This window comes from Engystomops pustulosus, chromosome 5, assembly GCF_040894005.1.
Source record: "Engystomops pustulosus chromosome 5, aEngPut4.maternal, whole genome shotgun sequence".
NCBI lineage: Eukaryota > Metazoa > Chordata > Amphibia > Anura > Leptodactylidae > Engystomops > Engystomops pustulosus.
The window spans coordinates 199,468,533-199,590,428 of record NC_092415.1 but is presented as its reverse complement, the minus strand read 5'-3'; the positions used below and the strand labels follow the sequence as shown (position 1 = coordinate 199,590,428).

At 47.2% G+C, this 121,896-nt stretch overlaps 2 protein-coding genes across 4 annotated transcripts in view; both read left to right on the top strand.

The window, feature by feature from the left end:
• The first annotated feature begins 9,899 nt into the window (after positions 1 to 9,899).
• Positions 9,900 to 88,828, top strand: SGCE (sarcoglycan epsilon). 3 transcript variants are annotated; one of them, XM_072154336.1, is made up of 12 exons: positions 9,900 to 10,044; positions 58,614 to 58,736; positions 60,505 to 60,662; positions 66,679 to 66,751; positions 71,513 to 71,711; positions 72,011 to 72,173; positions 74,326 to 74,537; positions 79,876 to 79,902; positions 83,745 to 83,933; positions 85,326 to 85,369; positions 88,086 to 88,120; positions 88,433 to 88,828. In XM_072154336.1, the coding sequence occupies exons 1-12, from the start codon at positions 9,984 to 9,986 to the stop codon at positions 88,481 to 88,483; spliced, it is 1,335 nt and encodes a 444-aa protein (XP_072010437.1). In that variant the 5' UTR covers positions 9,900 to 9,983; the 3' UTR covers positions 88,484 to 88,828. The 3 variants fall into 3 exon arrangements, with proteins under 3 accessions (XP_072010437.1, XP_072010438.1, XP_072010439.1); XM_072154337.1 differs by lacking the exon at positions 79,876 to 79,902; XM_072154338.1 differs by lacking the exon at positions 88,086 to 88,120.
• Positions 88,829 to 105,389: 16,561 nt separating this feature from the next.
• CASD1 (CAS1 domain containing 1) overlaps positions 105,390 to 121,896 on the top strand; it is a 23,054-nt gene continuing 6,547 nt past the window's right edge. Inside the window, exons 1-17 of the mRNA XM_072154334.1 lie at positions 105,390 to 105,588; positions 107,888 to 107,984; positions 108,564 to 108,684; positions 109,817 to 109,861; positions 109,989 to 110,051; positions 110,302 to 110,346; positions 111,669 to 111,792; positions 111,895 to 112,109; positions 112,739 to 113,164; positions 114,212 to 114,301; positions 115,757 to 115,876; positions 116,125 to 116,281; positions 117,592 to 117,671; positions 118,149 to 118,250; positions 118,479 to 118,619; positions 119,470 to 119,547; positions 120,024 to 120,116. Coding sequence (XP_072010435.1) covers positions 105,450 to 105,588; positions 107,888 to 107,984; positions 108,564 to 108,684; positions 109,817 to 109,861; positions 109,989 to 110,051; positions 110,302 to 110,346; positions 111,669 to 111,792; positions 111,895 to 112,109; positions 112,739 to 113,164; positions 114,212 to 114,301; positions 115,757 to 115,876; positions 116,125 to 116,281; positions 117,592 to 117,671; positions 118,149 to 118,250; positions 118,479 to 118,619; positions 119,470 to 119,547; positions 120,024 to 120,116 — 2,136 coding nt within the window. The 5' untranslated portion in view covers positions 105,390 to 105,449. The remainder of the gene's footprint in view (positions 105,589 to 107,887; positions 107,985 to 108,563; positions 108,685 to 109,816; positions 109,862 to 109,988; positions 110,052 to 110,301; positions 110,347 to 111,668; positions 111,793 to 111,894; positions 112,110 to 112,738; positions 113,165 to 114,211; positions 114,302 to 115,756; positions 115,877 to 116,124; positions 116,282 to 117,591; positions 117,672 to 118,148; positions 118,251 to 118,478; positions 118,620 to 119,469; positions 119,548 to 120,023; positions 120,117 to 121,896) is intronic.

The following is a 121,896-nucleotide window of genomic DNA, read 5'->3' as shown; positions in this document are numbered from 1 at the left end:
TCCGCTCTGGGGTCTCAAATATTATTATTTATCTGCTCTGGGGTCTCCAGTATTATTATTTGTCTGCTCTGGGGTCTCCAGTATTATTATTATCTGCTCTGGGGTCTCTTGTATTATTATTTGTCTGCTCTGGGGTCTCCAGTATTATTATTTGTCTGCTCTGGGGTCTCCAGTATTATTATTTGTCTGCTCTAGGGGGTCTCCAATATTATAGTTGTCTGCTCTTGGGGTCTGCTCTGCAATGTTATCATTGTCTGTTCTAGGGGCCATTTTATCACATCTCCGACTGCAACAAAATGGTCACAATCTTCATCTCCACGACTCCGACTCCAGAACCCTGTATATGAGGAATAGCACTTTTTTGTAATGTTTCATGTCTTGTATTTGGATTTTTTGTGGCTTTGTATCTAATGTTCAGTTCTCTGTCAGCTGCTGGGTAGAGATCAAGCTGCTGTCACTCTTCTCCTGCTCACCCCTCCTTCTCAATAGACTACTATGTCATCTGTCAGCTCCGTGAGCCTCTGTCCATAGGGAAATCAGCAGAGATTTCACAGTAAAATTTCTTTCATCAGGACACAGAGAGCCAAGTAAGTGGAGGAGGAAGAAATTTCCTCTGATGACATAAATTACAAAGTTTTCTTATATTCACTTGGATATGAAACTATGTAACGTCCCTAACACCAAACATCTCAACAATTCAGCTCTGCTAGATCTGCATCGTGGTAAATCAATGACCAACCTACCTGCGTGCTTGAGGAGTTAGGTTATATTTGTGTAGTCGGTGGGGGGGAGGGGGGGTGTCTGGAAAATATCTGGAAAATTCCTACAGAAATATGTGGAGGTAAATAAGAATGAAGTCATCCTGGCGTCCGTCCAGCGCCTGTCAGGAGCAGCTCTGGTTCTCACCTCAGGACAGAGGTTCTACTGTTTGGATCCATTATACACATATTCCAGCCAGACGTCACATCAGCAGAACCCGGAATCCAATGTTTACTGAGCGGAACCTCCAGGATCCCTCGCATACCCAGTCACATCCACTTGTATACAACTTATATAAACTTTTTATACTACAAATACTGCTAAAATGTTACCCATCTATCATCTGGGAAAGCTGGGTGGCTACCAAAATGGCCACCATTCTGCCTTAAAAGGCCCCCAAAATACACCGAACACTGGGAAGATTGAAGGTCTCCTGAAGTTCCCTTCTATTGAATGGAGAAGGTTGGGGAAGTCCCACAGAATGGAGCGCAAGCTCCTGTGCTCAACTCCACTGCCGGCAATTCAGGGGTCTTATAGTCTTCCATTCTCATGATCGTTAGGGGCTCCACTGGTTGGGTTCCTCATTAATCAGTGACTTGGTCTTTTATGGCGCATTCCCTTTAAAGGGGTTGTCCAGTGACAACAAGTTAGCCACCATCCATAGGGGAAAACTTGCTGATTGGTGGGAGTCTAAGTGATGCAACCCCCATGAATAACGAGAATGGGGGTCCGTAGTACCCCCATTGTATCCCAGATGAACAGAGTAGCCGGTCGCGCTTGTGCCCTTCTGCTCTATTTCTCTCTATGCTGCCGATAGAGATCAGTTCCATTGACAATGAATAGAGCAGCAGAGGATATGTGCAACCGGCTGCTCCATTCTTTTGGGGTACAATGGGGGTACAACAGAACCTCTTTCTCATGATCTGTGGGATCACTAACATGTTGTCACCGGACAACCCCTTTAATGGAAAACCTGCCTAGATACACATTTTTACTCCCCGCACAGTGTATACATTGGCAGATTTGCAATTCAGGAGCCTGGGAAAGCTGGGTGACAAGGTGAGTCATGATGGCCGTAATGCATTGTACTGTACTTTGTATCATGTGACTAGTTATATCTAAAGGAAAGGCCTATCTGGGACACAGTCATGGGGGGAATTAAGCAATTTTTGTGTGGGTTTCCTCCGGGTCCTCCGGTTTCCTCCCACACTCCAAAAGATACTGATTGGTTGATTATATTGTGAGCCCCATTGGGGACAGGGACTGATTTGGCAAGTTCTGTGCAGCGCTGCAGAATATGTTGGAGCTATATAAATAAAGAATAATTATTATTATTACATTTTTGTTAATAGAAGGGAATTTTCCATCAATAATCTGTAAGGTCTGACTCCCTCACTCTGTAGGACCATCATCTCCGTACAGTACTCAGGCAGCAGCACATTGATATTAAAAGGAATCTACCTTCATAATCCATCCTGATAAACCAGGGACATTACTCATAGATCCAGGCACCGGGACTGTGGCATCTCCTTATATTTGTTATGCGTGGCCTCCTTCCTCCTAAAATCAACTTTTAAAATTATGCTAATGATCTAGAGAGGCCATGGGGATGTTACCAGAGCCCCTCTGTGCTACAGTTTCACCGGCTGTTACATTGTCTCTCCCTCAGCACTCCCCCCTCCCTCTGCTGGTGTAATCTCATACAGTGGGAGGAGAGATGTACACCCGTGCAGTGTAACAGCCTGTGAAGCTACACCACTGAGGTGCTCTAGTAACACACCTAGAGCCCTTCTGACTCTTTTGCATAATTTTGAAAGTTGATTTTAGAAGGAAGGAGGCCATGGTTAATGAATATAAGAAGATTCTCACAATTTTGTAAGTATTTTGTAACTACTAGGTCCCCTGCCACTTACTAATATACTCCCTCATCCCCTGGTGTTTTACTGTAATGAATCCTATCATTACTGTTACATTAATAGTAATGTATTTCAATGTTTCCTGACACACCGGAGATGTAAATGTGAGCGTTCCCTAATTATAGCGAGCGCCCGGGGAGGCTGCGCCATCTGGTTACTGTACCTATTTGATACGTGTTGTATTTTTTGGTGGATTCTTGCATTGGATCCCGGGAGCTATAGGAGACAGTACACCTCTACTCATGATCCCAGTCCTACATAAGATCAGATGTTTCATCTGAGTAACATCCATAGAAGAAGAATCTGCCCTGTAATTCTGCACTGTAGAGAATTGTGTATCATACTCTACAACACTGACACCTGGAGGACAGAAGTAGGTACTGCACTCTACACTGTAATATTCCTTATTATAATCTGTCTGCAGGTGCCACCGTACAGACTGCAGCCAGTGCTATGTATTGTCCCTGGAGAGATGTGTAATCAGACCTTTGTGTATGTTGTTAGTAACAGCAGAACTGTGAAATATGGAATTATTTTCAGTATATGGCTCCGTATGGAAGTATTATTTAAGTAATGTAGATATTGGGGTTATTTATCATTGGTTTTCCTGGGCTTTTTTGGCGTAAAAAAAGTCTCAAAGTCGTTGCATTGAGGCTTTTTGAGACTTTTCACTGCTAAAAAGTCTCCCAGGACTATTTCCACCTCTTCATTAATCTTAGACTTAAACATAGAACTGCTGCTATCATGAGTCATGACTTCACTCCAGTTCCCTGGGGTCTATGTGCTGAGACTTTTTATGCATTTTCTGGCACACGACAAAGTCCGGCAGAGTCCCTGCGCCTTATCTGACATAGTGGGGCAGATTTACTTACCCGGCCCATTCGCGATCCAGCGGCGCGTTCTCTGCGGCGTCGGGTCCGGCCGGAATTCATGAAGGTAGTTCCTCTGCCGTCCACCAGGTGGCGCTGCTGCGATGAAAAGCATCTGAACGCACTGGAGTTCACCGGGCCGGACCAAGTGAAGGTAAATGCGTCCCAAGCGACACATTTCTTTTTTTAAATGCGGCGTTTTTTCCGAATCCGTCGGGTTTGCGCTCGGCCACGCCCCTCGATTTCCGTCGCGTGCATGCCAGCGCCGATGCGCCACAATCCGATCGCGTGTGCCAAAATCCCGGGGCAATTCAGGGGAAATCGGCGCAAATCAGAAATATTCGGGTAACACGTCGGGAAAACGCGAATCAGGCCCTTAGTAAATGACCCCCAGTGAGTGCCTCCTATACAGATGTTTGCACGGGATCTATCACTAATTTGCGCCTAAAAAGTCGCAAAAATGGCGCAAAAATGCCCCTACTCTGAGCAGCTGCACTTCAAAAAACTTCACTTTTCATTACTAAAAACATAGATATTCGTTTGCCAAGTGAAGAATTCCCTCTATGCAACATGGAAAATCCTTCAGCTCAGTTTTAAAATGTTAAATTTCTCCAGTAATGAGAGAAACATCTCTGGGAGTGATTATTGTCTTATTGTACAGACATGAGAATATTATCAGTCTCCATTTCATGTACATTATAATAATACAGGCAAAGACTCATTTCAGCAAGAATTTATTATTTTTTTCCCCCATCTCTGTAACGTTTAGTCCCTGCAGTGACAGCACAATGTGGTCCGGACATTGTACAAGCTGAGACTTTATGTGCAGAGATGAAGCCCTGAACCTTCTGTCACATTTTTTCAATCTTATTCCATTATTAGTCTTAAATGAGTTTTACTTTGTAGGGTAAAAATTTGAGACAAATTTGGCACTAATTTAGGAGCTAATGAATGGAACGTGCGACAATTCCAAAACGCATTTACTAAGGCAGAACCAGATCCATCATAGATCAGGAGCCAAAAATAAGAACAAATCAGGCGCAAAAATAGGCGAAGCTGAGACCCCCTATGATTAATGTCCCCAATAGATCTGTCCCAAGGAGCTGGTCTAATGATAAATAACCTCCATTGTGTCCTATATAGTAGCGAGTGTTAAGTTTATATAGTCACAGGCTTATTTTGGGTGGACAATACAGTTTGGGCTATGTATGGTACTAACATTTTGGTACTATATACAGGTATTATTTGGACACTAAATGGCAGGATTATTTAGTCACAGGCTTATTTAGGGTGGACCATACAATATGGTGTATTTAAGTTTATTTTGGGTGGACAATACAGTAAATGGGCACTATATGGCTGTATAGTTTGGACATTAAATTATTATTATTATTATTATTATTATTATTATTATGTGGGCACTGGCTGGCAGTATTGTGAGGACATCACTGTAAATTGACACTATGGGGCTCATTTACTAAGGGTTTGAACGCCGCACTTTCGTCGGGTTTCCCGAATATTTGCGATTTGCGCTGAATTGCCCCAGTATTTTGGCGCACGCAATCGGATAGTGTCGCATCGGTGCCAGCTTTCACGCGACAGAAATCGGAGGGCGTGGCCGTCGGAGAACCCGACAGATTCTGAAAAAATGCAGAATTTAAAGGGGTTATCCGGGTGTTAAAAATTACTGAGGGCCGGGCTGGGGTGGGTTAGGTAAACATAATAAACATTAAAACGCTGAGAGATAGGGACGGATGGGAGGAGCCGGCCACATCGCGGACCGGAAGCTCCCTGTGCGCGGCTTCTGTGCCCCTAAACAAACAGGGGCACGGATCAAACGGGTCGCGGCGCGGGACATCGGTGGCGCCGGAGGAGGTAAGTACATGTTTATTATGTTTAACTAGCCCTCCCCAGCCCGGCCTTAACAGCCGGATAAACCCCTTAAAAAAGAATTTGTGTCACAAGATCAAGCACTCACATGCACCGGGACGAAGAAGTAGAACTGCGGCGGACCTCGGCGCAGCAGCGACACCTGGTGGATATTGGGTGCACGGACCTTAGTGAATCCTGGCAGACCCGAAACAGCGTCGGACAACGCACCGCGGGATCGCGAAAGGCCGGGGTAAGTAAATGTGCCCCTATATGGCTGGACTATTTGGGCACTGGCTGGTAGCATTGCGTTACTGTATGGCGGTATTATTTGGGCACTAAGTGGTAGGTTTACTAAGCCACTTTAAATTAGTCTTTTATGGAGCAGTTCTTCTTAAAGGTTGGTCTTCTCGGAACATTTATTGCTGTACCTTTTGAGATCAACTTTCTAAGATGTCTTGTAGGGACCCCTATACTCACTACCTGGGTCATATATCGGATGTAGAAATAGTAATTCATAAATGCTCTAAATCCAGACCAGAAAACCTCTTTAAAATACATTGAGGACGACTGAAGGATTTCTATATTTAGGGGCTTTAATGGCTCTTTATGACGTCACGGAGATGATTCTCCTCCTCAGTTCTGGCTTTTAGTAGACTCTCCCTGGATTTCAGCATCTTCCTGATTCATTTTAATGGTTCGCTAATGAGTCCCTGGTGATCTGCGGGATGGAGAATCCAGCGGGGGGCAGCGGCTCCGGTATAAATATCTGGAAGATGATTTGGATGAATGTGAACACACATGTAACATACAGTAATAAATCATGGAGCAGGGAAGATGTAAGATGTTATGGAGACTCATTGTGCATTGTGAGTCTTCTCTTCCTGAATGTCCTTGATCAGTGATGGTGAACCTTTTGGAGACCGAGTGCCCAAACTACAACCAAAATCCATTTATTTACCATGAAGTGCCAACATGGCATTTCTAGCAGTAACTTATTGCTACCTGTTCTTCCACATCTTTCAATCATATCGCCCCCCTGAGGCCACCAATACAGTTGAAATAACGATGGCAAATTCAGACTCTCGTTGTAGCTTCTCTCCAGGGTCTCTCTGTTGAGGAAGAATGGTGGGTCCAGAATGAGAACCTTTAAAGATAATGCAGTTCTGTCAACACCTTCTCACTTTTCCCGCAGTTCCAAATGAAGTGTTGCTTTAAAATAGAGCTGAGAGCAGCATCTCTTAAGTTTCCTTGGACTACAGGAAGATTTGGTGGATTTTGTCCTATTTGGTGAACTCTATCCTGGGGTGATGGTCTGAGTGCCCACAGAAATGGCTCTGAATGCCACCTCTGGCTCCCGTGCCATAGGTTCGCCACCACTGTCCTAGATCAATGTTCACCCCCAATCATTTATTTCTTTATGAAATATATTTATAAAAACTGTAGTTTTGCTATGAATCATAATTGTGGCCACAGTGACAGTCCCCAGTACTCAGTAGATACAGCAATGATACCCCCAAAAGCTACAGCAGGGATACCCCAGTAGCTACATCAGAAACACCTCCAGTAGCTACAGCAGGGATACACCCAGTAGCCACAGCAGGGATGCCCCTGTAGCCACAGCAGGGATGCCCCAGGTGCCACAGGAGGGATGCCCCGTAGCCACAGCAGGGATGCCCCCAGTAGCCACAGCAGGGATGCCCCCAGTAGCCACAACAAAGATGCCCCCGTAGCCACAGCAGGGATGCCCCCGTAGCAACAGAAGGGATGCCCCCGTAGCCACAGCAGGGATGCCCCCAGTAGCCACAGCAGGGATGCCCCCAGTATTCAGAGCAGGGATGCCCCCAGTATTCAGAGCAGGGATGCCCCCAGTAGCCAGAGCAGGGATGCCCCTAGTAGACACAGCAGGGATGCCCCCAGTAGCCAAAGCAGGGATGGGGCATGTAAGGCAGACCTAGATACTGGGGGCTAGTAGCCAGAGCAGGGATGCCCCCAGTAACCACAGCAGGGATGCCCCCAGTAGCCGAAGCAGGGATGGGGCATGTAAGGCAGACCTAGATACTGGGGGCCAGTAGCCACAGCAGGGATGCCATGCCCCCAGTAGCCACAGCTGGAACATGCTGGGTTAGGGGTGGCCCGAATGCTATGCTGGTTCCGCAGGGCACCGTCGTGTCACCATGTGTTGCTGCCCTCCCATGTCTCTTTAGAGGGAGAAAAAAAAATAATTGGCTGCTTACCTAAAGGATTAAGCCTCTGTATGGAGGGACTGCATTGCGTGTGTACTAAGGCTGTGGACTGCTTAAAAACTGGCCAAAAACTGGTTCAAAACGCCACGTGTGACCTCAGCCTTAGGCATCTGTACTAGTCTAGATCTGATCTGCATGAATTCATGGGGTCTGGGTTTTTTTCTAGCATCTATTACTTCACAGTGTCTATATGAGTTCAGTGGTCTGGGTTTTTATGTAGGTGCACTGGTTTATGAGGTTTATATTAGTGTAGGGCAGTGGTGGCGAACCTATGGCACGGGTGCCAAAGGTGGCACTCAGAGCCATTTCTGTGGGCACTCAGGCCCTCAGCCCAGGACAGAGTTCACCAGACCGGAACAAATCCACCAAATCTTCCTGCAGTCCCAGGCAACTTAAGAGATGCTTTAAATATAAGGATATTTTAAAGCGACACTTCATTGGCTGTTTGGGAATGCGGGAAAAGTGAGAAGGTGTGGAAGGGGCTGCATTATCTTTGGAGGTCCTCCTGCTGGACCCTTCATTCTTCCTCTACAGAGAGACCCTGGACCCTACAATGATGTGATTTCAGCTGTATTGGTGGCCTCAGGGGCCGATACGATTGAAAAATGTGGAAGAACAGGTAGCAGTAAGTTACTGCTTAAAATGCTGTGTTGGCACTTTATGGTAAATAAGTGGATTTTGGTTGTGGTTTGGGCACTCTGGAGCTCATTTACTAAGAGACTGAATCGCGCATTTTCGTTGGGTTTCCCAAATATTTCCAATTTGCGTTGAATTGCTCCGGTTTTTGGCGCACGTGATTGGATTGTGGCGCATTGGCACCGGCTTTCACGCAACAGAAATCACGGGACGTGGCCGTCGGAAAACCCGACGGATTCGGAAAAAATGTGGAATTTTTTAAAAAAATTGTGTCGCAAGAATAGCACTCACATACACCAAAACGAAGAAGGTGAGCTCCGGCGGACCTCGGCGCAGCAGCGACACCTAGTGGATATCGGGCGCACGACCTTAATGAATCCCGGTAAGCTCCGAATCAACGTTGGAGAACCCGCCGCTGGATCGCGACTGGACTGGGCAAGTAAATGACCCCCTCTGTCTCCAAAAGGTTCGCCATCACTGGTGTAGGGTCTCTGTTTTTGGTTTACAGTGGGGTCACACATTGCAGGTACAACTGCATCGCAATCAGTTTTGAGGTGGTTTTAGGTGCAGTTTTGTTCATTTAACCAGTGAAAGACACCAACTGAACGGGCGAATTTGATTTTGAAGGGGAAACCTGTACCACAAATGTCATTCACTTGTTAAATTGCACCTAAAACCACCTAAAAACTGATTTTGAGTTGTAACTGAAACATGTAACCGCACCCTTCGGGGTGAAGTCGCACATGGCGTTTTTGGTCCGTTTTTAAGCATGCGTTTTCAGTACGTTTGAAAACGCATCCGTTTTTTGACAGTTTTTGTCCATTTTTCCAATTATCTTAATAGACGCATGGTATACGGTCAAAAACAGATGCGTTTTCAAACGGACTGAAAACGCATGCCTAAAAACGGACCAAAAACGCCACGTGTGGCATCACCCTTAGGGGTTTGGGGGTCTGCATTAAAGGGGTTGGGGTTTATTTTTAGACATCCGGTATGTGTACTAGTTTACAGGGCTGTGTAGGTTTAGGGGGTTGGTAGAATATATTTAGAGGGTCTGCTGTATTTATGTAGGGGGGTTTGTATTTAGGGGATCTGGTGTTTTAAGCATCAATACTAGTTCAAGGGGGTTTGGATTTAGGTGTCTATACTAGTTTAGTAGGTTTGGGTCTGGATTTCGTTATTGGGCTTCTATACTAGTTTATGAGATCTATATTAGTTTAGGTGGTCTGGGATCTGTGTTTAGGGGGGCTTGTGGTTTGTATTTCGGCATCTAGCAACTATTCTAGTTCAGGGGGTCTTTATTCATTTATGGGGTCTTGCTTTAGGTGTCTGTACTAGTTTGGTGGGTCTGGGATTTGTATTTCGTTGTTTGGCTTCTGTCTTAGTTTAGGGGAGTTTGTGGATTATGTTTCAGGGTCTTTCTTTTATACAGCAGTATACAAAGCCGGACCCCCATCGATAAGTAGGGACCCCCTATGATAAGTGATAGATATGAAGCATCTGCAGGAATCTCAGCCATTGCTGAGGCTGAGAGAGAACATTGTCAGTGGAAATGACATGGGAGGAAGAGGGGGACATGGAGGGAGGTGGAGGAAGGAGTGAGGGAGAGATGGAGGAGGGAGAGGAAGAGGAGGAGAAGAGAGGAGAGGCTGCTGCTGCATCCACCGCCACAATCAGGGAGAGGGAAGATGCAGACGCTGCTGGGGATGGACCTCATTGCTGGGAGATGTGGCCCCCTCCTGCTGACAGGTCTGTACATATATACTGCTCCTTCCACCCGCTGTATACAGCACCCGCAGCCCTGGCACCGCTCTGGGTGGGTGCAGGACGCCACATCTGTCCAGCTGCTGGGTGATCGGCCGCTGCCAGAGCAGATTATACACACATCTATAGGAAGATATCCATTCTGCGAGCCAGAGACGTGACAAACTCAGCTCTGCTACATCTGCACTGCACTCCTGTCAGTATATATAGTGATAGTCATGGTATATAGCTGCAAAGATTTGTCTGCTAAATCTGTGATCGTGTTTGTATTCACTGCAGCTGCAAGGGAAATATCCTGTATATACGGTATATAAGCTTCATATTTATAGGAAAATCTAGCATCATAATCCATCATCATAGATCCAGGCACCGGGACTGTGGTATCTTCTTATATTTGTCATCCATGGCCTCCTTCCTTCTAAAAATCAACTATTATAATTATTCTTATGGAGAAGGACTCTGGGGGACGTTACTAGAGCCCCTCCGTGATGTAGCTTCACAGGTTGTTACACTGAGCACAGTGGGAGGTGCTCCTGCACAGTGTAACAGCCTGTGAACCTACAGCTCGGAGGAGTGCTGTCCCCTGAGTTTTATAGGTTTCCTAAATACCCAGGAGGACACCAAAGACACCGCAGCTCTATGGGTTTGGTCGGACAATTGAAAAAATGTAGTGGAAACTCTCTACAATTCTGGGGTCTTAGCTTATTGTTCTAGAACCTGTACAGCACAGAAGCCGTAGCTCAGCTGCATTGGTATATAGGCAGCATTGTTTAGGGACAGCAAAGGTCACAGCTTGTGGGTCAAAGGTCTGGTCTGACCCCTTAAAAAAGCAGTGTGAAGGAGGCAGCCAAAAAAGTCATAATATATCATTACATATGGCAAGAAAGACGTAATGTTGTGTCCGTGTGTGTTGTTTTAGAAGTTGCTCTCGTACTTTATTTAGAACAGAACAGTGAAGCTTATCTGTATCCAGAGCTGCGCCAAATAAGGCAACGCCGAGCAAGTATTAATATCCGTGTAATATCCATAATGCCAGAGTTTGTGGAAAAGAAGCGATTGTCATTCTGTTACAAAAGCCCAGGTTCTAGCTTAAACAACATTTATGTATATGAATATTATATGTGTAACCAGAGCTGCACTCACTATTCTGCTGCTGGTGCAGTCACTGTGTACATACATGACATTACTTATCCTGTACTGATCCTGAGTTATATCCTGTAAATCTTTTATTTTATATAAAAGTGAAAAACATAACAATAATAAACATAAATAAAGCCATAACTTCTGGCAAAAGAAATACAAAAGAACAAATATAAACGAAAATAAACTTACAAACCTCCTGGCCCAGCCACACACACACCACACACTCAGCATGAAAACAAACAAAACCTTCACCCAGTCCCACCACCTAAATTTTATTTTTTTTTATATCAAAATACACAGCAAAATACACATAAATAAATAAACAATAAACACAGAAATAACAATGAATATAACGGAAGTAACATTAATAACATAAAATATAACTAACTAAATCCCACGCCCATCACCCTCCCCCCCCCAGACACTGGTCTAACGTCCAAAGTTCGCGTTATATAGTCCAGACCAGTGCCCAGGATCGTACAGTCCAAGTCCAGTCCACCCCCCTCCCAACCTAACACCCTAACACCAACACCCCAAAACCAACCAACCTATATACACACAAGAACTATAACTACATATAACTATACACACTGTACATAAGATACAAACACATTAAACATATCAACATATATCAAAACCACATAAAGCCCAGGTTCGGTGCCTGCAAGCCCAACATCACTATAACCTCAGATACAAAACAAAAATCTACAGTGCAGCATCAGCCCAACACCAGGAGCGGAGATGACAGACTAAGGGACACTAAAGGAGAACCCCCTCCAAAGGAGAGAGGCCCTCCCCGTGCCCAGCCTCTCATACTCCAGAGAGCGCACCTTCACCAGGTCACCCAGAATGTTCCTAACCACCTCATCCACCGGGAGGATTTTACGCTGCGTCGAAACTAAGCACCGTGCGTTCCACGTGTGGTACCTGACCACTAGACTAACTAGGAATAAAGTGCAGCGGTCCCGGCCACCCAGGCCTCTGAATGCTCCATAGGCCCACTCCGCATAGGAGAGACCGGCCAACCCGGGCCAATGGATGGAAGCGCCCACCCGGTTGTACACCTCTGTGTTAAAGGGGCACTGAAGCAGGAAGTGGTCCATGCTCTCCAGCAGGCCACCGCACTCCTCCCGGGGACAACCCCTTTCCTCAGAGCTCCTACACTTCAGATTGTCCCTCACACACAGCTTTCCATGGAAGCAGCGCCAAGTCAAGTCCCAAAACTTCAAGGGGATCCTGATGGAATTCAATAAACTCAAACCCACCCCAAGATCCCGACTTGGGCAATCCCTGAGGGCCAGAGGCTTCTGGAAACGGGCAAACAGAACCCTTTTGTCAAGGATTTTCCTCGACATGGTCCTGATCTCCCACATTCCCAGACCCCACCGGCGAATCACCTTCAGAACCGGGGTAGCGTAAGCCGGAAGATGCCCATGCGGTGTGCGGAGATCCTTCACTTGTCCTCCTGTCTCCCATTCCTGGAAGAAAGGCCGAAACCATCCCCTGCAGGAGTATACCCACGGAGGAGCCCTCTCTTTCCAGAGGTTTGCTACATTGATTTTAAGAAAGGTATTCACTAGGAACACCACAGGGTTGACCATACACAACCCTCCTTGTCTCCTCGTGCGGTAAGTAACCTCCCTCTTGATTAGGTTCAGCCTATTCCCCCATAACAGCTGGAAGAACAGACTGTAGACCCGAGTCCAGAGGGGTTCTGGCAACATGCACACACTGCCCAGGTAAATCAGCAATGGGAGCAGGTAAGTTTTGATCAGATTAACCCTTTCTCTGAGGGTCAAAGACCAACCCTTCCACTGGTCCACCCTCTGAGCGGCGATCTTAAGCCTGCCGTCCCAGTTTTGCATGGGGTAATCCCCCTGGCCAAATTCGATGCCGAGAACTTTGGCAGAGTCTTGGGGCCCTGGAAGAGTGTCCGGGAGATCAAAGCCTGGACCTCCCTCTCCCAGCCAGAGACTCTCACACTTATCCCGGTTGATCTTGGACCCAGAAGCCTCTGAGTAGCGGTCAACCTCTGACATCACCCATTGCGCCTCCCCTCTCGAGGACACAAAAACAGTGACGTCATCAGCATACGCTACCACCCTTAGAGTGGCTTCCGGTGCTGCCCGGTCCATCCCGACTCCCACCAACGGCCCACGATCAACCCTCCTAAGGAATGGGTCAATCGCGAACACGTACAGTAGTGGGCTCAGAGGACAACCCTGGCGAACACCAGACCCAACCTCAAAAGAGCGGCCAATCCAACCGTTCACAAGCGGGAAACTCTCTGCCCCTGCGTACAAAACTTTCAGCCAATTGACAAACCCACCCGGCAGGCCATACCTCAGAAGGACAGACCAGAGGTACTCGTGGTTAACCCGATCAAACGCTTTTGCCTGATCCAAGGACAGCAAGTACCCCTTCCAGTTACCAGCCCTGCCCTGTTCCACTGCCTCCCGGACACAAAGCACAGCACTAAATGTACTGCGGCCTGGAACAGAGCAGTGCTGGGTCCCCGAAAGGAGCCGGGGTGCAAACTGCACCAGCCGATTAAACAGCACCTTTGCCAAAACCTTTCTGTCCGTATTGAGAAGCGCTATGGGACGCCAGTTCTCAATACGAGATCGGTCCTTACCCTTTGACAGGATGATCAGGGCAGACCTCCTCATTGACTTCGGCAGAGCGCCCGAGGAAAGACACTCATTGAATACCTCAGTCAAGAGGGGAACCAAGGCGTCCTTAAAGGTCTTATAAAACTCAGATGTTAAGCCATCCGGACCCGGCGATTTCTTGAGGGCGAGCCCTTCAATCGCCCGGCTGACTTCCTCTTCCCTAATCATCTCTGTCAAAACATCAAGAGAGGGGTCTACTCCTGGCTCAGGGACAGTTTCAGCCAGGAAAGCCGACATCACATCCCGATCTAGATCCTTCCTGCCCAAGAGGTGCGAGTAGAAGGATCTGACGACCTCCAGAATCCCTGATCTGGACCTTTTCAGGGATCCCGTACTGTCAACCAGTCCTGTGACAACTTTACCATTCACTGACATCTTGCAGTTTCTGTAAGGGTCGGGCGAGCGGTATTTCCCGTAATCCCTCTCAAAAACCAAAGATGCGTGTCTATCGTACTGACACCTCTTCAGCAAGGATTTCACTCTGGAGATGTCCTCACGACTACCTCCAGTCGAGACGAGATGCTCGAGTTTCCTCCTCAGGCCCTGATACAGGCGGTACCTGTCCAGGCTCCTGAGGCTCGAGAGCTGGCGGAAGAATCTCGCCACCCTTTTCTTGAGCATCTCCCACCACTCTGACTTACTGCTACAAAGGCCCATCAATGGTACCTGGCTCTGAAGAAAGTCCTCAAAGGATTGTCTGATCTCCGCTTCCTCCAGGAGAGACGAATTGAGCTTCCAGTAGCCTCTTCCCATCCGGGGGGTCTCTGTAACATTCAGAGAAAACAAAATTAGACAGTGGTCGGAGAACTCCACCTCAACAACGGACACTGCTGAAGAGATGGCTTCCTCCTTTAAATAAAACCTGTCTATTCTAGACCTGCAGCTACCCCTATAATAGGTGAACCCCGCGTGGCCTGGGGTGTGCCGGATGTGGACATCCACCAGGCGAGCCTCACTAGCTATGCTATTAAGAGCGACGCTATCATAAGTCAGCTTGTCTCTGGAACCTCCCCTATCCTGGGACCTCGTGACAGCATTGAAGTCCCCTCCAAAGACCACCTGCCGACTTGTAAAAAGGTAGGGCTTGATCCTCATAAAGAGACACTTCCTGTCCCACTTGGACTGGGGACCATAGATGTTAATTAGGCGAAGTTCTTGTCCCTTCATGAGGACATCCATGATCAGGCACCTCCCCATTTCTAACTCAATAACTCGTCGGCATTCTACCGGTGCGGTAAAAAGGACCGCCACTCCGCTATACGGCTCGGCCGCAAGAGACCAATAGGAAGGCCCGTGTCTCCATTCCCTCTTAGCTTTAAACACGGCCGCCAAATCTGGCAGCCTGGTCTCCTGCAAAAATAAAATGTCGGCTTCAACACGGCCGAGAAAATCAAAGGCCGCAAATCTAGCCGCATCAGACTTAATGCTGGCGACATTAATGGACGCCAGCGTCAACGGAGTGGGTGCCGCCATCATGAGTGATTGAGTTAGACGGCTTTTTTCTTACTAACTCCCTTCCCTCTACTGTCCTCTGAGGATGATCCCTTTTCCCTTTTCCCTTCAGAATTGGGGCAACTTCTTTTTAACGAAATTGAGGTGTCCATGTTATTACTGGCCCCCAAGGACCCACCCGGACCACCCTCTCCTTCGTCCTTGTCTCCTGGCTCTGAGTCAGTCTCCCACTCTGAGGACCCAGCATCCCCAGAGGATAGAGACTCGGCGCCCCCTGCAGGCTGCTCCGCCGCCACCTCCAGAACCCCACCCTCAGCCTCTCCTTCCGAGGAGGCGATCTCATCGAGGGTGAGGAACTGGTTGGAAAGCTCAACCAGAGGGGAGGAAGTTTTCCCTTCCTTAGGTACCTTAGATAGGCCGCGTTTTTTCTTTTTCTGCTTGCGCTTATTTTCTAGCCAAATCCTGTTATCCTCATCCATACTCTCATAATGGGAGGACGTGGAGGACATGGCACCTTTCTCGCGCTCCATCCTCCTGACCTCCTCATCCAACTCATCATCCCTCAGGGCCTCAGTAGCATGACCAGCCTCTGAGGAAGGACCAAGGGTCACCCCAGCAACCTGAGGCTTCCCCAGTTCTCTCCCTTTTTGTCTGGCTTCAAGCCGCCTTAACTGAGAAGGCGACTTCTTCTTGCTTTTCTTCACAGGCCCCTCAGCTCCTCCACCTCTGCTGGTACCTTCTCCAGCAGAAGCAACCTCCTGGCTCTCCTCCACTGGGGTCACAACCGCATTGGCAAAGGAGCGAGGACAACGGCTGAAAGGGTGACCGAGCTCACCACACAGGTTACACCTAATGTCCTTACAGGATGCAGCGAGATGACCTAGCCCACCACACAAAGCGCACTTCTGCACTTGGCAGCTGGCGCTGAAGTGTGTGGGGTCACCGCACCTGTGACAGACCTTCGGCTGCCCCTGGTAGAAAATCAGGATTCTGTCCCGCCCAAGAAAGGCTGAAGAGGGAATGTGGGCGACTGTGCCGCCTGAACACTTCAACTTCATCATGAAGGTCCAGGCCCCAGACCAAATGCCAAATTCATCGCGGTTTTTCTGAGGTACCTGTACAACCTCACCATAACGACTGAGCCAAGTCATGATGTCCATGCAAGAAAGTGACTCGTTACGGGTCAAAACGGTCACTTTCTTGACTGTGTTTTGGCGAGACACTGCTTGCACAGCAAAGTCTCGCCATGCGGGCTCGTTCTTTGCCAGCTCATAATTCGACCAGAAGAGCTCTAAGCCCTCCGGCCGAACAAAGCTGACATCGAACTCCGGAGTACCATAAGGATGTATCAGGGCAAAGATGTCACTAGCCCTGAAGTTCATCCTCAGGAGGAGCTCCACCACCCTTGACCTGGGTGGGCATGCGTCACTGCCCCTCCAGCGAAGACGAACCACATTCCTACGGGAGGCTCCGGGCCCAGTTGTGGGTAAAGACCATACAGTCTCTCCCCCCCTTTTCTCTTGGAAGGCTGCCAGGCCATGCCTGTCTGTCCAGAAGGACAGATCAACCTCTCTCCCCTCTACAGTGATTGACTTTTCCCCTCTCCTGAGAGCCTCCAGAAGACGCCTTTGCAAAACGCTGTTCCCAGAGCCAGGAGACAAGGAGTTAACCCCACTTGCCCCAGCGGTGACACTCGCATAGCTCCTTATGGGAGCGGCCACCACTGGGGGTGCAGATGGACGAGCACTCACACCAGGATCCCCCTCAGCGCCATTCACCACCCCCACATTCACCACACTATATACATTACTGCCTCGCTTCCTTGCATCACTGCCTCGCTTCCTTGCATCACTCACACCAGCTGGGCCAGGAGGACCTGGGGTTGCCTCGGCGTCACTGGGCACTGGGGGTAGAGCTACCTCCATAGCTGATACAGCCTGAGAAGAGGCAGCTCCAACCCCGATCTTACTTGTGCCCTCTGCCTCATTGGCATTAACCCCTTGTTGTCCAGCAGTTTTTCTAAGGTTTGAGCATTGCTGCTCACTAGATGCAAGAGGCCTCCTGTCTTTATTTACTCCGGACAGTCTCTTATGGTCATCTCCAGGGTCAGATGCACCAATACAAAATAACACTGTTCCTGCACCCTTTCCCACAGGCTGCACAAGACGCTTGGGAGGCGCCGCACCACAAGTCCCAGCAGCCCCATCACACTGCCGCTGCTCACCGGAGCTAGAGGCAGCCACAGCGCTAGGGGCCACAGGAGCCACCGCCACTGCCCCTGGCACCGGGCCACCCCCCCCTCCCACTGGGGGGCAGCGCACAGTACCAGGACCTGCTGGATCGCCCTCACTGTCCGGCCTTTCGGCCGATGCCTTCCCTGCACCATCCTTGCTACTACAAACAAGGCTGGTGCTCTGCGCCATGATGGAACGTGGCTTTGCACTCTCCCCGCACCCTGGCACCGAGTCCACTGCAGGATTCGTGCTGGGCTGGGTAACGGGGCCTACACGACAGGCTGGCACTGCTGCCCGCCCAGAGGGAACAGGGAGGGGACGAAACACCAGATTCACCTCCTCAGACGCCTTGGTCTTCCTGGCTCTCTTCTTTCTCTTTGGGTCGTCATCTGGCATATCATCGCCGAAGGAGAAGTTCTGGAGGTGAACTGGGGACTCAAGCTGACGGATCTGAGCCATTAGCGCCCCCCCCTGGCCGCTGTCATCACTTTCCTCCTCCAGGTTGGCAGAGCCGCAGCCTGATGGTAATGGCGCTTGCTCCGCAGGCAGCCTGTCGTGCGAGGCCTGCTGGTGTTGGTGCAGGCCACCAGACGGACACGGCAGGTCTTCCTCATCCTCCTCATCATCGCCATCATCCGCCTGGATCTCAAGCCCCTTCAGCTTTCTCAGCTGCTCTTGTTGCATTTTTTCAAATCTGGTGTCATTCTCAAGCTTTTCCCGGAACGGACCGCTGTTTTCACGGATAAGCCGACGCTTCTCCTCCAGAGCGGTGACCTCGGCTTTAAGCCTGTTGATGGTGGTAAGAAGATCAGGCTTCTTCTTCTTAGTGGCCACCCCCGCTAGGGCCAAGGTCTCCCTTATCTCCTCCTGGAGCCTCCTCAGCGCTTTTCCAGCTTCCTCGTACTCACGGAGGTGCTCAGCAATCCGGGAGCCATAGATGGAAGCAGACTCCCGGGCCTTCAGGTCACCCCATGCTTTTTGCACACCTCCGTGAGCACCCAGCTTTTCAGCTGAACCACCCAGCTTTCCTGCACAGTCACTCAGCTTTCCAGGAGGAGCACTCAGGCTGATGTTACTTGCCTTGATCTTCTGTGAACCGGAGACCTTGCGGCTTCCCTGGGTCTTGGGGGTGGCAGCCGAGGTCACATCGCTGCGTCCTTGGCTCCGGGCAGATCTTCTCACCCCTTCTGCTTTGGCCGGTAACTTGTTTCTCCTGCCCCCCGCCGGCCTGGTCCGGGAGGCAGAAGCCTGGGATTTTCCTGGCTCACTCATCCCAGTAACCCACTCCCTCCCTGGGGAGGAGAGAGCAGGCCTGGGTGGATGGAGATTGCTCCAGGTGGTGCAGGAGCTCAGCAGCACACAACCACACCCTCCAACAGCTCACAGCAGAATGAGTCAGCACGAACTATTCTGCTGCTGGTGCAGTCACTGTGTACATACATGACATTACTTATCCTGTACTGATCCTGAGTTACATCCTGTATTATACTGCAGAGCTGCACTCACTATTCTGCTGCTGGTGCAGTCACTGTGTACATACATGACATTACTTATCCTGTACTGATCCTGAGTTACATCCTGTATTATACTCCAGAGCTGCACTCACTATTCTGCTGCTGGTGCAGTCACTGTGTACATACATGACATTACTTATCCTGTACTGATCCTGAGTTACATCCTGTATTATACCCCAGAGCTGCACTCACTATTCTGCTGCTGGTGCAGTCACTGTGTACATACATGACATTACTTATCCTGTACTGATCCTGAGTTACATCCTGTAGATCTTTTATTTTATATAAAAGTAAAAAACATAACAATACAAACAAAACATAACATACAATATATACAATATCTTACTTGCTGGTCCAGCCCCATTCATACCTAGTAAAAACAATAACTTAAAATACACCGAAATGAATGAACACCAAATACCACAACCCCCACCCAACCGATTATCACAACCTAAACCAAACCAATAAACAAAGACAAGCCACACCCACAAATAAAACATAAATGACTATAAATATACATAAACCCACCCCACACCCTCTAATAACAAACCACCCCACACAGATCACATCCCACACCCATTTTTTTTTTTTTTTTTTAAATATATAATAACAAATACACACAACACTACACTAAACTAAATCCCTCGCCCGCACCCTCCCCTTCCCCCAGACACTGGTCTAACGTCCAAAGTTTGCGTTAAGTAGTCCAGACCAGTGCCCAGGGTCATAGAGTCCAAGGTCAACGTAAATCCCACCACCATCACCCCCCTCCCAACCTAACACTATGTCCCAAACCCCACTATATACAATATATACACTATATACAGTATTTACAACACAACATAAAGAAAACAGAATACAAATAAAATCTCTAAATCTCAACAACATCAATCAAAACCACATAAAGCCCAAGTTCGGTGCCTGCAGCCCCTACATCACTATAACCTCAGAACACAAAACAAAAATCTACTGTGCAGCATCAGCCCAACACCAGGAGCGGAGATGACAGACTAAGGGACACTAAAGGAGAACCCCCTCCAAAGGAGAGAGGCCTTCCCCGTGCCCAGCCTCTCATACTCCAGAGAGCGCACCTTCACCAGGTCACCCACAATGTTCCTAACCACCTCATCCACCGGGAGGATTTTACGCTGCGTCGATACTAAACACCGTGCGTTCCACGTGTGGTACCTGACCACTAGGCTAACTAGGAATAACGTGCAGCGGTCCCGGCCACCCAGGCCTCTGAATGCTCCATAGGCCCACTCCGCATAGGATAGACCGGCCAACCCGGGCCAATGGATGGAAGCGCCCACCCGGTTGTACACCTCTGTGTTAAAGGGGCACTGAAGCAGGAAGTGGTCCATGCTCTCCAGCAGGCCACCGCACTCCTCCCGGGGACAACCCCTTTCCTCAGAGCTCCTACACTTCAGATTGTCCCTCACACACAGCTTTCCATGGAAGCAGCGCCAAGTCACGTCCCAAAACTTCAAGGGGATCCTGATAGAATTCAAAAGACCTAAACCCACCCCCAGATCCCGACTTGGGCAATCCCTGAGGGCCAGAGGCTTCTGGAAATGGGTCAACAGAACCCTTTTGTCAAGGACTTTCCTCGACATGGTCCTGATCTCCCACATTCCCAGACCCCACCGGCGAATCACCTTCAGAACCGGGGTAGCGTAAGCCGGAAGATGCCCATGCGGTGTGCGAAGATCCTTCACTTGTCCTCCTGTCTCCCATTCCTGGAAGAAAGGCCGAAACCATCCCCTGCAGGAGTATATCCACGGAGGAGCCCTCTCTTTCCAGAGGTTGGCGATATTGATCTTAAGAAAGGTATTCACTTGGAACACCACAGGGTTGACCATACACAACCCTCCTTGTCTCCTCGTGCGGTAAGTAACCTCCCTCTTGATTAGGTTCAGCCTATTCCCCCATAACAGCTGGAAGAACAGACTGTAGACCCGAGTCCAGAGGGGTTCCGGCAACATGCACACACTGCCCAGATAAATCAGCAACGGGAGCAGGTAAGTTTTAATCAGGTTAACCCTTTCTCTGAGGGTCAAAGACCAACCCTTCCACTGGTCCACCTTCTGGGCGGCGATCTTAAGCCTGCCGTCCCAGTTTTGCATGGGGTAATCCCCCTGGCCAAATTCGATGCCGAGAACTTTGGCAGAGTCCTGGGGCCCTGGAAGAGTGTCCGGGAGATCAAAGCCTGGATCCCCCTCTCCCAGCCAGAGACTCTCACACTTATCCCGGTTGATCTTGGACCCAGAAGCATCTGAGTAGCGGTCAACCTCTGACATCACCCATTGCGCCTCCCCTCCCGAGGACACGAAAACGGTGACATCATCGGCATACGCTACCACTCTAAGAGTGGCTTCCGGTGCTGCCCGATCCATCCCGACTCCCACCAACGGCCCACGATCAACCCTCCTAAGGAATGGGTCAATCGCGAACACGTATAAAAGTGGGCTCAGAGGACAACCCTGGCGAACACCAGACCCGACCTCAAAAGAGCGGCCAATCCAACCGTTCACAAGCGGGAAACTCTCTGCCCCTGCGTACAAAACTTTCAGCCAATTGACAAACTCCCCCGGCAGGCCATACCTCAGAAGGACAGACCAGAGGTACTTGTGGTTAACCCGATCAAACGCTTTTGCCTGATCCAAGGACAGCAAGTACCCCTTCCAGTTACCAGCCCTGCCCTGCTCCACTGCCTCCCGAACACAAAGCACAGCACTAAATGTACTGCGGCCTGGAACAGAGCAGTGCTGGGTCCCCGAAAGGAGCCGGGGTGCAAACTGCACCAGCCGATTAAACAGCACCTTTGCCAAAACCTTTCTGTCCGTATTGAGAAGCGCTATGGGACGCCAGTTCTCAACACGAGATCGGTCCTTACCCTTTGACAGAATGATCAGGGCTGACCTCCTCATTGACTTCGGCAGAGAGCCTGAGGAAAGACACTCATTATATACCTCGGTCAAGAGGGGAACCAAGGCGTCCTTAAAGGTCTTATAAAACTCAGATGTTAAGCCATCCGGACCCGGCGATTTCTTGAGGGCGAGCCCTTCAATCGCCAGGCTGACTTCCTCTTCACTGATCATCTCTGTCAAAACATCAAGAGAGGGGTCTACTCCTGGCTCAGGGACAGTTTCAGCCAGGAAAGCCGACATCACATCCCGATCTAGATCCTTCCTGCCCAAGAGGTGTGAGTAGAAGGATCTGACGACCTCCAGAATCCCTGATCTGGACCTTTTCAGGGATCCTGTACTGTCAACCAGTCCTGTGACAACTTTACCATTCACTGACATCTTGCAGTTCCTGTAAGGGTCGGGCGAGCGGTATTTCCCGTAATCCCTCTCAAAAACCAAAGATGCGTGTCTATCGTACTGACACCTCTTCAGCAAGGATTTCACTCTGGAGATGTCTTCACGACTACCTCCAGTCGAGACGAGATGCTCGAGTTTCCTCCTCAGGCCCTGATACAGGCGGTACCTGTCCAGGCTCCTGAGGCTCGAGAGCTGGCGGAAGAATCTCGCCACCCTTTTCTTGAGCATCTCCCACCACTCTGACTTACTGCTACAAAGGCCCAGCAAAGGTACCTGGCTCTGAAGAAAGTCCTCAAAGGATTGTCTTATCTCTGCTTCTTCCAGGAGAGACGAATTGAGCTTCCAGTAGCCTCTTCCCATCCGGGGGGTCTCTGTAACATTCAGAGAAAACAAAATTAAACAGTGGTCGGAGAACTCCACCTCAACAACGGACACTGGTGAAGAGATGGCTTCCTCCTTTAAATAAAACCTGTCTATTCTAGACCTACAGCTACCCCTATAATAGGTGAACCCCGCGTGGCCTGGGGTGTGCCGGATGTGGACATCCACCAGGCGAGCCTCACTAGCTATGCTATTAAGAGCGACGCTATCATAAGTCAGCTTGTCTCTGGAACCTCCCCTATCCTGGGACCTCGTGACAGCATTGAAGTCCCCTCCAAAGACCACCTGCCGACTTGTAAAAAGGTAGGGCTTGATCCTCATAAAGAGACACTTCCTGTCCCACTTGGACTGGGGACCATAGATGTTAATTAGGCGAAGTTCTTGTCCCTTCATGAGGACATCCAGGATCAGGCACCTCCCCATTTCTAACTCAATAACTCGTCGGCATTCTACCGGTGCGGTAAAAAAGACCGCCACTCCGCTATACGGCTCGGCCGCAAGAGACCAATAGGAAGGCCCGTGTCTCCATTCCCTCTTAGCTTTAAACACGGCCGCCAAATCTGGCAGCCTGGTCTCCTGCAAAAATAAAATGTCGGCTTCAACACGGCCGAGAAAATCAAAGGCCGCAAATCTAGCCGCATCAGACTTAATGCTGGCGACATTAATGGACGCCAGCGTCAACGGAGTGGGTGCCGCCATCATGAGTGATTGAGTTAGACGGCTTTCTTTTTACCCATCTTACCACCACCCTCGGGAAATGAACACCCCCTTTTTAGACATATTGTGGTGTCCATCTCCCGCACCTCTGATGCTTCAGGGGCAGATTCAGGACCTGCCCCCTCATCCTCGTCTCCAGACTCTGGGCCAGTCTCCCCTCCTGAGGACCCTGACTCCCCAGGGGGAGACTCGGCACCCCCTGCAGGCTCCGCCACCTCTGGCCCTTCACCCTCAGCCCCTCCATCGGCAGGAGAGGCTCCATCCAGGGCCAGGAATCGATTTGAAAGTTCGACCAGCGGGGGGTTGGTTGCACCTTCCCTGGGTACCTTAGTCAGGGAGGGAGAAGATCTTACACCTCCCTTCTTTTTACCCTTTTTCTTCTTTTTGGCGCCACGCTTACGCTTTTCCTCTAGCCACGCCCTATTATCCTCATCCATACTCTCATAATGGGAGGAGTCTGAGGACGTGGCACCTTCCTCTCTCTCGATCCTCCTGACCTCCTCATCCAGTACATCATCCCCTGGGGCCTCAGCGACAGGTGTGGTCTCCAGGAGAGCGCCAGAGGTTGTCCGAGTAGCCCGAGACTCCCCCCGCTCTCTCTCCTGTTGACGCTTCTCTAGACGCCTTAGCTGGGCAGGCGTCTTTTTCCTGTCTTTCTTCCCTGGCCCCTCCATTCCTCCGCCTCTGCTAGTCCCCTCCCCAGCAGATTCAGCCTCATGGCTTTCATCCGCTGAGGCTGAGCCTGCATTAGCGAAGGAAAGAGGACAACGACTGTACGGGTGACCGAGATCACCACACAGGTTACACCTAATCTGCCCTGTACAGGATGCAGCGAGATGGCCGACACCCCCACACAACGCACACTTCTGCACGGTGCAGTTTGCGCTGAAATGTGTGGGGTCACCGCACCTGTGACACAGCTTAGGCTGCCCCCGGTAGAAGATCAGGATCCGATCCCTCCCCAGGAAGGCTGATGAAGGGATGTGGGCGACTGAGTTACCTGAACGCCTCAACTTCACCATGAAGGTCCAGGCCCCTGACCAGATACCATACTCATCACGATTTTTCTCTGGTAATCCCAGTACCTCTCCATAACGATTCATCCAGGTCATGATGTCAAAGCAAGATAGTGATTCGTTACGGGTAAGAATGGTCACTTTCTTGAGTTCGCTCTGGCGGGACACTGCTTGCACAGCAAAGTCCCGCCACTCAGGCTCGTTGTATCTCAGCTCATAGTTGGACCAGAAGAGCTCAAGCCCCTCCGGCCGAACAAAGCTGACATCAAACTCAGATGTACCATAGGGATGGATCAAGGCAAAGATGTCAGCCGCCTTGAAGTCCATCTTCAGCAGCAGCTCAACTACCCGTGCCCGAGGGGGACACACATCACTGCCACGCCACCGAAGACGGACCACATTCCTACGGTTAGCACCCGGCCCGGTTGTCGGGAGCGACCATGATGTCTCCCTGCCTCTTTGCTCTCGGAAGGCAGACAGGCCGTGCCTCTCTATCCAAAACGACAAATCAACCTCCTGCCCCGCTACATTGATCGTCCTTTCTCCCTTCTGTAAGGCCTGCAGGAGGCGCCGTTGCAAAAAGCCGTCCCCAGAGCCCAGAGACGAGGATGATGGACCCCTACTTCCCCCAGCAGCGACACTGGCATAGCTCTTAATAGGGGCCGCCACTGGGGGAGCAACCGAACCAACCCCTGCACCCACCACATTAACACTACCCACCTGCATGTTACACTCAGCCACGCCACTCACACCACCAGTCCCTCCATCACCCACCCCCAAAGCTGGAAAAGATTCTCCACCATTCACATTATCCACCACAACATTACTGACTCCACTCACACTGGCTGGACCAGCAACAACATCAGGGGACATGACCACCTCCGCATCTTCAGGCACAAGGGACGGGGGTCCCCCCGCAGAGCATCGCCCAGAGGGGACCACAACTCTTGTCACACTTGTGCCCTCCGCATCATCGGTAGCAGATGTTATTTTACTTCTCCTGGGGCTTGGTAACATTCGCCGCTGCTCTTTAGCCGGTGTGAGGCGCCGCTGATCTTCAATTTCCACAGAATTCAAATTATCCCCAACACCAACACAGAATAACACTTTTTGTCTGGGAGGTCCGGAGCCCTCAGCCTCAGCGACCCCTCCACACTGCCGCCGCTCCATAACCAAGTGATCAGCGGCAACAGCATGAAGAGGCGCCGAGGCACCGGAAGCTGCCACCAGTGCCGGGCTGTCCCCCCCTCCCAGCGGGGGACGCACCACAGCACTGGATTTTGATGTTATCGCCACTGCCGAGCCGCCCTGACTGTCCGGCCTTGCGGCCGATGCCTCCCCTGCTCCCCCACTGTTACCACAAACAGAGACGGAGCCCATCGCCACATCAGATGTCACACCTGTAATCTCCCTGCACCTTTGCACCGGGTCCACAGCAGAACTCGGGGGGGTTTGGGTAGCAGGGCTTGCACAGTGAGGTGACCCTGCGCTTTGCCCGGGGGGGTGTACAGGGAGGGGGGTAAAGATGAATCGTACCTCTTCTTGCTGCTTTGGCCTGGTCTTCTTACTCTTCCTCCGGCTGCTCCCCCCAGCGGCTTCCTCTGGGAGTTCATCGCCAAAAGAAAAGTTTTCCATGTGCACTGGGGACTCGAGCAGCCGGATCTCTGCCATGAGCGCCCCTCCCTGGCTGCCGGTGTCACTGTCCTCCCCCGAGCGAGGTGTTACTACTGGCTGTCCTGCAGGGGGCCCACTGCACGAGGCCTGCTGATCTTCCTGCAGGCCGCCAGGTGTGTCCTGCTGATCGTCATCATCATCATCATCCTCCTCCTCCTCCACCTGGCTTGCAGGCTGCAACCCCATCAGCCTTTGCTCTCTGTTATCAGCCATCTGAGCAAATCAGTCATCATTAATCAGTTTTTCCTTAAATGGTCCGCTGTTATCACAAATAAAGGTCTTTCTTTTTGTCAGCTTGTCAATCTCTGCCTTTAGGTGATTAATCTCTCCTTTAACCTCCGTCTTGCGCTTCTTTGGCGCCGTGTTCGCCCTGGCGCGGGCACATCGCAGCTCCTCCCGGAGCCTCCTGATGGTCTTGGTTGCCTCTTCGTACTCACAGAGGTGGCTCTGGACCCGGGAGGCATAGGTGGACAAAGACTCCCGGGGCCCCTGCACCGCCCAGCCTCCCCCCGCATGGTCAGCCTTACCTCTGTGAGCACTCCGCTTCATAGTTCCAGCCCCGGAAGGACCGCTGTCACCCGCACCATCATGGACATCCAGGTTCTTGCCGCGCCGCCTCACACCAGACTCAGGGGGAGCAGGAGCAGTATTACTACGACTCCTGGTGGAACGTCTCACCCCCGAGTCCTCCATAGCGCTGGCCGGTTCCTGGCTACCCCTGCCCCCCGCCGGCCTGGCCCGGGAAGCAGGAGCCTGTGGCTTGCCGCTCTGGCTCATGCCTGGAAACCCACCCCCTCCCTGGGAGAGGAGAGAGCAGGCCCCAGGTGGAGGTGGATTATTCCTGGAGCTCAGAGCAGCAGCAGCACACAGCCTCTCACAGCAACAGACAGGGATAACGAGCTAACGAGCTCCAGAGATGCACTCACTATCTGCTGCTGGTGCAGTCACTGTGTACATACATGACATTACTTATCCTGTACTGATCCTGAGTTACATCCTGTATTATACCCCAGAGCTGCACTCACTATTCTGCTGCTGGTGCAGTCACTGTGTACTTACATGACATTACTTATCCTGTACTGATCCTGAGTTACATCCTGTAAATCTTTTATTTTATATAAAAATGAAAAACATAACAACCATAAACATAAATCAAGCCATAACTTCTGGCAAAATAAAACAATAATAATAATAACAAAACAATAATACAAACTAATAGAGTCTTACGGAAACCTCCTGGCCCAGCCACACACACACCACACACTCAGCATAAGAACAAACAAAACCATCACCCAATCCCACCACCTAATTTTTTTTTTTTTTTTTTTTGAAATACACAGCAAAATACACATAAACGAACAAGAAATAAACACAGAAATAACAATGAATATAACTGAAATAACATTAATAACATTAAATATAGCTAACTAAATCCCACGCCCATCACCCTCCCACCCAGACACTGGTCTAACGTCCAAAGTTCGCGTTATATAGTCCAGACCAGTGCCCAGGATCGTACAGTCCAAGTCCCGTCCACCCCCCTCCCAACCTAACACCCTAACACCAACACCCCAAAACCAACCAACCTATATACACAAGAACTATAACTACATATAACTATAAATAAATACACAAAATACAAACACATTAAACAAATCAACATAACAAATCCAAACCACATAAAGCCCAGGTTCGGTGCCTGCAAGCCCCTACATCTCTATAACCTCAGATACAAAACAAAAATCTACAGTGTCAGCTTCAGCCCAACACCAGGAGAGGAGATGACAGACTAAGGGACACTAAAGGAGAACCCCCTCCAAAGGAGAGAGGCCCTCCCCGTGCCCCGCCTCTCATACTCCAGAGAGCGCACCTTTACCAGGTCACCCAGAATGTTCCTAACCACCTCATCCACCGGGAGGATTTTACGCTGCGTCGACACTAAACACCGTGCGTTCCACGTGTGGTACCTGACCACTACACTGACTAGGAATAACGTGCAGCGGTCCCGGCCACCCAGGCCTCTAAATGCTCCATAGGCCCACTCCGCATAGGAGAGACCGGCCAACCCGGGCCAATGGATGGAAGCGCCCACCCGGTTGTACACCTCTGTGTTAAAGGGGCACTGAAGCAGGAAGTGGTCCATGCTCTCCAGCAGACCACCGCACTCCTCCCGGGGACAACCCCTTTCCTCAGAGCTCCTACACTTCAGATTGTCCCTCACACACAGCTTTCCATGGAAGCAGCGCCAAGCCAAGTCCCAAAACTTCAAGGGGATCCTGATGGAATTCAAAAGACCTAAACCCACCCCAAGATCCCGACTTGGGCAATCCCTGAGGGCCAGAGGCTTCTGGAAACGGGCAAACAGAACCCTCTTGTCAAGGAGTTTCCTCGACAAGGTCCTGATCTCCCACATTCCCAGACCCCACCGGCGAATCACCTTCAGAACCGGGGTAGCGTAAGCCGGAAGATGCCCATGCGGTGTACGGAGATCCTTCACTTGCCCTCCTGTCTCCCATTCCTGGAAGAAAGGCCGAAACCATCCCCTGCAGGAGTATACCCACGGAGGAGCCCTCTCTTTCCAGAGGTTTGCTACATTGATCTTAAGAAAGGTATTCACTAGGAACACCACAGGGTTGACCATACACAACCCTCCTTGTCTCCTCGTGCGGTAAGTAACCTCCCTCTTGATAAGGTTCAGCCTATTCCCCCATAATAGCTGGAAGAACAGACTGTAGACCCGAGTCCAGAGGGGTTCTGGCAACATGCACACACTGCCCAGATAAATCAGCAACGGGAGCAGGTAAGTTTTAATCAAGTTCACCCTTTCCCTGAGGGTCAAAGACCAACCCTTCCACTGGTCCACCCTCTGAGCGGCGATCTTAAGCCTGCCGTCCCAGTTTTGCATGGGGTAATCCCCCTGGCCAAATTCGATGCCGAGAACTTTGGCAGAGTCTTGGGGCCCTGGAAGAGTGTCCGGGAGATCAAAGCCTGGACCTCCCTCTCCCAGCCAGAGACTCTCACACTTATCCCGGTTGATCTTGGACCCAGAAGCCTCTGAGTAGCGGTCAACCTCTGACATCACCCATTGCGCCTCCCCTCTCGAGGACACAAAAACGGTGACATCATCGGCATAGGCTACCACCCTTAGAGTGGCTTCCGGTGCCGCCTGGTCCATCCCGACTCCCACCAACGGCCCACGATCAACCCTCCTAAGGAATGGGTCAATCGCGAACACGTATAAAAGTGGGCTCAGAGGACAACCCTGGCGAACACCAGACCCGACCTCAAAAGGGCGGCCAATCCAACCGTTCACAAGCGGGAAACTCTCTGCCCCTGCGTACAAAACCTTTAGCCAATTGACAAACTCCCCCGGCAGGCCATACCTCAGAAGGACAGACCAGAGGTACTCGTGGTTAACCCGATCAAACGCTTTTGCCTGATCCAAGGACAGCAAGTACCCCTTCCAGTTACCAGCCCTGCCCTGCTCCACTGCCTCCCGGACACAAAGCACAGCACTAAATGTACTGCGGCCTGGAACAGAGCAGTGCTGGGTCCCCGAAAGGAGCCGGGGTGCAAACTGCACCAGCCGATTAAACAGCACCTTTGCCAAAACCTTTCTGTCCGTATTGAGAAGCGCTATGGGACGCCAGTTCTCAATACGAGATCGGTCCTTACCCTTTGACAGGATGATCAGGGCTGACCTCCTCATTGACTTCGGCAGAGCGCCCGAGGAAAGACACTCATTGAATACCTCAGTCAAGAGAGGAACCAAGGCGTCCTTAAAGGTCTTATAAAACTCAGATGTTAAGCCATCCGGACCTGGCGATTTCTTGAGGGCGAGCCCTTCAATCGCCCGGCTGACTTCCTCTTCCCTGATCAGCTCTGTCAAAACATCAAGAGAGGGGTCTACTCCTGGCTCAGGGACAGTTTCAGCCAGGAAACCCGACATCACATCCCGATCTAGATCCTTCCTGCCCAAGAGGTGTGAGTAGAAGGATCTGACGACCTCCAGAATCCCTGATCTGGACCTTTTCAGGGATCCCGTACTGTCAACCAGTCCCGTGACAACTTTACCATTCACTGACATCTTGCAGTTTCTGTAAGGGTCGGGCGAGCGGTATTTCCCGTAATCCCTCTCAAAAACCAAAGATGCGTGTCTATCGTACTGACACCTCTTCAGCAAGGATTTCACTCTGGAGATGTCCTCACGACTACCTCCAGTCGAGACGAGATGCTCGAGTTTCCTCCTCAGGCCCTGATACAGGCGGTACCTGTCCAGGCTCCTGAGGCTCGAGAGCTGGCGGAAGAATCTCGCCACCCTTTTCTTGAGCATCTCCCACCACTCTGACTTACTGCTACAAAGGCCCAGCAATGGTACCTGGCTCTGAAGAAAGTCCTCAAAGGATTGTCTGATCTCCGCTTCTTCCAGGAGAGACGAATTGAGCTTCCAGTAGCCTCTTCCCATCCGGGGGGTCTCTGTAACATTCAGAGAAAACAAAATTAGACAGTGATCGGAGAACTCCACCTCAACAACGGACACTGCTGAAGAAATGGCTTCCTCCTTTAAATAAAACCTGTCTATTCTAGACCTGCAGCTACCCCTATAATAGGTGAACCCCGCGTGGCCTGGGGTGTGCCGGATGTGGACATCCACCAGGCGAGCCTCACTGGCTATGCTATTAAGAGCGACACTATCATAAGTCAGCTTGTCTCTGGAACCTCCCCTATCCTGGAACCTCGTGACAGCATTGAAGTCCCCTCCAAAGACCACCTGCCGACTTGTAAAAAGGTAGGGCTTGATCCTCATAAAGAGACACTTCCTGTCCCACTTGGACTGGGGACCATAGATGTTAATTAGGCGAAGTTCTTGTCCCTTCATGAGGACATCCAGGATCAGGCACCTCCCCATTTCTAACTCAATAACTCGTCGGCATTCTACCGGTGCGGTAAAAAGGACCGCCACTCCGCTATACGGCTCGGCCGCAAGAGACCAATAGGAAGGCCCGTGTCTCCATTCCCTCTTAGCTTTAAACACGGCCGCCAAATCTGGCAGCCTGGTCTCCTGCAAAAATAAAATGTCGGCTTCAACACGGCCGAGAAAATCAAAGGCCGCAAATCTAGCCGCATCAGACTTAATGCTGGCGACATTAATGGACCGGGTGCCGCCATCATGAGTGATTGAGTTAGACGGCTTTTTTCTTACTACCTCCCTTCCCTCTACTGTCCTCTGAGGATGATCCCTTTTCCCTTTTACCTTCAGAATTGGGGCAACTTCTTTTTAACGAAATCGAGGTGTCCATGTTATTACTGACCCCCAAGGACCCACCCGGACCACCCTCTCCTTCGTCCTTGTCTCCTGACTCTGAGTCAGTCTCCCACTCTGAGGACCCAGCATCCCCAGAGGATAGAGACTCGGCGCCCCCTGCAGGCTGCTCCGCCGCCACCTCCAGAACCCCACCCTCAGCCTCTCCTTCCGAGGAGGCGATCTCATCGAGGGTGAGGAACCGGTTGGAAAGCTCAACCAGAGGGGAGGAAGTTTTCCCTTCCTTAGGTACCTTAGATACACCGCGTTTTTTCTTTTTCTGCTTGCGCTTATTTTCTAGCCAAATCCTGTTATCCTCATCCATACTCTCATAATGGGAGGACGTGGAGGACATGGCACCTTTCTCGCGCTCCATCCTCCTGACCTCCTCATCCAACTCATCATCCCTCAGGGCCTCAGTAGCATGACCAGCCTCTGAGGAAGGACCAAGGGTCACCCCAGCAACCTGAGGCTTCCCCAGTTCTCTCCCTTTTTGTCTGGCTTCAAGCCGCCTCAACTGAGAAGGTGACTTATTCTTACTTTTCTTCACAGGCCCCTCAGCTCCTCCACCTCTGCTGGTACCCTCCCCAGCAGAAGCAACCTCATGGCTCTCCTCCACTGGGGTCACAACCGCATTGGCAAAGGAGCGAGGACAACGGCTGAAAGGGTGACCGAGCTCACCACACAGGTTACACCTAATGTCCTTACAGGATGCAGCGAGATGACCTAGCCCACCACACAAAGCGCACTTCTGCACTTGGCAGCTGGCGCTAAAGTGGGTGGGGTCACCGCACCTGTGACAGACCTTCGGCTGCCCCTGGTAGAAAATCAGGATTCTGTCCCGCCCAAGAAAGGCTGAAGAAGGAATGTGAGCGACTGTGCCGCCTGAACACTTCAACTTCATCATGAAGGTCCAGGCCCCGGACCAAATGCCAAATTCATCGCGGTTTTTCTGAGGTACCTGAACTACTTCGCCATAACGACTTAGCCACGTCATGATGTCCATGCAAGAAAGTGACTCGTTACGGGTCAAAACGGTCACTTTCTTGACTGCGTTTTGGCGAGACACTGCTTGCACAGCAAAGTCTCGCCATGCGGGCTCGTTCTTTGCCAGCTCATAATTCGACCAGAAGAGCTCTAAGCCCTCCGGCCGAACAAAGCTGACATCGAACTCCGGAGTACCATAAGGATGTATCAGGGCAAAGATGTCACTAGCCCTGAAGTTCATCTTCAGGAGGAGCTCCACCACCCTTGACCTGGGTGGGCATGCGTCACTGCCCCTCCAGCGAAGACGAACCACATTCCTACGGGCAGCTCCGGGCCCGGTTGTGGGTAAAGACCATACAGTCTCTCCCCCCCTTTTCTCTTGGAAGGCTGCCAGGCCATGCCTGTCTGTCCAGAAGGACAGATCAACATCTCTCCCCTCTACAGTGATTGACTTTTCCCCTCTCCTGAGAGCCTCCAGAAGACGCCTTTGCAAAACGCTATTCCCAGAGCCAGGAGACAAGGAGTTAACCCCACTTGCCCCAGCGGTGACACTCGCATAGCTCCTTATGGGAGCGGCCACCACTGGGGGTGCAGATGGTCCAGCACGCACACCAGGATCACCCCCCTCAGCACCATTCACCACCCCAACATTCACCACACTATGTACAATACTGCCTCGCTTCCTTGCATCACTCACACCAGCTGGGCCAGGAGGACCTGGGGTTGCCTCGGCGTCACTGGACACTGGGGGTAGAGCCACCTCCATAGCTGATACAGCCTGAGAAGAGGCAGCTCCAACCCCGATCTTACTTGTGCCCTCTGCCTCATTGGCATTAACCCCTTGTTGACCAGCTGTTTTAATGTTTGAGCACCGCTGCTCGCTAGATGCGTGAGGTCTCTTTTCTTTATGAAGTCCGGACAGTCTCTTGTTACCATCTCCTGGGTCAGATGATCCAATGCAAAATAATATTTTTCCTGCACCCTTTCCTGCAGGCTGCACAGGATGCTTGGGAGGCGCCGCACTACAAGCCCCAGCAGCCCCATCACACTGCCGCTGCTTACCGGAGCAAGCAACAGCCACAGCGCTAGGGGCCACAGGAGCCACCGCCACTGCCCCTGGCACAGGGCCACCCCCCCCTCCCACTGGGGGGCAGCGCACAGTACCAGGACCTGCTGGATCGCCCTCACTGTCCGGCCTTTCAGCCGATGCCTTCCCTGCACCATCCTTGCTACTACAAACAAGGCTGGTGCTCTGCGCCATGATGGAACGTGGCTTTGCACTCTCCCCGCACCCTGGCACCGAGTCCACTGCAGGATTCGTGCTGGGCTGGGCAACGGGGCCTACACGACAGGCTGGCACTGCTGCCCGCCCGGAGGGAACAGGGAGGGGACGAAACACCAGATTCACCTCCTGAGACGCCTTGGTCTTCTTGGCTCTCTTCTTTCTCTTTAGGTCGTCATCCGGGATCTCATCGCCGAAGGAGAAGTTTTGGAGGTGAACTGGGGACTCGAGCTGACGGATCTGAGCCATTAGCGCCCCCCCCTGGCCGCTGTCATCACTTTCCTCCTCCAGGTTGGCAGAGCCGCAGCCTGATGGTAATGGCGCTTGCTCTGCAGGCAGCCTGTCGTGCGAGGCCTGCTGGTGTTGGTGCAGGCCACCAGACGGACACGGCAGGTCTTCCTCATCCTCCTCATCATCGCCATCGCCTTCATCCGCCTGGATCTGAAGCCCCTTCAGCTTTCTCAGCTTCTCCTGGCGCATCTCCTCAAATCTGGCGTCATTGTCCAACTTTTCCCTGAACGGACCGCTGTGCTCCCGGATCAACCGTCGTTTTTCCTGCAGAGCAGTGACCTCGGCTTTAAGTCTGTCTATGGTGGTAAGAAGATCAGACTTTTTCTTCTGTGTAGCCACCCCCGCTAGGGCCAAGGTCTCCCGTATCTCCTCCTGGAGCCTATTCATCGCCTTGCCAGCTTCCTCGTACTCACGGAGGTGCTCAGCAATCCGGGAGCCATAGATGGTAGCAGACTCCCGGGCCTTTAGGTGTCCCCATGCTTTTTGCACACCTCCGTGAGCACCCAGCTTTCCAGCTGAACCACCCAACTTTCCCGCACAGTCACTCAGCTTTCCAGGAGGAGCACTCAGGCTGATGTTACTTGCCTTGATCTTCTGTGTTCCGGAGACCTTGCGGCTTCCCTGGGTCTTGGGGGTGGCAGCCGAGGTCACATCGCTGCGTCCTTGGGTTCGGGCAGATCTTCTCACCCCCTCCATGTTGGCCGGTAACTGGCTTCTCCTGCCCCCCGCCGGCCTGGTCCGGGAGGCAGAAGCCTGGGATTTTCCTGGCTCACTCATCCCAGAAACCCACTCCCTCCCTGGGGAGGAGAGAGCAGGCCTGGGTGGATTGATCTTCCTCCAGGTGGTGCAGGAGCTCAGCAGCACACAACCACACCCTTCAGTAGCACACAGCAGAATGATCCAGCACGAGCTATTCTGCTGCTGGTGCAGTCACTGTGTACATACATGACATTACTTATCCTGTACTGATCCTGAGTTACATCCTGTATTATACCCCAGAGCTGCACTCACTATTCTGCTGCTGGTGCAGTCACTGTGTACATACATGACATTACTTATCCTGTACTGATCCTGAGTTACATCCTGTATTATACCCCAGAGCTGCACTCACTATTCTGCTGCTGGTGCAGTCACTGTGTACATACATGACATTACTTATCCTGTACTGATCCTGAGTTACATCCTGTATTATACCCCAGAGCTGCACTCACTATTCTGCTGCTGGTGCAGTCACTGTGTACATACATGACATTTCTTATCCTGTACTGATCCTGAGTTATATCCTGTATTATACCCCAGAGCTGCACTCACTATTCTGCTGCTGGTGCAGTCACTGTGTACATACATGACATTACTTATCCTGTACTGATCCTGAGTTACATCCTGTATTATACCCCAGAGCTGCACTCACTATTCTGCTGCTGGTGCAGTCACTGTGTACATACATGACATTACTTATCCTGTACTGATCCTGAGTTACATCCTGTATTATACCCCAGAGCTGCACTCACTATTCTGCTCCTGGTGCAGTCACTGTGTACATACATGACATTACTTATCCTGTACTGATCCTGAGTTACATCCTGTATTATACACCAGAGCTGCACTCACTATTCTGCTGCTGGTGCAGTCACTGTGTACATACATGACATTACTTATCCTGTACTGATCCTGAGTTACATCCTGTATTATACCCCAGAGCTGCACTCACTATTATGCTGCTGGTGCAGTCACTGTGTACATACATGACATTACATCCTGTACTGATCCTGAGTTACATCCTGTAAATCTTTTATTTTATATATAAAAATGAAAAACATTACAACAATAAACATAAATCAAGCCATAACTTCTGGCAAAACAAAACAATAATAATAATAACAAAACAATAATACAAACTAAAAGAGACTTACGAAAATCTCCTGGCCCAGCCACACACACACCACACAATCAGCATTATAAAACAAAACCTTCACCCAATCCCACCACCTAATTTTTTTTTTTTTTATAATTTTTTATAATAATTTTTTTTTTTTTTTTTCTTCCATAAATAACTAAAGAATACACAGCAAAAAAAAGACAAACAGGAAATAAAAACATTAAATATAAACTAACTAAATCCCACGCCCATCACCCTCCCACCCAGACACTGGTCTAACGTCCAAAGTCCGCGCTATATTGTCCAGACCAGTGCCCAGGATCGTATAGTCCAAGTCCCGTCCACCCCCCTCCCAACCTAAAACCCTAACACCAACACCCCAAAACCAACCAAGCTATATACACATTAACTATAACTACATAAATACACACTGTACACAAAATACAAACACATTAAACATATCAACATAACAAATCCAGACCACATAAAGCCCAGGTTCGGCTCCTGCAAGCCCTACATCTCTATAACCTCAGATACAAAACAAAAATCTACAGTGTCAGCTTCAGCCCAACACCAGGAGCGGAGATGACAGACTAAGGGACACTAAAGGAGAACCCCCTCCAAAGGAGAGAGGCCCTCCCCGTGCCCAGCCTCTCATACTCCAGAGAGCGCACCTTCACCAGGTCACCCAGAATGTTCCTAACCACCTCATCCACCGGGAGGATTTTACGCTGCGTCGATACTAAACACCGTGCGTTCCACGTGTGGTACCTGACCACTAGACTGACTAGGAATAACGTGCAGCGGTCCCGGCCACCCAGGCCTCTGAATGCTCCATAGGCCCACTCCGCATAGGAGAGACCGGCCAACCCGGGCCAATGGATGGAAGCGCCCACCCGGTTGTACACCTCTGTGTTAAAGGGGCACTGAAGCAGGAAGTGGTCCATGCTCTCCAGCAGGCCACCGCACTCCTCCCGGGGACAACCCCTTTCCTCAGAGCTCCTACACTTCAGATTGTCCCTCACACACAGCTTTCCATGGAAGCAGCGCCAAGTCAAGTCCCAAAACTTCAAGGGGATCCTGATGGAATTCAAAAGACCTAAACCCACCCCCAGATCCCGACTTGGGCAATCCCTGAGGGCCAGAGGCTTCTGGAAATGGGTCAACAGAACCCTTTTGTCAAGGAGTTTCCTCGACATGGTCCTGATCTCCCACATTCCCAGACCCCACCGGCGAATCACCTTCAGAACCGGGGTAGCGTAAGCCGGAAGATGCCCATGTGGTGTACGGAGATCCTTCACTCGCCCTCCTGTCTCCCATTCCTGGAAAAGAAAGGCCGAAACCATCCCCTGTAGGAGTATACCCACGGAGGAGCCCTCTCTTTCCAGAGGTTTGCGATATTGATCTTAAGAAAGGTATTCACTAGGAACACCACAGGGTTGACCATACACAACCCTCCTTGTCTCCTCGTGCGGTAAGTAACCTCCCTCTTGATTAGGTTCAGCCTATTCCCCCATAACAGCTGGAAAAACAGACTGTACACTCGAGTCCAGAGGGGTTCTGGCAACATGCACACACTGCCCAGATATATCAGCAATGGGAGCAGGTAAGTTTTAATCAAGTTCACCCTTTCCCTGAGGGTCAAAGACCAACCCTTCCACTGGTCCACCTTCTGGGCGGCGATCTTAAGCCTGCCATCCCAGTTTTGCATGGGGTATTCCCCCTGGCCAAATTCGATGCCGAGAACTTTGGCAGAGTCTTGGGGCCCTGGAAGAGTGTCCGGGAGATCAAAGCCTGGATCCCCCTCTCCCAGCCAGAGACTCTCACACTTATCCCGGTTGATCTTGGACCCAGAAGCCTCTGAGTAGCGGTCAACCTCTGACATCACCCATTGCGCCTCCCCTCCCGAGGACACAAAAGTGGTGACATCATCGGCGTACGCTACCACCCTTAGAGTGGCTTCCGGTGCTGCCCGGTCCATCCCGACTCCCACCAACGGCCCACGATCAACCCTCCTAAGGAATGGGTCAATCGCGAACACGTATAAGAGTGGGCTCAGAGGACAACCCTGGCGAACACCAGACCCGACCTCAAAAGAGCGGCCAATCCAACCGTTCACAAGCGGGAAACTCTCTGCCCCTGCGTACAAAACTTTCAGCCAATTGACAAACTCCCCCGGCAGGCCATACCTCAGAAGGACAGACCAGAGGTACTCGTGGTTAACCCGATCAAACGCTTTTGCCTGATCCAAGGACAGCAAGTACCCCTTCCAGTTACCAGCCCTGCCCTGCTCCACTGCCTCCCGAACACAGAGCACAGCACTAAATGTACTGCGGCCTGGAACAGAGCAGTGCTGGGTCCCCGAAAGGAGCCGGGGCGCAAACTGCACCAGCCGATTAAACAGCACCTTTGCCAAAACCTTTCTGTCCGTATTGAGAAGCGCTATGGGACGCCAGTTCTCAATACGAGATCGGTCCTTACCCTTTGACAGAATGATCAGGGCAGACCTCCTCATTGACTTCGGCAGAGCGCCCGAGGAAAGACACTCATTGAATACCTCAGTCAAGAGGGGAACCAAGGCGTCCTTAAAGGTCTTATAAAACTCAGATGTTAAGCCATCCGGACCTGGCGATTTCTTGAGGGCGAGCCCTTCAATCGCCCGGCTGACTTCCTCTTCCCTGATCATCTCTGTCAAAACATCAAGAGAGGGGTCTACTCCTGGCTCAGGGACAGTTTCAGCCAGGAAAGCCGACATCACATCCCGATCTAGATCCTTCCTGCCCAAGAGGTGTGAGTAGAAGGATCTGACGACCTCCAGAATCCCTGATCTGGACCTTTTCAGGGATCCCGTACTGTCAACCAGTCCCGTGACAACTTTACCATTCACTGACATCTTGCAGTTTCTGTAAGGGTCGGGCGAGCGGTATTTCCCGTAATCCCTCTCAAAAACCAAAGATGCGTGTCTATCGTACTGACACCTCTTCAGCAAGGATTTCACTCTGGAGATGTCCTCACGACTACCTCCAGTCGAGACGAGATGCTCGAGTTTCCTCCTCAGGCCCTGATACAGGCGGTACCTGTCCAGGCTCCTGAGGCTCGAGAGCTGGCGGAAGAATCTCGCCACCCTTTTCTTGAGCATCTCCCACCACTCTGACTTACTGCTACAAAGGCCCAGCAATGGTACCTGGCTCTGAAGAAAGTCCTCAAAGGATTGTCTGATCTCCGCTTCTTCCAGGAGAGACGAATTGAGCTTCCAGTAGCCTCTTCCCATCCGGGGGGTCTCTGTAACATTCAGAGAAAACAAAATTAGACAGTGGTCGGAGAACTCCACCTCAACAACGGACACTGCTGAAGAGATGGCTTCCTCCTTTAAATAAAACCTGTCTATTCTAGACCTGCAGCTACCCCTATAATAGGTGAACCCCGCGTGGCCTGGGGTGTGCCGGATGTGGACATCCACCAGGCGAGCCTCACTGGCTATGCTGTTAAGAGCGACGCTATCATAAGTCAGCTTGTCTCTGGAACCTCCCCTATCCTGGGACCTCGTGACAGCATTGAAGTCCCCTCCAAAGACCACCTGCCGACTAGTAAAAAGGTAGGGCTTGATCCTCATAAAGAGACACTTCCTGTCCCACTTGGACTGGGGACCATAGATGTTAATAAGACGAAGTTCTTGTCCCTTCATGAGGACATCCAGGATCAGGCACCTCCCCATTTCTAACTCAATAACTCGTCGGCATTCTACCGGTGCGGTAAAGAGGACCGCCACTCCGCTATACGGCTCGGCCGCAAGAGACCAATAGGAAGGCCCGTGTCTCCATTCCCTCTTAGCTTTAAACACGGCCGCCAAATCTGGCAGCCTGGTCTCCTGCAAAAATAAAATGTCGGCTTCAACATGGCCGAGAAAATCAAAGGCTGCAAATCTAGCCGCATCAGACTTAATGCTGGCGACAATAATGGACGCCAGCGTCAACGGAGTGGGTGCCGCCATCATGAGTGATTGAGTTAGACGGCTTTTTTCTTATTGCTTCCCCTCCCCCGACTCTCCTCTGACGATGATCCCCTTTCTTTTTTCCCATCAGATTTAGGGCAACTTCTTTTTAATGAAATTGTGGTGTCCATGTTATTATTGGACCCCAAGGACCCACCCGGACCACCCTCTCCTTCGTCCTTGTCTCCTGACTCTGAGTCAGTCTCCCACTCTGAGGACCCAGCTTCCCCAGAGGATAGAGACTCGGCGCCCCCTACAGGCTGCTCCGCCGCCACCTCCAGAACCCCACCCTCAGCCTCTCCTTCCGAGGAGGCGATCTCATCGAGGGTGAGGAACCGGTTGGAAAGCTCAACCAGAGGGGAGGAAGTTTTCCCTTCCTTAGGTACCTTAGATGCGCCGCGCTTTTTCTTTTTCTGCTTGCGCTTATTTTCTAGCCAAATCCTGTTATCCTCATCCATACTTTCATAATGGGAGGACGTGGAGGACATGGCACCTTTCTCGCGCTCCATCCTCCTGACCTCCTCATCCAACTCATCATCCCTCAGGGCCTCAGTAGCAAGACCAGCCTCTGAGGAAGGACCAAGGGTCACCCCAGCAACCTGAGGCTTCCCCAGTTCTCTCCCTTTTTGTCTGGCTTCAAGCCGCCTTAACTGAGAAGGTGACTTATTCTTACTTTTCTTCACAGGCCCCTCAGCTCCTCCACCTCTGCTGGTACCTTCCCCAGCAGAAGCAACCTCATGGCTCTCCTCCACTGGGGTCACAACCGCATTGGCAAAGGAGCGAGGACAACGGCTGAAAGGGTGACCGAGCTCACCACACAGGTTACACCTAATGTCCTTACAGGATGCAGCGAGATGACCTAGCCCACCACACAAAGCGCACTTCTGCACTTGGCAGCTGGCGCTAAAGTGTGTGGGGTCACCGCACCTGTGACAGACCTTCGGCTGCCCCTGGTAGAAAATCAGGATTCTGTCCCGTCCAAGAAAGGCTGAAGAAGGAATGTGGGCGACTGTGCCGCCTGAACACTTCAACTTCATCATGAAGGTCCAGGCTCCTGACCAAATGCCAAATTCATCGCGGTTTTTCTGAGGTACCTGAACTACTTCGCCATAACGACTTAGCCAAGTCATGATGTCCATGCAAGAAAGTGACTCGTTACGGGTCAAAACGGTCACTTTCTTGACTGTGTTTTGGCGAGACACTGCTTGCACAGCAAAGTCTCGCCATGCGGGCTCGTTCTTTGCCAGCTCATAATTCGACCAGAAGAGCTCTAAGCCCTCCGGCCGAACAAAGCTGACATCGAACTCCGGAGTACCATAAGGATGTATCAGGGCAAAGATGTCACTAGCCCTGAAGTTCATCTTCAGGAGGAGCTCCACCACCCTTGACCTGGGTGGGCATGCGTCACTGCCCCTCCAGCGAAGACGAACCACATTCCTACGGGAAGCTCCGGGCCCAGTTGTGGGTAAAGACCATACAGTCTCTCCCCCCCTTTTCTCTTGGAAGGCTGCCAGGCCATGCCTGTCTGTCCAGAAGGACAGATCAACCTCTCTCCCCTCTACAGTGATTGACTTTTCCCCTCTCCTGAGAGCCTCCAGAAGACGCCTTTGCAAGACGCTGTTCCCAGAGCCAGGAGACAAGGAGTTAACCCCACTTGCCCCAGCAGTGACACTCGCATAGCTCCTTATGGGAGCGGCCACCACTGGGGGTGCAGAAGGTCCAGCACGCACAACAGGATCACCCCCCTCAGCACCATTCACCACTCCCACATTCACCACACTATGTGCATTACTGCCTCGCTTCCTTGCATCACTCACACCAGCTGGGCCAGGAGGACCTGGGGTTGCCTCGGCGTCACTGGGCACGGGGGGTAGAGCCACCTCCATAGCTGATACAGCCTGAGAAGAGGCAGTTCCAACCCCGATCTTAAAGGTGCCCTCTGCCTCATTGGCATTAACCCCTTGTTGTCCAGTAGTTTTTTTAATATTTCTGCTCTGCTGCTCGCTGGATGCAAGAGGCCACTTGCCCTTGCAGACTCCGGACAGTCTTTTTGTGCCCTCTCCAGGGTCTGATGATCCAATGCAAAACAACACTTTTCCTGCGCCCTTTCCCACAGGCTGCACAGGATGCTTGGGAGGCGCCGCACCACAAGCCCCAGCAGCCCCATCACACTGCCGCTGCTCACCGGAGCTAGATGCAGCCACAGTGCTAGGGGCCACAGGAGCCACCGCCACTGCCCCTGGCACCGGGCCACCCCCCCCTCCCACTGGGGGGCAGCGCACAGCACCAGGACCTGCTGGATCGCCCTCACTGTCCGGCCTTTCGGCCGATGCCTTCCCTGCACCATCCTTGCTACTGCAAACAAGGCTGGTGCTCTGCGCCATGATGGAACGTGGCTTTGCACTCTCCCCGCACCCTGGCACCGAGTCCACTGCAGGATTCGTGCTGGGCTGGGTTACGGGGCCTACACGACAGGCTGACACTGCTGCCCGCCCGGAGGGAACAGGGAGGGGACGAAACACCAGATTCACCTCCTGAGACGCCTTGGTCTTCTTGGGTCTCGTCTTCTTCCTCTTTTGGTCGTCACTCGGGATATCATCACCAAAGGAAAAGTTCTGGAGGTGAACTGGAGACTCAAGCTGACGGATCTGAGCCATTAGCGCCCCCCCCTGGCCGCTGTCATCACTTTCCTCCTCCAGGTTGGCAGAGCCGCAGCCTGATGGTAATGGCGCTTGCTCTGCAGGCAGCCTGTCGTGCGAGGCCTGCTGGTGTTGGTGCAGGCCAACAGACGGACACGGCAGGTCTTCCTCATCCTCCTCATCATCGCCATCATCCGCCTGGATCTGAAGCCCCTTCAGTTTTCTTAACTGCTCCTGGCGCATGTCATCAAACCGGGCATCATTCTCCAACTTTTCACGGAACGGACCGCTGTGCTCGCAGATTAGATGTCGCTTCTCCTGCAGAGCGGTGACCTCGGCTTTTAGTCTGTCTATGGTGGTAAGTAGATCAGACTTTTTCTTTCTCTGCGTAGCCACCCCCGCTAGGGCCACGGTCTCCCTTATCTCCTCCTGGAGCCTCCTCAGCGCTTTTCCAGCTTCCTCGTACTCACGGAGGTGCTCAGCAATCCGGGAGCCATAGATGGAAGCAGACTCCAGGGCCTTAAGATCACCCCATGCTTTTTGCACACCTCCGTGAGCACCCAGCTTTCCAGCTGAACCACCCAGCTTTCCCGCACATACATCCAGCTTTCCAGGAGGAGCACTCAGGCTGATGTCACTTGCCTTGATCTTCTGTGTTCCGGAGACCTTGCGGCTTCCCTGGGTCTTGGGGGTGGCAGCCGAGGTCACATCGCTGCGTCCTTGGCTCCGGGCAGATCTTCTTACACCCTCCGATTTGGCCGGTAACTGGCTTCTCCTGCCCCCCGCCGGCCTGGTCCGGGAGACAGGAGCCTGGGACTTTCCTGCAGGATTCATCCCACAGAACCCACTCCCTCCCTGGGGAGGAGAGAGCAGGCCTGGGTGGATTGGTCTTCCACCAGGTGGTGCAGGAGCTCAGCAGCACACAACCACACCCTTCAGTAGCACACAGCAGAATGAGATTGCACGCACTATTCTGCTGCTGGTGCAGTCACTGTGTACATACATGATATTACTTATCCTGTACTGATCCTGAGTTACATCCTGTATTATACTCCAGAGCTGCACTCACTATTCTGCTGCTGGTGCAGTCACTGTGTACATACATGACATTACTTATCCTGTACTGATCCTGAGTTACATCCTGTATTATACTCCAGAGCTGCACTCACTATTCTGCTGCTGGTGCAGTCACTGTGTACATACATGACATTACTTATCCTGTACTGATCCTGAGTTACATCCTGTATTATTCCCCAGAGCTGCACTCACTATTCTGCTGGTGCAGTCACTGTGTACATACATGACATTACTTATCCTGTACTGATCCTGAGTTACATCCTGTATTATACTCCAGAGCTGCACTCACTATTCTGCTGCTGGTGCAGTCACTGTGTACATACATGACATTACTTATCCTGTACTGATCCTGAGTTACATCCTGTATTATACCCCAGAGCTGCACTCACTATTCTGCTGCTGGTGCATGACATTACTTATCCTGTACTGATCCTGAGTTACATCCTGTATTATACCCCAGAGCTGCACTCACTATTCTGCTGCTGGTGCAGTCACTGTGTACATACATGACATTACTTATCCTGCACTGATCCTGAGTTACATCCTGTATTATACTCCAGAGCTGCACTCACTATTCTGCTGCTGGTGCAGTCACTGTGTACATACATAACATTACTTATCCTGTACTGATCCTGAGTTACATCCTGTATCATACCCCAGAGCTGTACTCACTATTCTGCTGCTGGTGCAGTCACTGTGTACATACATGACATAACAAGCCCCAAAGCAAATAGCGAAGGGGCTGAGGACTGTAGGGGGTGGTTTCAAGCCTTCTGGTAGGCTGGTGGGGCTTGCCCCTTTACCCCTCCCGTGTGAGGTCACAGGAGGTGGTGTTTGGGGGCGGGTAAGGACCCGCCCGGTGGTTTTATAAAGTCCGAGAGCACGTGGGGGGGGCCTCTTTCCTTCTGCCCCCTGGACCGAAGAGGCGAGAAGTCAGAGACACCTCTGCAAATACCCAGCATGGCTTCCCTAGAAGAACAAGTAATCCAGCAAGTGGCCCTGGATGGTGCAGCCATGCTGGATACCCTCCTGCAGCGCCCTGCTGCGGGGTCGGTTCAAGAAGCGGACGTCCCTGAAGAGGACACCCATCTCCCTGGATCGAAACCCGCTGCAGTGGCTTCCACCCTGGAGGGTACAGCCACCACCCCCTGCCCGGCGGCCCGCCACCCTGTCACCAACACCCACCCAGTGCTCCTCACCTCCTCCACGGGAGCAGCTGGCAGAAGATAGAGGAAGGCCCATCCGGAAGATCAGGCTTCTTGTCCGTTTGAGCCTGCACCAACCAGGTAGCGCGGCCCGGGCCAGAAAAAGATGGTGTTGCCCAGACCACGTGGGACCCATGCTGCAGCCTGTGCAGCGGATCGTCGGGGGACTGATCGGTAGGAGGTCTCATAGGGTAAGTGTTGCCTCCTGCGCGCTCCCCCACCCGGCATCCAAGCGCTGCGCCCCTCACCCCCCTGTGTTCACTCAGCAGGCCGCGTCTCCCTGCCTGTCACCGCCTCCATTCTCCACCCAGCCGGTGCCAGCGCTGCGGCCTGTGCCTCCCCAAGCAGGCCGCGATCCCCTGCCAGCCAGCCCTCTCCTCCCCCGATCACCCGCTCACCTCCGCTCCGGTTGTCCCCCAGCGGGTGTCGGCTACCAGCGCGGCGGCCTGTGCCTCCCTGCGCTCATTTACAGGCCGCGATCCCCCGCCAGCCAGCCCGCTCCCCCCCCCCCGATCACCGCTGCCCCCCCCCGCTCACCTCCGCGCTCACCTCCGCGCTCTCCTCCGCACCGGCGTGTCCCCCAGCCGGTGCCCGCTTCCAGCCCTGCGGCCGTGCTTCCCAGCGCCAAGCAAGCTGGCCGCGATCCCCTGCCAGCCAGCCTGTGCCCCCTCCCGCTCACTCTCCCGCTCCCCCCCGCGCTCACCTCATCTCCGGCATGGTTGTCAGCCGGGAGCAGCATCCAGCGCTGCGGCCCGGCCCACACGGCAGCCAACAGGGGACACAAGGCCTTCCCCTCCGTGGCGTTCTCCTCATGGCTCCCCCTAATCACGCCGTGAGGTGCCTCCGCATCCCACCGGCAGCCCCAGGCACTCATCCTCTCTACGCCACCCCCTCCCCCAGCACTCTCCTCGGCGCGGCAGGCTTCAGGCCTATGCCGCTTTCAGCCCTGGGCCTTACTCTAGGCCTCAGGCCTATTCCCCCCAGTGTCATGCAGCCCCAGGTCCAACACTAGGCCTTTGCCCACCCCCCATGCAGCCCCAGGCCCCATACAAGGCCTCAGGCCTGCACCTCACCCAGACCCCATACCAGGCCTGCATCTCACCAGCCCCTACACCAGGCCTCGGGCCTACTCCCCAGCCAGCCCCTGGCTCTCCCTGTCACCCCCTCCCCCCCACCAACACAGCCGCCAGCAGCGCTATACCAGCCTGCGTCCCGGCCCTCTCCTCCCCCCCTACCATGCCCCCCGGCCCAGCCAACACCACAGCCCTGGGTCCCTGCTCAGCTCCCTTTCCCTCCTCCCCTCCTATTCCCCCGAGTCCTCTCTGCATGCTCTTGATGCGGTAGAGACCTCTATGCCCACGGTGCACCACAGAGACAGGAGCCACAGATCCCCGCCCTACAAGCAGCAACATCACAGCAGAATGGAGGTCGCATCATCGCGGAGGACACTACAGCAGCCCATCATCACCGGGTTCCAGTGGCCGCGAGGTGGCGCACTCACACGCCCGCATCCGTCACCGAGACTCCCCTCACCGCCTGACCAAGCGCTCCAGGCGGACATCAGAACATCCAACAACTCGCCAGGAATCCGAAAACCGTTCCTCAGCTCATCTACAGCAACTGCAGTCCCAGAGGTCATCCCGTCATGGCAGCCAAGACTCTCAAGCTCCACCTCACAGCTCTGACATCATCAAGAAACCACCTCAGCGCATCACTTCAGCTTCAGAACATCACCAACTATCTGAACAAAGCACAGTCTTCTCATCAGGACACGTCAGCTCCACCAGAGAAGACTTCATCCGGTGAGTTCAGTGGCCTCCCCTCGTGGTCGGCCATTACCTCCTCACACAAGAACACGGAGTTCATCATATCCATTACCTCATCACACAAGAACACAGAGGTCATTACACAAGAACAGAGGTCATCACATCCATTACCTCATCACACAAGAACACAGAGGTCATCACGTCCATTAGATCACTACTCACACAATTAGAAGCCAGTCAGGATACACCTGTGGGCTTAGGGAATTTAGCTAACGCAGGACAGGGCAACCCATTTAGGGATCGCAGCCCCGGGACTGCCAGTGCCTGGGGCTGCGCGATCCTCCTTCCGGGAGCTGGGTCCGTGCCTTCTGGCAGGACCCGGCCGTAACACACTAAGCATGCGTAACAGATTGAGCATTGCACAGTGTAATACAGATGCGAAAACAAATGGAGATGCGAAAACAAATGAGATTTCCTTTATATTAGTTTTTTCCAGTAAAATTGTAAATATAAATGAAGAACTATATAAATGAGGTACCAACGTAATCGTAGTGACCTATAGAATAAAGATAATATAGTATTGTTAGTCTACAAAAAAAAAAAAAAAAAAAAAAATACACAAAGAAAGGAACCAAAATTGACAATTTTCTTTTCACCCATACATTTAAGAGTTAATAAAATCCCATCAATAAGCTACAGACCCACTAAAATGAATGAATAAAGATATAAATAAATAAAAATAAAGATTGTATAACCAATAAAAATTGACAATGCATAATCTGCTCTGCACGGCGCAGCTCCCCTTCGATGCCCTGGCGTGTGCCCATACAGCAGTCACCACCACATATGGGGGATTGTTATACGCGGGAGAGATTGGGGATCAAATTTTGTGGAGCGTTTTATATTTTTTCCACTGAGAATTTGTTCATTTTTTGAAAGACACATTAATTTAACCACATATATGTACTTTCACAATTGTATCCGATTTTGTTTTAATCCCCGTAAAACAAATAAAGGGTTAACAAACTTCATAAAAGTTGTTTCACATACACTGAGGGGTGTAGTTTCTATAATGGGGTAATTTATGGGATTTTACTTTTATTTAGGCCGCTCAAAGTGATTTGAAACCAGAGCAGGTCTCTCAGGTTTTTGTGGTTTCTATGAAAATGTGAAAAATCGCACCTAATGTTCAAAGGCCCAGAACATCCTACAAAATTAAGAGGATGCATAATAACCACGGAGACATAAAGTAGATATTTGGTTATGTTAGTTACTAAGTTTGTTTTGCGGTTATGACTATGTATGGGAAAAGTAGAACATTTTTGAAGTTCGAAAGCCGAGAATTTTTACAAATTTTCACCAAATATCTGATTTTCTCCTAAATAAATGCAAAACATACCACCAAAATTTTGTAACTAACATAAGTACAAGGGGTCACGAGTAAACTGTTTTAAAATCACTTGGATATGTTGAAGCGTTTCATAGTTATAACCACTTATAGGGACACAGGGCAGATTTGAAAAACTGGGCCGTGTCAGGAAGGTGAAAAGTGGCTTCGGCGTTAAAGGGTTAATGTCAGTGAAGGATAATCCTGGGCAGCACAAGAGGCACTTCTCACCCCATCCACTGCATCAGGATAGCCACCAGCTCACTGCAATGTTGGTTAAATGCGGTAGTTTACTTTCGTCAATCCGGTATTAGCACTGGAGAAGGTCGGGAAGAGGTTTCCCCGGGTAGGACGGCCGGTCCCCTTATAGAACCGCCAGGCTTAGTTCCCAAAAGGAGCCCGGAAAGTTCAGATTAATTGCTCACCTGTCTTTTCCTAAAGTTCCCTCGGTCTATGACGCTATATAGGAGGTTGTGGCGGTTACGTACGTCTCCTTTGATAGGGCGGTCGACTTAGTGCAGAGAAAGATGGAAGTGTCCAAAACTTTCCATAACTAGTTGCGAGCTTTTGCGGTTTCGGTCCCTGGTTTTAGGTAAATGCAGTAACTTAAAGTCGGTAAAGGATAATCCTGGGTAGCACAAAAGGCACATCTCACCCCGGATAACTAATCCCTTGAAGGAAGTCTTGTGGATTTTGCAGGCATGTCTTCGAGTAGTTAATGGGTCAGACATCCTATTCACAGCTGCTATAAAGAGAGTAAGGAAAGTCCTGATTATCAAAAATACCTGATGTCCCTGGGTGGAGTGACGCATAGGCATGAGAATCTGCAGGGGATACCCGCCATCTCTTATTATGCGACGGGGTCCATCTCAATTCCATTGAGGTGAATATTTTCGAATATTTTCCTTCTCGGCCTGCAGGGGCAGGCTGAGAAGGCCATGGCCTTGGTCCGTGTGGGGGGTCGCAGCCGGTGGTAGGAGGGAGGAGGCTGCTCCGTGGCGGAAGTTACACAGGCCCTAAGGCGCTGGTCCCTGCAGCCGCCATTTCGGGCGAAGTTGGTTCTCAAGATTTTGAAGATGCCAAGCAGGCCTAGCAAGTTGGGAAATGTTTTAATTTATAACATTATTTAATAATTTATATTAGTTGTTAATAAACGCTGTGGCCTTCCCACATTACCCAAACATTTAGTTTCCCGGTCTGTTGATGATTGGTCAGTCTAGGTACACGGTCAAGTACCAGACGGTTGGGTGGTTAGTCTAGGTACACGGTCAAGTACCAGATGGTTGGGTGGTTAGTCTAGGTACACGGTCAAGTACCAGATGGTTGGGTGGTTAGTCTAGGTACACGGTCAAGTACCAGACGGTTGGGTGGTTAGTCTAGGTACACGGTCAAGTACCAGACGGTTGGGTGGTTAGTCTAGGTACACGGTCAAGTACCAGACGGTTGGGTGGTTAGTCTAGGTACACGGTCAAGTACCAGACGGATGGAAGGTTTATCAAAGTACAAGGTCAAGTTCCAAACGGTTGGATGGTTTATCAAAGTACAAGGTCAAGTACCAAACGGTTGGATGGTTTATCAGTCAAGTACCAAACGGTTGGATGGTTTATCAAGGTACAGGGGCAAGTACCAAATTTAAGGTTTGGGTTTGTTAATCCCTGCAGTCTAACAAGCCCCAAAGCAAATAGCGAAGGGGCTGAGGACTGTAGGGGGTGGTTTCAAGCCTTCTGGTAGGCTGGTGGGGCTTGCCCCTTTACCCCTCCCGTGTGAGGTCACAGGAGGTGGTGTTTGGGGGCGGGTAAGGACCCGCCCGGTGGTTTTATAAAGTCCGAGAGCACGTGGGGGGGGCCTCTTTCCTTCTGCCCCCTGGACCGAAGAGGCGAGAAGTCACCCTCCCACCCTGCCCTCAGAATTATTTCTTTTCAGCTCTTCTTTCCTTGGTTCTGGCTGTTTCCTTCTGTTTTCCTACAGACGTCACAGCGAAGGCGGAAGTTACACAGGCCCTAAGGCGCTGGAAGATGCCCACATGCCGGCTGCAGGGACGCAGCCGCCATTTCGGGCGAAGTTGGTTCTCAAGATTTTGAAGATGCCAAGCGGGCCTAGCAAGTTGGGAAATGTTTTAATTTATAACATTATTTAATAATTTATATTAGTTGTTAATAAACGCTGTGGCCTTCCCACATTACCCAAACATTTAGTTTCCCGGTCTGTTGATGATTGGTCAGTCTAGGTACACGGTCAAGTACCAGACGGTTGGGTGGTTAGTCTAGGTACACGGTCAAGTACCAGATGGTTGGGTGGTTAGTCTAGGTACACGGTCAAGTACCAGATGGTTGGGTGGTTAGTCTAGGTACACGGTCAAGTACCAGATGGTTGGGTGGTTAGTCTAGGTACACGGTCAAGTACCAGACGGTTGGGTGGTTAGTCTAGGTACACGGTCAAGTACCAGACGGTTGGGTGGTTAGTCTAGGTACACGGTCAAGTACCAGACGGTTGGGTGGTTAGTCTAGGTACACGGTCAAGTACCAGACGGATGGAAGGTTTATCAAAGTACAAGGTCAAGTACCAAACGGTTGGATGGTTTATCAAAGTTCGAGGTCAAGTACCAAACGGTTGGATGGTTTATCAAGGTACAGGGGCAAGTACCAAATTTAAGGTTTGGGTTTGTTAATCCCTGCAGTCTTACTTATCCTGTACTGATCCTGAGTTACATCCTGTATTATACTCCAGAGCTACACTCACTATTCTGCTGTTGTAGACAGTTCATAGCTGACACAGTTTTAATTGTATCATTTTGGTAGAGATGTAACAGGTTCTGTGTCTTTGGTTATCATGTGACCATGTAGTTAGTATATGATAATGTGTCTTGCAGAATGTCATGTAGTGTCCTGTAGCTCGGGGTGATGTATGTGGAGCAGATCATGGGTAGATATGAAGCCAATGATAATTGGTCTGAACACGATCCATATCTATAACTGCTGATGTGAATGATTCAATGTAACTTGTCCTGCGCCGAACTACAACATTGTCTAAGCTCCGGTATTACGGCCACGTGTGTATTATACCCTGCGCTCTGTGTTACTCTGACTGCGCCCTGGACAGGAATTTTGGCAGCTTTGTCTTCTGACTTGGTAAACCCCTCCAGACGTCCATAGAATGTAATTATATCTCCGTATTTGGGTCTTAAAAATGAAATTATATTAAAAGTTAGCTAAAAAGAGGCAACACTACCCATGTGTTGGGGTCAAATACGCCCTGCAGCCCTTGCCTTTAATTAAAATCTTAAAGGGATTGTCCCATGAATTACATTATTACATTATGTATTTATGGAGATGTCCAAATCTCTGCTTTTCTTTGGTAGGTCCTTACACAGGGGTCCAATTGTTTTTGGAAGTCTGGTCTGGGGTCTGTAACTTGTATTATTTTAGGGGGTCGGTATTATTTGTGATTGAAATGGCTTATTTTGGGAGTAAGCTCTATGTAAATGGGTAGAGATTTGGTTAGAAACCTACGTGATGTCCTCCTGGCTTCAGTTATTAGTAGTGTAATGGTTTGAGGACCCTAAGGTCCACTCATTTCTACCACGATCAGGGTCACACAAGGATGCAGTTTCTGCCGCTGACCCCCCATTTCTTTGCATCTCACCCTCTTCTGTTTTGTCCTGTGAAGCCGTATTTCTGTGCTGCGATGACTCGGTTTTTGGGCTGATGGGACGGTCGGGCCCTCGTGTCATCAGACATGAGAAGAGCAATGGTGAGTTCTGGCCGCACCGTGTAATGACCCCCCCCCCCCCCCGCTATATAATTTGTATTAATCTATCGTCACCGCTATATGGTGTTTTATCTGTGACTTACTGTACACAATGTCCACTGCCAATTTGACCACGTGTTGTCTACGGTACTTACCTCCTGTGTGGGTATTTCTTACCATAACGACTGTTTATGGATACATGTATTCAAATATATATACCAGATAATACTGCCAATACATTGTCTACATAATACTGCTATAAATTGTCTATAATATACTGCTAGAACACGCCGTATAGCACCGTAAATATGTTGCTCTCAATAGTTTTTATATTACCGTATTTTTTGGATTATAAGGAGCACCGGATTATAAGGCGCACCATCAATAAATGCCGGCTAAAAAGTCTAGGTTCATATATAAGGATTATAAGGGGCACCTGATTGTAAGGATGGATGACCAGCAAGTGGCAGACCTGTGCACAGTACAAGGTGTGTTGTCTGTAAGTACGGTATATATATATAAGGCGCACTGGACTATAAGGCGCACCTTTGATTTCTGAGAAAATCAAAGGATTTTTTGTGCGCCTTATAGTCCAAAAAATACGGTACCACCAAATAATACACATCTAGTACAGGCAGTCCCCTACTTAAGAACACCCGACTTACATACGACCCCTATTTACAAACGGACCTCTGTTTTTTTTTGTCATTTCCTGTACTTTAGTCCTAGGCTACAATAAACAGCTATAACAGTTATCACAGGCGTCTTTATTGTTACTCCTGGTTCTTATGACAATCCAACATTTTTAAAATCCAATTGTCACAGAGACCCAAAAAAATTTTGTCTGGGGCTACAATTATAAAGTATACAGTTCCGACTTACATACAAATTCAACTTAAGAACAAACCTACAGACCCTATCTTGTATGTAACCCCGGGGACTGCCTCTACTTCCATACACTGCCCACATTCTACTGAAAGCACAGCCCACGTAGTACTGCCATAACACCATAATATTACCGCCATACAGTACATACATTACATCAGACAATATCTAAATGATGCTCCAATACAATGTCCACGTTATACTGCAAAAACACACTCATCATAAAGTGACTGCCATATGTTTCCAAAATTATATCTCAGTACAATAGCTCAATAAAATGTGCTCATTATTTTACATATACAACCCAAATAATACTGCCATATCGTGGCATAATAACATAGCAGTATAGGGTCCATATAATGGCACCATAAAATACAAATATTACAAATATAATATTATAGTATTATTTATATGTTATCATGCAAGAACAAACTTCATCCATAAAATTACCGCTATATATATATGTATATTCATTGTGCCGCCTATAATTTCTAAATAATACTTCAATAATCCAGTCCAAATAATTCTGCTATATTCTATTATATATATATGTATATACTGGTTCCATAATATAGAAAGGCCATATAATACCTCCATACAATTGCTAAATTATACTCCTAAAAAGTGTCCACATTATTTTAAAAACAGAACCAACATAATACTGTCATATAGTGCTATAATAATAATAATAATTGTACTGTATATAGCCCAAATCATACCACCATACATATGCCTAAATAATACTCCCAGCCAGTGGTCAGACTGTGCTGCATATACAACTCACATAATGCTCGCATGTAGTGCTATAATAAAACTACCATATACACTCACCGGCCACTTTATTAGGTACACCTGTCCAACTGCTCGTTAACACTTAATTTCTAATCAGCCAATTACATGGTGGCAACTCAGTGCATTTAGGCATGTAGACATGGTCAAGACAATCTCCTGCAGTTCTCCCGAGCATCAGTATGGGGAAGAAAGGTGATTTGAGGCCTTTGAACGTGGCATGGTTGTTGGTGCCAGAAGGGCTGGTCTGAGTATTTCAGAAACTGCTGATCTACTGGGATTTTCACTCACAACCATCTCTAGGGTTTACAGAGAATGGTCCGAAAAAGAAAAAACATCCAGTGAGCGGCAGTTCTGTGGGCGGAAATGCCTTGTTGATGCCAGAGGTCAGAGGAGAATGGGCAGACTGGTTCGAGCTGATAGAAAGGCAACAGTGACTCAAATCGCCACCCGTTACAACCAAGGTAGGCAGAAGAGCATCTCTGAACGCACAGTACGTCCAACTTTGAGGCAGATGGTCTACAGCAGCAGAAGACCACACCGGGTGCCACTCCTTTCAGCTAAGAACAGGAAACTGAGGCTACAATTTGCACAAGCTCATCGAAATTGGACAGTAGAAGATTGGAAAAACGTTGCCTGGTCTGATGAGTCTCGATTTCTGCTGCGACATTCGGATGGTAGGGGCAGAATTTGGCGTCAACAACATGAAAGCATGGATCCATCCTGCCTTGTATCAGCGGCTCAGGCTGGTGGTGGTGGTGTCATGGATCCATCCTGCCTTGTATCAGCGGCTCAGGCTGGTGCTGGTGTCATGGTGTCTTTGGGCCCCTTGGTACAACGCCACAGCCTACCTGAGTATTGTTGCTGCCCATGTCCATCCCTTTATGAGCACAATGTACCCAACATCTGATGGCTACTTTCAGCAGGATAATGCGCCAGGTCATAAAGCTGGAATCATCTCAGACTGGTTTCTTGAACATGACAATGAGGTCACTGGACACAAATGGCCTCCACAGTCACCAGATCTCAATCCAATAGAGCAGTGATGGCGAACCTTTTAGAGACTGAGTGCCCAAACTACAACAAAGACCCGCTTATTTATTGCAAAGTGCCAACACAGAAATGTAATTTGTGATTTATACTCCCTTCTCTGTCACAGGTTTCATTGATACCAGCACCCTGAGCACACCAATAAAGCAGAAAATAGTCCCAGGTAGAGCTGTCACTTTAAAATAGCTCTGTGCACAGCAAGTCCTGGGCTGTCTGGGACTGCAGGAAGATACCTGGAGTCATCTCTGGTGATGGCCTGAGTGCCCACAGAAAGGGCTCCGAGTGCCACCTCTGGCACCCGTGCCATAGGTTAGCCATCACTGCAATAGAGCATCTCTGGGATGTGGTGGAACGGGAGATTCGCATCATGGATGTGCAGCCGACAAATCTGCGGCAACTGTGTGATGCCATCATGTCAATATGGAGCAAAATCTGTGAGGAGCTTCCAGCACCTTGTTGTATCTATGCCACGAAGAATTGAGGCAGTTCTGAAGGCAAAAGGGGGTCCAACCCGTTACTAGCATGGTGGACCTAATAAAGTCGCCGGTGAGTGTATAATCCATATAATAACATCTATGTTCTCTCCATGTTTGCATGAGTTTCCTCCAGGTCCTCCGGTTTCCTCCCACACTCCAAAACATACTGGTAGGTTGATTAGATTGTGAGTCTCATTGGGGACAGGGACTGATGTGACAAGCTCTGTGTAGCGCTGCGTAATCTGTGTGCGCTATGTAAATAAAGAATTATTATTATTATTGTTATACAATTCCTAAATAATACTCACTTACAGTGTCCACAACTGTATAATGCATAATATAATATAATGCATGACATAATATAATGCATAACTGTATAATGCATACTGCTGCTATATAGAGCACAGCCCACATAACACCACCCAACACTGCACATATATAATACTGCTCTATAGTTCCCTCATAATGTTACAATATCTAAAGAGAAAATATGTAACAAATATGCAAATCTTTCCATAGACATTCTGCACCTCTCTCGGGTCTCTGAATATGTTTTCGTTACAGTTTTTAATATTCAGGTCACTTATTGAAGGTCTGTACGAGCAGGGATCACATGATGATGACAACCAAAACCAGCCCAGGATGGGTTAAAATCCAGAATTTGCCAACTATTAAAGTCCCCTATTCCTCACAATGGAGCCTCTATAGTGATCCTCGTCTGTAGGGTCACACCCGCAGCGGAGAATCCATTTATACCAAGAAGAACAGGGATTGTACTGGAAAGAAGAGACAATGGGGCTATTGTGCCCCCGCCTGTCAGATAAAGGGCAAAATATAAAACTCCATCATAGAAGATGAGAGCGCTGAGTATAGGGGAAGGGGTGAACGTTTTCAGGATCTCGGGCCTAATGAGACTTTGATTAGTCAAGTTTAGTGACTGGAAGCTGTGGTTCACTTCAGTCGGCCCTATCTTCAATTCTGTAGCACCCAGAAAAATGCTGCAGGTTCCATTATAAAGATAGAAATCTCATCAGACGCGTGGACTGGAAATATTAGAAGTTAAAAACAAAGTTGGGAATGTGAGCTGCAAATACAAATCCAATCACAGGCGGCCCCCTACTTACGGACACCCGACTTACAGATGGACCCTTCTGCCCCCTGTGACCTCTGCTGAAGTCTCTGGATGTTACTTTAACAAAAAATTTTGAAATTCCAATTGTCACCGGGGCAAAAAAAAAAAAAATTGTCTAGAACTATAATCATAAAATATACAGTTTCGACTTACATACAAATTCAACTTAAAAACAAACTTATGGAACCTATCTTGTATGTAACCCGGGGACTGCCTGTACTTATTTTTAAAGGAAATCTACCATTAAAATCCATCCTGATAAACCAGGGACATTACTCATAGATCCAGGCACCGGGACTGTGGTATCTTCTTATATGTGTTATCCATGGCCTCCTGCCTTCTGAAATCAACTTTTTAAATCATTTATGTCAATGAGCCAGAAGGGCTCTGGGGGTGTTACTGGAGCCCCTCACTGGTGCAGCTTCACAGGCTGTTACTGTCTCACCCTCTCCGTGCTCCCTTATCACTTCCCCTCTTCCTCAAAAAATAGACTCACTAAAAGCACAAAAAGAGCTCAGAGAAAGGGGGAGGGGGAAATAAGATAAATGACCCCCAATGTGTCTATCTCTCTCATATTTATTTGGCTCTTGTCTCTATCTATCTAATTCTTTGTCTATATTTTTTTTGCTTATACATACAAAAAATATCTCTCAAATCCAGTATGTACACCCAATTATTTTGACTGAAGCAGCTTAAAGGGAACCTACCACCCCGATTCTACCTATAAAGGTAGAATGGGTGGTAGGTGGATGAATGGGACGTGAGGAGAGCTCTTTTTTGGGTTAATCCTCACATCCCGGCTATCTTTTAGAAAACTTTATTGCAGGCATATGTAAATTTTTTTAAGCGGCTACTGGGGTGTGGAGTAGCCGGACATGAGGCTACAAGTCATGGCTACTCCACGCCCCAGTAGCCTCTTTACTCCGCCTACCATTTACTCTTCTGCGCCCTCATCCGTGTCCCCGGCGTTCTGCACATGCCGCGGCTCCGGGGCTGGAGCTACTGTGCATGCGCAGAACGCCGCAGATGCCGGGGAACTCGGAAGAGCTGTGCGCCGAAGAGTAAATGGTAGGCGGAGTAAAGAGGCTATTGGGGCGCGGAGTAGCCGCTTAAAAAAATTTATATAAGCCAGTATTAAAGTTTTCTAAAAGATAGCCGGGATGTGAGGATTAGCCCAAAAAAGGGCTATCCTCACGTCCCATTCATCCAACTACCACCCGATCGTGGTGGTAGGTTCCCTTTAATGCATTTTTGACTTCTGGGTCCCCCCTTACCCGTGGTCAGTAAATAGGAATCCATAGGACGATGGTCTCGTAAAGGTTGGCGCTGCGTCGCTCAGTTAAGCAGTTTTTATCATATAAAAGTTGATCTTTTATTAGTAGAAACTGAACGTGTTTCGACTCTGGACAGGAGCCTTCGTCAGGTAAAGTATGTCACTTCACCTGATGAAGGCCCCTGTCCGGAGCCGAAACGCGTTGTGTTTCTACTAATAAAAAATCAACTTTTTCTCCTAATTTCAGTCAACTGAAACAGATCAACTGTTTCTACTAATATTAGTAGAAACACAACGCGTTTCGGCTCCGGACAGGGGCCTTCATCAGGTGAAGTAACATACTATACCTGAAGAAGGCTCCTGTCCGGAGCCGAAACACGTTCTGTTTCTACTAATAAAAGATCAACTTTTATATGACAACAACCGTTTTACTGAGCGACGCAGCGCCAACCTAAAGGAGACCATCTTCCCGTGGATTCCTATCACTTGCAATTCCGCCATTCTGGGTAAACGGACTCGTGGCTAGCAGTGTCACCTACCACTGCCATCAAAGGACCTTCCGAAAGGACCCCTTTACGATTTGATATGCCCTCAGTTCAAATACATAAGGTGAGAGTTATTCTTTGATATCAACCACCGTTTATAGAAAGAATTCACTTAAGTCCCTTGCGCTTGTTTTCTTCTCTTCTTCTGGACCGGCCCGCCGTGTACGATTGGAGAGTCATCCCCACCAATCGTACTCAACTCCAGGTTCTACAGTGGTCAGTAAATGTGCATTGTTCCCTCTCTAAGTCAAATTGGGAAAATGAAACAGGACAAACAGAATAATGAGCAATCTGCGTCACAATAGAGATAATGTATAAGGCACAAAATCACAGATACAAAGGATAGTCACAAAATGAGAGCCAATGTTGAGTAAACAGAAGTACAAACTTCTAACCGGCAGGGAAAAATCTACCTTAATGTCATAACAGTGCTATGTAGTAACCAATAAAACCCCGGCTTCTTTTGTTCTGCTTCTGGTACCAAGATAAGGAGGGCGTCAGGTATTTGTTATAAGTCAATAAGATGACAACTAAACCTTTGTTATACTTCTCAGTGTCTTCATATGAATAACACCCAGCTCCGGCTGTACAACTATCTAATGTGAGATATCTATTATGTTATGTAACATATTAACTTTGTCTCTACCAATGTGTCTTCACTGTTTGGCCATTGCATGATGTGACATGACCTGTCTGACCCCCATGACATCTTCTGCTTCCAGTGGTCACCATCCTGTCCAGAGTGCACTCAGACCGCAACGTCTATCCCTCTTCTGGAGTCCTGTTCGTCCATGTTCTGGAAAGAGAGTACTACAAGGGAGAATTCCCTCCTTATCCGAAGCCAGGTATGGGACTATGTCACACAGGAAACTGACACATACAATATGGGGACCACAATGAGATACAGGCAATCCTGGGCAGATAGTAGTTTCATGACCCCTTGTAAAATGGGTAAAGAAGCAACATATAGTGACTAATATAGAGGAGACCGAGAAGAATCTAGAGAGGGAGGGTGCTAGTCTATATCTATATACCGCCACCTAGTGAGTAATCTGGGGTATAGCAGCACAGCAACTCAGTCACAGCCCGCAGAGGAGGAGGAGAGACATAGATCCATTATAGAGAGGAATTAGTTATCCATCTATGGAGAATACAAACTGTTATGGTCAAAGGACTTAATTAGAACCCATAGAGTTTAGGAAAATACTTTGGGAGAGAAGGACTGGGGACTGGTATCAGAGATGAGGCAAGTGACACCTGGCTGAAGCAGCCATACTATACCTCCATAAGAAGAGGGGACCTAAACTACTGATTCCTCTCAAACACTTAGCGTTGGGGTCATATGAGCATAGGAGTGATAAGCCAGCCCTATTGTGCCCCAACCCAGCAGCTACCCGTCTTATTGTACCCCCCCCAGCAGCTCCCTCTCTTATGGTGCCCCCCAGCTGCTCCCCCTATTATTGTGTCCCCCAGCAGCTTCCTCTCTTATGGTGCCCCCCAGCAACTCCCCCTATTATTGTGCCCCCCAGCAGTGTCCCCTATTATTGTGCCCCCACCCAGCAGCTCCCCCTCTTATTGCCCCCCAGCAGCTCCTCCTCCTCTTATTGTGCCCCTCCAGCAGCTCCCCCTCTTATTGTACCCCCACCTAGCAGCTACACCTCTTATAGTGCCCCCACCTTGCAGCTCCCCCTCTTATTGTACCCCCACCTAGCAGCTCCCCCTCTTATTGTACCCCCCCCGTAGTTCCTCCTCTTATTGTGCCCCAACCCAGCAGCTACCCCTCTTATAGTTCCCCCACCTAGCAGCTCCCCCTCTTATTGTACCCCCAGCTAGCAGCTACCCCTCTTATAGTGCCCCCACCTAGCAGCCCCCCCTCTTATTGTACCCTCACACAGCAGCTCCCCCTCTTATTGTACCCCCACCTAGCAGCTACCCCTCTTATAGTGCCCCCACCTAGCAGCTCCCCCTCTTATTGTACCCCCACCTAGCAGCCCCCCTCTTATTGTATCCCCCCGCAGTTCCTCCTCTTATTGTGTCCCAGCCCAGCAGCTCCCCCTCTTATAGTGCCCCCACCTAGCAGCTCCCCTTCTTATTGTACCCCCACCTAGCAGCTCCCCCTCTTATAGTGCCCCCACCTAGCAGCTCCCCCTCTTATTGTACCCCCCCCAGCAGCTACCCCTCTTATTGTACCCACCCCTAGCAGCTCCCCCTCTTATTGTACCCCCAGCAGCTCCCCCTCTTATTGTACCCCCCAAGCAGTACCCCTCTTATTGTACCCCCAGCAGCTCCCCCTCTTATTGTGCACCCACAGTAAAATAATAAACACAGATACTCACCTTTCCCCATGCCTTTGCAGAAGTGGGACAGAGGCCGAAACCCGGACTGTCCTTCTGGATCTGGTACGGTTAGGAGATCTGTTGTAACCACAAATAAGACTGTCCTCAATGGTAAAAGGAGCAAGAAAAGTGACACTGAGCCAGGACATCATTGATCTTGCACCTATGATCATTGGGGCCTTGGTGGCCGCTGAACCCCTTTATCTCCTTAATGTAACAAATTTCTTCCAAATTCCTTTTTTTGAAAAATCCTTTCACTTTTCTTTTTCCTGCGCAGGCGAGCTCAGCAACGATCCCATCACGTTTAATACCAATCTGATGGGTTTTCCTGATCGGCCGGGGTGGCTGCGGTATATCCAGAGGACGCCTTATAGCGATGGGGTGCTGTACGGATCTCCCACGTACGAGAGTGTGGGGAAACCAACCATTATCGAGGTACAGTATTCTTCCTAACACTAGAAATATACCATCTCCAAATAACTTTTAAGTAATTAGTTAATAGTAGGGGAGGTCTTATGTTTAGGACACTCACCTGTTATCCGAAGCAGATACAGAAGGAGTCAATTTTGTCTTGAGAATTAAAGGAACACTCTAGCCCAGGCTGATTGCATGAATAATACATGGTGCAGGTTAAGAAGGGACAACCTCTATAACTACTTCCAGACCAACCACTGTAGAAGGACATAAAGTAAAAATAAAAAATCAAAGTAAAAAAAAAACGAATAAATGAAATAAAATACATAAAAAATATAGCCCCAAAAATGTGTTGGCCTCTCCAGTCACTAACATTACCCTATATGACACCCGGTTTCCTTAAAGGAAACCTACTACCACGGATCTACCTATTAAGGTAGTTCCGGTAGCAGGTTCCTCTAATTTATAGTAGGATTGCCCTTTTTAGGGCTAATCCTTTAGTTGCCCAAATCTTTTATCATTTTTAATGGCCCTAATGTGCTAATTTACTAAAGAGGCTACTGGGGTGTGGAGTAGCGGAGGCTGAGGCTACACGGCGCTGCTACTCCACGTACCAGTAGCCTCCTGCGTTCCACCTAGCAAACCATCTTTAGCGCGCAGCTATGAGGAGCTGCGCACACTCATCCATAAAGCTGAGTTCTGCGCTTGGGCAGGATGGAGGCTGTGTAGTCTCGGCTCCGCTTTCCCAGGCTGGAGGCTGTGTAGTCTCGGCTCCGCTTTCCCAGGCTGGAGGCTGTGTAGTCTCGGCTCCGAAGCTGGAGCCACTGCGCATGCGCAGAACACGATTTTACGTACGAGTGCGTGCAGCTGAAGCTGGATTGGTAGGCGGAATGCAAAAGGCTGCTGGGGTAGCCTCAGCTCCGGCTACTCCACGCCCCAATAGCCTCCTTAGTAAATTTGCATATTGGGAGCATTTAAAATTATAAAAGATTTGGGGAACTAAAGGATTAGCCCTAAAAAGGGCAATCCTACTTTGAATTGGAGGAACCTGCCACCGGATCTACCTTGATAAGTAGATCCGTGGTGGTAAGTTTCCTTTAATACAGACATGTGAAATTTCAAAATTTGTGGCATAAAGGGGCAGCTGTATCTTGGTTTGGGTTTTTTTTATATACCTTTTGCGTTTATTTTTGGATTGGCACATTTTTTGCGACTTTTTCATGCATTTTCTGAAGCTCTCCGTACAATGGTTTTCTTGATTTTGCCAAATTCATCCTTGAACTGCAGCAACCGGCAAATGTTTGGTGCACAATTTATTATTTATTTGCATCTAAAAAGTCGCAAAAAAACCCACTCCCCTATTCCAAACAGGCATAAGAAACTGTATTGTTGATTGATTGCGCCACAGATTGCACAATTTCAGAAATTGCACAAAGATTTGCGGAAAAAAAAGAGCACAATTTATCTAAAAGAAATGCGCCCAAGGATAAATCAGAACAGAAGAGCTTAAAGGGGCTGTCCAGTTGTCACGTATATCTGGGACCATGGCTGAGGAGAGCTCTCGGTATCCTGGGCCGCAGTCCATCGGAGCTGTATATTTACAGAGGCTCCACTTCAGCTACTTCCGGAGCGGCTGGGCACACCCAACCGTCCCCTGCTCCGGCGCTATATTAGGTAGAACTTCCTGCCGGGAGCAGACCCAGAACCTATGACTTTGGGGGGATGCGCACATCCCAGGTCTAAGTTATCACATATTCATTCAGACCTGACCATTGAGGCCAGTGATTATCTCAGAGGTCACATTACACTGTATGTGATGACATATCTTTCGATAAGCCGAGATCGGATGCCCCAGAGACCAGAGGGGGGTTATTCCCCCCCCCATTTTCTTAATGTATGAGAATAACTAACCCCCCCCCCCCCTTTTAAAAATTTGTAACGGTTTATGCAACTTTATTTGTATCTTGAACCTACTGAGATGGAACATTCCTCCATTGAGTTTTTCTTTGATATTTTCGGCTCTCGTCGGCCCGGCCTGGTGTAATGCATATAAGAACATATCATTTCTCCTCCGCTTCTGCTTTGGGCTGTCTGAGTGCCAAGTGCTATAGGTTGCAGGGAGGCGAGCGGACCCCATGACGCTTCATTAGACGCCTCTTGTCGATGTTGAGTGACTGATGAGAGAATTGAGTTAATGAGGGTGAATGTATGGCCGCAGCACAGCGGAGCGCACACAAAGTACAGCTGCAACGCTGGATTTCATCTTGTACTTTCTTCTCAGTTTGCAGCAATGGCTTTTTATAGAATAACGCTGCTTTCCCCACATGTGGTAGTATGTGCCTCATACGGTCATTTACCTTAGTCATATAATAGTATCAGCCAAATGATACTGACCAAGTAATAGTACAACCCAAATAGTAATGACCACACAGTAGTATCAGCCTTGTAGTAATTCCCATAAGTAGTACCAGTCTCATAATAATTGCCAAACTATAGTACTACAGGCGGTCCCCTACTTAAGGACACCCGACTTACAGACGACCCATAGTTACAGACAGACCCCTCTGACCTCTGGTGACCTCTCTGGATGTTACTATAGTCCCCGGCTGCAATGATCAGCTGTAAGGTGTCTGTAATGAAGCTTTATTCATAATCCTTGGTCCCATTACAGCAAAAATTTTGAAACTGAAATTGTCACTGGGGCAAAAAAAAATTGTCTGGATCTACAATTATAAAATATACAGTTTTCGACTTGCATACAAATTCAACTGAAGAACAAACCTCCGGACCCTATCTTGTATGTAACCCGGGGACTGCCTGTATATTACTACCCTCACAGTAATAGCCATAGTATAGTACCAGCCTAATAGTAGTAGTCATACTATAGCACCAACCTCTTAGGAATAGTAATACTATAGTACCAGCCAATTAGTAAAAGCCACAGTATAGTATATCAGCCTAATAGCCATACTATAGTACCACTGTATAGTAATAGCCATACTGTAGTACCACTGTATAGTAATAGCCATACTGTAGTACCACTGTATAGTAATAGCCATACTGTAGTACCACTGTATAGTAATAGCCATACTATAATACCACTGTATAGTAATAGCCATACTATAGTACCACTGTATAGTAATAGCCATACTGTAGTACCACTGTATAGTAATAGCCATACTATAATACCACTGTATAGTAATAGCCATACTATAGTACCACTGTATAGTAATAGCCATACTATAGTACCACTGTATAGTAATAGCCATACTATATAGTACCACTGTATAGTAATAGCCATACTATAGTACCACTGTATAGTAATAGCCATACTATCGTACCACTGTATAGTAATTGCCATACTATAGTACCACTGTATAGTAATTGCTATACTATAATACCACTGTATAGTAATTGCTATACTACAATACCACTGTATAGTAATTGCTATACTATAATACCACTGTATAGTAATAGCCATACTGTAGTACCACTCTATAATAATAGCCATACTATAATACTATAGTAATAGCCATACTATAATACCACTGTATAGTAATAGTCATACTATAGTACCACTGTATAATAATAGCCATACTATAGTACCACTGTATAGTAATAGCCATACTATAATACCACTGTATAGGACTAGCCATACTATAGTACCACTGTATAATAATAGCCATACTATAGTACCACTGTATAATAATAGCCATACTATAGTACCACTGTATAGTAATAGCCATACTATAGTACCACTGTATAGTAATAGCCATACTATCGTACCACTGTATAGTAATTGCCATACTATAGTACCACTGTATAGTAATTGCTATACTATAATACCACTGTATAGTAATTGCTATACTACAATACCACTGTATAGTAATTGCTATACTATAATACCACTGTATAGTAATAGCCATACTGTAGTACCACTCTATAATAATAGCCATACTATAATACTATAGTAATAGCCATACTATAATACCACTGTATAGTAATAGTCATACTATAGTACCACTGTATAATAATAGCCATACTATAGTACCACTGTATAATAATAGCCATACTATAGTACCACTGTATAGTAATAGCCATACTATAGTACCACTGTATAGTAATAGCCATACTATCGTACCACTGTATAGTAATTGCCATACTATAGTACCACTGTATAGTAATTGCTATACTATAATACCACTGTATAGTAATTGCTATACTACAATACCACTGTATAGTAATTGCTATACTATAATACCACTGTATAGTAATAGCCATACTGTAGTACCACTCTATAATAATAGCCATACTATAATACTATAGTAATAGCCATACTATAATACCACTGTATAGTAATAGTCATACTATAGTACCACTGTATAATAATAGCCATACTATAGTACCACTGTATAGTAATAGCCATACTATAATACCACTGTATAGGACTAGCCATACTATAGTACCACTGTATAATAATAGCCATACTATTTTACCAGCTCCATAGTAAAAGCCATAGTATAGTACAAGCCTCATAGTAATATCCATACTATAGCATCACCATATAGTAAGAGCCATTCTATAGCACCAGCCTCATAGGAATAGTAATACTATAGTACCACCGTATAGTAATAGCCATACTACATATCCACTATATAGTACCAGCCATGTTGATGCCCATAAACATTAGCTATGCTGTAATCTCTGTGTAGTAATGTCAGCTATAGAAAAGACCATACAATAACGGCAGCTATAGTATCCATACATTAGTATTAGGCAATGTTAACCCTTTAAGGACTACTCACTACACGCTAGTACCTATATGATAGTGCCAGCTATACATTACTCATCTGGATCCTATAGATCCTTTGTGTTCTGTTTGCCTCTTGCCTTGGTTATACATTTATTATACATTTTTATATGGAAGAACAGAATGTGATAATTACAATCTTGACCTACTTCAGTTGCTGGGAGATGCTCGTTGTTTCTTGGATCGTCGGGATATTGTTGTAGATGATAATTAGTGATGTTGTTACATTCATCGTGCCATTGGCAAAAAGCACAATCCAGAGTCACAGACAAATCATTCTGCTCTGTACATAATTGTACCGCAATAATAACGCCTGCCAAACACATCCCTGCAGCGCCCCCACAGGGGAAATGATGAATTACATGCTACTCATTACCTTGCCATGACTTAATTCATTCTAACCCTTTCTAGATTTTCAGGGTTAAATTAAATGTATATAGAAGAATTGCTTATAATTTAGTTCTACATGGTAGTAATTAAAGGGATTGTCCCAAGTTTTTTTTATCCACATGATAGGACATAACAGTCTGATGCAGGGGCGTAACTACAGGGGTAGCAGCCATAGCAGCTGCTATGGGGCCCACAGTGTCAGGGGGCCCGTCATCCGACCTAACGCTAAAGAAGGGAGCGTAATACATTGTACAGCGTAATATGTATAAGACATATATGTGATGTATATACACTGTATATGTGTGTAACTGTGATGTGTATATACTGTATGTCTGTATATTGCACTGTATGTGTGCATATTTGTGTAGGAGTGTATAAATGTGTTGAGTGTGAGTGAACTGTATGTTTATGTATGTAGCTATATACATGTGTGTGTATATGAGTCGAATATGTATATTTTTAAGCAGAAAGAGGGCCCCATGCCTCTCCTAGTTACGCCCCTGGTCTGATGAGTGAGGGTCTGACCACTGGGACCCCAACTGATGATAACGGGGATCCTGTTCGCATTAATTAAGGATCAGCAGGTTGCGCATGCGCCCCCTGCTGCTCCATTCATTGCTTATGGTAGTACCAAAAAGAAGAAGTGGAAGGTCCTCCTGTTCATGTAGAGGATTTACACTGCAGCTCTGCCCATTCTGTTTGACTTCTCTATATCAGCAGGAGCTCAGCCCAAACTAGACCCATATATCCCGGTGGTTCCCATTGTGCTGGTGATAGCATAGAAGTTCAAAGGTGAGAAAAGTAGATATTAATAAAACCTTATATTTCTCTTTATAGATAACGGCCTACAATAGAAGAACGTTTGAGACGGCGAGACACAATCTTGTCATCAATACCATGTCAGCGGAGGGTAAGCGGCGCCTTCTCAATACTGATTGATCATAGCATTTGCTAAGTGTAGGGTGGGAGAGGGGAGTTTAGATTGATATAGCGGGCCGGATTTATCATAAGTGAGGCAAACTGCGCTAAGGAATGATCGGCCTGATCGTATAAGCATTTATATGGAAACACAAGCGATCGGTAACCAGAGCCCAGTGTCTTGTATTTACACAATCGCTTCTTCAACAACCCCCACCGGGGCCTGGCCTTTTCTTGGGGCCTGGAGGCAGCCGGGGCCCAGAATACCGGAGTGGCTGGCGGTTGCGGCCTAGGGCGTGCTGGTACAGGGACCGGAGGGCTGTCCTACATCCTGGCAGGTCTCCAGCAGGTGGTGTGTGCAAGAAATATGGAGGGAGAGGCTGACGTACTGGTTCTCCCCTAAGTGTCTGTAAGATGAGTCCCTGGGTAATGGATGGGGAGCCCGTAGTGGTAACAGCCGTATCCAGGGATCAGATGGTGGCAACGTGGTGCAATTCACAGTTCTTTATTAAACAGCAGGCAACGGATTACTGGAATGGTCATGGAGAGTGATCCTCAGGAATAGTGCACCAGCCTGGTAGTAGATGCAGCTTGGATGGAACTGTGTCCAAGCTGTGGAAGCTGCAGCTCTGAGTCTCCTGACTCTGGTTAGGATAAGTGTCAGCACTGAAGGTGTACTGACACTGTCTCTCTCTTCACTCTGTACATGTTTTAAGACAAGACCTTACAGTCTAAAGCTGGAACCCAAGAAAACATGCTCCTCCTTGCCCAGGGGTTTTATTCTCCTGGTCAGGTGGTAGCACGTCTCCAATCACACTCCAGTTTACATTGCAGCATTATCATTAGTCAACAACTTACATCCACTTAACCATTGCCTGGTCAGGCAGAATCTACAGCTGCTATTACGTAATGTCCAGGTTCTAGAACCTTCCAAGAGGGTTCGCTACTCCCTCCGTCAGCTCCTAACCTGGAGAGGACGTTGTTCACAGCTACCAGCCTGCCTATGTATTGGCAGGGGTGTTGCACTTCCATAAAAACCAATATGCGATTGCGCCAAGGCCCGCCTCTGTATGCGTGTAATCAGATTACTGACTACTGGGGCACAGTCTTCAATTATCTGGTGCTCCCAGCCTGCCCGGGGAACGAGCACCATCTTTGTTTTTGTTGCACCTTTAACATACTGCAATCGACACTGTCGAGTCTCTGTTTTAAATGTCTCGCAAACTCAGACTAAGCAGTAACAGCCCCTTTAGATGCTCAATTTCTCTCTCTTGTCGGACACAGAGCAGCCGTGACACAAAACTGGCACAGACAGTATGAGATAGATATGAGAAAGATAGATAGATAAATAGATAGATAGAAAGATATGAGATAGATAGATAGATAGATATGAGATAGATAGATAGGAGATAGATAGATAGATAGATAGATACATAGATAGATATGAGATAGATAGATATGAGATAGATAGATAGATAGGAGATAGATAGATAGATATGAGATAGATGATAGATATGAGATAGATAGATAGATATATAGATATGAGATAGATAGATAGATACATAGATAGATAGATAGATATGAGATAGATATGAGATAGATAGGAGATAGATAGATAGATAGGAGATAGATAGGAGATAGATATGAGATAGATATGAGATAGATAGGAGATAGATAGATAGATATGAGATAGATATGAGATAGATATGAGATAGATATGAGATAGATAGATAGATAGATAGATAGGAGATAGATAGATAGATAGATAGATATGAGATAGATAGATAGATAGATAGATAGATAGATAGATAGGAGATAGATAGATGGATAGATAGGAGATAGATAGATAGATATGAGATAGATAGGAGATAGATAGATGGATAGATAGGAGTTAGATAGATAGATAGATAGATAGATAGATAGATAGATATGAGATAGATAGATATGAGATAGATAGATAGATATGAGATAGATAGATAGATAGATAGATATGAGATAGATAGATAGATAGATATGAGATAGATAGATAGATATGAGTTAGATATGAGATAGATAGATAGATAGATAGATAGATATGAGATAGATAGATAGATAGATAGATAGATAGATATGAGATAGATAGATAGATAGATAGATAGGAGATAGATAGATAGATAGATAGATAGATAGATAGATAGATAGGAGATAGATAGATAGATAGATAGATAGATAAATATGAAATAGATAGATGTAATTAATATCCAGTCTTTCACTTAGTTTATTCCCTGTAGTTAGATAATTACATGGGAAGATAATATGATGTAATGTTATATATCTCTATCTGAGCTGTAATTGTAATTTTCCAGGGATGAGGCTTCTCTAGATGTTGTGGGAATGATTTTCCTGGCAGACAGTTTGTGTATTTAATAATAAATTCCCACCACCATCCATCTGGAAAAATATAAAAATAACCCAGGATCGGTACAGGATTTGCTGGGATATGATATAATCTTCCAATAGTCACATGACCAATAGTCACAATGTGCAGCTATTGTTTATACATGTGATTTGTAGGTTTGGCCAACTTTGTTCTATGTCCCAGGTCATCTGAAACGGTTTATCATATAAATTTTATACATTTGTATCGAGTTTTATCTCTTACAATATAGTTTCTATACCTGGTCCTCCAGATCTCCATTTGCTGTCATTGAAAACCCTCTTAGGGCGAAAACAATTGTCCTGGTCATATGATGCACGGGAAAATACAGATCTCTACATGTGTGTCCATCACATGATCAGGATCGGTTTTTATCCATGGTGGGTAAAACTGAAGTCTCCAATTGAGTAACAGCAAGCAGCAGGGCCGAAATTAAAGGAGGGGCTACTTGGGCTCGAAACCCGGGGCCCCCACCACTTTCACTTTTTAAGGGGCCCCCTCCAGTTTCCAACAGTCAGCTCAGTTGAGTCGCTGACTGTCTCTGTGTGCAATGAACAGCGGCCCGTGGGGTCTACAGGGGGCTGGTGGCTGTATACTACAGGGGGCTGGTGGCTGTATACTACAGGGGGCTGGCAGGCTATATACTACAGGGGGCTTGTGGCTGTATTCTACAGGGGTCTGGCAGGCTATATACTACAGGGGTCTGGCAGGCTACATACTACAGGGGGCTGGCGGGCTATATACCTCCAAAAACATTGTTGCAAGGACCCCCACCAGTTTGCGCCCAGGGGCCCCCATCACCCTTAATCCGGCCTTGGCAAGCAGAGATCCTGAGGAATAACAGGTGATCCCCTACTTAAGAACACCTGACTTACAGACGACCCCTAGTTACAGACGGACCCCTCTGCCCACTGTGACCTCTGGTGAAGTCTCTGGATGTTACTATAGTCCCAGGCTGCAATGATCAGCTGTAAGGTGTCTGTAATGAAGCTTTATTGATAATCCTTGTCCCATGACAGCACAAAATATTGAAAATCCAATTGTCACTGGGGCCAAAAAGTAATTTTTCTGGAATTACAATTCTAAAAGTTCCAACTTACATACAAATTCAACTTAAGTACAAATCTAAAGAACCTATCTTGTACATAACCCAGGGACAGCCTGTAATAAGTTAAGTCTACTTGAAAGCTGTATTTCACGAACCAAGAACAAGATCAATACTTGCTAAAGCCGGAGTAACCCTTTAATTCCCTAATTGATTATCCCTCCCCGTGCTCTGGTTACTTAATAAAGACAATACAGTCCTGAAATAACTACAGATGAAACAAGTATACAAACCTCTTATCTAGAAACATTGCAGCTCAGGCCTGAATATAAGCTAGAGACAAAATTTGGAGAGGGGGCAGCAACTTAACTTTAAATTCCGCAAGATCCTAGTAATATTCGGGTGAATAGTGAAAATGATTGTCCAAAGCCTAACATTGGAGTGAGAGGGGACAGAAGACACTTCTTTGCAGTTTCCTACAAGACCGAAAATGCTTTGCATATTGCATCTTTCCACAAGCGTCTCATTGGTGTCTGCAGTCTCCTCTCCCCTACAGTGTATGTAATAGCCTTAAACAATGACACCAAATCCTTCTTACTACCCTCCAGCGGTAAGAAAAAAGGGAGATTGTTGTAATATTACCCCAACCACACACAGTGATTGACAGTGAGAGTCCTGATTACTCCGCCCACTCGGTGACAGACAGTAAAAGTCCTGATTGCTCCACCCACACTCAGTGATTGACAGTGAGAGTCCTAATTACTCCACCCACACACAGTGATTGACAGTGCGAGTCCTTATTACTCCGCCCACTTGGTGACAGACAGTAAAAGTCCTGATTGCTCCACCCACACACAGTGATTGACAGTGAGAGCCCTGATTACTCCGCCCAAAACCAGTGATTGACAGTGAGAGTCCTGATTACTCCGCCCACACACAGTGATTGACAGTGAGAGTCCTGATTACTCCGCCCACACACAGTGATTGACAGTGAGAGTCCTGATTACTCCGCCCACACAGGGTGATTGACAATGAGAGTCCTGATTACTCCACCCACACACAGTGATTGACAGTGAGAGTCGGAAATACTCCACCCACACACAGTGATTGACAGTGAGATCCCTGATTACTCCGCCCAAAAACAGTAATTGACAGTGAGAGCCTTTATTACCCCGTCAACAAGCGCTGTCAATGACTGTGTGTGGGAGGGTTAATCTATTTTATGCGATCTCTAATTTACATAGACAATTTTCTTGCCTAATTGCCCTGTTCTTCCTGTTTCCCGAAAACAGATTTCCCGCTTCCGTACCAGGCAGAGTTTTTCATTAAAAACATGAACGTAGAGGAAATGTTGGCCAGCGAAGTTCTGGGAGATTTTCTTGGAGCGGTGAAAAATGTCTGGCAACCGGATCGTCTCAATGCTATCAATATCACGTCAGCGCTGGACAGAGGGGGCAGAGTGCCACTCCCCATCAATGACATGAAGGAGGGGTAAGGCTCATTCTTCCCTACTGTTACAGATTTGTGTAGGGATCTGGAGAAACCCGACCAGCAAAGCTCCAAGGTTTTCAAAACTTGTTCTCCTGCTGTCAGGAGAACAAGGCAGGAATTTTACTGAGCCAAAATTCTGGACCTTATACAGTCACTAAGGTCAGTAAATGTAGCGGAATGGCAGTTAGTATTTGCTACATTAAATTCTAAATGGTAATGAGCAGATATTCTGACACCAGCTCTGGTCTGTGATACAGATTTCTACATGCAAATTCTAAATTCTAAACTCTGTCTTCTAGCGTCTATGTTATGGTCGGAGCAGACGTCCCGTTCTCATCATGTCTGCGTGAAGTTGAAAACCCCCAGAACCAGCTGAGGTGCAGCCAGGAGATGGAACCCGTCATAAGTTGTGACAAAAAGTTTCGGGCACAGTTCCATATAGATTGGTGTAAGATTTCCCTGGTAAGGTTGCGATTATACAAAATAAATAATAATTTAAAGGAACTTTTTTTTATAAAAAAATCGATATATACCGTACTGTACATATACTCCCCCCATCCAGAATGCTGATGCGAATATGAGCGCTCATGTGAAGTACTTCACACTTTTTGTTACTTTTTTGTATTTAATGGTATTCCTCTGCATGTTCCCAGCACAAAAATTTAATAAAACAGGTTTCTATCTCCCTCTCACAGCGGGAAGTCACAGCACCTAAAACTAGCCATCACTGTAGGCTCATATTAAAGGAAACCCACCATCAAAATCCATCATTGTAATAATCATAGATTCAGGTACCATAACTGTGGCAATCTTCGTATATTTGTTATCCAAGGCCTTTTATAATTATGCTAATGAGCCTAACGGGTCTAAATCCCCTCTGTTCTGTAGATTCACAGGCTGTTATACTATGTAAGAGCCCACTCCCCCTGCTCCATTGCCACTTCCCCCTCCCTCTGACTGATCCGCACAGGGCTTGGTTTGATAAAACCTTGGCATCCAATATGTTACATTGAACTTCAAAAGATGAATTGGCTTCCATCGAGGAGATTGCAGGGGCCCCAATGTGGCCCTGGCAGTTAGGAGCCTACTAAACGTGGTTTTCCAGAAATCGTTGGGAAAATAAAGGGGGGCAGGGTTGGCCAAAAAAAAATGGGGGCCAAGGGGAGGCCAAAAAAATAACAGGGGTAGGGGTGGCCAAAAAATAACGGGGGACAGGGGTGGTCAAAATATAACGGGGGACAGGGATGGCCACTAAATAATGGGGGGCAGAGGTGGGCAAAAAATAACAGGGAAAGGGGTTGCCAAAAAATAAGAGGGGCAAGGGTGGCCAAAATAAAATGGGGGCAGGGGTGGCCAAAATAAAACGGAGACAGGGGTGGCCACAAAATAATGCGGGGAAGGGGTTACCAAAAAATAATGGGGGGCATTGGTGGCCTAAAAATAACAGGGAACAGGGACGGCCAAAATATAAAGGGGGGGGGCAGGGGTGACCAAAAAATAACAGGGGCAGGGGTGGCCAAAAAATAACTGGGGACAGGGGTGGCCAAAAAATAACGGGGGCAGGGGTGGCCAAAAAATAACTGGGAACAGGGGTGGCCAAAATATAAAGGGGGGGCAGGGGTGGCCAAAAAATAACAGGGGCAGTGGTGGCCAAAAAATAAGGGGGGACAGGGGTGGCCAAAAACTAACGGGGGACAGGGGTGGCCAAAAAATAACGGGGGCAGGGGTGGCCAAAAAATAACTGGGAACAGGGGTGGCCAAAAAATAATGGGGGACAGGGGTGGCCAAAAAATAACGGGGGCAGGGGTGGCCAAAAAATAACTGGGAACAGGGGTGGCCAAAATATAAAGGGGGGCAGGGGTGGCCAAAAAATAACAGGGGCAGTGGTGGCCAAAAAATAACGGGGGACAGGGGTGGCCAAAAAATAACAGGGGCAGGGGTGGCCAAAAAATAACGGGGGCAGGGGTGACCAAAAAATAACGGGGGGGGGGCAAAATATAACAGGGGGAGTTGGTCAAAACATAATGGGGGCAGGGGTGGCCACAAAATAACAGGGGACAGGGGGGAGCACAAAATAACAGGGGGCAGGGGTGACTTACCATGTTTCAGCGATTCCGGCCGGAACACCACATGATGTCACTAATGACTAATGAGATCTGGTGTCCTTATGTTCAAGCCTTCTCAGGGTTAGAAAAAAATGTCAAAAAAATTTTAAAAAATCTGAAAATTCCAACCTCCCCATTTCTTTAGATTCTGTATAAAACTATATGAAACAAAAACTCATAAACACATCAGCTTTCCCTGTGTCCGGATATGTCCATATACTAATAAAATAGGAAAACAATGACCTCACACTCTGAATATTGTAACAAAAAAGAATCAGTCTTTCCATTTTTTTTATGACACTGGATTTGGGATTTTTTTTCTAATACACTTCCCTATTCCTTACACAGAAAATAAAATGGTGCCACTGGAAAGTCGAATTTGTACCACAAAAAAAAGCCCTCATAATCTAAAAAAAAATTTAAAAAATGTGTATTATGATTCAGGAGATTCGGTTGGATCCTGCGCTGCTGTTGTTACGGCTGATGGTGGATCTCTACGTCTGTTACAGGTGGATAAAACAAAGCAAGTGCTGATCTCTCAAGAAGTGGTGCGGGGGGAGGGGATCCTTCCCGATGTCGGGGAGTACAGACCTCCGGCCGAAGCGCTGAAGGCCAGAGACTATCGCGCGGACTTCCTGATCACGCTGGCAGTGCCCTCTGCCGTAGCCCTGGTGCTGTTCGCCATCCTCGGTTACATCATGTGCTGTCGCAGGGAGGGAATGTGAGTGACCCCCTTTATCTACAAGCCTCACACTACACTTGTTATGTCTGGATACTTATTAATGGGCTATTCCCAAACTTAGGTATTTCTATCCTTAGGGTTTCCTGACCCCTGACCCCTGCTGACCCCAATGCAGGGCCACATTAAAGGGGCTCTCCAGTCATAGCAAGTTATAGTGCATAGATTAGAGCCTAACTTGCTGATCGGTGGGGGTCTCAGTGATGGATCTGTTGTACCCCTGATGCGTTTGAGATTATCGGAGTAGCCAGTTGTGGATGCCACTTGCTATGACTGGAGACCCCCTTGAAAGGGGTTTTCACACAAACAAAAGTTAGGCCCTATCCACAGGATTGATTGGTGGGGGTCTCAGTGGTCTTGTGAAAACAAGAGGTCCTATGGGGTCCCACGTACCTCCGTCGGACCCCCTCGTCGCTCCGTTGGACTAATGTAGAAGACGGACGCACATGACCGCTCTGCTCCATTCATCTCTATGGAGCTGACGGAAATTAGTGAGCGCTGCGCTCAGCAATTTCGATCAGTTCCATAGAGATGAATAGAGCAGAACGGTCATGGGCGGCCGTCTGCTCCATTAGTCTGACGGAGTGACGAGGGGTCCGATGGAGTATGTGGGACCCCATCGGACCCCTCGTTTTCATGATCTGTGGGGCTCTCCAAGTTAGGCCTTATGCTGTGAAAAGGGCCTAATGTTTCTTTGTGCGAAAACCCCTTTAAGGTTGATGGAGGCCCATGTGACGCAAAATCTGGTGGGGGCCCCCTGTGAATTTAGCCCAGACAGTGGTACATAAAACTAATTATCATTAATACAGGCAGTCCCCGGTTTCATACAAGATAGGTTCTGTAGATTTGTTCTTAAGTTGAATTTGTATGTAAGTGGGAACTGTATATTTTACAATTGTCACCCCAGACAGAATTTTTTTGGCCTCTGTGACAAATGGATTTAAAAAAATTTGGAACCAGGATTATCAATACAACCCAATTGTAGACGCCTGTGATAACTGTTACAGCTGTTTATTGTAGCCTAAGGCTAAAGCACAGCAAATTACCAACATCCAGAGGTCCGTCTGTAACTAGGGGTCGTCTGTAAGTCGGGTGTTCTTAAGTAGAGGACCGCCTGTATTCTAAACTTTCTTTTCCTCACGTGTCAGCCTAGCTGATGGCATGGCCGGCTCAGTGGCATTAGTACTGAGTATAAGACCCAGTGCCACGTGCCACGGCAATCCTGAGAGTTCTCTCTCCATTTTCTCCCTTATCGATCGGGTTGAGCGGTATGTGAGGAAGCAAAACTAAAACTGATTGGCTTGGACATGGCTGGCAACCAGTCCAGCCAACCAACCAGTGTTGGACACTAAGGGGGGAGGGATCAGGTGAGTATGAGTGGGCAGCGATTGAGTATGAGTGGGCTACGTGAGAACGCCCTCACTGTGAGAGCCAGTGAGTCAGTGTCACAGCTTGTGAGAAGGTGCGCATACACCTATTTAAGTCCTGGATACTTTTGATACAATCTACATGTTTTCTCGTTTTTGGATTTCCTTTGTTCTGGATCAGTGATACATTGGGGCAGATTTACTTACCCGGTCCGTTCGCGATCCAGGGGCGCGTTCTCTGTGGTGGATTTGGGTCCGGCCGGGATTCATTAAGGTAGTTCCTCCACCATCCACCAGGTGGCGCTGCTGCGCTGAAGAGCATCGGAGCGCACTGGAATACACCGAGCCGGGCTGAGTGAAGGTAAGTGCAAGCTCTGCAACACATTTTTGTTTTTTAAATCAATCCGTCGGGTTTTCGTCCGGCCACGCCCCCCGATTTCCGTCGTGTGCATGCCAGCGCCGATGCACCACAATCCGATCGCGTGCGCCAAAATCCCGGGGCAATTCAGGGGAAATCGGCGCAAATCGGAAATATTCGGGTAACATGTCAGGAAAACGCGAATCTGGCCCTTAGAAAATGACCCCCATTGTCTATATTCTGTAATATTAGCAGGTATCGGGATTGATCACATGACCAGCTTTCCTTATAAAGGTAATAAATTGTCCAATTTTTTATAAAATTGTAATGTTTCCGCCATTGGATTAGGATGAAGGTCGGTCTCCATAGTAATCCCTCTAAGGGATGCGGCACCGCCGGTGACAGGGGGCAGGGACCAGGTCTCAAATTGTGTACAGGACTAATAAATATGGGGGGTCCTGGTCCTCCCTCAAAAAAAAAAATATATATATATTGATCTAGATTTCATTATAGATGTATCTCCATGTGTAGTAATGGGGACATCCTCACACTGCTGTGCTCTGTGCTCTCACCTGCTCCACAGTTTTTACCCTCTGACTGCTGTAATATTTAACCAGAAGCCTGATACAACCTTTATGGAGAGCAGAGGCGGAGGTGCATGACAGTGCAGAGAGCTCAGAGCACAGCAGTGTGAGGGCCTTCTCTCTACCTGCTGCCTCTGTGTTAATCAAAGATACTGACAGATTCCATTTAGCTCCTTGGGGCTTCTAGCTATGTAGGATAATAAATTGTAAATGAGAAAAATGACAATAGTAATAACTGTCTGGAGCTAGAAGGTCTTCCCCATATGGTGACAATATGCACTGAAATATTATAATGTTTCCAAAACAGATATGTCCAATTTAAAGGAAATCTCCCATCAAAATCCATCCTGATCAACCAGGGACACTTACTTATTGATCCAAGCACCGGGACTGTGGTAATCCTCTAATTGTTATCCGTGGTTTTCTTTCTTCTAAAACCAATGTGTAAAATTATGCTAATGAGCCAGAAGAGCTATAGGGAGTGTTACCAGAGTCCCTCCGTGCTGTAGCTTCACAGGCTGTTACACTGTGCAGGAGCACCCCCCCCCCCTCCCCATGTGTGAGATTACATCAGGCAGAGTGAGGAGAGGAAATACTGAGGGAGACTGTTTAACAACCTGTGAAGAACGAGCATGGAGAGGCTTTGGTAACGCCCTTCTGACTTATTAGCATAATTATAAAAGTTGATTTTTAGAAAGAAGAAGGCCATGGATAACAAATATAAGAAGATTCCCACAGTCCTGGTGCCTGGAGCTATGAGTAGTGTCCCTGGTTTATCATGATGGATTGTGATGGTAGATTAATGTGTAGATATAATACCGCCACAATGTTACCAATAATTTTTAATATAATGACATCACAAATTAGTCATAGATTAGAATTCCTGTAATAAAACACGACTCGCGCTATAAATAATACTGCTATACACACTATGTACATACAGTGGCTGGGGGTAGGATCACACATAAGCTCCTCTACCTCCTCATTTTGGGGATATTTCTGCTCCGATCAGATACATGAGACGTGAGAAAGAACATAAGTTAGAAAAAAAAAATTCTGCAATTACCTGGGAGGATGGATTTGCAGTTGTTGCAAAGATGGACATTCCCTTTAAGTCACATGACATCCAATATCTATTGTACTGTATGTGTCACATGTATGTTCAGAATTTGTAATGTGTTCGTGGTACATGGGAGAAATATTCTGCTGAAGATTTGGTGCTATGTTTCGGTGGAAGGTAATTCGGTAAAATGGATACATGGTAACGGATGTTCTTAAAGGGACGGGCAGCGTTACAATAAGCAGCAAGTAGCAGCCACCATTTGCCTTCATTATGTCCTGCAGTTTATTTGGCTCAGTTTTGTGTTTTTTTAACCCTCATATATTTCTAGTGTTTGTTCATCTTTTCATTTTCATCCCTTCATATTTTATAGTGTTTGCAGTTTGTTTTGTCAGTGTTTCCTTCACTGAGATCCAGAGTGGACGTAACATTGTAAAAAAGGAAAGAACAAAAACCATCTACACATCTTTATAGAAATGTACACGGCTCCCAGGGAATATGTAACCCATGAAAAGCAAAAAGTACAGCGCCCAATTTATAGGAAAACTGTTACAGAATCTATAGGCAGCAATGAACCCCTCCTGCTCTATAACACACTATATTTAGATAGGACACTACAGCTCCTCCTGCTCTATAACACACTATATTTAGATAGGACACTATATTTTACAATCCGCGCTAACATACACATGACACCATATACAATCTACTCAGCTCCTCCTGCTCTATAACATGCTGCCTGCAGATAGGACACTATGTACAATCTGCTCATCTCCTCCTGCTCTATAACATGCTTCCTGCAGATAGGACACAATGTACAATCTTCTCATCCCCTCCTGCTCTATAACGTGCTGCATGCAGATAAGACACTATGTACAATCTGCTCAGCTCCTCCTGCTCTATAACATACTGCTTGCAGATAGGACACTATGTATAATCTGCTCAACTCCTCCTCCTCTATAACAAGCTGCCTGCAGATAGGACACTTTGTACACACTGCTCAGCTCCTCCTGCTCTATAACATGTTGCCTGCAAATAGGGCACTATGTACAATCTGCTCAGCTCCTTCAGCTTTTTAACATGCTGCCTGCAGATAGGACACTATGTACAATCTGCTCAGCTCCTCCTGCTCTATAACATGTTGCCTGCAGATAGGACACTATGCGCAATCTGCTCAGCTCCCCCTGCTCTATAACATGCTGCCTGCAGATAGGACACTATGCGCAATCTGCTCAGCTCCTCCTGCTCTATAACATGCTGCCTGCAGATAGGACACTATGCGCAATCTGCTCAGCTCCCCCTGCTCTATAACATGCTGCCTGCAGATAGGACACTATGTACAATCTGCTCAGCTCCTCCTGCTCTATAACATGCTGCCTGCAGATAGGACACTATGCGCAATCTGCTCAGCTCCCCCTGCTCTATAACATGCTGCCTGCAGATAGGACACTATGTACAATCTGTTCAGCTCCCCCTGCTCTATAACATGCTGCCTGCAGATAGGACACTATGCGCAATCTGCTCAGCTCCTCCTGCTCTGTAACGTGCTGCATGCGCATAGGCCATCATGAGATCATAGTGGTGGATAGGAACATACAGCATAGACGCACCTTGTGCAGCTTCTAAGGGTGCCGAGCTTGGACTATCCTCATCATATAGTTAACTGGGTATCGCTGGTCACAGACCATAGGAGAGGAGACACTACTACAGGTCCTTCTGGTGGTGATGGTCTCAGTGATACCCATCATCACCAGAAGGGGGCACAATCTCTATGAATGGGCCACTCTGGATCACACGTGGAGTCCCTCAGCTTCCATACTGATAAATACTGGTGCACGTCACTGAGCGCAGTATTTATAGCTCCTGTAGTCCCATCACTCAGCGCTAGACGTAAGAACTTCTCACAGTATCAATGCTATAATTTAATTCATTCATTTTGTTTCATTTCTAGGGAAAAGAGAAACATGCAAACCCCAGAGTAAGTGTCTTCTCTATGTTTCCTTGTCGTCATATAACCCTTCACCTCACCGTAGCTTGTCACCCTTCACCCCCGTGTCCCACCGCTTCTCATCCACATTCGGTCATACTTTTATTTTGGTGAACGCTGCTTGTACTGTAGGTTATTTTAGAGGGTAGAGGAGCGATGAAAGGTCATGAGATGATCTAGATTGGTGTCAAAGATTGTAGTTCTGGTACCGCTGTTACGCATTGCAGCTCACAGTCCACTTATGCGTAAAGTGGTGGGGGCCCTGGGGCACGCGCCCCTGGAGCCATCCCCACAATCCAGCCCTACCCATAATAAACAGTATATTATTGGGATAGGACATTAGTTACGGGGTCCACAAGGGTGGGCCAATGAAGATGACCTCTACACATTCTTCATTGGGTGCCACTTTTAGGTGATTATGATTTGGAAAAACGATTGTCTTGGTGAATCAATTCCTCCACTTTGGTTAATAGAGCCTAAGGAGCTTCATGTGTCCACCATTCTCCAAAAATGTAGGCAAATTGGTTGAAGTTGATGGACGCATGACATTTTCCAGCCCTATTAGAGAACATGTGATGGAGTCCTGCCTACTACTGGTCGTGGCCCTGGTGGACTGGAGTTTGACTGGTATGGACAGTGTTAAAGAGGTCATCCATATTCATTCCCTAGTATTTCAGTAGCATAAAGCTAAGTAGTACCTAGTGACCCTGGTGGTATCCAGCCAGTGTAGATCTAGTTGTGCACAATCCTTTCTATCCCCCTTTATAGTCCCTGGTGATCCAGTTGTTGATGCTTAAAATTCTATTTTGTTCCTTAGTTATCCGGTGTCTTAATGTCTTATTGTAATTCAGTTTCATAGCCTGGTTATCCAGTGAGTTATCATTCTTTTGGATTTCAATTTTAGTCCCTGGTTTATGTACCTGGTGACCCAGTGTTTAAAGGGTTTGGCCGCTCTATTACATTAGTGGCCGATGTGCCTTTACTGTCTTAATAATAATCCCTGAATGTTCATCAAGTGATTCAGCAGCTCTGCTACTTACTTTTGTGCTGTGTGCAGACTCTCCGTGCTTCTTTGTTTATCTGTGGGAGCACTGATGAATAGGAGGAGCTGTAGCAGGAGTTTATGACTCATCCTGCTCTTCCCCCTCCTCTCTTCCTGTGTCTGGGGATGAGCATTGAGATGACAGGCACAGTGGGAGACGCCATGAGGATGCACTGGAACAGTGAGAAAAAGGTAGTTGTATATATATACAGCGGGCCGCATGGTGAGAACAAGGAATGGCTGAAGATATCAAAGGAAACAAAGATACAAAGACATGTCTAATGGAAGAGATTTATTAAAAAGTGGTCAACCCCTTTAATTGTCCACTTAGATTTAGTCCCTGGTGACCCACCAGATCGGTGTCACCGTCCTCCATGATGATAAACAAGAAACTTTAATATTTTATAGTCAGAAGTGGTTGTTGGCAGCAACCTAATCTATAATTTAGGCTAGATTAAAGTTCTCAACATGGACTATTCATAACTACAGTTATTTAAATTTAAAGGGTTTTCCTGGAATCCTGGAAAACCCTCTGGGGGTCATGGAAGGGTTAACAAAAAAAAAGGATGTATCCTGCTCCAGCTCCTTATTCCAGCGTTGTCTCCTGGTCTTTGGCGCGTCCGTTCTCATTACGTCACTCATCTGGTGACTCTGTCTGGAATTGTCCAATGACCTGGAGATGTCCCCGATTCTACAATCGGGATTCCCAAGAAGGTTTCCCAAGATTCCCAGAAGATGAAACACATAATATTCCAAGAGGGTCCATACAGTGAAAGAAGGCAAACCACACAGTACATAAGATATTATTATACTGTGCCCATTGAACCTACTTGGATGTTTGGTCATCCACTTGGCAAATAAGGTTCAATGTAGATAAATGTAAGGTTATGCACCCGGGGGCCAATAATCCAAAGGCAAAATATGTACTTGGGGGAGTAAATCTGGGAGAGTCCCTTGTTGAGAAGTACCTGGGGGTACTAGGAGATCATAAATTAAATAACAGCATGCAATGTCAATCAGCTGCCTCTAAAGCCAGTAAGATCTTGTCATGTATCAGTACAGGTCTGGACTTTCATGATAGGGATGTAATATTACCACTATACAAGGCATTGGTTCGGCCTCACCTGGAATATGCTGTCCAGTTCTGGGCACCGGTCCATAAAAAGGAGGCCCTGGAGCTGGAGAGGGTTCAACGAAGAGCCACAAAAATGATAAGGGGTATGGAGGGTCTCAGTTATGAGGAAAGATTAAAACAACTAGATTTATTTAGTCTGGAAAAGAAACGACTACGAGGGGATATGATTAATGTATATAAACATATGAACAGTCCAATATGGGGGAAAGTCGTTCCAGATTAAATCAAATCAAAAGACCTGGGGGCACTGTCTCCGTCTGGAGAAAACAAGGTTTAATCACCGGAGGCGACAGGGCTTCTTTACTGTGAGAACTGTCAATCTGTGGAATAGCCTGCCTCAGGCGCTGGTCATAGCAGGGACAGCAGAGAGCTTCAAGAAGGGTCTAGATGTCTTTTTACACCTAAATAACACTGATGGTTATGTTATATAGAATTGTTTCCCCTAAATCCCTTCCTCATCCAATCCCTACCCTTCCTTGGTTGAACTTGATGGACCTGTGTCTTTTTTCAACCGCATAAACTATGATACTATGATAATAATGGAACAACGCACAATCTTAATGGTTATGCCAGAAACATACTATGCAAGTGCTACACAGTGTTCAAATAACAGACCTGTAATAGTCACAAGTAATATAAAATAATAGCTCCAAACAAGACCATAATAATAGTGCACAATATACAAAAAATATTGTCACATGGTGTTCAGGTAAATCTGTCCTACAGGGACCATATATATATATATAAAGACCATAGTTATACCTTTAAAGTCAGTTTTGTCAGTGGCTTTGGTACAACATAGTAAGACCATGTAGCTGCTATGGGGCAGGAGCTTCTCCTGCTATTCAAGGATAATTTCAGAATTTTCAGGTAGCCGCCCACAAGGGTGAGATTTTCAGAGCTTCAATAAAAAAAATGTATTCTAACATGTTCTGAGCTCCCCCTAGTGGTGGCAGAAAATTCAGTCTGAAAATTATAAAGAGAACTTATCTATTAAAAATATGTTGTTTAGCCTGGATTTCCTTTTCGTTAATAAAAAAATTTCTAGTTAAAAAAAATAAGTAAAAAAAAAAAATACATATATATGTTGTTTAGAATGAGCACCATCGTAATATGGGTAAGAGAGAAAAAAATCCATGATTCTATTACTGGAAATTCATTGTTTTTACTTTTCTTGTACAAAATTTAATAGATTTTATGTTCAAAAAAAAGAAAAATTCCCCTGATTCAATAAAAAATGAGGGGGGCGGGGGGGCAAGCAATGCCCCATGGGAAAAAATATGTAAAATAGCTAAGGCCAGCCCAACTGAAGCCCCTCCCCCCCCAAAAAAAATGGAGGGGCTGTCCCATTTGGTTGTGATCCTAACCCCCATGAATGTGAGAAGCCCCCGATAATAGAAGGTTAATGAATACAGAATTCGTTTTTTTCATGTATTTTTAGACTTTGTACATAATAAACTGATTATCTGAGTAGGAGGAAGTTACTACACAATGTATTAGATTAGTCAATAAATAGTGCCGCCATATGGAGCACCGACGTGTTTTAAGCAATCACCTATTGTGAATGATGAGCCTGTAGAAGATAAAGGGATTGTATGTTTTATGTTGTGCATAGATAATGATGACATTTTATATTTTTTATATGTTTTTATACAGCATCCAACTGGTTCACCACAGCGCTATCCAGAAATCCACAAAAGAACTTCGGGACATGTCTAAAAACAGAGAAATTGCCTGGCCTCTGTCCACACTTCCAGTTTTTCATCCAGTAACAGGGGAAATAGTGCCCCCTCTTCATACGGACACCTACGATAACACCAACATGCCCTTGATGCAGACACAACAGTGAGTATCCTGCGTAGTGGAACAAAAAGTGAAGTCTTTACAACATGTACATATCATTTTTTATATATGACGTATTTCAAAAAGTGTAGATGCATGTAGATCTTCTGTTGTTCTTTTATTCGGTTCCTCATGGGCGGGGCTTGGATAAAAAAATACACTCCAGGTACTTTACCCTTAGGTATAAGAGGAAAATCTTTTGATTTGAGGTTTTATAGTAACCAGCAGAACCCGATGGTCTAGTGGATGAGTGCACTTGGGAAATAGTTCCCCATCTTTGTACTGATACATACGATGCAAATAATATTTCCTTGATGCAGACACAACAGGGGGTATTTTGTATAATGAAACAAAAAATGATGTCTTTACACTATGTACATAGGGTGGATGTATGTAATAAATGTATATGTGGCTATGGGACTTTGAGATGCTGTTATTCTTTTATTCAACTCCTCATGGGCGGGGCTTGAATAAAAATGAATTGAGCTACTCTGTACATGATAAAGTGATTATCTTAAAAGGAGGCATATAAGGAAACTCTGGTAATATAGGTTATTTAGTAACCAATAGAATCGGATGTTCTGGTTTTAGCGTGATTAGGGAGAATAACTCCTTCTTCATACAGATACAAATCATTACACTAACATGGCCTTGATGCAAACACAATACAACACAGGTGATTTCTTTACAATATGTGCATAGGATGGATGCATTACACAAATTGTAGAAGTCTGTGTGGGAATAAGAGATGCTGTTCTTATTTTAAGTTCCTCATGGGCGGGGCTTAGATACAAAAAATGCACTCTAGGTACTCTACACTTATAAGAGGAAAGTTTTTAGGTGTTTATGTGATTAGGTTTCATAGTAACCAGTAGAACCTGATGGTCTGGTTGACGAGTACTCAGGGTAAATAGCTCCTTCTTCATACAGATTTATACGATAACACCAAAATGCTCTTGATGTAGACACAATAATGATATAATAATCTTACATGATGAAACAAAAAGTAAAGTCTTTACAATATGTACAAAATATAGATGCGTCTATGAGAATTGGATATACTTTTATATACTTTTAAGTTATTCTTTTATTTAATTCCTCATGGGCGGGGCTTATTTAAAGATGCATTGAGGTATTCTACTATTTGAATATAAGGAAAGTCTAATGGTCTGGTTGAAGTGTGTTCAGCGATTATATAGGTGTCTTGATCCTTTAATATAGTGACCGACATATACAATATGGTTATTTCTGAATGGTAGAGGGCCAAGCTGCATATGGGGCCCCACTGTTAGGCACAATCTTTTCCACGATATCAATATACTATAGGATGATTATGAGGATCCATATTACATAGACATCATAAATTACTCACTGTCTTTTCTCCGTGTTTCCTAGGACATTACCGCACCAGACTCAGATACCTCAGCAGCAAAATGCAGGTAAAGACATAAACCACCAAGTATCTGCCACTATGTATCATCTTATTGTAGTGATGGTTCCTCCAGAATTGACAAGTGTCAACTGACAATAATGCAAGATATGACCATCTTAGAGGGCATGTCCCCAATCTTATTATTATTATCTTAGTGAATGGGACCACAGGTGAATTCATGTTTTTTGGCCAACATCATGGTGTGCCCATATACATACATGCCATAGTGTGCCCATATACCTACACATCATAGTGTGCCCATATACATACACGTCATAGTGTGCCCATATACATACACGTCATAGTGTGCCTATATACAAACACGTCATGGTGTGCACATATACATACATGCCATAGTGTGCCCATATACCTACACATCATAGTGTGCCCATATACATACACGTCATAGTGTGCCCATATACATACACGTCATAGTGTGCCCATATACATACACGTCATAGTGTGCCCATATACATACACATCATAGTGTGCACATATACATACACGTCATAGTGTGCCCATATACATACATGCCATAGTGTGCCCATATACCTACACATCATAGTGTGCCCATATACATACACGTCATAGTGTGACCATATACATACACGTCATAGTGTGCCCATATACATACACGTCATAGTGTGCCCATATACATACACGTTATAGTGTGCCTATATACATACATGTCATGGTGTGCCCATATGCATACACGTCATAGTGTGCCCATATACATACACCCCATAGTGTGCCCATCTACATAAACGCCATAGTGTGACCGTATACAGTGCCCATATACATACCCGTCATAGTGTGCCCATATACATACCCGTCATAGTGTGCCCATATACATACCCGTCGTTGTGTGCCCATATACATACATCATAGTGTGACCATATACATACACGTCGTAGTGTGCCCATATACATACATCATAGTGTGACCATATACATACCCGTCGTTGTGTGCCCATATACATACATCATAGTGTGACCATATACATACACGTCATAGTGTGCCTATATACATACACGTCATAGTGTGCCCATATACATACATCATAGTGTGCCCATATACATACACGTCATAGTGTGCCCATATACATACACGTCATAGTGTGCCCATATACATACACGTCATAGTGTGCCTATATACATACACGTCATGGTGTGCCCATATACATGCACGTCATAGTGTGCCCATATACATACACGTCATAGTGTGGCCATATACATACACGTCATAGTGTGCCCATATACATACACGTCATAGTGTGGCCATATACATACACGTCATAGTGTGCCCATATACATACACGTCATAGTGTGCCCATATACATACACGTCATAGTGTGTCCATATACATACACGTCATAGTGTGCCAATATACATACAGGCCATAGTGTGCACATATACATACACGTCATAGTGTGCCCATATACATACACGTCATAGTGTGCCCATATACATACACGTCATAGTGTGCCCATATACATACACGTCATAGTGTGCCCATATACATACACATCATAGTGTGCCCATATACATACACCCCATAGTGTGCCAATATACATACAGGCCATAGTGTGCCCATATACATACACGTCATAGTGTGCCCATATACATACACGTCATAGTGTGCCCATATACATACACATCATAGTGTGCCCATATACATACACGTCATAGTGTGCCAATATACATACAGGCCATAGTGTGCACATATACATACACGTCATAGTGTGCCCATATACATACACGTCATAGTGTGCCCATATACATACACGTCATAGTGTGCCCATATACATACACGTCATAGTGTGTCCATATACATACACGTCATAGTGTGCCCATATACATACACGTCATAGTGTGCCCATATACATACACGTCATAGTGTGCCAATATACATACAGGCCATAGTGTGCACATATACATACACGTCATAGTGTGCCCATATACATACACGTCATAGTGTGCCCATATACATACACGTCATAGTGTGCCCATATACATACACGTCATAGTGTGTCCATATACATACACGTCATAGTGTGCCCATATACATACACGTCATAGTGTGCCCATATACATACACGTCATAGTGTGCCCATATACATACACGTCATAGTGTGCCCATATACATACACGTCATAGTGTGTCCATATACATACACGTCATAGTGTGCCCATATACATACACGTCATAGTGTGCCCATATACATACACCCCATAGTGTGCCAATATACATACAGGCCATAGTGTGCACATATACATACACGTCATAGTGTGCCCATATACATACACGTCATAGTGTGCCCATATACATACACGTCATAGTGTGCACATATACATACACGTCATAGTGTGCCCATATACATACACGTCATAGTGTGCACATATACATACACGCCATAGTGTGACCGTATACATACACGTCATAGTGTGACCGTATAAAGTGCCCATATACATACACCCCATAGTGTGCCCATATACATACACGTCATAGTGTGTCCATATACATACACGTCATAGTGTGCCAATATACATACAGGCCATAGTGTGCACATATACATACACGCCATAGTGTGACCGTATACATACACGTCATAGTGTGACCGTATAAAGTGCCCATATACATACACCCCATAGTGTGCCCATGCTGGGGAAAGTTTTAAGGGGATTGATGTCGTTCTTCCTCTTTATTGCTGCTTTCGGGATCCAGGAGAATTCCGTATGACGACATTTCAGAGATTTGAGGCAAGTATGAATAATGCGCCTTGTGCTTCACAGGTTCACGTTCCTGATTCCCATCATGCACTGCGCATGCACAGGCCAGTGGGGAGCACTGCATAGCCTCTAGGCAATACTCTATTGTATGGTCCCCAATGCGGCCAACTATAGTGTACCCTATGGACTCCTAAGGAACCTGGGTTGGATACGACCACCACCACTGAGCCCCTATAATTTATATACCTCCTTAGGCACAACTTACAACTTCATGTTGAAAACCCATAGCACACCCTGCTGTGAATGTGAGGCGTGTAATAACCAGACATGTATAATCTACAGGTCAATGGTATACCTGAGGAGCGCAAACTCACCGAAGCCCTGAATTTATAGGAACGGACCGGCACGACACCTTGGACTTCTCCATCTTCAGGATTCTATTTAAGTCATTAAGTTTTTTTTTTTAATATATTTTTTGTATGGATTTTTTTTTTTTTACTGTTATATCTGCACCAGATTTTGGAGCAGTGGCCCTGGTGGTACCAGAGCAAGCGCAAAATCCAGAGCAAGCAGGACACCAGAACAACTGGCCGGAGCAGCAGAAGGATAATATGTAGCGATCCGCTCTGGGAAATGGATAATGGCTGCAGTAAGGAAATGCAAACACAACTATGTACATAGGAGCAACGGACAGATCCGGGGATTATCAGTCTATAAGTAATAAATCATTTTACTATATTCTGTGCTATGTCTTCTATTTATTAGCAAAATAAGGGACACAAAACAGATTGCATCTAGTTGTGAAGGATCTGTCCTGCATTAAAGGGGTTGTCCAGGTGTAAACAAAAAAAAAAATCAGCCGGGGGAGGGATCTAAGAAAACAAAAAAGAGCTTATACTTACCTTCCCCCACTCTCCTGTTATCCTGCGCCATCTCCCGTCAGTGCCGAGCCTCTGTTTGTATACAGAGACAGGGCAGACCGACCCAACCACTGCCTCGCTCTGGACACAGTATTAGATTCAATGCTGTAGCCAGCGGCCAGAAGCGGGCATTGAAGCAGTGGTGTAACTACTGCTACTAAGGGGCTCGCAGTGTCCGGGGGCCCCATCATCCAACCTGACACTAAAGGGGGGAGTGCACAATTATATACATTGTACAGCATAATATGTATATAACATATATGTGATGTATATATGTTGTATATGTGCTGTGTATATGCTGTACAACTGTATATGGCACTGTATGTGTGTGTATATGTGCTGTGTATATGCTACACGTCTGTATATGGCACTGTAGGTGTGTGTATATGTGATGTGTATATGCTATACGTCTGTATATGGCACTGTAGGTGTGTGTATATGTGATGTGTATATGCTATACGTCTGTATATGGCACTGTATGTGTGTGTATATGTGCTGTGTATATGCTATGCGTCTGTATATGGCACTGTAGGTGTGTGTATATGTGCTGTGTATATGCTATGCGTCTGTATATGGCACTGTAGGTGTGTGTATATGTGATGTGTATATGCTATACGTCTGTATATGGCACTGTATGTGTGTGTATATGTGATGTGTATATGCTATACGTCTGTATATGGCACTGTATGTGTGTGTATATATGTGATGCTATACATTTGTATATGGCACTGTATGTGTGTGTATATGTGATGTGTATATGCTTTACGTCTGTATATGGCACTGTATGTGTGTGTATATGTGATGTGTAAATGCTGTACGTCTGTATATGGCTCTGTATGTGTGCGTATATGTGATGTGTATATCCTGCATATCTGTATATGGCTCTGTATGTGTGTATATGTGATGTGTATATGCTATATGTCTGTATATGGCTCTGTATGTGTGTATATGCTATACGTCTGTATATGGCACTGTATGTGTGTGTATATGTGATGTGTATATGCTATACGTCCGTATATGGCACTGTATGTGTGTGTATATGTGATGTGTATATGCTGCACGTCTGTATGTGGCACTGAATGTGTGTGTATATGTGATGTGTATATGCTATACGTCTGTATATGGCACTGTATGTGTGTATATGTGATGTGTATATGCTATACGTCTGTATATGGCACTGTATGTGTGTGTATATGTGATGTGTATATGCTATACATTTGTATATGGCACTGTATGTGTGTGTATATGTGATGTGTATATGCTGTACGTCTGTATATGGCACTGTATGTGTGTATATGTGATGTGTATATGCTATACGTCTGTATATGGCACTGTATGTGTGTATATGTGATGTGTATATGCTATACGTCTGTATATGGCACTGTATGTGTGTGTATATGTGATGTGTATATGCTGTACGTCTGTATATGGCACTGTATGTGTGTATATGTGATGTGTATATGCTATAAGTCTGTATATGGCACTGTATGTGTGTGTATATGTGATGTGTATATGCTATAAGTCTGTATATGGCACTGTATGTGTGTGTATATGTGATGTGTATATGCTATACGTCTGTATATGGCACTGTATGTGTGTGTATATGTGATGTGTATATGGTTTACGTCTGTATATGGCACTGTATGTGTGTATATGTGATGTGTATATGCTATACGTCTGTATATGGCACTGTATGTGTGTATATGTTTTTTCCTCACCTGCCTAAAACTTTTGCACAGTACTGCATGACATCACCTAGGCTAGCGGTGGCCAAACTATGGCACCGCCGCTCTGTGGGCACCCAAGCTGTCGCCCCAAATAATGGAGTTTCTCAGACAGGACTCAAGGCCTTAAAAAGTTTTACTAAAAATTAAGAAAAATAAATGAATTTAAAAAAAAAAAAAACTTTCAAATCACCGCCCTTTCCCTAGAACTGACATAAAAATCATAAACATGTTCCATTCTACCAATATATAAAAACGGATATTCGCTGTGGTGAACCTGTAACAGGAAATAGCGCCCGAATATCCGAGACACAACTTTTTAGTCATTTTACAACTCATAGAAATTGAAATAAAAAGTGATAAAAGGTTGTGTAGTCCCACAAATGGCATCAATGTAAACATCGTGATGCTTCACACTTCGCCAAACGCCAAAGTGTAAGACGGTTTTTAGCGTCGGAATATGTCAGAAGTGTCTTGAAGCAGAATTGCACTAGTTGTCCATGGCAACCAATCAGAGCTCAGCTTTCACTTTCTCACAGCTGTTTATAAAATTAAAGCTGAGCTCTGATTGGTTTCCATGGGCAACTAAAACAGTTTTACCTCAGAAACCTCTGATTGTCTCCCCCGTTGTCCGTGTTCCTGGTTTCCAATACGCGGCAGTACTTCATTTTGACCTCTGGATGTCACTAGAGGTTTTTCCGTAGAGTTTTTCTGTAGTTCCCAGGTTTATAAAAAAAAAAGAATTTTTTTTTGCACTGAAAAATGGGCGAAGGCTTCCTTTCAGGGGACGTCATTTTTATTTTTCAGGAAATGAAAATCCACATTCATTATTAACCCCCCAAAATTTTATTTATTCAAAAATAATCCTATCTTTCTGATAATTCTCCACACCATGAATTCCATGGCCAATTTTTTTGTGACTCTTTTGCCTCTATTGACTCAATTCCTCATGTCTAGCGATGGCACTTTCCTTCGTCCCTCCTGTCCATGTAGCTGCTTGTAGAAGATCTTTCATCTCCCTCCTCCATGTTGCCTTCAGCCAGGGTCGGCTCCAAGGTTCACCGCCAGGAATAACCATTTATATACATTGATAGATCAGGACTTATAGGACGCTGCGATACCGGACATGTTTATGATTTTTGTTGTTCATTTTTATATCAGTTCTAGGAAAAGGGGAGTGATTAGAACTTTTACATTTTTTTTTACATTTTATTTTAATTTTTGTACTTTAACCCTTGGGTTAACACCCACATGCAGTAACAGAACCAATCGCAGGTTTTAAAAATATGCAACAAATTTGCTGTATATTGACAATATGCAGCAAACACCCGGTCTGTATGGAGAGGGCTGCACTCTGACGTACTATTACTAGTCAGTTTGCAGTAAGAGCAGTAAAGAGCAGAATCTCCCCTTTGATATTGTGTTAAGGATTGTGTTTCTATGTGTTAAAGAACCATAGATATCCACTTTTAAAGTTACAGTCAGGAGTGGGAACTATCTGTGAAAATCATACTCTGTAACACATTTCTTGTGTGTTGTTAAAGGGGAGATTTTTCTCTTTAAGATGACATCAGTATTGTGTTCCTAGGTGCCACATTCATAAGTTTTAGCCATTTGTAACTAGGGTTTATTTTCTATGTAGCGATTATTTTTCACTCCTTCTCTGAAAAGGCTGCAAAGTTATGCTGGGGCTTAATTTGTGGGTAGATCTTATTTTTTACCACTATAGTAGGCACTGTGGGCGGGCAAGTTGAATGGGGGTTCAAAGAAGAACTTTTACACTGGTGCCTGTGAGTCTTTAGCAACACCCCTAGAATATCTTACAAACTGGGACGGCGTCCTATACAGTATGCTCCATACATTAGGTCCACTAGACCCATATACTCACCAGGTGGATATTTGTCTATGTATTCCCAGGCGCAGGCTGCACTTCATCAGAGGATTAGAACTGATAGGGTTAATATTTGCTCTTCTCTGGCCAGTGACAACCACAATATACGGTAGAGTGTTTCCTAAGCTATAAGGGTGTGTTCACTTTTGCAATTGTGCAGCTCAGATTGCAAAAAGAAGGCAAATATCCTATAATCCTCATTAAATACAAAACATTCTAAAATAAATACAATTACATGGAACCTGTCACCAGGAATGTGATTATTAGCTGCTGACAGGTTCCAATGGCCAATGTAATGCTGATTTTAAAAAATGCCTATGTCAGCATTCTGAATAATTTCATTTCAGAATTGCCTATTCCTAGAGGGTTAACATGTATGTTAATGTTTCAAATTGTAACATTTGTAATTCCCTTTTGCATCCCCAGGCTGGTGTTTGCTTTGCAATGAGCTTCTGCAAAAGTCTATAAAAATAAGCTCATTGCAAGGTTCTGCGTCTTTTCTGCAGATTCCTCCAAAGAGGAGACAGACCAGCCCTCCGACCACTGGACTAGGGCTAAGGTACACTTTAAATTCCGTATCCACAGCCAATCAATTCCTCCAGGAAGGAAACAGGTTTACAGCCTGTTACCTGCTGTTTTGTTGGACTGTGTGCCATTAAAGAGGCAGTGAGATTTTTTTCAAGATTTCTGTCTCCACGTGTGATCCCTGGCTGCCACCAACACCACAGGCCTCAAATTCACCATCTCCCTGGGGATCTATTACTACACACACTCTGAGTGTCCCAGGGAGATGTCTTCACTACACTGCAGCGTCCCCCTCTTCTTGCATCTTCCGCTGGCCCTGATGGGCATGAACGTGGCCTGTTCACGTGGATCAAGCCACCGCAACTGTTCTGTCTCTAGGCTGCAACTTCAGCCAACCACTCAGTTACCAGGGGATCCAGTTGCCCCTGTACTACAATCAGGCCCGATGGGGTGACGTTGCACATGGACCCTGCCAGAATTTTAGGTGTCACCTGGAAGTAGAGTGTTTCCTATTATCGCTTGGTACACAGGAAAATATAGAAGATAACAAAATTGAAAATTGGACCGGATCCTTAATGGGTTACAGCCACCCATCTAGTACCATGTAGGAACTCCTTTGGATTTCAGAACTCAGAATTAGATGGAGGTATGGAAGGACAAGCTCCGAGCAGCTCATTATACATCATCCAAGATGCGCCCCATAGGATTCAGATGTAGGGACAAACATGAGATGAACATTGGGGTCTCTAGATTCTCACCTATGAAGACAATGGGTCACCATTGCGGGTCCCTGCATTCTGGCCTCCTCTGGTGCCGGACATTGGGCCTTCGTTTATACCTCCCAACTGTCCGAGATTCGGGACAGTCCCGTATTTTTGGGTCTGTCCTGGTGTCTCTGGGGTCAACTGTATCTGTGTCCTATATCTGGATTTCCACTGTATGTGTGTCCTTCATAGTTGAATAGTGGAGCAGGGGGCATCAGCTCTTCTCCCTACAATTGTATCCCTGAAATATTAGTAGTTAATATTAGTAATATATTAGTTTGCGGGGACTGAATTTGCGGTCCATAGAATTTTATTTTCTGACTTCATTCCTTTTGTATCAGTGGCTTAAGACGGTCTTAATTAAAAAAAATATTCTGTACGACCCAATCTGATTCTATGTCATAAAACTCTATGGAGTGCGACAACTTTCTATTCTCTGCCACAAAATAACATTTTGTACTACAAAATTTCATTCCGTAAGTTAAAATTCCTTTATTTACACTTTATTACCAAATGTTTGCCGAAAAAATCCCTTCCTGTGCAAAAAATGCTTTTATGTGAAAAATTTGATTTTTGCGCCAACAAAATTACATTTTGTGCTACATAATGCCATTCTGTGTGACAAGATAATACCCAGTACAACATAATCACATTCTTTGCAAACGAAATTCCAATTTAATGTAGCAAAATTCTATTCTGTGCCAAAAAAACCAAAACAAACCACACTGTACAAAAAAAATAACATTTTGCGAACTAAAAATACTATTTAGAGTGACAAAATAACATTCTGTACAACCAAATGCTGTTAAAGTTACCGGAGTCTGGATTACGTGCTCTATATATCACTCACTAGCAACAGTAACTCTAACTGTAGGTACCTCTAGTTCTGTGAGTTCTAGAAAAGAATCCTGTAGCAATCCCTGCCAGAATATTAAGTGTCACTTTTAAATTAATATCTTATTAATGGGGAGCTTCTCTTCTTTAAAATTGCACCACAACTTTGGTTCTAGTTGACATGAAGCAAAAGCTACAGCCATCTGTAGCCTCCAGGTTGGAGGAGGACGAGGGGGCTGCAGGGAGCTGTCAGTCTGCACAGAGTACCTGCACTTCCCTCGCATCTGTAGCTGACCCCAGGGGGAGGGGTAACATGAACTTATATTCATGTTATTAACCCTTTCCTAACTTATCCATCACAGAGCATTCATAGTATTCAGCAGTATCAATGTCTACAGAGAAGCAATACTGCTGATCATGTGGCAGTAGAGGAGGTAGGCAGAATGGACAGGCCCCTTTCTTCCTGCTTAATGGTGGGGGCCCCGATGCTAGTGCCCCGGGTGCACTCCCTATAATCCATCCCTGACTCTGAAGGTTGTACATTGGAGGGTCTTTTATTCTCACTACAGGAGTAAGAGGATGAACATTTGCTTTGTCTAGTGGGGGGGATGACGTGAGGCGCCAAGAGGAACTTGCAGAATATAATCGGAGGAGGTTGGGGGGTATTTTGCCTCTGTTACATAGTATAGTGTGAAAGCACTGGTTTTTCGTGTTTTACTTGTTAGTAGTTACGGAATATGGAAAGATAAAGTCATGTTATTTGTGCATCTACTAGATGAGCCTGGGGGGTAATACTGAGGGGTATGTACACTGTGACACTGACAGCTCTGGTGCCTCCTGTACAACCTGTTTACTAACCACTATATCAGTGGGAGATACTGACTAAAGAGAGAACAATGATATTTTTGGTTCTGATCTACAAACAGATGAGCCTGGGGGATGGAAGACTATACTCACTGCTTGTAATAAGATGTATAAGACAATAAGATGTGTAATAAGATGTATAAGACAATAAGATGTGTAATAAGATGTATAAGACAATAAGATGTGTAATAAGATGTATAAGACAATAAGATGTGTAATAAGATGTATAAGACAATAAGATATGTAATAAGATGTATAAGACAATAAGATATGTAATAAGATGTATAAGACATATACATTCTATACATAAAGAATCACAAATGGAATCAAAATTGCATGAAGGTGCCTGAGATTATAAACTGCACAGAATATAGACAATGGGGCACATTTACTAAGGGTCTGAATTGCGTTTTTCCGCCGGGTTTCCCGAATTTTTCCGTTTTGCGCCGAATTCCGCCCGGATTTTTGCGCACGCGATTGGATTGTGGTGAATCAGCCCCGGCTTTCACGTGACAGAAATCGGGGTGCGTGGCCGTCGGAAAACCCGACTGATTCGGAAAAAACGTGGAATTTAAAAAACGAATTGCGTCACAAAATCAATCACTCACATGCACCGGGAATAGGTTGGTGAACTCCGGCGGACCTCGGCGCAGCAGCGACACCTGGTGGACATCGGACACACGACCTTAGTGAATCGCCAGAAGACCTGAATCCTCAACGGAGAACGCACCGCTGGATCGCGACAGGACCAGGTAAGTAAATCTGCCCCAATGTGACAGGTTTCAGAAAATATATGTAAATTTGTTGCAAAAGAATAAGACAAATTATAAGTAGTATATATTTATTTTTATGCCATGGAGATCAAGTATAAAAAGTATTAAAAAAAATAAACCCATTCTGATAAACCAGGGACATTACTCATAGATCCAGGCACCGGGACTGTGGTATCTTCTTATATTTGTTAGCCATGGCCTCCTTCCTTCTAAAATCAACTTTTAAAATTATGCTAATGATCCTGAATGGCTCCAGGGGCATTTCCAGAGCCCCTTTGTGCTGTAAACTCACAGCTGTTACACTGTCTCTCCCACCCCTGCACCTGCACAGTGTAACAGCCTGTAAAGCTACAGCACAAATGCCCCCAGATCCCTTCTGGATTATTAGCATAATTATAAACGTTGATTTTAGAAGAAAGGAGGCCATGGATAATAATTATAAGAAGATACCACAGTCCCGGTGCCTGGATCTATGAGTAATGTTCCTGGTTTATCTGGATGGAATGTGATTTAGAGATTTCCTTTAAGCGCTGTAATCAGGAGATGTACACTGGAATAGGATTCAGATAGTTGGTTGGTGGTTTCCTGTTCTCGATGTGATCACACGATAGTTGGTTCCTGCTGTTACAGAATGTACACCAAAATGGTTTTTTTTAGCAACAAAATTAATTCTGTCCACAAAAATGTGCAAGTGCATTTTGTGAATTCTGTGTAGCCAAAATCACTTTTGTTTGACGTAATGGGGGAGATTCACTTACCCGTCCGGAGGAGTTTCAGAAAGTGCATTGTCCATGTATAATGCCCTGTGCCATGATTCACTAAGATTGTGCGCCCGATATCCTACATGTGTCGCTTCCCCGCTCAGGTCCCAGGAGTTCACCTTCTTCTTCCTGGTGCATGTAAGTGCTTGGGTTTGCGCCACAATTTGAATCTTAAATCACACGCTCAGTCCGAATCAGTCAGATCGTCCGACAGCACGCCCTCCCCCCCTCTGATTTCTGTCGCATATAAACCTGCACAAGGGCAGGGCCCAGAGCTGCTGGGGGCCCCACATAAGACTGTAAATGTTGAATCTATAGGAGGTGAAGGGGCTGTATATAAAATAACCACGTGGAGACTGTTTGGGGAATATTTTAGGCAGACTGTTTTAGTTTCTGAATTTGTAATGCCGCCATGTGAGGTCACTGCAAAGGGACCCACTGAGGCTCTGCTGCCAAGGGGCCTACTGAAACCTGGAGCCCACCCTGATGCTGAGATTAGCCACCAGGACCCTAACAAAATACAAACATGGAGAAAAGTCAAAGAAGAAATTGATGCAACATCACTTATTGTTTCTACCTGGACAGATTCATATTCCTCAGACTAAGTACATATGAATGTGTACAGCTCCGTCCCCTATAACATGCAGCCCTGCAGATCAGACCATGATCAATGCGACAGGTTGCCTTAAAATTACAACATATTTTAAAAAGGCGGGGAATGGAACAGAACCAAATCTATTATAGGCTTCTAATAATAGGGTGTGGAAAGGAATATATTTACTTTCCTAATTAACTCGACAAAATTGGAATATGTCACCGTGACATCAAAATACTTTCATCTTTCTACACTTAATTGTAACCATATGGGTTCCTGCCTCCTGTGTGGTGTAGTATATAGGGGATGTGTCTCCTGTGTGGTATAGTATATAGAGGATGTGTCTCCTGTGTGGTGTAGTATATAGAGGATGTGTCTCCTGTGTGGTGTAGTATATAGAGGATGTGTCTCCTGTGTGGTGTAGTATATAGAGGATGTGTCTCCTGTGTGGTGTAGTATATAGAGGATGTGTCTCCTGTGTCGTGTAGTATATAGAGGATGTCTCTCCTGTGTGGTATAGTATATAGAGGATGTGTCTCCTGTGTGGTGTAGTATATAGAGGATGTGTCTCCTGTGTGGTGTAGTATATAGAGGATGTGTCTCCTGTGTGGTGTAGTATATAGAGGATGTGTCTCCTGTGTGGTGTAACATATAGAGGATGTGTCTCCTGTGTCGTGTAGTATATAGAGGATGTCTCTCCTGTGTGGTGTAGTATATAGAGGATGTGTCTCCTGTGTGGTGTAGTATATAGAGGATGCGTCTCCTGTGTGGTGTAGTATATAGAGGATGTGTCTCCCGTGTGGTATAGTATATAGAGGATGTGTCTCCCGTGTGGTATAGTATACAGAGGATGTGTCTCCTGTGTGGTGTAGTATATAGAGGATGTGTCTCCTGTGTGGTGTAGTATATAGAGGACGTGTCTCCCGTGTGGTGTAGTATATAGAGGATGTGTCTCCTGTGTGGTGTAGTATATAGAGGATGTGTCTCCTGTGTGGTGTAGTATATAGAGGATGTGTCTCCTGTGTGGTGTAGTATATAGAGGATGTGTCTCCTGTGTGGTGTAGTGTAAAGAGGATGTGTCTCCTGTGAGGTGTAGTATATAGAGGATGTGTCGGCTCTCTTCCTGTGTGGTGTAGTATATAGAGGATGTGTCTCCTGTGTGGTGTAGTATATAGAGGATGTGTCGGCTCTCCTCCTGTGTGGTGCAGTATATAGAGGATGTGACTCCTGTGTGGTGTAGTATATAGAGGATGTATCTCCTGTGTTGTGTAGTATTTAGAGGATGTGTCTCCTGTGTGGTGTAGTATATAGAGGATGTGTCTCCTGTGTGGTGTAGTATATAGAGGATGTGTCGGCTCTCCTCCTGTGTGGTGTAGTATATAGAGGATGTGTCTCCTGTGTGGTGTAGTATATAGAGGATGTGTCTCCTGTGTGGTGTAGTATATAGAGGATGTGTCTCCTGTGTGGTGTAGTATATAGAGGATGTGTCTCCTGTGTGGTGCAGTATATAGAGGATGTGTCTCCTGTGTGGTGCAGTATATAGAGGATGTGTCTCCTGTGTGGTGTAGTATATAGAGGATGTGCCTCCTGTGTGGTGTAGTATATAGAGGATGTGCCTCCTGTGTGGTGTAGTATATAGAGGATGTCTCTCCTGTGTGGTGTAGTATATAGAGGATGTGTCTCCTGTGTGGTGTAGAATATAGAGGGTGTGTCTCCTGTGTGGTGTAGTATATAGAGGATGTGTCTCCTGTGTGGTGTAGTATATAGAGGATGTGTCTCCTGTGTGGTGTAGTATATAGAGGATGTGTCTCCTGTGAGGTGTAGTATATAGAGGATGTGTCTCCTGTGTGGTGTAGTATATAGAGGATGTGTCTCCTGTGTGGTGTAGTATATAGAGGATGTGTCTCCTGTGTGGTGTAGTATATAGAGGATGTGTCTCCTGTGTGGTGTAGTATATAGAGGATGTGTCTCCTGTGTGGTGTAGTATATAGAGGATGTGTCTCCTGTGTGGTGTAGTATATAGAGGATGTGTCTCCTGTGTGGTGTAGTATATAGAGGATGTGTCTCCTGTGTGGTGTAGTATATAGAGGATGTGTCTCCTGTGTGGTGTAGTATATAGAGGATGTGTCTCCTGTGTGGTGTAGTATATAGAGGATGTCTCTCCTGTGTGGTGTAGTATATAGAGGATGTCTCTCCTGTGTGGTGTAGTATATAGAGGATGTGTCTCCTGTGTGGTGTAGTATATAGAGGATGTGTCTCCTGTGTGGTGTAGTATATAGAGGATGTGTCTCCTGTGTGGTGTAGTATATAGAGGATGTGTCTCCTGTGTGGTGTAGTATATAGAGGATGTGTCTCCTGTGCGGTGTAGTATATAGAGGAGGTGTCTCCTGTGCGGTGTAGTATATAGAGGAGGTGTCTCCTGTGCGGTGTAGTATATAGAGGATGTGTCTCCTGTGCGGTGTAGTATATAGAGGAGGTGTCTCCTGTGTGGTGTAGTATATAGAGGATGTGTCTCCTGTGTGGTGTAGTGTATACAGGATGTGTCTCCTGTGTGGTGTAGTATATAGAGGATGTGTCTCATGTGTGGTGTAGTATATAGAGGATGTGTCTCCTGTGTGGTGTAGTATATAGAGGATGTGTCTCCTGTGTGGTGTAGTATATAGAGCAGTGATGGCGAACCTTTTAGAGGCCGAGTGCCCAAACTACAACAAAAACCCACGTATTTATCGCGAAGTGCCAACACAATAATTTAATTTGTGATTTATACTTCCTTCTCTGTCAGTTTAATTGATACCAGCACTCTGAGGACACAAATAAAGCAGAAAATAGTCCCAGGTAGAGCTGTCACTTTAAAATAGCTCTGTGCTCAGCAAGTCTGGGACTGCAGGAAGTTACCTGGAGTCATCTCTGGTGATGGCCTGAGTGCCCACAGAAAGGGCTCTGAGTGCCACCTCTGGCACCAGTGCCATAGGTTAGCCATCACTGATATAGAGGATGTGTCTCCTGTGTGGTGTAGTATATAGAGGATGTGTCTCCTGTGTGGTGTAGTATATAGAGGATGTGTCTCCTGTGTGGTGTAGTATATAGAGGATGTCTCTCCTGTGTGGTGTAGTATATAGAGGATGTATCTCCTGTGTGGTGTAGTATATAGAGGATGTATCTCCTGTGTGGTGTAGTATATAGAGGATGTATCTCCTGTGTGGTGTAGTATATAGAGGATGTATCTCCTGTGTGGTGTAGTATATAGAGGATGTATCTCCTGTGTGGTGTAGTATATAGAGGATGTATCTCCTGTGTGGTGTAGTATATAGAGGATGTATCTCCTGTGTGGTGTAGTATATAGAGGATGTATCTCCTGTGTGGTGTAGTATATAGAGGATGTATCTCCTGTGTGGTGTAGTATATAGAGGATGTGTCTCCTGTGTGGTGTAGTATATAGAGGATGCGTCTCCTGTGTGGTGTAGTATATAGAGGATGTGTCTCCTGTGTGGTGTAGTATATAGAGGCTGTGTCTCCTGTGTGGTGTAGTATATAGAGGATGTGTCTCCTGTGTGGTGTAGTATATAGAGGCTGTGTCTCCTGTGTGGTGTAGTATATAGAGGATGTATCTCCTGTGTGGTGTAGTATATACAGGGGAATATAGTTTTGCAGTCCTGGTGGTGGTTGATCTCCAGAGAGAACAATAGGAATTTAGCTGTAAAGAATGAAGTTTGATCCAGGACAATAAACCATTTACAATGGGTGTCGCAGAACCTGTTTCTATGACCTCTGAAAAGTAACTAGTTAACCATTTGCTGACGTGTCATCTCTTTATATAACTCTACACCCTTATATAGGAGATGTAAAGCACAAGCTCATAAATCCAGAAGGATGATAAAGACAACAGGAACAGGTTATTATAGGATTCCGCAGATTCCTTTACAGCTGATGTTTTAAGCATATCACAAATTATCATCACAAGTAACATATATTAATGTATATACAGACTTTTCTACACAATTCAGATTTCTTTTGTTTCTGCATCAGTGGACATCCCCTTTAAGGACCACGTTCTTTGTTTGCGGCAGGAGACACTGGACCTCAGTCTCCAGATCAGTTGGGATACAAGGAGTCACTACACAGAACCTATTCATCCAATGAATATTTTTCTTGGGTCACGCCCCTTCCTCATCAAACTTTGCATAAATTAATAAATGAAACAACACATGTAATTTGTGCTTCTTATATTTTCCCTCCTAATCTTTACTCTGAAATCTCTGCTGAATTTTATCTTGCCAGCGTGATGGACAGAAGCCGACATGGATGTCGGATTACATTGAGGTCTATGGAAAGGGGAGGGGGAGGATAGGTCACAGCAGTTCGGTTGTCACAAAGTAGCAAATAGACAGCTGCAAATTCACAAAAACTGGAAAAGGTAACACTGTAACAAAGTGAAAACTACAAGGCACCTTGTGACCAGAAATAGAGATCTTTCTGATGTACTCACAACTAGTGATAGGTCGCTCGCGAACGAGCTGGCATAAAGGGCCGGCTCACCTCAGTGAGCAGATGGTTTACTTAACCCCGCCCCTAAACGGCTCACCACGTCTCCTTTTACCCAATAATATTGGGTTAAAGTGAAGTAGTGCTGGGTGCCTGGCTGGCCTGCAGCTCCCTATTATATATTTAATAGGGAGCCGTTCAGGAGCCAGAAGAGCCGGCTCTTCTTAGTGAGCGGAGCCCTAATGATCCAGCTTTTTGGTTCATTTTATAGGGGTGTTCTCACTTAGACAGAAGTCTATGGAGAGGGAGGGGGAGGAGTGAGTCACAGCAGCGAGGTCTTCATCCAGCAGCACAGAGACAACTGCAAATTCACAGACAGACATTGGGAAGGGTTAAGCTGCTAGAAAATAAAGATTACAAATTGCACAACATCCAGAAACAGGAGCAACACGCCGGAATACTGATTTCCAAAAGGTTTGTAGAAAAGTTAGGTTGACTTTACAGGGGTGAATCCAGCAGACAGTGCCGTCTGCAGTGTAGTGGTCAGATCAGGTCACTGCAAAATAAAATAGGAATGAATAGGAGCTGAGCTGCAGTGACTTAGTTTAGCCACTACACAAAGTATGGCGCTGTTTATAAGCTGTTGATGTGTGGGGGTGCTGTATGTTGGAGATATATAAATATATATTTAGCCTGGAAACTCCCTTTAAGGATGGATTAAGTAGATTCACTTTGCTGCTTATTATGTGACTTATAATGTTTAAAGGACTAATAAAGTTATTTTAAACCCGGGTGTAGTACGACATGACACCTTAATTATTAATAATATCCTGAACATTGTGTGACACGGATGATGTGGAATACCAGGACAAGGTGACTCACTTCCTCGTAGGAAACCTGAGCGTGAACCGGCCATACACCCCATCATCCCACAGCTACTCCTCCCCATCTCATTTACATACATGCACACTTGGATTGGTAGATGGTAGTAACTTCTCTCTCTAAGGATTGGACATATCAAGAGTCAACATGGCTGATCCTTCTCTGAGATTCGCCAAAATCTCATCCACATTAGATGGTCGACTGGTCCCATCTGTGGGTTCTAAGGTCTATAGCCACCTTAAAGGGGTTGACCTGTATTTAAAGGAGTTGTCTGTACATGCGCAAACAGCTAAGGACACACACAGTCAGATCCCTCCTGTCCCATATTGCTGGCTTATTAGGAAATAGGAAGCAGGAAACCTCACTGTGTCCAACACCCCAGACTTTATAAAAGAAGAGGTGCAGCAGCTGAGGCGCACGCCTGTCCTGACCCTGCAGATTCTCCAGAGTTCGTGAACCTGTAATATTCCCGCAGCCTCCAGCGATTAACTGGGAACGTCTCAAGATCTGGGAAGACAGAGAATTCCCGGGACAAGTAACTAGGGGAGCGCTGGGTGCACCCGCCGGGTGACAGGTCATGTGGGTGTAGACCTGGGATGTGACAGCCGCCCGATGCCTGCCGTGTATCCTGTCATTGTATGCAAGGTGCGCAGAGAGCAGAGGGACCGAACACAACAGCCAGAGAACTCCACGCAGACTGCGGAGTGACTAGAGGATCTGCACAGTGCACAGACTGCGGAGTGACTAGAGGATCTGCACAGTGCGCAGACTGCGGAGTGACTAGGGGATCTTCACAGTGCAGACTGCGGAGTGACTACAGGATCTGTACAGATCATAGGCTGCGGGTGACTAGAGGATCTGCAGACTGCAGGGTGACTAGAGGATCTGCAGACTGTGAGGTGACTAGAGGATCTGCAGACTGCAGGGTGACTAGAGGATCTGCACAGTGCACAGACTGCGGAGTGACTAGAGGATCTGCACAGATCATAGGCTGCGGGGTGACTAGAGGATCTGCAGACTGCGGAGTGACTAGGGGATCTTCACAGTGCAGACTGCGGAGTGACTAGGGGATCTGCACAGATCATAGGCTGCGGGGTGACTAGAGGATCTGCAGACTGCGGGGTGACTAGAGGATCTTCACAGTGCACAGACTGCCAAGTGACTAGAGGATCTGCACAGATAATAGGCTGCGGGTTGACTAGAGGATCTGCAGACTGTGGGGTGACTAGAGGATCTGCAGACTGTGGGGTGACTAGAGGATCTGCAGATTGCGGGGTGACTAGAGGATCTTCACAGTGCACAGACTGTGGAGTGACTAGAGGATCTTCACAGTGCACAGACTGTGGAGTGACTAGAGGATCTTCACAGTGCACAGACTGCGGAGTGACTACAGTATCTGCACAGATCATAGGCTGCGGGGTGACTAGAGGATCTGCAGATTGCGGGGTGACTAGAGGATCTTCACAGTGCACAGACTGTGGAGTGACTAGAGGATCTTCACAGTGCACAGACTGCGGAGTGACTCCAGGATCTGCACAGATCATAGGCTGCGGAGTGACTAGAGGATCTGCAGACTGTGGGGTGACTAGAGGATCTGCAGACTGTGGGGTGACTACAGAGAGACAGCCCCAAACAGCCTGCAAGAGAGAGAGAGCCCCAGAGTGCACTAGAGAGACAGCCCCAAACAGACTGCAAGAGAGAGACAGCCCCAAACAGACTGCAACTGCCCCAACAGGTTGTAGACAAGAGACAGTCCTCATCAGAGTGCAAGAGAGAGACAGTCATCAGACTGCAAGAGAGAGACAGCCCCAAACAGACTGAAAGAGAGAGACAGCCCCAAACAGACTGAAAGAGAGAGACAGCCCCAAACAGACTGAAAGAGAGAGACAGCCCCAAACAGACTGAAAGAGAGAGACAGCCCCAAACAGACTGCAAGAGACAGACAGCCAGAGTGCAAGAGAGAGACACTCCGAACAGACTGCAAGAGACAGCCCTGATCAGAGTGCAGACCACAGTGAGAGACAGCCCCGAAGAGACTGCAGGAGAGTGCATGAGAGTAACACCCAGTAAGAGAGTGACAGGCCACGCCGCAGCTCTCTCACCCCCGGGCACTGCTCCCATGTCTGTGCCGGAGCAGAGCTCGGAGCCCCCCGGTCACCCCCGGAGCCGCAGCCCCCAGCCCGAGGAGGAGCCGCTACTACACAACCCGGGAGACTCCGCCCCTTCCAGCCCCGCTGTCCCCGCCCCGTCCACAGCAGGACCCGCCCCCTCCCGCTTCCCTCCCCGCTGCTGCCCCCCGGCGGCCGCCAGCTGCATTGCACGCTGCTGTCATGGAGGAGCCAAGATGGCGGCCCTGGCCTACAACCTGGGCAAGCGGGAAATCAACCAGCACTTCAGTGTGAGGAACGCCAAGCTGCTGGCCCTGGGAGCGGCGCTGCTCATCTCCGCCTGCCATGGCCTCTTCTGGGGCTACTCCTCTCACGGTAAGTCCTGCATCACCCCCAACTTGTCGTGACAGCACTGGCTGCTACTATCGTGACAGGTGACACCTCTATGATGACAGGTGACAGCTCCCCCAGCGCCTGGCCTCCCCTGTGGGGTCTGTACCCCCTTATATGTATGTGGGGGGGATGTATATGAATATGACAACCTGCGGGTGACCCGTCTATATGACACCCTGCGGGTGACCCTTCTATATGACACCCTGTGGGTGACCGTGTCTATATGACACCCTGCGGGTGACCCGTGTCTATATGACACCCTGCGGGTGACCCGTGTCTATATGACACCCTGCGGGTGACCCGCGTCTATATGACACCCTGCGGGTGACCCGCGTCTATATGACACCCTGCGGGTGACCCGCGTCTATATGACACCCTGCGGGTGACCCGCGTCTATATGACACCCTGCGGGTGACCCGCGTCTATATGACACCCTGCGGGTGACCCGCGTCTATATGACACCCTGCGGGTGACCCGCGTCTATATGACACCCTGCGGGTGACCCGCGTCTATATGACACCCTGCGGGTGACCCGCGTCTATATGACACCCTGCGGGTGACCCGCGTCTATATGACACCCTGCGGGTGACCCGCGTCTATATGACACCCTGCGGGTGACCCGCGTCTATATGACACCCTGCGGGTGACCCGCGTCTATATGACACCCTGCGGGTGACCCGCGTCTATATGACACCCTGCGGGTGACCCGTCTATATATGACACCCTGTGGGTGACCCGTGTCTATATGACACCCTGTGGGTGACCCGTCTATATATGACACCCTGTGGGTGACCCGTACCTATTCCCACCTGCGCAAATCGCCCAAAACCGCTCGTTACGATAAAGTTTTGTGTATATCGGCCTCTGCTGCAGCCTCCTCGCACCTCTTTACTCTCGATATTGTAATATAACGTTTTATGATTAAATTTTCGGAACGTTCCACCGACACGTTAATTGTAACCGCAACGACGAGAGAAGTGATTGGTCGTTGTTATTGACGTCTCGGAGACCATGTGATGGGCTGTGGAAATTTCGGATGGCGCTTGTGCAAAATAGTGCATCCGGGATCTGAGGAGATTTACTAAAAAAACTGTAAAACTTCCCTGTGAACCGTAGATATCCGCGGCGCGGCCGTAAATCTGCGTCTGATCCGCTTATAACGCGAATATGACAATTTAAGGAAAGGGAAATTCCCTTCAAAATTTCAATTTAACTTCCGTGAAAATAATTTCTGCGCAATTTTTTTAACTCATTGAAATCCACAGCGCTGAAAAGAACCTGTAAGTTTCCGGGGGAACATCAGGGCGCGTTCCGTATTTTTTGCAGCCCCATTGACCTGTATGGAGCTCTGTCATCCGCAGGTGACAAATAAATAGATCATGCCGACATTTTTTTATTTTTATGGAAAAATCTGCGTAGAATACACCGGATCAGTGGGACATCGCGTGACAACGTCCTTGGGGGGAACCTGCACACGATCCGGATGGTTGTGTAGAAATAGACTCCATGTTGGGGCTTATTCAGATGAGCATTTTTCACGTGAGTTTCTCCTTGGACTTGTAGAAGGTCCATTTTTGGAGAAGTCGGGTCTAAGGAACCAAAACTAAGGAATGAAGGAATCTGCCGCAGCGATTGGATGATTTGGTTTCCAGGCTGTAGGACGTGAGTCTGGGGGACAGTGCTGAAGTGTAAAGCAAAGGGGACAGGAGAATGATACCCGACTGCAGAGGGTAGACGGCCCGGGGGGTCCCGCCTGTGTGGCGTACACCGGGTGTCGGGGGGGAGATTTAAAGGGTTAATAATTTGTATTCATTTTGTGAGGGGTCCCCATCTTCACGTCTGTCCCAATAACTTATTACATAGAGGAGGTCGATTATAGGACACGTCTCGTATTACCATCTGCGGAGCGTTACCTACCTGTGATCACACCCGTCCTGGGTGTCAGTGGAACGTGTATGTGTCCTCGTTACGTGGCACCTATATAAATAACCCCCCTAAAGTGGTTTCTCGGAAAGTCGGACCCCCTTGGGTATTGCAACAGCATCTTATTGCACTATTGAAGATGATACAAGGATCATACAAGGGTCGTGACCTTTCAAAGAGGCCGATCAATGGAGACTTGTAGAGTCAAACCCCCCCCCCCCCCCCCCCCGGATGATATTTACGGCTTGTCCCTCCAGTATTGGGATCCTGGACAATCCCTTTAAATCCTTCAGTTGATGATGTATATAATACTATGTATCGGCGATTGTCAGAATGTAACAATGTTCTCTCCTCGCAGGGGACGACACGTGCAGATACCTTATATCCAGCGGCCGCTTCCTGGGGGAAAACGTCTGGCAGCCCTACAGCTGTATGATGCATAAATACAAGTCCAGGTATGAACGCGTCTCTAGGACCCCCCGTACAGTCACAAGCCAAATGTCCCACTCCCCAATTCCCCTTACCCCAAATCCACCACGACAAGGAGCAGAAGAGGAGCCAGGAGCCGAGAGGATCTGTCTGTCTGCTCTGGGGTCTCCAGTGTTATTAGTCTGCTCAGTATTTGGGTGCTGGGGGGTGGTGATGGGGCATCTGAGGGGGGCTGATTACCGATGCAGCCCCTTAAAGGAGATCGACCATTATAATGAAACACTTACTCATAGATCCAGGCTACGGCACTGTGATAATCTTCTTATATTTGTCATCTATGGTCTCCTTCCTTCTAAAATCAGCTATTACAATTATGCTAATGAGCTTGAAGGGCTCTGGGGGTGATACCAGAGCCCCTCAGTGCTGCAAATTCACAGGCTGTTACAATAAGAAGAACGTGTCTCCCCCTCCGACTGTATAATCTAGTATTCGCAGGAAGTGCATGGGGAGGGGAGATCTGCTCTGCACATTGTAACAACCTGTGAAGCTGCACTGGCCATGTGACTGCCTGCAGACCCTTATGGCATCTTTTACTTCCTCTGCAGTGAAGCCGGGACCTGCCTGAGAGACCAACACCTGACCTTTGTGGGGGATTCCAGGATACGGCAGCTGTTTTATGCTTTCCTAAAGATTCTCAACCCGCAAATCAAAGAACAAGGAATCAAGGTGAGCGGCTGCGAGCTGTGGTCAGACGTCTGATGTGTGCGGTACCTCTCCTGCAGGGATCCTTCACATCTCAGACCTCTGTACACAGGAGCAGGATGACGTCTAATCACACGCACCCTCAGCGCGGGCCTCATACACATCTTATACTTCTACACACAACATCTCTCCATAAACACGCACCCTCAGCGCGGCCTCATACGCATCTTATACTTCTACACACAACATCTCTCCATAAACACGCACCCTCAGCCCGGCCTCATACACATCTTATTCTTCTATCCACATGACATAGATAACATTTTATCACCACCTCCCCATAAACATGCACCCTCAGCCCAGCCTTCTACATCTTCTACTTCTTACACTTGACATCTCTCCATAAACATGCACCCTCAGCCCAGTCTCCTACATCTTCTACTTCTATACACATGACATCTCTCCATAAACACGCACCCTCAGCTCGGCCTCATACACATCTTATACTTCTTACACATGACATAGATAACATTTTATCACCACCTCCCCATAAACATGCACCCTCAGCCCAGCCTTCTACATCTTCTACTTCTTACACATGACATCTCTCCATAAAAATGCACCCTCAGCCCGGCCTCATACACATCTTATACTTCTATCCACATGACATCTCTCCATAAACATGCACCCTTTGCCTGGCCTCATACACATCTTATACTTCTATACACATGATATCTCTCCATAAACACGCACCCTCAGCCCTGCCTCATACACATCTTATACTTCTATCCACATGACATCTCTCCATAAACATGCACCCTCTGCCCGGCCTCATACACATCTTATACTTCTATACACATGACATCTCCCCATAAACATGCACCCTCAGCCCAGCCTTCTACATCTTCTACTTCTTACACTTGACATCTCTCCATAAACACGCACCCTCTGCCCGGCCTCATACACATCTTATACTTCTTACACATGACATAGAGGACGTCTTACCTCCACCACCTCCCCATATACACATGGTTATTAGTACACTCGGACATCCCGCTCCTGACAAGGGGTTCACTAACTATTTCCTTTCATCCCTTTGTGCTCGTTCTCCATGCTGGGTCTATATATTGTGGTGATATTTTTCTCCTCTCCGCAGCATGAGAACATACCTTTTGAGGACACCAGGAATAGAGTCAGGGTGGTAAGTAGTTCCCCTACTTTAACCCCCCCCCCCCAAGCTGTGGTCTTGAAGAAACTTTATTGATATAATGACGCTGACAGACCTTCTCATGGACCGGTAACAGAACTGTGTGGATTTTTCCTTGCAGGATTTCCTGTGGTATCCGGAGGTGAACGGCTCCATGAGACAATGCTTCCAGGCCCTGGTCGAGGTTTGTGCCAACTTCACCCGCTCCTTGTGCCTGGAGGTCACAACCTCACGACCTCCTTCCTTTCCTCCTGAGATCTGGGGCTTCTCCCGGACCTCACTGATGAAATCCTCTTACATATGAGACCCCATGCTGTATATATATCTATACTTCCACGTCACATATTGAATGAGTCGGTGATGTCTTATATGCAGGGGAGGGGGTCGCCTCACCCCATGTTTAATTTATATTTCTGTCATTTATTTCCCTATAGAGTCCATCATCAAAGCCTCAGATGGTTGTAGCCGGAGCCGCCACGGTAAGCCGAAGATTCATCCATCATTATGGAAACTGCTGAACTAAACCGCCCCTTTAAGAGAGACCATTATACATAATTTGGGCTGTGATTGGGAACTTTCCTGTTTAGATCAATGGGCCGGACATTGCTGCATTTGTTTCCACTCTAGACGGCCACTGATACACTGTAGGGACGATCAGCTAGAGGGGTGATGCTCGACCTGCGGCTGTCCAGCTGTAAGAGCATGCTGGGAGTTGTAGTATTGGGTACCAGTGGTCTAGATGGAGCACTAAGGCTGTAAACAAGAACACCTTCCATCTAGATCCCATTGTAGCAGACCCTCAGCTGTGGACATGGCTGTTCTACACAAATATTCCTTATAGATGATAATTTCCGCATTTTCCAAGGTCTCAGTTACTATATCAGGACTATATAGGGGAGAATTTAGAGTCTTTAACTTGCCCCGGTCACATCCAGAGAAACATTTCAGAATTTTATCCTTATAATGTGGTTAAACTTAGCTTTGGAGAAATATTTGGGGCGCACCTATTACACTGGGGCAGATTTATTTACCCGGTCCATTCGCGATCCAGCGGTGCGTTCTCTGCGCTGGATTCGGGTCCGGCCGGGATTTATTAAGGTAGTTCCTCCGACGCTGCTGGGCTGAAAAGCATCGGAACGCACTGGAATACACCGAGCCGGGTTGAGTGAAGGTAAGTGCAAGCTCCGCGGCAGATTTTTTGTTTTAAATGCGGCTTTTTTTCCGAATCCGTCGGGTTTTCGTTCAGAAACGCCCCCCCCCCCCCCCCCCCGATTTCCGTCGCGTGCATGCCAGCGCCGATGCGCCACAATCCGATCACGTTCGCCAAAATCCCCGGGCAATTCAGGGGAAATCGGTGCAAATCGGAAATATTCGGGTAACACGTCTGGAAAACGCGAATCGGGCCCTTAGTAAATGACCCCCAATATGTCTGGTTTATGTTCCCTTTATGTGATATTTTTGGATAATTTTTCACTGCTAAATGTGGTGACGTTCCTCCTGTTATTCCTGATACAAATCGCTAAATAAATTGACAAATATCTGTTACCAAAGTAGTTTGTGTCTCTACACGGCTGGGGACTTTCAGCTCTGATACAAAATTTCCAGGAGGGGTAACAGAGGGTCAGCCCAATACATTGGGGGGGTGTTACACAATTGACAATGAATGTATAAATGGACTGAGCAGGATCTGTCAGGACATGTGACTGCTGCCCTTTAAGGCCCAGTTCACACACATTTGACCCTGTATTTGGACTTCCATATATAGGTACAATGAAATCGGAGTAATGTTTGTCTTTTTCAGTGGTCGATAAAGATGAACAATGGCAGCGCCGAGTCTCTCGCCCAATACAGAACAAATATAACGGATATCGAACCGGTCCTGGGGAAGCTGGCGGACGGCAGCGACGTCTACTGGATGTTACAAGGTGCGAGATGTGATCCGCGGTAACGCCACGTGGCACGGTGTGGTGTAGTTGGATCAATCCATTGTTGTCAGGACGGTGATATTAACCCCTTGTGATTCCCAGATCCTGTGTACGAGCAGCAGCTCAGTGACAGCCGGCGGATGATCACCAATAGGCAGATTGATGAGTACAACGAGGTGGCAGCCGCCATATTGAACGGTACCAATAGGAAGTCCAAATCCAACATCAAAATATTCAGCGTCTCAAGACTTGTCTCTGAAGAAACTATAGAGCAATCCCTGGACGGCCTCCACGTCCCGGAGATCAGCAGAGACATAGTGAGTACCAGGCAGACGGATGGGGATGTTCTGTGCTCAGCTGAGGGGCATCCTGTAGCCAGGGGTGGGCACAGAGGGTATCCTGGAGGTCAACCTGGTGTATAATTGGAGTCTTAGAGCTAAACATGATACAATGGCTGCTCTGCTGTGGGTGTCCTCCTTCCAGAACGTGTAGAGTTGGTATCCTGGGGTGAACCTAATAGTGGCCATCCTGGTGCCAGCTGTGGCTACGGTGGGCATCCTGGTGCCTGCTGTGGGGGCGGTGGCCACCCTGGTGCCTGCTGTGGGTGTCCTGGTGATTTACGTTTTTCCAGGCCAGCTGTACAGTGAGCCTCCTCGGGCTGGGCAGGGGTACTGTAAATGTCCCTGTGCCAGCCATGGTTAAGGTAGGTCATCTGGTAGGTCATTGGCACAGTGGGTGCCTTGTGGCCCGCTGTGAAATTATTGGGCATTCTTGTGGCAAGACATGGGCTATGGGTGAACACATTGATTGAGCCCTCTAGGATGGTTTGATGGGGTTAGGATGTGTGTGATTAGTGACCCAGGGGGCGCCATCCCCCAGGTCAGCGCGCGCCTCCTCTATGTGATTGCTCTGGTTCCTCTACGACCTCTTGTAACCTCTATTACAGAATGCCATGATCCTCATGAACTCCTTCTGCAACAAAGTCATGAAGCCCATCGATGGTTCCTGCTGCCAGCCCACCCCAACCGTCACCATCATCCAGAAGTTAGCGGCCAGCTTCTTCATCTTATCCATCGGGGCCTACGTGGCCATCAGCATCATCCAGAGGAACAAACACCGCAAGAACAAGATGTGCACGGACATAGAGAGCGGAGAGGAGAAGAAGCCGCCCACTGTCACCCCCGCAGCCTCCACCCTAGAGGTCGCCCTCTTCTCCTTCTCCAAGCTGGGGCTCATCATGGCCTACTTCTACTTCTGTGACCGTGCCAACCTCTATATGAAGGAGAACAAGTTCTACACCCACTCGTCATTCTTCATTCCCATCATCTACATCCTGGTGCTCGGAGTCTTCTACAATGAGAATACAAAGGAGGTAAAACTAGGAGGGGAGGGGCTTGTATTTAAAGGGATCTGTCAGCCTGTGTTGGATATTGTCCTTGGAGAGATGTATAATCAGACCTTTATGATGTATCAGCAGGACTGTGAATTATAGATGTGTATTTTAGGTTTGTACCGAGGGCATGTCATCACACAACTTTTCAGCAGAATAGTGAGTGCAGCTCTGGGGTATAATACAGGATGTAACTCAGGATCAGTACAGGATAAGTAATGTCATGTATGTACACAGTGACTGCACCAGCAGCAGAATAGTGAGTGCAGCTCTGCAGTATAATACAGGATGTAACTCAGGATCAGTACAGGATAAGTAATGTCATGTATGTACACAGTGACTGCACCAGCAGCAGAATAGTGAGTGCAGCTCTGCAGTATAATACAGGATGTAACTCAGGATCAGTACAGGATAAGTAATGTCATGTATGTACACAGTGACTGCACCAGCAGCAGAATAGTGAGTGCAGCTCTGTCAGTTTGTGCTGTAGGTGAGGATGCAGATGACGTTGTTGCGCTGATATCGGCTCTTATTGATGTAATATCTCTGTGTGTTATATTGATGCTTCTTACAATCCTGGGTAATTATTAGCTCTGCACTTTGTGTACTTTGCTCTGTAGATTGTAGTTGCACTCTGAATTTATTTTTATGTTTTTCCCCCTTAGAATATAATTGTTCTGAGTTGCAGAACGTACATTTCTGTGCTGATGTTATCAGTGTATATCAGGTTGTTATAGTCACCAAATCAGTGGAAAATCCTCACCCATTCCCCTTCCACTAGATGGCGCTATACATCACCTGTAAATCCATTACAGACATTACACCATCTATATTTCTGCACAAATATGACACAACACTGAGCACTATGCACCGAAGGAAGTGGAAGGTTATATAGGGGAGGATGAGCAGTATGGAAGGGTATATAGTGGTGATGAGCAGTATGGAAGGTTATATAGGGGAGGATGAGCAGTATGGAAGGTTGTATAGGGGAGGATTCACTGTCGCTGTTTCATCTTTGTCTCGTTTTAGACCAAATTGTTGAACCGGGATCAGACTGATGAATGGAAAGGATGGATGCAGCTCGTCATATTGATCTACCATATATCAGGAGCCAGTTCTGTAAGTGTTGTCCTGATATATACACACCCCAGCTGCTTCAGAACATCACAATACGCACACCAGCCGCTGCAGAACGTCGCTATAGGCACTGCCGCCGCTGAAGGACATCACAATAGGCACTGCAGCTGCTGCAGAACATCATAATACACGCACCTCAGCTGCTGCAGAACATCACAATACACGCACCTCAGCTGCTGCAAAACATCACAATACACGCACCTCAGCTGCTGCAGAACATCACAATATGCACACCAGCTGCTGCAGAACATCACAATACGCACACCAGCTGCTGCAGAACATCACAATACGCACACCAGCTGCTGCAGAACATCACAATACGCACACCAGCTGCTGCAGAACATCACAATACGCACACCAGCTGCTGCAGAACATCACAATACGCACACCAGCTGCTGCAGAACATCACAATACGCACACCAGCTGCTGCAGAACATCACAATACACACCGCAGCCGCACGTCGCTATAGGCACTGCAGCCGCTGCAGGACATCACAATAGGCACCTCAGCTGCTGCAGAACATCACAATAGGCTCCTCAGCTGCTGCAGAACATCACATAAGGCACCTCAGCTGCTGCAGAACATCACATAAGGCACCTCAGCTGCTGCAGAACATCACATAAGGCACCTCAGCTGCTGCAGAACATCACATAAGGCACCTCAGCTGCTGCAGAACATCACATAAGGGACCTCAGCTGCTGCAGAACATCACATAAGGCACCTCAGCTGCTGCAGAACATCACATAAGGCACCTCAGCTGCTGCAGAACATCACATAAGGCACCTCAGCTGCTGCAGAACATCACATAAGGCACCTCAGCTGCTGCAGAACGTCACATAAGGCACCTCAGCTGCTGCAGAACGTCACATAAGGCACCTCAGCTGCTGCAGAACGTCACATAAGGCACCTCAGCTGCTGCAGAACGTCACATAAGGCACCTCAGCTGCTGCAGAACGTCACATAAGGCACCTCAGCTGCTGCAGAACGTCACATAAGGCACCTCAGCTGCTGCAGAACGTCACATAAGGCACCTCAGCTGCTGCAGAACGTCACATAAGGCACCTCAGCTGCTGCAGAACGTCACATAAGGCACCTCAGCTGCTGCAGAACGTCACATAAGGCACCTCAGCTGCTGCAGAACGTCACAATACACACAACAGTTGCTGCGGGACGTCACAATGGGCACAACAGCTGCTGCGGGACGTCACAATGGGCACGACAGCTGCTGCGGGACGTCACAATGGGCACGGCAGCTGCTGCGGGACGTCACAATGGGCACGGCAGCTGCTGCGGGACGTCACAATGGGCACGGCAGCTGCTGCGGGACGTCACAATGGGCACGGCAGCTGCTGCGGGACCTCACAATGGGCACGGCAGCTTTCCCCATGGTCACCGTTAATGAATAATTCTTCTTCTGTCATTCTCCCTCCTCTCAGTTTCTTCCGGTGTACATGCACGTCCGGGTTCTGGTCGCAGCCTATTTATTCCAGACCGGATACGGACACTTTTCCTACTTCTGGCTGAAGGGGGATTTCGGCCTCTATCGCATTTCCCAGGTAGGAAGATTTCATGTGACTTTATCCTGGGTTTCACCTGCTGAGCTCCTTCCATACAGCGGCTTCTAACGTGTATTGGGTTATTTATACAAATACATAATTAAAGGGATTGTCTGCGATTGACCCCCCCCCCGCCCCCCCCCCTCTCACAGGATAGGAAATACTACTGGGGGTGACTGTGGGGATCCCCATCACTAGGACTTATAAAGCTTATAATATATTCTTACACATTAGTTTGTCTTCCCCAGGTCTTGTTCCGCCTCAACTTCTTGGTGGTCGTCCTCTGCGTAGTGATGGATCGGCCGTATCAGTTCTACTACTTTGTCCCACTGGTCACATTCTGGTTCATGGTGATTTATGGATCGTTAGCGTTATGGCCGCAGATTACCCAGAAGAAAGCAAACGGTAATAATCCGCTCCAGAGCTGCACTCACTATTCTGCTGCTGGTGCAGTCACTGTGTACATACATGACATTACTTATCCTGTACTGATCCTGAGTTACATCCTGTATTATACTCCAGAGCTGCACTCACTATTCTGCTGCTGGTGCAGTCACTGTGTACATGCATGACATTACTTATCCTGTACTGATCCTGAGTTACATCCTGTATTATACCCCAGAGCTGCACTCACTATTCTGCTGCTGGTGCAGTCACTGTGTACATACATGACATTACTTATCCTGTACTGATCCTGAGTTACATCCTGTATTATACCCCAGAGCTGCACTCACTATTCTGCTGCTGGTGCAGTCACTGTGTACATACATGACATTACTTATCCTGTACTGATCCTGAGTTACATCCTGTATTATACCCCAGAGCTGCACTCACTATTCTGCTGCTGGTGCAGTCACTGTGTACATACATGACATTACTTATCCTGTACTGATCCCGAGTTACATCCTGTATTATAACTCCAGAGCTGCACTCACTATTCTGCTGCTGGTGCAGTCACTGTGTACATACATGACATTACTTATCCTGTACTGATCCTGAGTTACATCCTGTATTATACCCCAGAGCTACACTCACTATTCTGCTGCTGGTGCAGTCACTGTGTACATACATGACATTACTTATCCTGTACTGATCCTGAGTTACATCCTGTATTATACCCCAGAGCTGCACTCACTATTCTGCTGCTGGTGCAGTCACTGTGTACATACATGACATTACTTATCCTGTACTGATCCTGAGTTACATCCTGTATTATAACTCCAGAGCTGCACTCACTATTCTGCTGCTGGTGCAGTCACTGTGTACATACATGACATTACTTATCCTGTACTGATCCTGAGTTACATCCTGTATTATACCCCAGAGCTGCACTCACTATTCTGCTGCTGGTGCAGTCACTGTGTACATACATGACATTACTTATCCTGTACTGATCCTGAGTTACATCCTGTATTATACCCCAGAGCTACACTCACTATTCTGCTGCTGGTGCAGTCACTGTGTACATACATGACATTACTTATCCTGTACTGATCCTGAGTTACATCCTGTATTATACACCAGAGCTGCACTCACTATTCTGCTGCTGGTGCAGTCACTGTGTACATACATGACATTACTTATCCTGTACTGATCCTGAGTTACATCCTGTATTATACCCCAGAGCTGCACTCACTATTCTGCTGCTGGTGCAGTCACTGTGTACATACATGACATTACTTATCCTGTACTGATCCTGAGTTTTTCTTTTCCAGCAAATAACATTTGGTACCTGGGCCTGGTGTTGAAGTTCTCTCTCCTGCTGCTGTGCATCTACGTCCTGTCCCGCTCTCAGGTAGGTCACATCTACACGTCCTCATAGTTTAATTGCAGCAGAACACAAGAAACGGTGATCAGGACGACAGCGGTGATATATTCCGGATTTGAGGACCCATAGGAAGAATTTGCAGAGGATCAGCTGCCGCGTTATTCCTACAGGCAATGATTTAAAGGGAATTGAATTTATATAAATCCCATTTCCATAAGGATTCTGCTTTAGATTTGGATTTCCCCCGTTTATTCTTCTTGCACTTGACCTATAAGAGAAGAGACGTGTCATATTTCCGATGCAAGTCTCCTCCAGTGTCATGACCTGATAGCTTCAAGTGCAATACCCAGCACAGCCACTATACAATGTGCAGCTCTTCTCATTGTCTGTGCACTCACAATACAGATCCCAGACAACCCCCCTTTAAGCATGCGGATTGGTTGCTGATCCTTAGAGAATCGTGTTCATGAAGAAATCTATTCAATCACAACTTTTCCCTTCCAGGTTTCCTTTCAGAAGATCTTTTCTCTTTGGCCACTATCCAAACTTTTTGAATTAAATGGAGAAGTCTACGAGTGGTGGTTCAGGTGGAAATTAGACCGATATGTAAGTATTCCGGCCCCTTCTCCTAAAACTTCCAGAAGAACAATTCTGGGGCCTCTTTGTTGTGATGTTCCTCTGTTATTCCTCCTTTAAATAGTTATGTTTACCTTTTCTAGTTTGTGTTGCTTTGTGATGTTGTTACAATGTTGCAGAAATGTTATTCCGGACTCTCGGAATGTTTGTCTCCTGCTATTCCTCGCTGATCTCATCCATGTGTTTTTGGGCTTCCAGGCGGTTTTCCATGGGATGCTGTTTGCATTTATCTACCTGGCGCTGCAGAAACATCAAGTGCTTTTTGAAGGGAAAGGAGAACCTCTATTTTCCACCAAAGTCTCCAATATTTTGCTCTTCTTCTCCGTCGTATCTTTTCTGGTAAGTCTTGATGGTGTGCACTGGGATAAGCCAAATGATCTCACTCTAGATATTTCCCGAATTATTCACAAGCTCCAACATACTCTACTGTTTTTATAGAGAATGAATCAGTATCGCCCTCTAGTGGGCAGGATGGCTCACTATTCAGTCTGCTTGCTAGATTTATAAGGTGATGTTTGAAGGAAATCTATTATCAAAATCCATCATGATAAACCAGGGACATAACTCATAGATCAGGCACCAGGACTGTGATAATCTTCTTATATTTGTTATCCATGGCCTCTTCCTTCTAAAATCAACTTTTATAATTAAGCTAATGAGCCAGAATGGCTTCTGTGGGCGTCACCAGAGCCCCTCTGTGCTGTAGGTACACAGGCTTCTACACTTTCTCACCACCTCTGTTTGATGTAATTGCACAGGATGAAGAAGCGGGGGGGGGGGGGGGCCTGGTAACATCCCCACAGCCCTTCTGTCTTAGCATAATTTTTAAAGTTGCTTTTAAAAGGAATACATATAAATAGATTACCAAAGTCACGGTGCCTGGATTTTTGAGTAATTGTCCTTGGTCTATCATGATTTTGATCCATCATATTAACCTACATCATATTAAACAGTTCCTTTTAATCATGTGACCTTATTGTGGAGCCACTCGGCACCAGGAAGTGAGCGGGCGCTTCCAATCTCACTGTGCGGACCCCGCCGGCGGCATGTGCGTGGATAGAAAAGTTCTTCAGTAACCGCTTGGATGGCTTGGTCTATTGATAGACAGGTCACCAATATCCGATTGGTAGGGGGTCCGCACATATATAACCTCCTATACAAGATTAATGGTGTCCTCTTCTCTCCTCAGACCTACTCCATTTGGGCCAGCAGTTGTAAAAATAAGACCGAATGCAACGAGATGCATCCAACGATTTCTGTTGTACAGGTACGGACTACTCCCATCATGTCTGGCATTCACAGGAGTTGCCCTTATTACCTGATGGATGTGGGGGTCCCAGAGTTGGGACCTGCATGAGAACGGACCCCCCCTGGCTACCCCTCTCGGGAATAGAGCCGGTCCTGCACTACTTTCCTATCAAAGTTTTATAGTAGAGCCAAAAATACCAAATCAAATGGCCTCGTCTTTGTTTGGTTCTCCTCTTTTCGGGACCCCTACTCTTGAGACAAGGTGGGATTCAGTTATGACCTATACTGTGGATATGGGACATGGTATGATTGCTTGCAGAGAGTAATTGGGCTCACAGCCCTGCGTATTGGTAAAAAGAAAGCTGTGAATTGTTACCTGATCTCCCCCCGTGACTGCTTACCTGATCTCCCCCCTCCTCCCGTGACTGCTTACCTGATCTCCCCCCTCCTCCCGTGACTGCTTACCTGATCTCCCCCATTCTCATCTCTATACAGATTTTAGCTTTCGTCCTGATAAGGAACATTCCTGGATACGCCCGCTCTGTGTATAGCTCCTTTTTTGCCTGGTTTGGCAGAATTTCTCTGGAAGTAAGTATGAGATTTTCTCTGTGATATGTTTATTTTAGAGGATTCTACTTTGTGTGCAAAACCTTAAAATCTCTTATAGCTACCGATGGCCATGAATCTGTTCATACATCTTATTTCTACTTCTACTTCTAGTTCTGCTTATGTATTTGGAGGCTTATCACAATGTAGACCTGAACTGCTGTGCAGACACCGACTCCCTTTCCCTACACTGATACGTAGCCTGTGCAGTGCACCATCTCCCTGTGCTCTCCTCTTTCTATACACTGATACACAGCCTGTGCAGTACACCATCTCCTTGTGCTCTCCTCTTTCCCTACACTGATACACAGCCCGTGCAGTACACCATCTCCATGTGCTCTCCTCTTTCTCTACACTGATACACAGCCTGTGCAGTGCTCCATCTTCTTGTGCTCTCCTCTTTCTATACACTGATACACAGCCCGTGCAGTACACCATCTCCATGTGCTCTCCTCTTTCTCTACACTGATACACAGCCTGTGCAGTGCTCCATCTTCTTGTGCTCTCCTCTTTCTATACACTGATACACAGCCTGTGCAGTACACCATCTCCCTGTGCTCTCCTCTTTCTATACACTGATACACAGCCTGTGCAGTACACCATCTCCCTGTGCTCTCCTCTTTCTATACACTGATACACAGCCTGTGCAGTACACCATCCCCCTGTGCTCTCCTCTTTCCCTACACTGATACACAGCCTGTGCAGTACACCATCTCCCTGTTCTCTCCTCTTTCCCTACGTTGATACACAGCCTGTGCAGTGCACCATCTCCCTGTGCTCTCCTCTTTCCCTACGTTGATACACAGCCTGTGCAGTGCACCATCTCCCTGTGCTCTCCTTTCTATACACTGATACACAGCCTGTGCAGTACACCATCTCCCTGTGCTCTCCTCTTTCTATACACTGATACACAGCCTGTGCAGTACACCATCCCCCTGTGCTCTCCTCTTTCTATACACTGATACACAGCCTGTGCAGCACTCCATCCCCCTGTGCTCTCCTCTTTCTATACACTGATACACAGCCTGTGCAGTACACCATCTCCCTGTGCTCTCCTCTTTCTATACACTGATACACAGCCTGTGCAGTGCACCATCTCCCTGTGCTCTCCTTTCTATACACTGATACACAGCCTGTGCAGCACTCCATCCCCCTGTGCTCTCCTCTTTCTATACACTGATACACAGCCTGTGCAGTACACCATCCCCCTGTGCTCTCCTCTTTCTATACACTGATACACAGCCTGTGCAGTACACCATCCCCCTGTGCTCTCCTCTTTCTATACACTGATACACAGCCTGTGCAGTACACCATCTCCCCGTGCTCTCCTCTTTCTATACACTGATACACAGCCTGTGCAGTGCTCCATCTCCCTGTGCTCTCCTCTCTATACACTGATACACAGCCTGTGCAGTACACCATCTCCCTGTGCTCTCCTCTTTCTCTGCACTGATACACAGCCTGTGCAGTACACCATCTCCTTGTGCTCTCCTCTTTCTCTACACTGATACACAGCCTGTGCAGTACACCATCCCCCTGTGCTCTCCACTTTCCCTACGCTGATACACAGCCTGTGCAGTACACCATCTCCCTGTGCTCTCCTCTTTCCCTACACTGATACACAGCCTGTGCAGTACACCATCCCCCTGTGCTCTCCACTATCCCTACACTGATACACAGCCTGTGCAGTACACCATCTCCCTGTGCTGTCCTCTCTATACACTGATAAACAGCCTGTGCAGCACTCCATCCCCCTGTGCTC

Coding starts and splice junctions, on each gene's coding strand:
- SGCE (XM_072154336.1), top strand. CDS start 9,984: ATGCAGACGCTGCTGGGGATGGACCTCATTGCTGGGAGATGTGGCCCC. Junction 74,538..79,875: donor TGCTGTCGCAGGGAGGGAAT/GTGAGTGACCCC, acceptor TTTCATTTCTAG/GGAAAAGAGAAACATGCAAA. Junction 83,934..85,325: donor CCCTTGATGCAGACACAACA/GTGAGTATCCTG, acceptor CGTGTTTCCTAG/GACATTACCGCACCAGACTC.